This window comes from Mesoplodon bidens (assembly GCF_964165515.1).
Source record: "Mesoplodon bidens genome assembly, chromosome: 10".
NCBI lineage: Eukaryota > Metazoa > Chordata > Mammalia > Artiodactyla > Ziphiidae > Mesoplodon > Mesoplodon bidens.
This window is the reverse complement of record NC_138172.1, coordinates 100,335,879-100,480,057: the sequence shown is the minus strand read 5'-3', so window position 1 is coordinate 100,480,057 and position 144,179 is coordinate 100,335,879. Positions and strand designations below refer to the sequence as shown.

The window sequence follows — 144,179 nt, the reverse complement described above, 5'->3', positions numbered from 1 at the left end:
AACACAGGGAAGAGCTGGAGAATGATGGCTCTCAGAGCCGGTACAGATGCTGCCGGCATATCTATCCCTCCCTTGCACTCTGGAGGGAGAGGGAGAGACCTTTGCTCTCTAACCTAAACCACTCCACTCTGGGGAGAGGAGAGGAAGTTCTCTGGGTTTTTACAACCATTTGGAATGTAAACAAATGGCTCTGGGTTTATCACCTTTAGAAAATGAAGAGAACAATGGGTTTGGGGAGAAAGGAGACCATTTGTACATTTATAGCATGTCGATATTTGCTACTCCAAAAGGTCTGGACAGTGCAGGGAACACTGAGAAATCCAGGGAGCATTGCCTTCCCACAAAATCTGCAACATACTGAACCGATAAAGGACGCCTGTACAGAATATGTAACCAAGTCCTACAAATAAACAAGGAGAAGGCAAGAAATCCTATTTAAAAATGGATAAAAGAATGTAAATTGTCATTTTCAAGAAGAATCCCAAATGGCCAATAAGCATATGAAGACATTGTCTGAATTACTAGTAATTAGGGAAATACAAATTAAAATGGGCACCAACCACATATTGAATCTTTCCCCGAATTACAGAAAAACTCTAAGCAAAATGTTATGTGGTCAAGTTGTAGGAATTTGTGAAAAGAAAGAAAGTATGGTTCCTTCTTATATGAACTTATATGAAAGGTCCAGAACAGGCAAATCTATAGGGACAGTGGTTGCGTAGGCCTGGAGAGATGGGGAGGGGGGTATGGGGGTGACAACGAAGAGGAACTGGATTTCTTTCTGGGGCGATGAAAATATTTTACAATTGATTGTGGTGATGGATGCCCACCTCTGTAAATAAACTCAGAGCCATCAGATTGTACACATTAAATGGATGAATTGTATGGTCTATGAATTATATCTCAAGAGGCTGTTTTTAAAGAGGGAGGAATATACCATTTTATTCCTGCTAGATGAGCAGAAACTAAAAAGTCTGATTATTCTATGTGTTGGTGAAGATGTGGAAAGATAGGAACTCTCCCCACTGCTGGTGGAATTGTAAGCTGGTACACTTTGAAAAGCAAATTGGAAGCATCTAGCAAAAGGAAAGCTGTGCTATTCTGTGTCCCAGCAACCCTACTTCTAGGTAATGGATCTAGGACACGCACACAAGGGGACTTTACAAGTATGTTCATGGCAACTTTATCTGTAAGAGAAAATTTCAAGCAACTTCAGTACCCATGAACAGGAGAGTAGATAAATAATTGTTTTTATTCATGCAGTGGAATACTATACAGCAAATTAAAATGGATGAACTAGAGTTACATGTGTCAACATGGATACATCTCATGAACATAATTTGCAGTGAAAAAAAATTTTTTTAAGCTGCATATAGTGGGATGCCATTTGTATAAAGCCATGCAAAACATAACATATTTGTATTATCACTAACATATGAAGTCTTGATGTAAAATGTGCATGGGAATGACAAATAGCAAAGCTCTGGAAGGACGGAGAGAAAAGATTGGGTAAAAGTACTCAGGGAATATCAACTCTACCTGGACACTTGTTTCTGTCGAAATTTTTTTTTTTTTTTTTTTTTTTTTTTTGTGGTACGTGGGCCTTGCACTGTTGTGGCCTCTCCCGTTGCGGAGCACAGGCTCTGGACGCGCAGGCTCAGCGGCCACGGCTCACGGGCCCAGCTGCTCCGCGGCATGTGGGAATCTTCCCGGACCGGGGCTCGAACCCGTGTCCCCTGCATCGGCAGGCGGACTCTCAACCACTGCGCCACCAGGGAAGCCCTGTCGAAAATATTTAATGTCGATAATTGATAAAGCTAGTATATACATATTTGCAAAATCATCTGTACTTTTCAGTACATTTGAAATATCTCCCAACATTAAAGAAAAAGGTGAGTGAAGTGTTATGTTGTCGGGCTGTAGGAATTTGGGGACAGAGTGAAAGTCTGCTGTCTAGGGGGAGCTGGAGCTGGGGGAGGGGGGTACTCGGGGAGTGGAGCATGCTGGGCACGCCGCTGTCAACCATCTCCGCCCTCCTCCCCTCACCGAGGCGCAGGCCGAGGTGCTGGTGGGCAGTAGATGTTAGCAGACGCACGTTTGTCTCTGTCCTTGCTGTCAGGGCCAGAAGAGCACAGGCAAGGTTCCTCCCTCGGTGACTGTCTCCTGATCCTGGAGGCTGTGGGTGGAAGTTTTAGGTCTGGGAAGGTCCTCGACTCTGCAGTACACCTAATTACATAGAAATTGTGCCCTAGGGCCTCAACCGTCTCTTAGTTTATAGGGTGACAGGTTGGAAGACTAGAAAATGAGACTGCTCGGGTGACTCCGGCATTCCATAGGTGTTGAGAAGCCACTGCTGGTTATCAACGTTGCCATGACAACCACTGGGCACATGAATAACTTGACAGAGGTGAAAGGTCACTTCAGACCCTGTTAAATGTATGTAGTAAAACCTCTTATGTGCCTGGACTATGTTCTTGAGATGCACTGGATGGCTGGTTTGAAAGGTAGTTTTTCTCTTCACTCTCAAGTGACCTCCTATTAATTTAATCTCTTTTTCAGTCAATTGCATTGGAATGTTGCTTAGCAAACAATTTTACCTGGTGGTACTCTTCGAAGGAGCATGTCTATTAACTATGTTAAGTACGATCAGAGATAAAACCATCTCCCTAGTTTGTACAGGCTTTAAACAACCATGACTTCCTTACCTCCATCCAGTGCTGTGATGAGCTAACATGAGCATGGTTTGCAAATCATACTCTTAACAGTCAAGATAATTAAACTCAGAATAATTAAAGACTCAGACAATTAAGCTCCCAGAAAGTTGGTGTTGAGGGAAGCCATGGATGTGCTCTAAGTCTTATTTTCCAAGAGGGCAGTGTCCACAGGTGGCTTTCTCTGGCTGGCCCCCTGCTACTCAAAGTGTAACCACTGGACCACCAGCAGCAGCTGAGAGTTTATTAGAAATCCAGAGGCTCAGGCCCCACCCAGGTCTATCGGATCAGATTCTGCATTTTTTTCTTTTTTAAGTTTATTTTATTTATTTATTTTTGGCCGCATTGGGTCTTTGTTGCTGTGCGCATGGGCTTTCTCTAGTTGTGGTGAGCGGGGGCTACTCTGCGTTGCGCTGCATGGGCTTCTCATTGTCGTGGCTTCTCTTGTTGCGGAGCACGGGCTCTAGGCGCGTCCGTTTCAGTAGTTGTGGCGCGTGGGCTCAGTAGTTGTGGCGTGCAGGCTCAGTAGTTGTGGCGCAAGGGCTTAGTTGCTCCACGGCATGTGGGATCTTCCCAGACCAGGGATTGAACCCATGTCCCCTGCGTTGGCAGGTGGATTCTTAACCACTGCGTCACTAGGGAAGCCCCAGATTCTGCATTTTAATACAGTCTCCAGGTGATTTTCCTGCTCATCAAAATCTGAGAAACCATCTTAAAACCTGAGGTCACTGCCTTCTAAAGACACTGGCATGGTAAGAAATAAAGCTTTCAAAAAGGGGAGACGCTCCCGGGAGAGTTCAGGAAGCAAAGCTATTCTAAAAGCCACACAAACAGAGATTCTCTGGGCTGTCCTAAAACACTGGATTGCTATTTGTAGATTATGTTTTGTACAAAGTTGTTATTCCCTTTCCCCATCCATTGAAAATATAGGTTCGATTCCAGAAAATATCAGGAAAAAGGGTGTGGGAGGAAGGGTTAAGAATAACATGGAAGTCCCAAGTTCTGGCTGAATCATCTTCTGTGTGATGTCCATCATGACCGTGACCCCACTGTGCCTTAGCTTCCCAGACTTTGAAAATAGCCCAGTCATTTCCCAGGGCCTGCATGGGACTCATAAGCCAGTGCTTTAAGGGCTTTGCGGTCCCCAATGAAAGGCGTGGCCCAGGCATGAGGCATTTATGGGAGCCGTTGCTGCAAGGCTGGCGGGCTTCTGATTTAGCAGCCTCCTAGCTCTCTGGGCCCAGGGTGCCCACTTTCATTTCCACCCCTGGCTTGGCTGGGGCGGGCACAAGGGTGAGAGGAGGGAGACAAAGCAGTTTGTGCACGGATGAGTCAGAAGAAGCCTCGTTTGTTGTAGGCAGGTCCACATCATTCACCGACCCAAGGTTGAGAGGAGCAGGTGTTTCTCCCTGCACTTCCGTGGTGGGAGGGGGACCACTGCCCGTGAGCCCCAGCTCCCTGGGGCGGGGCGGTTACAGAATGACATTGTCAGGCAGCAGGTTTGCCATCACACACCTGACAACACACAGCGATGGAGGTGAGTAAATGGCCATGACTCACAAAGTGGTTTTTAGACATAAGCAGGAAATAAAATGTCTGTAAATGAGTGACTCTCACAGAATCTCCTGGAGGAAGTGATTGCAAACGGGCAGGTCCCTGAACAAAACATATCTCAGGTGTGCCTGGCTTTAGAAAAGTCGGTATACATAATCTAAGCTTCTCAGAGTAGTTAGGGGGAGCAGGTGTGATTCCTGACGTTATTCAAAATGAGCTTTGCTTTACAGTGGGACTCATCTATGGCTCTCTTCATATTTTAGAATTTTGTAATGAACAGTACTAATTTTATAATCTGATAAAAGATGCTGTTTTAAAAACATAAAAGGAAATATCAAAAAGAGGCAGGATGATGAGAACATTATTTCATTGAAAAAAAATAACGTAAAATAGAGTACTAACAGGAGAAACACTCAGAAATGACAGTGGAGAGATAGGATCACGTGCCGTGCTTAACTTTGTCACACACTAAGGATGGTCCTAAGCATTTTCTGTAATCTATCATAAAATCGAGGAAGAGTAGACCTGAAAGAGACACTGTGATTGCACTCTAACCCCTGCACACACTTTCTCAAGAAGAGGACGATGACTTGCTCAGACTCACACTGTATCTATTTTTTTTTCCTTCTGTGTGAGCTGTCATTTTATCTTGCAAGTTATGAAATTCTCAGGAAGGAAGTGGCATATGAGGGCTGATAAATGTTGAGTTGCAATTCTTAATTGTGACATTTTAATTCATGAGAAGAGAAAGCTTTAATGTCTCTGACGGGAGCATGACACATTCTAAAACAAAGGAAGGTCACTACTACCTGAAATAGACGTTTTAGTTTTGGCTGGTTTGGTTGGAGGGAAGCTAATCTTCTAAAAGACATGCATGGCTAGTCTGAAATTCAACTTCCATGAGTATCTGTGAGTAGGTAGGGAGAGAGATGGAAATTGTGTTTTGGGTATATATCCTTGTTTTTAATACAGTTGCTTTATATTGGCCTCATGGGAAGGGGACCTGATTTTGCCAACAAACACATGAAAGAATGCTCAACATCATTAATCATTAGAGAAATGCAAATCAAAACTACAATGAGATATCATCTTACACCAGTCAGAATGGCCATCATCAAAAAATCTAGGAACAATAAATGCTGGAGAGGGTGTGGAGAAAAGGGAACACTCTTGCACTGCTGGTGGGAATGTGAATTGGTACAGCCACTATGGAGAACAGTATGGCGGTTCCTTAAAAAACTAAAAATAGAACTACCATATGACCCAGCAATCCCACTACTGGGCCTATACCCTGAGAAAACCATAATTCAAAAAGAGTCATGGGGCTTCCCTGGTGGCGCAGTGGTTAAGAGTCCGCCTGCCGATGCAGGGGACACGGGTTCGTGCCCCGATCCCGGAAGATCCCACATGCCGCGGAGCGGCTGGGCCCGCGAGCCATGGCCGCGGAGCCTGTGTGTCCGGAGCCTGTGCTCCGCAACGGGAGAGGCCACAGCAGTGAGAGGCCCGCGTACAGCAAAAAAAAAAAAAAAAAAAAAAGAGTCATGTACCAAAATGTTCATTGCAGCTCTATTTACAATAGCCCGGAGATGGAAACAACCTAAGTGTCCATCATCGGATGAATGGATAAAGATGATGTGGCACATATATACAATGGAATATTACTCAGCCTTAAAAAGAAACGAAATTGAGCTATTTGTAATGAGGTGGATGGACCTAGAGTCTGTCATACAGAGTGAAGTAAGTCAGAAAGAGAAAGACAAATACCGTATGCTAACACATATATATGGAATTTAAGAAAAAAAATGTCATGAAGAACCTAGGGGTAAGACAGGAATAAAGACACAGACCTACTTGAGAATGGACTTGAGGATATGGGGAGGGGGAAGGGTAAGCTGTGACGAAGTGAGAGAGAGGCATGGACATATATACACTACCAAATGTAAAATAGATAGCTAGTGGGAAGCAGCCGCACAGCACAGGGAGGTCAGCTCAGTGCTTTGTGACCACCTAGAGGGGTGGGATAGGGAGGGTGGGAGGGAGGGAGACGCAAGAGGGAAGAGATATGGGAACATATGTATATGTATAGCTGATTCACTTTGTTATGAAGCAGAAACTAACACACCATTGTAAAGCAATTACACTCCAATAAAGCTGTAAAAAAACAAAAAACAAAAAACACACATCTCTAGACAAAAGAAGTGAAGTGTTGCTCCCGCAGGTTGCCGCTTGTGTTGGCAGGTGAATGAGTATGCTTTCCCTGGTGGAGAGCTGAAGCTTGCTGCTTCCCACACCCACTCCTGAACTGCAAGAAAGAAACCTACCCAGAAGCTGGAAGGAATCCAGAAGAAGCAAACCTACAGCTGCTCCCTAGAGAGAGCTGCTCATTATTTCTCAGGTCTACTGAGTCTTAAGATTAATGAGGGATTGCTTGCCTCGGAGGCATTTCGCAGAAGCAGGCTTGGTCCTGGCCAGCAGCATCCTAGGCTGTCGGGATAGACACAAACTGGGGCTCCTCCGTCTGTGAAACCCCCCAAATCACAGCTGCTGACCTAGAATTTTGTAGACCCTCTCAGCCTTTTAAGGCCGAAGGAACTCAGTGGCGAACACCCCTGGGGAGGTCTTCCTTTCCTTGTTACATCTTCAAATTAACTTAAGGTGAATGATCACAGCTAAATTTGAGAAATTATTAGCGCAACTGTCAATCAAATTCTCTAGATGGAAAATATTATTCTTTAGAACAGAATCTGAGTTCCGAACCCATCTAGGATTTTTCTGTACCCTTGGGATCAACTTAAAAATTCCATTACCTTTCTTTCCAGTGCAGACGTCCATCAGGGTAATGTGATGGGGTTTTCTTCCAAGGCACTCAACCTGACAAATCTGGTCACAGAGAGGAAAATATTGGTAAAGGTGTCAAAAATAACAGACAATGGCATTCAAAATATTTGGGCCGTCTCTAACCTTAGTCATTTGCCCTAGTGAAGTAAAGCAAAGAGCTAGTTAGTTGGGGGTTTTTTTGGGGGTAGATTTTTGGAATTAGTGTAGATAATAATTATCTAGCTCCTACATTTAGATCTAAGAATGAATTTTTGTGTATAGTGGGAGGAAAGGTATACTTTTTTTTTTTTTTTTTGCCTTGGCATCTTTGTTGGAAAGCAATTGATTGTGACCATAAGGGCTTATTTCTGGACATGCCATTCTGTTTTATTGACCCATATGTCTACGTTTATGCCAATACAAGGTTGTCCCAGGGAATTCCCTGACAGTGCAGTGGTTAGGACTCCGTGCTTTCATTGCCAAGGGTGCAAGTTCGATCCCTGATTGGAGAACTAAGATCCCACAAGCTGTGCTTTGTGGCCAAAAAAGAAAAAAGAAAAAAAAAAAAAAGACTGTCCTGATTACTCTAGCTTTATAGAAAGCTTTGAAACCAGGTAGTGTAAGTGTCCCAACTTAGTTCTTTTTCAAAACTGTTTGGCTCTTCTAGGTTCTTTGCATTTCCATGTAACTTTTAGGGTCAGGTTGTCAAATTCTATTATACCAAAAAAGCCCTCCTGAGATTTTCTTGGGGATTATGTGGAATCTCTAGATCAATTTAGGGAGGACTGCCTCTTTAACAATAATTGAGCCTTCTAATTGATGTGCATGGTACGCCTCTCCATTTGATCAGACATTCAGGTAAATATCTCAGCAATGTTTTAAGGGTTTTGGTGCATAGTTCTTGCACTTTTTTGTTAAATTGATTCCCAAGTATTTTGTTCTTTTTGATGCTATTGTGAATGAAATTGCTTTTTAATTTCATTTCTGAATTGTTCATTGTTAGCATATTAAAATATAATCAACTTCGTATTGGTTTTGTGTCCTGTGGACTTGCTGATCTGGTTTATTCATTCTAGTACATTTTTGGAGACTCCTTAGAATTTTCTACGTACAGGATCATGTTGTCTGTGAAGAGACATTTCTACTTCTTCCTTTCTAGTTTATATACCTTTTATTTGTTCTTCTTGCATTATTTCACTGGCTGGAGATTCCAGGACAATGCTGAGTAAAAGTGATGAGAGCAGATATCCCTGCCTTATTCTAGGTCTTAGGAAAGCATTCATTCTTTCACTATTGTATTTACTTATTTTTATTTTAAAAATTGTGGTGAGGGACTTCCCTGGTGCTGCAGTGGTTAAGAATCTGCTTGCCAATGCAGAGGACACGGGTTCGAACCCTGGTCCAGGAAGATCCCACATGCCGTGGAGCAACTAGGCCCGTGCACCACAACTACTGAGCCTGCACTCTAGAGCCCACGAGCCACAACTGCTGAGTCCATGTGCCACAACTGCTGAAGCCTGTGAGCCTAGAGACCATGCTCCACAACAAGAGAAGCCACGACAATGAGAAGCCCGCGCACTGCAATCAAGAGTAGCCCCTGCTCGCTGCAGCTAGAGAGAGCCCGCACGCAGCAACAAAGACCCAACGCAGCCCCCCCCCAAAAAAAAATTGTGGTGAAATATAAAATTACATAACATAAAATTTACCATTTTTACCATTTTTAAGGGTACAGTTCATTGTCATTTAGTACATTCGCACTGTTGTGCAACCATCACCACCATCATCTGTGGAACTCTTTTCATTGTCCCAAACTGAAACTCTGTACCTTTAAACAATAACTGCCTCTTCCCCTGTCTTCTCAGCCTCTGGCACCAACCATTCTACTTTCTGTCCCTATGAATTAGACTATTCTAGGTACTTTATATAAGTGGAATCATACAGTATTTATCTTTTTTGTGACTGGCTTATTTCACTTAGCATAATGACTTCTAGGTTCATGCATGGTGTAGCCTGTGTCAGAATTTCCTTCCTTTTTAAGGCTGAATCATATTCCTTCACACATTCAGTCTTTTACTGTTAAGTATAATGTTAAATTGTGGAAGCTTCCTTTTATCCTTAGCTTATTGAGCAATTGTATCATGAACGTAAATTGGATTTTGAGAAATGATTTTTCTGAAGCTATTGAGATGACTATGTGGTGTTTGTCCTTTTTTTCTATTACTATAGTGAATTACATTAATTGAATTTTGGGTTTTAAAACAACCTTACATTCCTAGGATAAATCCCACTTGGTCATGGTGTATAATCCTATCCTTTTTTTTTTTTTTTTAAGAGTTACATAGTTCTAGCTCTTACATTTAGGTCTATGACCTGTTTTGAGTAACTTCTTTTAGATGATAGAAAAAGGGGGTACAAAATCGTTCCTTTGCATATTGTTGAAAAGACACTTCTTTCCCCATTGAATGATCTTGGCACCCTTGTTGAAAATCAGCTGATTATAGATGTGAGGGTTTATTCCTGGACTCTCTATTCTGATCCCTTGATATATACATCTTCTTTATGCCATGCCACACTCTCTTGATAACTGTAACTTTATAGTAAATTTTGAAATCAGCAAGTACGAGTTCTCCAACTTTGTTCTTTTTCAGTATTGTTTGGGCTAATCTAGGTCTCAGACTTCTCAAAGTCCTTTTTGACTTTACCTCACCTGGGAAGAGCAGCCTTCACTCAGTTGTGATTTAGTGTTGTGCACGAGGCTGGTGACTCTGAAGCTTGGCAATATATAAGAATCACCTGAGGAGCTTTTTAATCTGATGCTGATAAATGGGCCTCATCCTATTATCAGAACCTCTGCAGTGTGAGGCCTGAGTATTGGTAGAAGTGCCCAGCTGAGCTCAGCCCAATTTGCTGACCCTCAGGATCATGAGCAAATAATATGGTGGCTGTTTTAAGCTTTGGGAAGATTTGTTACACAACAACAGATAACTGATACAAACTCTATATCCCAGCTTGAGAACCTCTTTATTAACCTTTACTACAGAGTTTTACTTTGCTGCTTTTGCTCTAAGAATGTATGTTATAGTTTCTACTCTGTCATGAGTGGGGCAGGTGGAAGCTAATATGAAATTGTGTATGAGGTATATAATTTAGAACCAAATTTTTTGAAGAGCTAAGCTTCCCTTGAGGAAGTTTCTTTTCCTAAGAATAAAGACTGTGTAACTGACCATATTTTCCTTTTCAGTTTGGCTGGTAGTAAACAAAAAGTAAAAATTGAGGCTTAATTATGGCAACTATATAATTCCTTATAGCCTACATATTTATGATTTTACTTTGCCTCTTCTGTTATTAGCTTTTATTTTATTTTAACTAGTCATGTTTAAGTTACCCATGATCCTATTATTTTATTCTTATTTGTATTTAGTCATGTTATTGTAGGTATCTTTGTGGTAAATCACGTTATTTTATTTTTATTTTTTTGGCTGCATTGGGTCTTCATTGCTGCCCACGGGCTTTCTCTAGTTGCGGCGTTTCTCTACTCTTTGTTGTGGTCCGCAGGCTTCTCATTGCAGTGGCTTCTCTTTGTTGCAGAGCACAGGTTCTAGTAACACAGGCTTCAGTAGTTGTGGCTCGCAGGCTCTAGAGAGCAGGCTCAGTAGTTGTGGCACACAGGCTTAGTTGCTCCGCAGCATGGGGGATCTTCCCTGATCAGGGCTCGAACCCATGTCCCCTGCTTTGGCAGGTGCATTCTTAACCATGGTGCTACCAGGGAAGTCCCAGTAAATCACTTTTTCCTGGAAGGAAAAAGTAGGGTATAAATAAATGCATATAAGACTTTGACTTTTCCTTTAGAAAGCCCAGAACTTCTGGTTCTCCACCAATATATGTTTGGAGTGCTGAAATAAGGCAGAAGGGCAGGAAAAACTAGGTAAAACTTTATCAACTTGCTCAGGGACAAGGATCCAGCCAAGTCCATCTGTCATATATCAGTCATCTGCTGTGCTAGATACTTGCCTAGACCATTGTGCTCAGAAGTGTGCTGGGTAACAGTGGCAGCTAAGTTCCCAATAACATGGACTTTGTGATTCTATTCACATCTGCAAAATAGGTGAGCAATGCCTACCTCACAGGAATGTTGAAGGATTAAATGAGATAATATATTTAGAGCACCCACCACAGAGTCGAGCACATGCTGGGTTTGTAAATACAGTCAGCCCTCAATCTGGGTATTGCACATCCACAGAATGAACCAACCATGGATTTCCAGCTACAGTTTGTTGACTCTGCGGATGCAGAGCAGCGGACACGGAGGGCCGACTGTACAGGGCATTTTCTTTCTTTCTTTTTTTTTTTTTTAACATCTTTATTGGAGTATAATGGCTTTACAATGGTGTGTTAGTTTCTGCTTTATAACAAAGTGAATAAAAAAATATGGAACGCTTCACGAATTTGCATGTCATCCTTGCGCAGGGTCCATGCTAATCTTCTCTGTATCACTCCTATTTTAGTATACGTGCTGCCGAAGTGAGCACGTACAGGGCATTTTCTTTTTTTCTTTTTTTTTTTTATTTGCGGTACGCGGGCCTCTCACTGTTGTGGCCTCTCCCGTTGCGGAGCACAGGCTCCGGACGCTCAGGCTCAGCAGCCATGGCTCACGGGCCCAGCTGCTCCGCGGCATGTGGGATCCTCCCAGACCGGGGCACGAACCCGCGTCCCCTGCATCGGCAGGCGGACTCTCAACCACTGCGCCACCAGGGAAGCCCCACAGGGCATTTTCTATGAGGGACTTGAGTACCTGTGGATCTTGGTGTCCGTGGGAGTCCTGAAAGCCATCCCCCACAGATGCCGAGGGACGATTGTATTCTCTTCCTTCTTTACCCTCTTCCTCAATTAGATGCTAAGATAACTTAATAAAATTATGCTTGCTTTATGAAAAGAATACAATGTGTTGAATGTGCAAATGAGCTTTGCCATGTCTTGATCAGAGGGAAACGGAGTGAGAGGCAGAGCTCCCTTGTTGTCCGTGATCAACGCCAGACAGCTCTGTCTGGTCTCACCACTGCGAGAGCTCGAGCAGCAGAGACACTGTGATGCTGGACGGCATCAGAAGAGGAAATATCAGTAGATTCAAGGGAGGGGAGGTGGTCCGGTGTGGAATGAGAATTCCCAGCAGCAGCCATCCTTAAGGACACGGAACCCTCCCCTCTGCAGAGCCTGGACTCTGTTGCCTAAAAGGTATCAGTTCCCCACACTGCTTTTCCAAGATCACATCCTACCTGTGCACCCCTTCCTCAGCCTGCACATCTTCTCAGCCCAGACCCAGGACCCAAGCAGCCAACAGCAGGGCCCGGGGTCACTCAGCCTGTTGGGAATTGCCCCAGTGGCATCCTCTTCTGACTGTCCCTGTTCTGCTTGACTTATTTGTAATAAACTGGCAGTTTTAAAGTTGGGGATGGGGGCATGGAAAGAGAGACTCTTCTTTTGTTGCTACTGGTTCTCTGAAGAGTATGGTTGAGCTTTAAGAGTCTTGGTTCAGTTGCTCTTAGGACCACTCATTCTAACTCAATCATATTTTACAATCCAATGACCCAATTTATGTTGTGTATGTTAAGATGAAGATGAATTACCTGTTATTACGTATTGAGGATGGTAAAACATAGAGCCCCCTGGCCTTACTCTGTATTTTCAGTCTCACTTCTTATCAGCTTACCCCCATATTTATAGCAATATAGACCTACACAGAGGTGTCCCAAACCCATCACTCTTTTTTGTGTTTTGTGTTTCTTTGCACGTGCTGTTCCCTCTTCCTGGAGTGTTCTGTTGACTTTCGTAAGCATGAAAATGCCTATTCATTCTTCAGTATTCACTTTTTTCTTTCTAACATCTTTATTGGAGTATAATTGCTTTACAATGGTGTGTTAGTTTCTGCTTCATAACAAAGTGAATCAGCTATACATATACATATGTCCCCATATCTCTTCCCTCTTGCGTCTCCCTCCCACCTTCCCTATCCCACCCCTCTAGGTGGTCACAAAGCACCGAGCTGATCTCCCCAGTATTCACTTTTGACTTTTACTTACTGCCATGAAGACCATCACCACCCTTCATCCCCTACTCACTTCTTGTTGTGCCTTTATCAGACTTTATTTTAATGATTTATTTATATGCCAGTTTCCCGTGCTATACTGTGAATTCCTTGAATACAAAATCTCTATATTATTTATATTTGTATTTCCAACACAAATATAAATAATGTATTCATGTGGGTGTGATAAACACTTCTGCAATTTTACATTAAAGACAAAATATTCGTGAGGGGAATTCCTGTACTTATTTTACACCAGCAGGTTAACGATCTACTTCTGGCGTTATTCCCATCTTAGTTATCGGTTAGAATGAAAATTACACCCTTTTAGGGACACTCCCATAAAAGCTAGTAAATGTTCTCAGTCTTTGTTTATCTACAGGATGGCATGATGCCATAAAATAAATAATTATACATGTGAAGTATATAATATACTGTGTAATTAAAGATTTGATGATAATTGAATCTACTTCCTTGAAAGAGCTGTCTCTTAGCAATTAGTCTTTAGGGCAGCTGTGTGGTGTATCTGCATAGTACAATTTGAGCAGAACAGAGAAACCAAAATAAAAGAAAATCGAGCAAACTAGCCATCATATCAAATCTAACCAAATGTCACTTATACAGAAGTTTGTATCTATTTTAAAGGCTCACTTTTCATTTTTAAGCAGAAATGTTGTTACAGTCACACTTTTTTACCTGTGCTTTTCAGGAGGACCTTTTCATTTAGGAGGTTTAAATATTTGAGGACATGTCTGATTTGCAGGCAGCTCACTCTTAAATTCAAAAGTGGAGATCCCAGAAAATCAGTTTCCTGATCCAACTGAAGGTTTAGAATCATCCAAATGAAGTTGCAGAGATATTCAAAGAGGCTTCAAGTCATAAGGACCCTATGTGCTCTCTTTTAAACATGTCCCTCTTTAAAAGCTGAACTTAAACTTCTTTAGTATCCCAGGGATATCCTTTTCTTTTCTCCTAACAATCACCTCTTTGTACTTCTTTCTCCATCTCACAGGGAGCTGGGATTCTCTATATATCACAAACGTATTTTGAGTATCTTCCGTGTGCCAAGCACTGCCACGCACATTATCTCAATGCTCATGCTTTTCTAGAGATGGATCAGAACACTGCAGTGCCCCAGAACCAGTGTCCTGCGGGGCAGGGGAGGAGGGAACGTGACTCTAAGTAGCTTTCTCTTAAGGTAACAGAATTCAACATTCTGCTGAATAGGAAACTGACATATCTTATCCTAAAAAGTAAATTAAAAGGCTATGGAAGCCATAGTGCCTTTTTTTTTTTTTTTGACATAAGAGATGCTGGAAGATTAAACATTTTCTAGCTAAGCAAGCTTTCGGGCATCTGTCATCTGAGTTTTTTTTGTTTTAATTTAACATGGCAAAGGAAGTAAGTGCCACCAGAATAATAAAGCTTGGGCATAGAAAGTGAACTTAAGAGATCATTTTCTCAGCATCTTGGGGTGGCCCCAAAAGCCTGTGGATCAGTCTGCTGACTCCAAGGGTGAATCTTGCTTCTCCCAATTTGTTGGAACAAATCTTCTCTGCCTATGATTTTTGTGTATTTAGGCATATTTTGGCATCTAACACAAAATGTCTTTGAAATAAAAGCCTGGCCATTTCCACATACTCTCCCAATATCTACCCATTCCAGAGAGTGCCAGGTACACATTGCACCTTGCTTCTGCTCCTCACATCTGCCAGCTCTCCTTTTATTTTATAAAAAAAAATGTATTGGGGTAAAATATGTTTAACAGAAAATTTGCCATTTTAAATGTACAGGTCAGTGACATTAAGTACATTCACAATGTTGTACAAGGATCACTATCTATTTTCAGAACTTTTTCACCACCCCAAACAGAAACTGTAAGCATTAAGAAATAACTCTCTTGGGCTTCCCTGGTGGCGCAGTAGTTGAGAGTCCGCCTGCCGATGCAGGGGACACAGGTTCGTGCCCAGGTCCGGGAAGATCCCACATGCCGCGGAGCGGCTTGGCCTGTGAGCCATGGCCGCTGAGCCTGCGCGTCCGGAGCCTGTGCTCTGCAATGGGAGAGGCCACAACAGTGAGAGGCCTGCGTACCGCAAAAAAAAAAGAAAGAAAGAAAAAGAAAAAGAAAAAAGAAATAACTCTCCATTTGCCCCTCCTCCAGCTTCTAGTAACCTCTATTACACTTTCTGTGTCTATGGATTTGCCTATTTTAGATGTTTCATAAAAGTGGAATCATACAATATTCGGCTCTTTGTGTCTGGCTTATTTCATTTAGCATAATGTTTTCAAGGTTCACCCATGTTGTATCAGAACTTCATTCCTTTTTTATGGGTGAATAATATTTCATAGTATGTATATAACACATTTTGTTTATCCATTCATCTGCTGATGTACACGGGTTGTTTCTACCTTTTGGCTATTGCAAATAATGCTGCAATAAACGTTGGTGGACAAGTATCTGTTTGAACACCTGTTTTTAATTCTTTTGGGGTATACCTAGGAGTGGAATTGCTGAATGATATGGTTATTCTATGTTTAGCTTTTTGAGGAAATAGCAAACTGTTTTCCAAAGTGGCTGCACCATTTTACATTTTCACCAGCAGTGTATTAGCGTTCCAGTTTCTCCACATCTTTGTCAACACATTATTTTCTGGGTTTTGTTTGTTTGTTTTTGATAATGGCCCACCTAATCAGTGTGAAATGGTATCTCAATGTGCTTTTGACTTGCATTTCCTTAATTACTAATGATATTATACATTTTTAAATATGCCTTGATGGCTATTTGCATATTTTCTTTGGAGAAATGTCTATTTAAATCCTTTGCCCATTTCTTAAGTTTTGTCATTTGTCTTCTTGCTGTTGGGCATTAGAAGTTCTTTATATATTTTGGATATTAAACCTTTATCAGGTATTTGATCTGCAAATATTTTCTTCCATTCTACAGGTTATCTTTTCACTTTCTTGATAACGTCTTTTGGTGCATGAAAGTTTTTAATTTTGAAGTCTGATTTATCTATTTTTTTTTCTTTTGTTGCTTGTGCTTTTGGTGTCATATCTAAGAATTCATTGCCAAATCCAAGGTCATGAAGACTTACCCCTGTGTTTTCTTCTAAGGGTTTTATTTATGGTTTTAGATTTTATATTTAGGACATTGATCCATTTGACTTGATTTTTCTATATGGTGTAAGATAGGGGACTGACTTCACTCTCTTGCATGTGGATATCCAGTTTTCCCAGCATCATTTGTTAAAAAGACTTCACCCATTGAATGGACTTGGCACCCTTGTTGAAAATTATTTGACCACAGACACATGAATTTATCTCAAGACTCTTATCCTATCCCATTGGGCTATATGTCTATTTTTATGCTAGTACCACACTGTTTTGGTTACTGTAGCTTTGTGGTAAGTTTTGAAATTGGGAACTATGAGTCCTCCAACTTTGTTCTTCTTTCTCAAGATTATTTTGGGTATTTGGGGCCCCTTGCAATTCCATATGCATTTGAGGATCGGCTTTTACCTTTCTGCAAAAATACCTGCCAACTCCCCTTTGTCCTCTTCTCATAAGTAGTATTCAAACAGCAGTCTTCCACCCCAAAGTTTGCCCTGGCACCAGCTCCTCTCAGGCCCTCTGTATGATCTTTATCACAGGTGTTGGTCCTACCTGCCTCCAAGGACAGGTTAATCATCTCCTTGGATGCAGACCGCCAAGAGTCAGTCACTCAACCCTTTTATCAACATTATGCACGTGAGCATAAGTCAGCTTTGTGTTTCGACCCACGAAGCTCCTTTTGGAGGTATAAGGACCCCTCTACCTTGGGGCTGATGCTTTTTTGAGCTGTATTAAGGAAGTAAGGGGAGAGCTGGTGCAGTTGTGACTTAAAGGCTATTTCTATGGATTGAAATAATATGCTTAAATTTTATCTCTACTACCTTTGCTACTAACCCCATTTCCTGGGCCAAGGGAAAAACCTCCATGGACTTCTGGGGTGTTGGCTACTGTCTCAGCATTAGTTTCTCGAGCACTTAGTAGGTACTGGATCTGGCAGGTGGTAAATACATAAGAGGTCCCAAATTTATAACCTCAAGGAGTTTAGAATCTCCTGGGGGAGTTTGCATGCATGTTCCAAACATCTTGAGCATTGGCGTAATACATTATTTAATATCTTGGTGGATTTTGTGGTATGTGTGATGAGGATTCATCCAAGGGAGAGCGCCACCTGAACAGTAGTAATCACGAAGGGCTGTGTGGACAAGGCTGTGTATAAACTGGGACTTCAAAGATGGAGAGGATTTTCAGACATAGGGAAGAGGAGAGAGGACAGCCTGGTAGGTGTAAGTGACGTGAGGCAGGGAGATGACAACAAAATCCAAGACACAGTGGAAGTGAGTTTAATGCCTCTGTGAATCACGAAGGATCTGTTCTAGTGTAAGCCACCCATCCTGGAGAGGAGAGAGCACCCAGCTGCAGAGCCAGGGCGGGGCTAAACAGACTGAGAGGGCCTTGAATCAAAAGAAATTGTCTGGAATCATTGGTGTCTCCGGACTTATGAGCTCACCTTACATGGCTTTGGTAACCGCTGCCTTTCCAGTTTCTAGAGGACTCATTGTTCTCAAGGTGAAGGTGGAATGTGGTCCTCACAGTTGCGTCAGCTGGTGCAGTGCCTGGAACAACCACCAGGCACACCCATCCGTCTCCAGCTTTTATTTTGTGGTCACCACCCTGGTCAAGGCCCTTGTGACCCCACACCTGGAATGACTGAATTAGCCTCTCATCTGACCTCCCTGCCTCCAGCCTCACCTCTGCTCCAACCCACAAGGCAGACCAGCGCCTTCTAATGTGCTTGCAACAGTATCAACCACCAGGCATTCCTTTGCTCCAGTGTCTTAGAGCTTGAGCTGGACTTCTCTCTCCAGTGCTCAAGGCCCTCCATGATCTTTCCTACTGTAAGTGTCCCACTAACTTCCCACCGTTTCCGCAAACAAAGCAAACACAATTTGCTTCACTCATTCAGTTTTTCAACCATTTTCTCACCATTTATTACACTTCAGGTGTAGGCAGTGTGGTGGGCTGAACTGTATCCCTTCAAAATTCATATAGTAAAGTCTTAACCCCCAGGACCTCAGAATGTGACTGTATTTGGAATTAGGGTCTTTAGAGAGGTAAGTAAGTTGAAACGAGGTCAGTAGGAGAGACTCTAATCCAATAAGACTGGTGTCTGTAGAAGAAGAGGAAGTGAGGTTAGGACACAGACACACACAGAGGGAAGAGGCCTCAGGGGAAACCAACCCTGCCCACACCTTGATCTTGGACTTCCAGCCCCCAGAACTGTGAGAAAATACTTTCCTGTTGTTAAAGCCACCAAGTCTGAGGTACTTTATTATGGCAGCCCCCATAGACTAACACGGGCACCTTTGCCAGGCCTTGGTCAATGGCAGCCACCTCCCCTCACACGCTCACTCCCCCCGATTCCCTCATGCATCTGCTCCTCCAGCCTGACCCACTCAGCCTTTTGTGCCTCTTCTCTGACCATCCAGCCGTCAGGATTCTCTCTCTTCCAATTATGACGTCTAGGCCAATTATTCACTAATCTGCTTTTGTGCATTGTCATGTTTCCCCAGATCATAAGCCTTTTTAAAAATAAATTTATTTATTTTATTTATGTATTTTTGGCTGCTTTGGGTCTTCCTTGCTGCACACGGGCTTTCTCTAGTTGTGGTGAGTGGGGGCTACTCTTCATTGCAGTGTGAGGACTTCGCATTGCAGTGGCTTCTCTTGTTGCAGAGCACGGGCTCTAGGCACATGGGCTTCAGTAGTTGTGTCTCACGGGCCCAGTAGTTGTGGCTCGCGGGCTCTAGAGCGCAGGCTCAGTAGTTGTGGCACACGGGATTAGTTGCTCCACGGCATGTGGGATCCTCCCCGACCAGGGCTTGAACCCGCATCCCCTGCATTGGCAGGTGGATTCTTAACCACTGCGCCACCAGGGAAGCCCCATAAGACTTCTCAAGAGCGATATCCATGTGGCTTCTCCCCTGTGTCCTGTGAATAGAGGGAGGTAAGGTGTGAAGGAAAAGAAGGAACCAGGATGACTGATCCTTGTGTTTTTTGCCTTGAGCAGCTGAGTGGATTGTGGTGCATAGTGAGATGGGAAAGACTGAGAGAGAAGATCTGGGTATGTATAGGCATGTGCACACATTGTTTTCTTGTAAAAAATGATATTGTACTATACAAATGGTTTTGAAACTCAGTTTATTTAACTTAGCAATACTCGTGGGACATCTTCCACATCAGTATTTATAAATCTACTGCATTCTTTTTAACACATACATAGTATTATTATTCCATGTACTTCCCTCAGTCTTTTTAACAGAAAAACATTAATGACATTAATTTTATTAAAACTCCTAGAAGCTATAACGTGAGTGAATATAGGTTGCCTTCAGAAAGTGAAGATGGGTTGGAACTCACACTTTCTATGGGAAGGACCACAGAAGGCTCCTCCTGGAACTCCCAGATTTTAGAGACGCAAAAACAAAGGCCTGGGGACTTCCCTAGTGGCGCAGCGGATAAGACTCCACGCTCCCAATGCAGGGGGCCTGGGTTTGATCCCTGGTCAGGGAACTAGGTCCCACATGCATGCTGCAACTAAGAGATCGCATGCCACAACTAAGTTGTTGGTGAGCTGCAACTAAGGAGTCCACCTGCCGCAACTAAGGAGCCCATGTGCTGCAACTAAGGAGCTGGTAAGGCTCAACTAAAAGAGCCCGTGAGCTGCAACTAAGGAGCTGACCTATTGCAACTAAGAAGACCTGGTGCAACCAAATAAATAAGTAAATAAATAAATAAATAAACAAAGGCCTGGAGGATTTAATGACCCCTAAGATCATTCCCAAGGTAAATGCTCAAACCAGCAGAAGAATCCAAACCTCCAGGGTCATCCCCACTCTATCTCAGTGCTGCTGAAATGGAGGGACCAGCACACCCTCCCCGGGGATTGCTATATGGGTTCTCTTCCATCAGCCTATCTAACAGTCATTTTTATAAATAAGGAATCAAAAAACAGAACTAAATATGACTTTAGAGGTCAGTTGATCTAACCTTATCTTACAGATGAGAAAACCGAGGACCTGCATTGACTAGGTAGAGTTCTGATTGTAATCAATATTTCATGTAAATGGAATCCCACTACATGTGGCCTTTTGTGTCTGGCTTTTTATAAAACATCAGTCCAATCATGTTCATCTCCTTCAGCCCGTATCACACTTGCAGTGATGACCACACTCCTTCCCACGGCTGAAAGCCCCTTCCCAGCTGCCCCTGCAGCTCATCTTATTCTCCCCCTGCTCACTGTGCTTCTGCCACCCTGTCCTCTGTGCTGTTCCTTAAACAGCCAGATTTTTTTGTTTTAAATTTATTTTTATCATATAATGCATACAAATTATTTCAGTTTAGTTTATTGAGGTATATAGTTGATTTACAATGATTCTGCTGTACAGCAAAGTGATTCAGCTGTACATACAAATATGTATCTATTTTTTTCAGATTCTTTTCCATTATAGGTTATTACAAGATATTGAACATAGTTCCCTGTGCTATACAGTAGGTCCTTGTTGTTTATTTTACATACAGTACTGTGTATCTGTTAATCCCAAATTCTCAGTTCATCCCTCTCCACCTTTCCCCTTTAGTAACCATAAGTTTCTTTTCTATGTCAGACAGCCAGATATTGATTGAAAATCTATTCCACGTAAAACCAACTGGCAGATGTTAGAAGAAATTTAACCTTGGTCTTTGATGTGCTTATAATATATCGCGGGGGGCGGTGAGTAGGATTCATTCTTTCAGTCAATCATTCAATACAATATTCTTATCCATGTATACATTTTCGGTCCCAAGCTGGGCACTGGGGACACCAAGTCCAGCAAGACCATGACCTTGGGTCCAGCAGGGAGGGCAGCCACGTAAGGCAGTAGTAAAAGAGCAATCACTCTGTGCTGGGGCGACTGGACATCTGAGGAGAGGTCCTTAACGCTCCAGGGAGGCTTCTCAGAGGAGGTGACAGCTGAGCCGTGTTTTGAAGAACTATTGGGAGTTAGTAGGTCGACGTAGGAGGCAGTGGGGTTTGGGGGGGGGCGGGTGGACCGGAAGGATTAGAGGCCAGCACGTGCAAGGCTGGGGCGAGTGCGCATGCGCCGGCGAGTGCGCATGCGCAGGTGTCTGCATTTGGCGGGCTGCTCGCTGTTCTATCCTGGAGGTATATCTTAGCGGTAGGAGGTGCAGCTGGGCCTCGGCCTGCATGGCCTTACAAGCTTAAAAAAAAAATTATTCTGAGAGTTATTGGCTTTAAACGAAAAGTTCTATGTGGGAACATGTGTGTCTTTTATAAGCCCATTGGTGGCATAGTGAGCACTGGATTTTCTTCTTTTCTTTCTTTCTTTTTTTTTTTTTTTTTTTTTTTTGCGGTACGCGGGCCTCTCGCTGTTGTGGCCTCTCCCGTTGCGGAGCACAGGCTCCGGACGCACAGGCTCAGCGGCCATGGCTCACGGGCCCAGCCGCTCCGTGGCATGTGGGATCCTCCCAGACAGGGGCACAAACCCGTGTCCCCTGCATCGGCAGGCGGACTCCCAACCACTGCACCACCAGGGAAGCCCCAATGTTTATTTTATATAGTGGTGTGTATCTGTTAATCCCAAACTCCTAATTTATCCCCCCCTCCGCCTTTCCCCTTCGGTAACCACAAATCTGTTTTCTATGTCTGTACACCTGTTTCTGTTTTGTAAGTAAGTTCATTTGTATCGTTTTTTTAGATTTGACATATAAGTGATATATGATATTTGTCTTTGTCTGACTTACTTCACTTAGTATGTTTATCTCTAGGTCCATCCATGTTGCTTCAAATGGCATTATTCCATCCTTTTATGGCTGAGTAGTATTCCATTGTATATATGTGCCACATCTTCTTTATCCATTCATCTGTCGATGGACTTTTAGGTTGCTTCCATGTCTTGGCTACTGTAAATAGTGCTTCTGTGAACATAGGGGTGCATGTATCTTTTCAAATTTGAATTTTGTCCAGATATATGCCCGGGGTAGGATCGCTGGAACATATGGTAACTCTATTTTTAGTTTTTTAAGGACGCTGCATGCTGTTCTCTACAGTGGCTGCACCAATTTCTTTCCCAACAACCAACTGTGGGTGATTTTTCACTTGTCATCATACACCCAAGCCTAATTGACTGCACTTGCTGAGTATATTAAGCCCATCGGCATCCTGATTACAGCTGGCTTTGGTCCAGGTTGGGAGTGGACCTCCGTCTTGAGCGAGCAGCTCTGGTCAGGAGAGCTTTGAACAATAATTTGCTCTGAAACTGTCGCGGCTTCTGAGCTGGGAGCTTGGGTCCTGATTCTCCACGAGTCATTCTGGAGCTGCTGCTGCCTTCCCTGGAGTGGTCAGAGGGGCTGTGATTCATCACCATGTTTTTCCAGCCCCAGCTTCCCAGGAAGCCTGGAAGCAAGGAAGGCCTGGGAGGCTGAAGATGAGGGAGGGAAGACGGGGAGGAGGACAGCACGGCACGCCCAGGGTGGAGGCCCCGCCACTGAGAGGTGAGCCGGTGTGAGTCACACTCCTGTCGCCTGGGAGCCACACCCTCTGCCCAGGTTCTGAAGAGCGGGCGGAGAATTTGCCTACACCAAGCTCCCGTGATCAAGTCCGAGCAGGTTTCCTGAATTAGCATTCCCATTCAAATGAATGGAATTAAAATAGGCTGATCTCTCCTGAAACATGATTTATTTTCTTTTCTAAATGTTTCCGGAGTGTTTACAGAGAATCCTGAGAGTGCAGAAAAGAGAAAAGAGGAGGAAGCATACTTTGACATCAAGGAGGCCGGGGGCTAGAGCAAGGGGGAGGCTTTATATGATTCCATGCTGCCAACCTAAAGAGACCAAGCTGAGGGCAGAGAGGGATGGAATGGGCGTGGATCCTCACGCATTCCTGCATCGTGATCAAGATCTTTCCGTTGTATGTGTGCTACTGCTACTGAATTAAGAAGAAAAGTTCTAGAAGGGAAAGACTTGGTATAGGTTTCAGGGACACACCTCACATCCATCAGGAGGGCTGCTATCAAAAAAATCCCAAACCCCAAAACAAGTATTGGCAGGAATGTGGATAATTGGAACCGCGGCGCACTGTTAGTGGGAGTGTAAAATGGTTCAGCCCCTGCGGAAAACAGTATGGCGGTTCCTCAAAAACTTAAACATGGGGGGCTTCCCTGGTGGCGCAGTGGTTGAGAGTCCGCCTGCCGATGCAGGGGACACGGGTTCGTGCCCCGGTCTGGGAGGATCCCACATGCTGTGGAGCGGCTGGGCCTGTGAGCCACGGCCGCTGAGCCTGCGCGTCCGGAGCCTGTGCTCCGCAACGGGAAAGGCCACAGCAGTGAGAGGCCCGCGTACAGCAAAAAAAAAGAAAAACAAACAAACAAACAAAAAAAATTAAACATGGAATTACCGTATGACCCAACAATTCCATTGCTGGATATATACCCCAAAGAAAGCAGGATCTCAAAGAGATATTTGTACTCCCACGCTCACAGCAGCATTATTCACAATAGCCAAAAGGTGGACGTATCCCAAGAGGCCATCACTAGGTGAATGGATAAACAAAATATGGTCTATACGTACTATGGAATATTATTTGGCCTTAAAAAGGAAGGAAATTCTGACACAGACCACAACATAGATGGGCCTTGACAACATTCCTCTAAGTGAAGTAAGCCAGTCTCAAAAAGATAAATACTGCATAATTCCATTTATATGAAGTGCCCAGAGTAGTCAAATTCACAGAGACAGAAAGAAGAAGGGCTGGGGGAGGGAGAGGGGGAGTTAGTGTTTAAAGGGGACAGAGGTTCAGTTTGGGAAGATGAAGAAGTTCTGGAGAGGATGGTGGTGATGGCTGCACAACAACGTGAATGTACTTAATGCCACAGAACTGGACACTTAGGAACGGTTAAAGTGGACAATTTTATGATATCTGTGTTTTACCATAATTAATCTATTCGCACACACACTCACACACACACAAACCTTGGGGACAGACCTATGGGTCTGAATCCCTGTTTCATGGTTTGCCAGAAATATGAGCATGGTCAAATTACTTGACCAGCGTGAGGTTTTGTCATCTGTAAAATGGAGTTGATAATGACGCACTTCTAGGGCTTTTGGAAGGTTGAATGAGACAACTCAGGTAGGGCACTTGGCACAGAATTTGGCGGATACTAAGTGCTCAATAGTGGTAGCTATTGTATTGTTGAAGCTTCGGGCATCATGGTGGAAGGTCAACTAGAAGCTGGCCATGGGCAGTCTTGTTTAACGTGTCCTTTTTAACTTGATCTCAAAAATAAAACAATAATTGCCCACCACACGTATTTACATCCGTAAATACACGCACCCTTAAGACCCACGTGGAGTACAGACAAGCTAACATCTCTAGTCTGCATATTTATTTCATGTATTCTAAATTTGTCTTTTCTGTTAATATATCGGAGTCTTGCTTTACCCTTAGGCAGACTGCATTTAGGGCAGAGATGTTTTGCGTTCACTGACACCGTCAGACATTTGTTTTCTATGAGGAACTGCTGGAATCGCGTCGGAGGTGTTACAGTGGTGTCCACGTGAGCCTCAGAGCAAGGCCTGCAGGAGTGAGTCAGGTCTGTAGTTAGGGCAGCAGCAACGGCAGAGCCCCTCCAGCCCCACACCCCACGAATCACAGGAGCCCTCTAAGTCCGTCCTGTGCTCCCTGCTGCAGCCGCCCACATGCTGCCCCCTGTGGAGTGCCTGGGAAGTGATCTCACGAAGGCCCAAGAAGGCAAGGGCAAGGAGAAAAGCAGGTGAAAATGCTGGGAAGAGCTACCATGGAGGCTTGAGGTCTTTGAGACGGTATTTAGGGATGAAGTATGGCAAAATATGCGTGTGTGGTATTGCAGTTCCAGCGAATAGTTCCAGAATAGTTGTTCTTAATGGGGGGGGGCGGTGAGGTGGGGATTTAACCCTTCTGCTCTGCACCCCCAGCGGACGTGCAACCACATCTGAAAACATTTCTGTTTGTCACAGTTGGTGCCAGGGTGTTGGGGGTGTACAGGAGGGTGGAGGTGCTACCGGCATCTGGTGGGTAGACCAGGGATGCTGCTAAACATCCTACAATGTTCAGGACAGCCTCACCACAAAGGGTTCTCCAGGCTAAAATGTCAACAGGGCCAAGGCTGGGAAATCCTGCTCCAGAATAGCCAGAAGGGGTTAAAAGAAATCATTTCCTAGCTGAGAGGAGGAGGAAAGAAAAGAGCCATTAAGATTGGATGGTCATAGGGACTTCCCTGGTGGTCCAGTGGTTAGGACTCCGTGCTTTCACTGCCGAGGGCCGGGGTTCAATCCCTGGTCAGGGAACTAAGATCCTACAAGCCGCGTGGTGCAGCCAAAAAAAAAAAAAGGATGGTTATAGAGGAAGCCCAGAGAAGAAGGATGCCTTTTGTATACAATTTGGAATTTTTAAACATTCTTACCTTTAACTTTACACACACACACTGCTGACTAGAAGCTACATCTATTACATTTATCTTCTTTTTTGCAATAGAGATATTAACATGTAAAATTGTATTTCGTTAGGAGGGGAAAGTTTCTTTATAAACCATTCAAGGCTTCTTTATTTACACCTTCACCATATTAGTCAGAACTTGTTTCTTATCTTGTTCAACCTTCAAAAGAAATTTGCCCAAACATGAAATCCTTTTAAACTTCACAACGAGTTATACCTGGGAAACAGCTTTATAAGCCACAGATTGAAGTGTGAAAAAGGTTCAGAAAAAGATGCACTCAATTATCGGTGGAAAATTCTGACAGAATGAGAGGCTCCCCCATGTGCTGGGATCCTAAGCCATGTCATCACATGGCTTAGAACAAGAACAAACACCGCCCTCCACAGAACAAACAGCAGACCAGTTACTAGCAGGTTCTGAGTCTGACTGCCTGGGTTTCCATCCTGTGGTCAGGAGACAAGCTGGGTGACCCTGGGTAAGTTACTGAACTTCTTTGTGCTGCTAGTTTCTCATCAAAAAGTAGGGATAACAATAGAATGTACCTCGAGACTTCCCTGGTGGTCCAGTGTTTAGGACTACGCGCTTCCACTGCAGGGGGCACAGGTTCCACCCCTGGTCCGGGAACTAAGATCCCGCATGCCTGTGGTGAGGCCAAAAATTAGCAGAAACAAAGACAAAAAACAAAACACAGTAGAACGTGCCTCATAGTGCTGTTGGGTAGATTAACTGAGATGATTAACACAGTTAATACACGGAGCACAGTGCCAGGGACATTGCAAGCCCTCTGTTAGCTGTTACAGTTAGGATGAGAAAACAGGACACTGATACATTTATAAAGGCTAAAGGACAGAATAGAGTTCCTTTTAAATACAATCAGCTTTTGATGTCTCTCTGGCTCAAAATAATCCTTAAGTTGTTTTTTTCTAACTGTTCATTTTATTTTATTTTATTGAAGTACGGTTGATTTACAATGTTGTGTTAATTTCAGGTGTACAGCCCAGTGATTCAGTTTTATATATATATGTGTATGTATATATATATATATATATATATATATATATATATATATATATATATATATACATACACATATATATAGAGAGATTCTTTTCCCTTATAGGCTATTACAAAATACTGAGTATAGCTCCCTGTGCTATACAGTAGGTCCTTGTTGGTTATCTATTTTATATATAGTAGTGTGTATATATGCTTAAGTTGTTTTAAAACTGGACAAAACATAATTAATTTTCTTTTCCTGTTTCAGGAAATAATAACCCATAGTTATAGTGGCACCAATGAATGCTTACAAAATTAGAAAAGAGGATTCAGGGACTTCCCTGGTGGTGCAGTGGTTAAGAATCCGCTTGCCAAAGCAGGCGACACAGGTTCGAGCCCTGGTCTGGGAAGATCCCACATGCCGTGGAGCAACTAAGCCCGTGTGCCACAACTACTGAGCCTGCACTCTAGAGCCCACGAGCCACAACTATTGAGCCCACGTGCCTAGAGCTTGTGCTCCATAACAAGGAGAAGCCCCCGCAGTGAGAAGCCCGCACACAGCAACAAAGAGTAGCCCCCGCTCGCTGCAACTAGAGAAAGCCCCTGCACAGCAGTGAAGATCCAATGCAGCCAATAAACAAATACATAAATTTATTTTTTTAAAAAAAAGAGGATTCATGAAGAACGAGCCCAAGAAAGAACATTTAGATAATTTACTACAGAAGGAAGTTTAAGAACAGGTTTTGTGTTTATGCAAATTCTAGATGCTCAATAAACATGTATTGACAAAGGAAACTAGGAGGTATTTTTTGGAAGAGGAAAAGTAATACGATAAGGGAAGGTTGAGTAGTAAAGAGGAGAGAAATCACTGTGTAGGTGAGACACTGGCTTACAAAATACTGCAGGAGTTTTGAAGCTCTCAAGCAAGGATGCTGAGCAAATGTTTCTTATCCCTGGCTGCACACTGGGGGCATTTTTAAGAATCCTGGTTCTCAGACTGATTAAATTAGACTCTTGGGGGCTGGAACCCAGGCATCTGTATTTTGGAGTCCCCATTGATTCCTGAAGTGCAGCCAAGGTTGAGGGACGATGCTCTAGACCAATTCTTCTCAAAATTGAACGGCATGAGAGTTGCCTGGGGATTTTATTAAAACTGATTCAGTGGGGTGTGTGTAGCGGGAGGGAACAGAGGGAGGAAGCAGGAGGCTAAGATACTGAATTTCTAAGAAATTCCCAGGAGATGTCAGTTCTGCCGTTCTGGGGATCCCATTTGGAGCTGCAAGTTTCACATGCTTTGAAAATGGCTCCATGTAAATAAACATATGTTATCGTTATAAAGTGCTACCGTTCTTCTTTGAGAGGAAATTCACTTGTTCATCAAATGTATAAAAACCTACTTACTATAGGGGACTTCCCTGGTGGTGCAGTGGTTGAGAATCTGCCTTCCAATGCAGGGGACGTGGGTTCAATCCCTGGTCAGGCAACTAAGATCCCACATGCCATGGGGCAACTAAGCCCATGTGCCACAACTAGAGAGGCACCATGCCACAACTAGAGAGAAGCCCGCGCACCACAACAAAAGATCCCTCGTGCTGCAGCGAAGATCGCACATGCTGCAACTAAGAACTGATGCAGCCAAAAATAAATAAGTAAATTTTTTTTTAAAAGAGTAATACTTGTACTTGATAAAACATTTAGGAAAGATGGAAAAATATAAAGGAGACAATAAAAATCACCATAGTCCCTCCATGCCAAGATAGGCCCTGTTAATATAGGCTGATAAATGTCTTCCCCACCATGTTTATTCCAGATGTGGCTTGTGCAGCCTGGACAGCTCTGCTAGCCTACTTGCTCACTTATCGTTCTTGCTAAATAACGTTTAATGGAGAAATCAGTTTTCTTAGTCATTCAGGAAAATAGCTCTTCTATGGTATGAATTCCTATTGGTGGGTCATATCCTTCATTATAACATCCTTTGTTGCTCACCTACGGGGCACAGCATCTGGTAAATGAATTATCCTGTTCTCCAGAGCCTTGTGGCAGGATTGCCATTAGACTCGGTCGAGAGTGATTCTGTCTGTGATAGGAGTTAGTTAAGGTAGGTAGAATTTGCTCATTTCCACTCTCGAAATATCCTCGGAAATAAGGAGATGCCAGGCTTTGGAGAGTAGACTTTACCGCCCCCCAAAGTGCCACCTGTGCGTTTGTAAGATAACGTCTTAATATTTGCTTGACTGACTGCATCATCTACCCTCGGGACCTTTTCATACTAAATGCTCGTTATTTCTTAAGCTTGCCCTTTCCTTCTCACCTGTCCATTAACATCGAGCCTCCTTAGACAAGTCTATCAGAAAGCCTTTATTGCGCTTTGACAGCTCTGGAATTTTAGGAATGGCAATGATCAGGTCCCTAAAGCTTCCTTGGGAGATAACTTAGACTAGAGCTTCATGGTTCAAGGAGCCCATGAGCACTGGTTCTCGTCCCTGGCTACATGATGGAGTCATCTGCTTTTGTGCAGAGGCTGAGCCTCAGACTAGGTGAATCAGCCTCTCTGAAGATGGGACTCAGGCATGTAGCTTTTAAAGCTCCCCCGAGTGACTCCAGTGGGTGCCCAGGGTGGAGAACCAGAGCCATGGAGCACTGATTTTCATCTAATCAGCTGCACCTGAGGAAGTTTCTTTAAAAATTAAAATGCCTGGACCCCACCCGAGAACGAATGAGTCAGATTCTCTGGAAAAGGAGTCCGAGAAACTGTATTTTTTTCAGAGCTCCTTCAGATGACCTGATACACAGTTTGGGTTGGGAATCATTGTCATCGGCAATCTAGCGAATGAGAAAATCTAGATTTGAACCCATTTTTGGCTCTTTGGCTTTGCAAGCCATACATGACTGTACGATGATGAGTTGCCCCAAGGAGACCATGTGGGGTAGTGGACACAACCCTGGGCTGGGCGGGAAGGACCCTGAAAGCATGACTCATGTCTTGCTCTGTGATGTCAGACAAGTTACAGAACCTCTCTGGGTCAGGAGCCCCTATCTCTCTACCTATGATTTCTACCAGGCCTTGTGTTTTCAGACTTTCTTTCCTCTTTAATTGATGTTTTACTGGTTTTCATTTGGTGATCAGTATATACGCATGATGATCAATTTTTATACAGTTCTTAATGCAAGCACTGAAAAATTTAAAAGCTATATAATTTTTTTCCAAACAGTTATTCTATTGACTTTCCAGCTTAAAATTTGGAGACAAATTGTTCTTAAAAAGAGGTTCTGCAAAGACTTTGAGGGCATTCTGCTAAGTGCAATAAGTCAGACAGACAAATATTGTATCATCTCACTTATCTGTGGAATCTTAAAAAAACAGACTTATAGAAACAGAGCAGAGAGGTGATTACCAGGGGCTAAGGAGTGGGGGTAATGGGGAGATGTTAGTCAAAGAGTACAAACTCCAGTTATAAGATGAATACGTTCTGTGGATGTAATGTACACATAGTGACTATAGTTAACAATACTGTATTGTATACTTGAAAGTTAAGAGACTAGATCTTCAGTGTTCTTACCACACACACACACACAATTATACAAAGTGATAGAGGTGTTAACTAACCCTACTGTGATAATCATTTTGATACATATGCATGTATCAAATCACCACATTGTACACCTTAAACTCCCACAGTGTTATCCCTCAGTTACATCTCAATACAGCTGGAAAAATATAGACCATGATTTTAAAACATTGATAACTTGTTAACTAAAATTCTACTAGGTCATCATTTAATATCATATACACTACATGCTCAAAATTTTCCAATTTTTCACAGCACTTTAACAGCATTATTAGGAAAAGCTGGGCTACTGAGAACAAAGTTGTCACAGAGAGTGCCCAATTCTATTAGGAAGAGCAAGGATCAGGGAACAGTTTTATAAATAATTCTACCAAAAGACAACAGGGAGATAAAGTAAGTCATAGAAAATGTTTACAACAAGTTAAATGCATGATTTTGACTTCAAATTGCCATTTGGCTGTGCTTCTTGTTACATTAAAAACTGCCAACACACTCTCCCCCCAGCCCCAGCCTATGATCAAAGCCTCCTTTAAATTGATATTTCATTAATTTTTGGTGGTACTGAAAACAACCAACCAGCCGATGAACTCACTTCTTAAAAAATGTACTTATACTTATAAAAAAAATTTTAAGGCATAGAGTGGGTATCCTCCTTCATAAAAGTGTATTTCTAGAACAATTAAAATCTTGCATTTACAAAATAGTTGATAGAACAATTCCTCTGGACTGTACAAGAAGGGGGGCACCAGGACAGCTGGTGAGACTCCCTTTATGTTGATCAGATTTGGCTTCTTTCTCCCCTGCTCCACAGAGGCTGGCCTTTCCTTAGCAGCTGTATTTCTGCAGGTGCGTCTTCTTTCATTTCTTGGTTGGTCACTTTGGCTCGTTTTCCTTTTGCATCCCCTTTTCCTTTTGTCTGCATGATTTTTTTTTTTTTTCACATCACCGTTTGCAGGATCAGATTTGGATGACATTTGGTGGGTCTCTCCTTGGGCTCGGTATCAGGGAGATTCATTCCAGGACCCCTGGAGATGCCAAAACCCACAGATGCTCAAGTCCCTTATGTAAAGTGGTATAGTATTTGCATATAACCTACGCATATCCCCCCGTATACTTTAAATCATTTCTAGATGACTTTTTTTTTTTTTTTTTTTTTTTTTTTGCGGTACGCAGACCTCTCACTGTTGTGGCCTCTCCCATTGCGGAGCACAGGCTCCGGACGCGCAGGCTCAGCGGCCGTGGCTCACGGGCCCAGCCGCTCCGTGGCATGTGGGATCTTCCCGGACCGGGGCACGAACCCGTGTCCCCTGCATCGGCAGGCGGACTCTCAACCACTGCGCCACCAGGGAAGCCCGATTTGCATATATTGAAGCATCCTTGCATTCCTGGGTTAAACCCCAGTTGGTCATGGTGTATTATCCTTTTAATGTGCTGCTGGATTCTGTTTGCTAGTATTTTGTTGAGGATTTTTGCATCTATGTTTATCAGTGATATTGGCCTGTAGTTTTCTTTCTTTGTGACATCCTTGTCTGGTTTTGGTATCATGGTGATGGTGGCCTCGTAGAATGTGTTTGGGAGTGTTCCTCCCTCTGCTATATTTTGGAAGAGTTTGAGAAGGATAGGTGTTAGCTCTTCTCTAAATATTTGATAGAATTCACCTGTGAAGCCATCTGGTCCTGGGCTTTTGTTTGTTGGAAGATTTTAAATCAGTTTTAATTTCAGTGCTTGTGATTGGTCTGTTTATATTTTCTATTTCTTCCTGGTTCAGTCTTGAAAGGTTGTGCTTTTCTAAGAATTTGTCAGTTTCTTCCAGGTTGTCCATTTTATTGGCATATAGTTGCTTATAGTAATCTCTCATGATCCTTTGTATTTCTGTAGTGTCAGTTGTTACTTCTCCTTTTTCATTTCTAATTCTATTGATTTTAGTCTTCTCCCTTTTTTTCTTGATGAGTCTGGCTAACGGTTTATCAATTTTGTTTATCTTCTCAAAGAACCAGCTTTTAGTTTTATTGATCTTTGCTATTATTTCCTTCATTTCTTTTTCATTTATTTCTGATCTGATCTTTATGATTTCTTTCCTTCTACTAACTTTGGGGTTTTTTTGTTCTTCTTTCTCTAATTGCTTTAGGTGTAAGGTTAGGTTGTTTATTTGAGATGTTTCTTGTTTCTTGAGGTAGGATTGTATTCCTATAAACTTCCTTCTTAGAATTGCTTTTGCTGCATCCCATAGGTTTTGGGTCGTCGTGTTTTCATTGTCATTTGTTTCTAGGTATTTTCTGATTTCCTCTTTGATTTCTTCAGTGATCTCTTGGTTATTTAGTAGTATATTGTTTAGCCTCCATCCTTTGTATTTTTTACAGTTTTTTTCCTGTAATTGATATCTAGTCTCATAGCATTGTGGTTGGAAAATTTACTCAATACAATTTCAATTTTCTTAAGTTTACCAAGGCTTGATTTGTGACCCAAGGTATGATCTATCCTGGAGAATGTTCCATGAGCACTTGAGAAGAAAGTGTATTCTGTTGTTTTTGGATGGAATGTCCTATAAATATCAATTAAGTCCATCTTGTTTAATGTGTCATTTAAAGCTTGTGTTTCCTTATTTATTTTCATTTTGGCTGATCTGTCCCCTGGTGAAAGTGGGGTGTTAAAGTCCCCTACTGTTATTGTGTTACTGTCGATTTCCCCTTTTATGGTAAGATGTATTTAATATTAAGTCCCTCTTATAAGCCAAGTCCCTCTGTAGTTAAAAAGAGGTTTAAAAACCCTCCTTTTGTGTATTACATTTTTCTCAGAGGTACATGAAATAGGAATACTGATTTTTGTTTTAAGAACACAGTAATTCCAGTTTTAACTCGTTAAATTTTTTTTTCCTTATTCAGTAAAGAAAAATAAAAGCTTGTTTAGAGATGATAGCTGACATCTCTTCTGAGTGCCTGGGTGGGAAAAGACTCCAGAGGCTTTCCTAGATTCTACCTGGAGCCAAACTGCTAAGCAGTTACAACTCCCAGGGGCCGTCAGGCAGGTTTAACGAGAATAGAGAATAACGTGTAGCTCTCCACACCCACCTCCGCAAGACAGAACAGCTTCAGCGTTTGCTGAAACTGCTTCGGAACTGTGCTATAACTTTTTCCTGAATGTGAAACGTTTCTGGCTGATGTCAGCAAGGTTTAAATGTTTCAGTTTAAATTCTGCAAATCATTAAAAAAACACACGCACAAATCAAATCAAGTTAGATTTGTTGTCAAAGGCATTGATTTACGGCAGAAGAAACAATCCTCTATACTCTCCTCTTGGTTTTGCATGACTTTTTCTTGAACCCAGCTCTTGCTAAAGGGAAGCTAAGGCTAAGGAAGGATCGCTGGGAAGACCCTACAAGGACTTGCCTGCACCCTTTGAGGCAGGACTGTTTCTGTAAACACCGTTTGGTGATGGTTGTAGCTGCCTCCCGTGAAGGATTGCTCCCCACCTCCAGCCCTGCCTCGCCCTCGCCCACTTGTTTCCCATCCACAGGGGCTGCTGTTTGCCATTAATAAGAAAATTCTAGAAGAGGGGTGGATTGCTTGTATGGAAACCTCCAGCATCTGCCCCTTGCCACTTTCACAAAGCCTTTTTAAAAAAACAAACAGGGCTACCCTGGTGGCGCAGTGGCTGGGAGTCCGCCTGCTGATGCAGGGGACGCGGGTTCGTGCCCCGGTCCGGGAGGATCCCATGTGCTGCCGCGGAGCGGCTGGGCCCGTGAGCGGAGCTTGCGCGTCCGGAGGCTGTGCTCCGAAACGGGAGAGGCCACAGCAGTGAGAGGCCCGCATACCGCAAAAAAAAAAACAAAAAAACCCTAAAAAACAAACAAAACAACAAAAAAGTATGCTTTTTTTTGGGGGGGTGGGTACGCAGGCCTCTCACTGTTGTGGTCTCTCCCGTTGCGGAGCACAGGCTCCGGACGCGCAGGCTCAGCGACCATGGCTCACGGGCCCAGCCCCTCCACGGCATGTGGGATCTTCCCGGACTGGGGCACGAACCCGTGTCCCCTGTATCGGCAGGCGGACTCTCAACCACTGTGCCACCAGGGTGCAGTATGCATTTTTTAAAGCAAAGCTAACAAGACATTTTAAACGGGGTTGGAAAATACTCATGATATAATGCTAAATTAAGACGCTGGATACAGATCTGTATAGAGAGTCTGACATCAGTTAGGTGAAAAATTCATTGGAAAAAAAAAACTGGAAGGAAATCTACAAAAAATGCTTAGTGTTAGTACTCTTGTTTGGATGGTATATTGTAGATAAAATTTTCTTACCTGTTTCTTACATTCCCTTCTACCTTTTCTGAGTATCCTACAGCAAACATACATACTTTTATAATCGGTTGGGGGGCAGACCCCAACTTTAGACTCATCCTTCTAAGCAAGTCTCCTACTTGGTTTGCTAGCAAACTTTCAGCTCTAATTTAGGTTTGCCTCACAGGCTGAGACCTGGACAAGAAATGCAAATTCTCATGGCCTGTTTTCTCTGTGTACGGTGAGGAGTTTGAATAGTTTCTTCCTGTTGATCTGTAATCTTACCAAGTCTCTGACAAAATTAAACTATTGCAACCTTAGGTTAGGAGAGTCAGTTGAAGCTGAGGATGGTTTTGTCATTTTTTCTCTCCTAGCTCCTGCTCTATTTAGATGCTCACTTTTTGTGTTTTTGTAACACTGCAAGTTGATTTATGTTTCATATTTTGTCTCCTGCTTTAGATGTCAACATAACTGAAGACAGGAGCTTATTCTTTAAACTCCCTTATGTGGACACTTCTCTCTGCATCAGGGAAACAATGTATGTGCAATAAATCTAATACATCTTTCATGATGATAAAATGGCAATCTTATTTCTACCTTACTCTTCTTCCATTTGTATAGAAGAGTATTTGTATGGAACTTGTTATTGCCTGTGAATGTCTACAATTTTGAAGGATGGTCACTTCAGACACTAGGTGACATTTGGTTTGCACTATACTCTACCCAAAGTTACATGTCAGATCATTTATGGCTTAATTTCCATTCTGATTTTATGTTGTTTGCATATGAATCTCTAGTTTCACTTTTTCTAAATGATGGAGGCTATATTAAAAACAAAATAAAACAAACAACCAAACCAAAACAAAAACATGCCCTGTGATTTGAGAATGCCAAGAAAGACAATCACCTCACCTATAGAAATATGGTTAAAAATAATAAGAGTAGTTTTGTTTGATGTACCTTCTGCAAAGCATGCTGATTACTTTATACTCACTGTGTTTCCAGACATCCTATGTGTCTAGTGTAGATAAATAACAATTGATCAGATAGTTTCTTGGTTTCAAGTTAATACCAATCATTAACTCAGGGAAGTTTATTAACCTTTCTGGGACTCACTATTTTCTTTTATTAAAATGTGGCTTTTGGTTTATACGGCTCTTCTGTCAGGGAAATGCTCCAGAGCCTAGGTGCAGAGGGTGGGGACTGGGCTCCCAGCAGGGTACAACCAGTCTGCCCCCCGCCCCCCCATGATCTGTTTTAGCTACTGGGTTTCATTGGTAGGAGGAGTTCCAAGACTCTCAATGTTTTGAAAACAATTCGTATAAAAGTTCTTGAAGGCAGCTTTTGTTTCTGAAATTCTTTAAGGAATATAAATTTTTAATTCTTTTGGTAAAGGATCAATAGCACTTCATAATTTTCTTCATGGAGCTCTTAGCACAATATACGTCCACGTGGTATTGGCTGGTAACAGGGTTTACCAGCAGTGAAGTGTATCTGACTTCGTAGAAATTTGCGTACATGTTCCAATCCCAACACGGTAGAAGGACAATCTACTCACAATGACAGTCCCTCACAAACATAAGCTTAAAAGATTCCTTTGAGAGTATATTTTAAAGGCTAGCTTATTTGGCTCCTGTATTCTATCCAGTGACTGTGTGCTTGCCCAACAAAATTAAGGTGAGTTATTGTTTAGCTTGGTGGGTTAGAAGTCACTTGGCTAAGGGTGTAGGTGTCTTCTGTGTAGCCCATACCTATGCATGCCATGATCCACTCCCTTAACTTCCAGCCTCCCTCTCTTGCAAACTTGGGCTCTTAATGAAAAAGAAGATCTGGCAGGAAAGTATAGATGAATCTCCAATATCTATGCTATCCAATTAAATGTAGTCAAAAAACATACTCAAAACACAAAGGATGGGGCCTCCCTGGTGGCGCAGTGGTTGAGAATCTGCCTGCTAATGCAGGGGACACGGGTTCGAGCCCTGGTCTGGGAGGATCCCACATGCCGTGGGGCAACTAGGCCCGTGAGCCACAACTACTGAGCCTGCACGTCTGGAGCCTGTGCTCCGCAACAAGAGAGGCCGCGATAGTGAGAGGCCCGTGCACCGCGATGAAGAGTGGCCCCCGCTTGCCACAACTAGAGAAAGCCCTTGCACAGAAACGAAGACCCAACACAGAAAAATTAATAAATAAATTAATAAACTACCCCCAACATCTTCTTAAAAAAAAACACACACACACAAAGGATGGACTTCCCTGGTGGTGCAGTGGTTATGAATCTGCCTGCCAATGCACATGTTGGAGCCCTGGTCCAGGAAGATCCCACATGCCGTGGAGCAACTAAGCCCGTGTGCCACAACTACTGAGCCTGTGCTCTAGAGCCCACGAGCCACAACTACTGAGCCCACGTGCCGCAACTGCTGAAGCCCGCGCACCTAGAGCCCGTTCGTGCTCCACAATGAGAAGCCACCACAATGAGAAGACCGCACACTGCAACGAAGAGTAGCCCCCACTCGCCGCAACTAGAGAAAGCCCGTGCTCAGCAGCAAAGACCCAACACAGCCAAAAATAAATAAATAAAATAAACAAATTTATTAAAAAAGAGAAAGAAAAAACCCCAAACAACTAACCACCCCATAGTTAAAAAAAACAAAAACAAAACAAAACCCACAAAGGATAGCATGATTTATTGGATATTATCTGTGCCGAAACAATGGGGCAACTCATCAGTACAGAAACAGAAAATGTATTTGAGATGTTTCTCTCAGCTATTCAATTTCTGAAAAGTTAATCACCCTTCTCTGGCAAAAATGGAAAACTACTACAAACAGAAATTCTTCTGTTTCTGAAGGACACTTGAACCAAGGAAAATAAAGAGAGTTCTGGGCTAATGTATATATTTCACAAACACTTTCCCATTTCTGAAATGGAATTTCTGTGGTTTATGAAACTGCTTTCTTCATTCAAAGCTTTGAATAGTTTCAACAACTTTAGGAGAGATCAATCTTATTTTTATAATGTTGAGAACACAGATTTTATGATTTCTGGAAGATTCTAATTTATTCATACAAATGGAAAAATAAGGAAGTAAAAAATATATATATTTATTTATTTTTACAATTCCAATCCTAGTGTCTGTAGTTCTGATTTGTTAAAATACTACTTCCCTGGGAATTCCCTGGCAGTCCAGCGGTTAGAATTCGGCGCTTTCACTGCTGGGGCCTGTGTTCGATCCCTTAGTCGGGGAACTAAGATCCCACAAGCTGCACGGTGAGGCCAAAAAAAAAAAAGGTAAAAGAAAAAAAAAATACTGCTTCCCTGGCAGGCAGAACAGATATTTTAGCTCATGGGCTGTAAATCTTTTCTATGGTAAAGCATTATCATTTACCAACAAAGCGATAGGAGAGAGTTCCCATAGGATTTTGAGCAAGTAAATGGTTCTTAATCTCACTGAAATCAAGGTGCTGTTTCATTTTAAAAATATGTTCAGGATACAACTGATGCCTCTTTCCTCACTGCAAGGTCATTTTTAAGTTCAGCCAGAGAGAAAGTGACTTGTCAGTGATGTGTCTCTAAAAGTACAAGGGCAGGTATCTACAAGTGGTAGGGAAAAAATAGCTGACCTTAGGTCAGCTAGCGAGGACTTTGCCAGACCTTGCACTCTAAACTGTAGAAACCTAGTTGTAAGAAAAAAGCTACTTTTCAGCCCCTCTGCTGTGCCCCACAACTCTGAAGACCTACCTTTATAACAGCAGACCTAACATTATATTGCAATTATTTGTTTTCCTACAGATATCCTACAGTGACCAGCAGTGAGCCTGCTGTGTGACACAGTAGATGCTTAATAACTGCTTGAATGAATGTTAAATGTCTCCAAGGGGGAATTATACTGAGTCACATGTGGGGTAAAGACAGAAGCACTAGAGCTAAAAATTTCACACCCAGCAAAGAGCTTTTGGTTTAATGAGTGGTGCCATTGCTTTATATGTTTCCAAGAATGTTCACATACTTTATCTCACTTGATCCTCACTGTAGGTCTGGAAAGTTGGCAGGACAAGTATTTCCATCTAGCACCTGAGGAGATGGAGCGCTTCCCAAGTAAATTGCAGCACTCATATCAGAGGATGGTCTTCTGATCCCCAGCCTTCACTGGGGGGCCTCCTGTGAGACAGTCAATTTAGACGACGAATGCATGTATGTCTGGATTCCATCTGTCATGTCGACCTTTTATTTCATCCTCCTATCTTCCCTAGAGAAAGGCAAATGAAAGTCATTGTCTTCCCAGACCCAGCATGTTTGGCTAGCTGGAAGTCGGTTGCCTTCTTGGGAACATCTTAAGGAGAACAGGAAGCAGTAAGGTAGGCCGGGAAGCAACAGGCAGCCAGAAATGTGTAATCGGTGGGCTGTGTTCTTCACCTCTACCCCCGTTTTGTAAACAGCTCTGCGAGTCTGGGTGAGTAGCTGGGCTCCTGACTACCCAGTGGGAGCTCTCAGAGGGACCCCTTGGCTGAGCACAGCTTTTGCCACCACTGGGAGGTGGCTCATAGATGTGTGCTGTGTTTAAGGAGAATTCTACTGTGCAATTGTATGACCTTCTATTTACACATTAGTGGACTGAAGGAATCCCTGAATTTTTAAAATTGAAGTTTTACTATATAATGTTTTCAAGGACATTCTGTGTATATTCCAAAGTCTAGCATTGGTCCTTTTGTATAGGAGGTTATAACTACTTGCTGAACAAATGAGTTGCATAGAAGTATTTTGCATATTATGGACTGACACCCCAAAAGACTTCCCCTCTGCCGACCCATGAACATCTGGGCCACTTGTGCTGATGCTGACTTCCAGCCATTGATTCAATTTCAGAAGAAACACCATTCTTGTGTATACATCAGTGTTTGTGAAATCATTTGAACACTTTATCACATTTGCCTTTACTAGAAGAGGAAACTGAGAAAATGATGGGAATTATTGAGTGCTAACAGTGGTAAACTTTCATCTCATGCTATCTTTGACTCCTTGGATTTAGGCTGGTCAACTCTGTGGACCATTGTAGAGAAAAAGGACATTTTGTCAAAGATTTCTGCCTAAAATTTGAGGTGTAACTTGGGGTGCTATAATCTGGGACCTTTTAGAGAACTCCCTCCACTCCCTTTACAACATGCAAATATAGTTTGATTTTTGTTCTTTTCAGTTTATAAACATTTCAGAAATATACTGTATAAGAAAGTGAGTTAACTGTCATTGTTTAGGGAGATGACAAATGTTTATTATAAAGATCTTTAAATGGTGTTTATTAAAGAGTAATTGAACAGTTTTTCCAAATTATCAAAACAGCTTTTTATGGATGTTGTGACTGGGTCTGGATCTAAACCCGAGTCACAGAGACTGTGATGTTGTTTGCAGGCAGCCACTAATTGGGAGGGGCCCTAGATCAGGTGGCTGGAATGTTCTGGCTCTGAGTGACTCAACTGTACCCAGTGGACGATCTCTGTTCAGGGTTCTCTGCTGCTCTCAGGTAGACTGAAGTCCCAGGAAGGCCACCACCACTGACTTTTGGGAAAAGCCGTTTCAAAAGGGATGGGGCCGGGGAGAAGGTGCTCAGTCAGGGGCACGCAGAGAGGAGTGGTCCTAAGGTTTTTAAATAAAATTTGGAAGCGGTCTGGGGTGGAAGTCTTTGCCATTTCTCGTTTAAAATGACTGACCATCACCAGGCAAAATAAAAGACACTGCAATTTATAGTTTCATGGTACCCTATGGAAACTGACTGTAGTGGATTCCTCTTTATCTTCATGCTAAAGAAATTAGTTATTTACGGTGAAGACTTCTCCAGAAAGCGGTGGTTCTGGGTAAAAATCGTTTTACACGTCGGAAAACATACTTCTGAGGCAATTTTCTGAATTACCGGAATAAAAATTCAGAAAGAGTCTCCGAAAACCTCATCATCTAAGCATTCTCTCCTCAACTGTTTCTAGCCAAAGCTTGGCTGGCACCGTTTTCAGGGATAAGCAGAAGTAAAAGTTTAATAAGTAACTGTCCAATGGAATGACTTATTTTTTGGCCTATTTCCACCCGGGGGCCGTAGAAATCCTCAAAAGCGGGGGCCCTGCTTTCCCGGCTACTGCGGCGACGCGCGGAGCGCACATCCACCCCTCGGCCGGCCGCGCGCGCTGGGGGCGCGCGGGTCCCGGGCCTCCGCCCCTTGCGCGTTACTCAGGCCCCGGCGCGGAGGGCGGAGCCGCCGCGGGCCGGTGGCGCAGGTGGGGAGGGGCGGCCGGTGCGCGTCGGTGACACCCGATGGGGCGGGGAGGCGCGGCGGCCGCACCCCGCCCTGGGAAGAAACCGACCAGGTGTGGCCTCGGCAGCGTCGGGTGCCAGCGGGGAGGAGACTCGAGCCCTCGCCGACCAACACCACCACCCCGCCACGGCCCTGCTCCTCTGCGCCCTCGCCGCCCTGAGAGCCGCAGCCCTCGCTCCCGCTTCCACTCCCGGCCCGTCGCTGTCCCCGGCGCCCGACGCCCGCCCGCCGTGCCGCGCTCGCAGTGTCCAGAACGGCCTCGGTGGAGAGGAGCGTCCTCGCGATCCTTCTGCGCCCCCAGCCCAGTACCCGTTTTGGGCCTTTCCTGGGAGCCCCTCGCCCTCTCCGAGCCGGCCCGCCCTCGCGTCCGCCTCGGCGCTGAGCGGCGCTCCGAGTGCCAACCAACATGAGCTGCAACGGAGGCTCCAACCCGCGGATCAACACGCTGGGCCGCATGACCCGCGCCGAGTCCGGCCCCGACCTGCGCTGCGAGATGACCGGCGGCGGGGGCACCGGCAGGATGTACTACCGGCGCTGCACGGCCACCGACCAGAACTCGGACGGCTACTGGTGGGTACCGGGCCGACCCGGAGCGCGCGGTGTGCGTGGGCCGGTGGGCCGGGGCGGCGGGGTCTCTACACTCCCCTAGTACCCTGGGACCGGGAGGGACCGTCGACCTCTGACCGAGAGGAAGCTCAGGTCCAGAAAGGGGACAGTCTCTTTGTCCGAGGTCATGCACGCATTTCCTGTTCGCGCTGGGGCAAGACCGAGTGTCCCGGCGCACCGCGCAGACCGGGTGGGCACGTGCGCCAACCCGCAGAGGAGCGTCTCCTTCGCTGCCGGCGGGGACTCGGGCCCCCCTTCTCGCTTCCCGCGTGCCGGGGCCCGAGGCCAGCCAGCGAGGGTGCAGGCAGGGCGTGCTGGACGGCGGGGGTCCCGGCTGTACCCGGGACTGTCCCCAGCGAGGCATCGCCTTTGTCCCGGGCCGCAGGTGGGAGGTCAGGCGGGCGTGGCTGCGACCACTAAACCCAACCTCTCGAACTGTAACCAAAAGTAAAACAGCGAGGGGAGCGGGGGGGCTCCGGCCTGTCGGGTGGCCAGGGTGAACTCGGCTCTCGGCTGTGGCTAGTGGCTCATCGCAAGCTCGTGGTCACCCCGAGACCACGTCCGCAGCGGCGCCTGGGCTGCTCGGCCATCCGGGGGCTTTTGTGCGGAGGCTGCGCGTCCCGGCAGCTCGGGGTCGCGGGTCGAGAAGGCCGCGCCTCGGCCTCGCCTGCTACCCAAACCAGGTTTCCCGGCGGGGTCGGCCGCCTGTCCCCCAAGCCCGGATCAGCCGCGCGGCAGCCCCCGCCAGCGAGCACACCTGTGGCCCTGCGCCTGCGCCCTTTGTTTCCCGGTTTTTAAAAAGCATCCGAGGAACGGCCTCAGTGTCTCGGTGGCGGAGCGCGTCTTGCGCTCTGAGCGGGATAGCGCGGGCAGGGGCCCGTAGAGGGGAGGCTCCGCGTACCATCCCGGCCGGCCCGCGATGCTGGGGGCGCCCTGGGAGGAGGGCGGGGTCTGCCTCTCCGAATCATCCGGGAAACCCAGCTTGGGGAGGGGGAGGTCAATCGGGTCCGGGTGGAGAAAGATAATCAACGTACATTTACCCGGTCGCCGGAGCCGGACTCTCCCACGTGAGCCGTGAGAATTCTGCGGCTCTCACCCCCCTTTCCCGCCCCCTGCAAGTCCTTCCCTTGCAGGGCTTCGGGGGAAGAGGCCTGAGTTCCAGAACTTTGTCGATCTAGCCTTGTGGCCTTAGGCTGGGGAGGAACAAACTGAATACACTCCAGGGGGTTTTTGTTTTGCCAGCAGTTTTGGAGGCCGGGACGGACTACTCGAGTTGCAACCTGCTTTCTGCTTCGATTTATTCATTTCTTTATCTTCCCGCAGCACCTTGAAAATTTATTTTCTCTTTTTGAGCTAGCAAAGAATTTGTCTCAATCTTGGAGCTCTTTCTTTAATGAACAAAATGCACCTGGGGGTTTCCAGGAAAAAATATGCCAAACCATTAGGGAGACTGGGGAGAAATGTTTGCTCATTTACACTTTGGTTTTTAAGTTTGTTTGAAAAGTTGGCCAACCATTTAAATCCGAAACTTTACTTTTCCCTCCCAGTCTTGCAGTATTTGGAAAGCACATGCTTTTGAATCCACACATTTAAATCCAAGTCAGAATTTGCAAGGTTGCTTCTTTCCTGCATTTATGAACCAAGCGGTTTTTTGGGTTTTTTGTTCCTTTTTTATTGAATATGCTTCGGTTATCTTAGCGTCCCTATGTTTTAAGTTGACAGTAAACATGGCTGTTAATGGAATATTTCACTCCCTTGGCTTCTTGTAGAAGTAAATTTGTAATTAATATCTGGGTTAATGAACTGCATAAAGATACCCGGTTTATAAGGATTCTTCACCGAACGTTAAATTTGGGCGAGGCTCGATGTTTTCTCCTGGTATAGCATCATTTCTTGTGTTCGGTTTTTCCAGCCTAAAGGCTGTTGATAAACCTGTCAAGTTTTAACATCTCCCCGGGAAGGGGAAAGAGACTCAAGTGAAAAGTGACCTAACTTGGAGGGAGGTTGTTTTTCTGCGCGTTGTTATCGCGCTGCCAGGGCCGCGGGGCGGCGGGCGGGGGGCTTGAGTCAGCGTGTGGCTGGCGTTCCTTCCGGATCCAGGTACTGGAGCTTCCTCAGGCCTGTCCCGGCTTGCGCTGGTGCTACTTGCCCTTAGACGCGAAGCGTTAGCACAATACACAGTAGCCCGCAAACGCTGAGGTCTGCATTTTAAAATAAAGGCGACTGACTGGAGACAGTCGGGGCCCGCACCGCACCTATTTTCCTGGAGTTTTTAGCGTCTCGTGCTGAAGGATTTGTTTGGCCCTGGCACGCACTTTGCAGAAGCAGGATGGCAGCTCTGACTCGACTGCCCTCTGCTAAGTGAATGATGATGAAGGATTTTAAAAGCATTTTTCTGACCGAAAGTTTTTCTAAATAGAGGTGTTTTGTTTTTAAAGCGACAAAACAAAACAACCCCCCCCCCTAAAAAAACAGTATGAGAGCGACTGGTTGCATCTAAACTCCTTTATTTCTAAAACTCCCACTTTATTGGCTGAATCAGATTGGTGATTTTTTTAATGATCAATGTGTGTATTTAGCCCTTCCCTAAATAAGCTAATTTGAGCGTGTACAGAGCCCAAATCTTATTTTTCCTTTGAAAGTGACTTTACAGCCTCTTGCCTTTGTCTGTCCCTTATTTAGTAACACTTGTCACTGTTTAGGACCTGATATTTCTCACTCTGATTATCCCTCCTTCCCCCACCTGTCTTTTGTGTCTTTGTTTTACCCTGCATGGAATCTGCAACTACTTTATTTACCTTCTTCCGCTGCTTTTCTTAATATTTTAAAGTTTGGTACATGTTACCTGCTTGATCATTTAAGATGTCTATTTTTGAAAATTTAAACTTTGGCTTTTTCTTGTATAAGATGCTATATTCTTTTCAGTGATGGCAGAATTACACTAGTCTTATTCCTGTAGTTAAAAGAAATGACAAATCTGTAGTGAAATTTGGTGGCCAAGTTACAAAGTCCCCCAGTTGGATCTTCCGCTGATCAAAGTGTGGAATTTGTAGGAGGATTACACGCCAAATACAGTCACTAAGCCTCAGAAATATGTGCATAAAATGGTAATGCTTACATTTCTCCAGAACTCATGATTTCCAAAGCGAAATATAGTGGTCACTATTTGATACCTATTTTAAAGTTTGCTTTAAACTACCTTTTAAAGAAGCCTGTTTCTCAGCATGAAGTTAAACAGGCGCATTTACATTTAATTTTAGAGTGGAAGGGGGTCCTGAGGGGGACAGAAACCTCACTTTTCCACTTTAGAGACAAATTAAGACTTGCCCCAAATCCCGGAGTCCACCATGGCTGAGCTGGCATGAGAATCAGGGGCTCCTCCCCCTGCCCTCTGGCATCCTGTGCGTTTACACCATGTACTTGTGTATGAGACTGGACAGCCCTGTACTTACAGGATGAAAGTACCTCAAGTCCATGTATTCATTCATTCATTCAGCCAGTATATCCTGAGCACCTGCTGTGTGTTAGATGTCGGGAAGATTCAAAGGTGAAAATACAAAGACTTCTGGAAGGGGGCAGATGCTCTTTAGAGGAAGATAAGTACATGAGTACTATAATACAAACAGGATAATGCACAGGAGCAGTGCCCATGACTCAGAGGCTTTGTAAGGGGACAAGATAACATCTGTAGTGGCGGCACTAGTAAGACTTTATTATAAAGGAAGTGGTGTTGACTTGGACTTGGGAGAATTTCAGTTGGTAAAGAGAGTGGGCAGAGAGCGCACCTGGAGGAGAGAAGAGCATGAGAAAAGTGTGAGAAGTGAAAAAACAGGTGCAGCTTCAAGGCCTAGAGAGTGGTCTCCTTTTGGAGCATTCGCTTAAGTGGGGAAACAGTAAGATAGAAGGAGGAAGGACGGGCTGGGGCCAGAACCTGGGAGACCTCGAATCCACGGTGGTGGGTTAGGGTTAGGCACGGGGAACCCTTGCAGGTCTCATCCGAGCCAGTGAAGTTCTCCTTTGAAGGAGCAGAGAGATAAGACCGTCGCAGGGAGCCATAGGATTATTGCTGTGGCCAGCAGTGTGTGGGAGGGGTTGCCTTAAGGAAGCGGTTGTACCAGTGAAGGAGGGAGGTGATGAAAGTCTGGTGGAGGTTGGTGGCAGTGGGACAGGAGGTAGATGTGATGGAGTGACAGCTTCAGCCCAGAACTGGATCAGAGAAACAAGGGAGAGTGAGAAAACAGGCTTAGAGTTGGCTGACTCAGAATGGTTATTCTAAATATTTTTCTGGGAAAGGATGGCAAAGTAAGATTCAGTGTAGCTTAATATATGGCAGATAGTAACACCTGCATAGTGATTAAGTTTGAGTAGGTTACATATTTTATACAAACATCAGATCAGTGGTTAATAATAGTTACCATTGCCTGGCAGACACCCACCATGTGCCAGGTATATTGTTATCTCAAGCCTCACGACAAACTTCCCATTTCACAGGTGGGAAACTGAGGTTAAAGGAGTTTCATGACTTGGCTTAGGTCAAGCCGCTAAGTTAGTAATTGAGCTGCATTTGAAACCAGTATACCACGATGGTGCAAGAAAAGATCTAACTTTAGTTATTAGAATTCACGTCTTCTTGTAAACTCTTCTATCCAATAGGAGTTTTTACTTCTTTTTAAATTGTTGCATTCCTGGGAAATATTTATTTCATAACCATTGTGTTCTTGCATTCACACCTCCTGTAGAGTTTCCATCTGCTGAGGAATGCAGCACAGTGTGATGCTGCGTTAAGCCCACTAAATGTCAGGCACATCTACAGAGCAGCTTTCAACAAGTAGTTAATCTTTTCTGTAAACATGGGCGTAATTTCATTGTTGTCCAGGTGCCTGAAAAGTCCTGGGAAAGACAAAAAAGTGCTGATGCCTCCACGCTGACTTCTTCGGGTGGAGCTGAGGAGGGCTTGGGTGTGTCTTGGGGAGTCTTAACTCAGCCCTCGGCCAGCCAGTCTTTCCAGACTTTTCAAAGGTTCTGGAAGAAGTGCCTCAGTCCCGAGGCCTTGGTGCCTGGGGCCCTGCCGCCCCGCCCTTTGCTTTTCTCCGTCTCCCTCTGGCCCTCCTGGGAAAATGGGCAGGGGTGGTTCTGATGTTGAAGCCACTGCCCCATGGACCCCAAGCCTCAGCCTGCCTTAAAATGCCAGGGCAGCCCCATCATGTGCACCTTACCACCAGCACCTTGTGCTGGGAGGGTCCAGGACCTTCAGAGACCTCAGGAATGTGCAATCTACATTTCATGAAAATGAGGACACCAGAGTGAGAGGCTGTAGGCCATAGGTCTGAGTTTTTGCCTGGAATTCAAATGTGTGACATGCAAACGTAATATCCCTTGCTTCATAAGTTACCTGAAAAAAATTAAAAAGGAGTTGGCCTCTTGGTGAATAACCAGGTAACTTGTAAACGATTTTTTTTAGGCATCAGAATGAATGTAAGATTTCACATAGGGAAGGAATTCAAAACAGAAATCCCTATTTTGGCCTTGAATTTGTAAGGGTCAAATATTCATCCCCATTTAATAAAGGAAAGGAAAGCATCTTTTTCTGAATTTTCTTATCCCTTCAAAAGATGTCTTTCGTGCAGTTAAAATGTCTCTCTGTCTTTGAATTGTCTCAAACCTTATTTTAGGTCTCGTAGATAATTTTAGGAATTAAAAATTACCTGAGAAAGTCTCAAATGCCTCACACCTAATACCCAGTCATCATTTCTTCTTCTTTCCTTTTTTTTCGCTTCTCACTCCACCTCCAATGTGCTGCAGGATATCCTTAAAATTATGAACTGGGTGAACTGCAAAATCATGAACTGGGGCAAAAAACACAAAATGAAAAATAAAAGCAAAATCTAAGAATCATGTCACAACAGCAGCTTCCCCTGTACGAACGATCTCGCAGCGAGGATTTAGTTTCTGCCGGGCTTTACGGACCTCACTGGCTTCTCCTCTGAACATCAGGCCAGCCCCGGAGGTGACTGTGTTCCTGCAGAAATCCTAGCTAGGCCCCGCGAGTCTACTAACTTGCTCCAAGTCACAGGCTGTCCAGCCGGAAGTGGCTGAGAACGAGGTGGACCCCAAACTCTTTATGAAGTTAATGACCTGTGATCAGGTTGCCCTTCCCGGCCCCCCACCCACAGCCACCAAAAACTGTGAAAATAGCAAACATGGAAAGGCAGTGGAACTTTATTAGAGTACCGCTTCCAAAGCTCCTGGGTGAGGACAAGATGAAGGCCCAGAGGAGGCCTTCTTCCTAAAATTGATAGAAAAAACCTTTTTTTTTTTTTTTTTTTTGCCCACTGTTGGTGGGGAATTGGGGTGCAGTAGATGCACTACCTGACTGAGCTTTGGAAATCAGGGTAATGAGTAGTAATATCTTCATATCAGTCTTTGATTTGCCTTTGTTTTTCTTCTACTTTCCTAAACCAAACAAACATACGTTAAGGACCTTCTGGGTGAGGAACTCTGTGTTGTTAGGTGCATGTAGGAGTCGAAAGTGACTAAGATGTGGGACTTTGCTCTCCAGGTGTGGGCAGACAGGTGTGTACATAATTCGTGCAGAAGGAGGGCAGAGATGTGCCAGGAAAACTCTGTGGAGGCGAAAGCACTTGGTGTGTAACTTCTGATACGTGACATTTCCACTGATGTGTTTAGTGAGTCTTGGAGGTAGGGTATTGTCCTTAAATGAAGAAGTAAATTTTTTTTTTTTTTTTTTTTTACAAACTCCATGGATGTTTTTCTTTTTACTTAAGATCTTTTAAAGAAACTCAAAATAACGTATGGAACATGTTTTAAACATCGTAAGGAGCTCAGCAGATAGGTTTTAGATCAATATGAATGCAAATAAGTTTTAAGATCAATATTAATGCATTACATAATTATCATCATTTCCATCAAATCTTCATTGAGTTTTTCCAAGGTCATTATTCCATGAATCCGAATACACGTGAGACATAATTTCCGGCACACATCCAGGACCTTATGTTGATGGAATGAACAAAAAGAAGAGAAAGAGAGTGGGGGAGAGAGAGAGAGAGAGAAGGGACAAAGGAAAGAGGAAGGAAGGAAAGAAGGAACCCAATGGGAGAGAAAGTATTGGATTGGCCAAAAAGTTCGTTTGGGGTTTTCCGTAGGCTCTTACGAACTTTTTGGCCAACCCAGTGTATATACAAAAGGAAATCCAGAGTTACGTGGCACCAGCCAAGTGTCTAATAAACAGAATAGATGATTGTAAAATGACTTTTATAAAACAAGGAGAGTAACTATTTAAAAATATCTTGTAATGCTTCAAGACTCTCTTCAAAGTATTTGTCTTGTATTTTTGTCTATAATATTCTTGGGAAAAGTGTGAAACTAGTGGCTTCACAGTTAATTTTGAGGTCTTATTTTTTTAAGAAAAGGCTGTTATTTGGAGGTAGTAAAATAAAACATTGAAAGTTCTTTAATACTGTTCACACGTTCATGTGGCCCAGACCATGTTTTCCTTTTAGCCTCTGATAAAGGGATCTTTATGTAAACTATTGGAACCCTTACTTGTTTAAACAAGTTTTAGAATGAATTTTCAAAAAAAGTGTAGGCAGGTTCTTTGTTGTACGAATAATTTGTCTTTGTAAGTTTGAAAATAAAAGAGGATTTCAGAAAAGTTAAAGACTTTTAAGGACAAATGTTATTTTTTTCAAGGCCAGCTATTAATTTTAGTTTAGAAGCCAATATTTTTTGATTGATTTGACCCAAATGAGCTTTCTTTTCTTTCTTTCTTTCTTCTTCTTCTTCTTTTTTTTTTTTTTGCATGACTTCTTTCATCTTCCGTGACACGGAAATGGGACTTAAAAATTGAACTCTGACCTCATTAGTTCAATTCCTAACATGGTTTAAAATCTCTGCACCCCTAATACCAATACGTACCAGTGTTGAAAATGTCTTTGAGGCTAGGGATTTTTAAAGTCCTTATATGCTTGTTAAATAAGTATTTATTTTAAAATGATTTCTTCCTATATGATGGAATTTTGCATTTTCCCAAAATGCACTGTCTGAAGAGGAAACTTCATTACCTTTACACAGAACATAGACTTTTGGATTATTTTCAATAGGAGGAATGAGTTTGGTGGTCTCATAAAATAAAGTTACAGAACAAAGGAGCTAAGGAAACCTTAAATAGCACCTAGCCCAAAAGATGAGAAAACTGAGATCTAGAATATTTCTGAGGTAAAAGACAAAAGACCTAAAATTATGTGGAAAAATATGATTTTTGACTTAAAAAGTTCTGAATGGCACACAAAATGCCTGTGTTCCCTGAAGCAAGCTCTCCTGGCTCTCCTGCTGAAGGGTCCAGCACAGCATCTGAGTGAGTGTCTAGTGAGTCGAAATCCTCTCCACGGACACTTCCTCCATGACTTAAGTACAGTCAGTTCTGTGTGGATCCCTCACTGGGCGGGGACAAGCAAGCTAAAATGTGAAGGTGGATTCTCTTTTCTTGTCAATAAACCTCAGGAGCCTGAGTTGTCCTTCCACCTGCTCGATTTGATGGTCTGTTTCCCAAGGATGTTCAGACTCAAGTGAGATTCTTACAGATGACAAACGGGATCTGTAGATCTTGCTTTAAGGACCAGACACAGTCTTGAAAAGTTGTGCCTAAGGAAGTTTGGTTAATTAGGTCATACTTTCTCTACAGACAAATCACAATACCAAAGATTCTTCATTACGTTGTTCTAACACTTTAGCGTTTCTTTCTTTTTACTTTCTTTTGACTTTTAAAAAGATTAGATTTTTGTGCAGACAGTTGTTAATCTATTCCTAAAATGCCAAGGCAAACACATAGGATTTTAGTGGCTATCAAGGGCGTGAACATATGGTGAACATAGGCAGGCCTTTTGGTGAAGCATGAATAATTCTTTTCAGTATCATTAACAGCATATGAAGTTACCATTTTGGTGTTTTTTTTTTTTTTACCTTTCTGTTTTTTAAGTGCAAGTCCACCAATATTTTAAGCCAGCGTTTAATTGCCTCACCTCTTTTTCCTTAGTTCATTTCTAAGTGTCATGTAACTGACTACTCCAGTAGCTGGGTAAAAAGAGCTGAAGAGTTTCATATTTTGTTGGCAAATGAATTTAGTGTCATAAATTCATTTTTAAAAGACTTGTATATACACTTTGGAACTTTCATTCACAAGTGAGTTTGGCCTCTCTGCTTCTTTTTTATTTTTTGTACATTTTTATCCTGGAATAATTTTAGGATTATAGAAAAGCTGCAGAGATAGAGGGAGTTCTCATACACCCTCACCCAGTTTCCCCATCTCCCTCTGTCTTAGCACTCACTGTGTTAGTTTTTACAGTAGCACACGTTATTAAATCATTTCAGAAACTCTTGACTTTCCACTGTGCTAAGAGAGAACCCTTTCCTTTGTATGCAAGGGACTGGCATTATCTGTGGGAATCACCCTCTGAACCCAACTGCTGACCAGAATTACTAAATGTTTCAGAAGAAAGGGCCTCTCATGCCCCTTCCTTAAAGAAAACAAATCTAATTCCACAGGACCTCCCTAATTACTTACCCATGCTAGACTTCTCAGTGATGTTTCTGTATTTCTTCATTTCTCCCTTTGTCTCTCTTTTTTCTTTTTTTCCCTTTGTCTCTTGAATTTCTTTCCTCCCTGTTATAATGGGTGCATTTTGGAAAGTGTTCTAAGTCAAGTGGAATTTTGCACAAGTTTTGACAACGGATGGAGTCCTGTTAACATTTCAGCAATCCGAGAAGTGTGCCAGGTTTCCTGTCTGATTCTGAGTGGCAGGCAGAGAAGGGTAGCATTCATGCGGGGTGAGGGTGCAGTGCCCTGGTGTCGATGGGTGGGCAGTGCCAGGGCCTGCCTGGAGGAGCTGCGGCCTCCTCTGGCACTGGTTCCCAGGAGAGCTGGTTTCTCACCCACATACTTTCAGCCAGGGCTGGCTTGTAGGGAAGCCTGGCCAGCAGAGAGAGAAAGCGCCTCTCCGATGTGAAATGAGGCAGACTCAAGGGGCGGTGGGAGAGTTTCCCACATTCTTGTGATTTTACCCTATCTCTGCCTAGTACAGCCTGTGCTTTTCAAACGCTTTTTTTAAACAGTGAAATTCTTTCTTCATTATTTATTTATTTAAAAATTTTATTTATTAATTTATTTATTTTTGGCTGCTTTGGGTCTTCGTTGCTGCGCGCAGGCTTTCTCTAGCTGTGGAGCACGGGCTCGGTAGTTGTGGCTCGCGGGCTCTAGAGCACAGGCTCAGTAGTTGTGGTGCACGGGTTTAGTTGCTCCGCCGCATGTGGGATCTTTCTGGACCAGGGCTCGAAGACCCCCAGGACCCATGTCTCCTGCATTGGCAGGCAGATTCTTAACCACTGCGCCACCAGGGAAGTCCGGAAATTCTTTCTTTAAAACGCACACAAGACACCCTTCCCAACACAGACACACATAAAAGAAAGTTCAGTACGTTGAACAGGCGTCTGTTTTATCTGAAAGCTCAAGCCGGCCTGGCTGGTAGCTCAGAAGCCCTGGAGGAACTCAGGTTTCTTGTAGGACATTCATAAGGCCTTTCCTGAACGTTAATAATTTAATGTACTTTAAATCTCTCTTAAACTAAGCCGTAGCGGGCTGTGCTGTAGCATAATGTATCCTGGCAAATTAAAAAGTAAGACTTGTTTTATGATAGATTACTCTTTTTACTTGTATCTGGAGCAAACTGAATTTCTATAATCTCTTTCTTTAAAATGCAGAATATCTACAACATTCTTCTTAAATACCACCGTCGTTTTAAGGTTTCTGCTACCTGTCTTCCAGAACAGTGCTGCATTTGAAATACACATGTGGATGAGCATCATTGTACAGGATAATATTCTGGGGTCATCCTGAAAGGAAAAGTGGCTTCTTTTTGCATTAAAGATATTTAAATTTCCCATCACTTTCTTTACCCCCTTCTTCCTTTACTATTATCAGCTTTTTCTGGTTGCAGAAAATATTTTTGCAGAATAAGCTTTTCTTTTGTCTCCTACAATTGTCCACAACCAGACTGGTCAATGAAACCCTGCAGCTCTGGGTCTGATGCCACCTTTCCCAGAAGGACTGGTGATGGCATTGATGTGGGATGAAGGGAGAGGGGTGACAGAGAAGATGCTGGAAATGTGTTTTCACAACTCAAAAGAATATTTCTGGATTAGATTTTACACCAGAAAAAAAAAACAAAACAAAACAAAAACAACCTTGGTGTGAAGGTTAGTACAATTTGAAAAAGTTCTGTAGATTAGAAAATAGTATTCCATCATTTTTAAATGTCTTGATTTTGGTAATTGTACTGTGGTTATATAATGGAATGTTTTTGTTCTTAGGAAATACATGCTGGAATATTTTGGGATAAAGAAGGATAATTGCTCTCAAATGGCTCAGAAAAATGTATATATACTATAAATAGATATACACACATACAGGGGGGAGGGGAACAAAGAGACATGACCAATGTGAACAATTGGGCAGTCTGGGTGAAGGGCCTACAGAAGTGTTTTTGTCTCATTTTTGCAGCTTTTTTGAAAGTTTAAAATTAGTTCAAAATTGAAAAATTTTTTTCATGTTCTCTTTCTTTGTGTTTGCTCATCAGTCCAACCGGAACGATGTCGAGGCAGAACCAGAACACCATCCAGGAGCTTCTGCAGAACTGCTCGGATTTTTTGATGCGGGCCGAGCTGATCGTGCAGCCGGTAAGCTTTCTTTTTCTCCTGAAGAACTGTCCACACCTGGTTTTGTACCTGGTTTTGCTCCTGGTTAACTTAGACTCATAGCCCTGACCTGTGCATTCTCATCCCCTGCCCTCCTAGTGTTTAGAGATGCTTTTTCTCAAAACAGACAAGAGCGGGATGTCTATCTTCCTAACCTACTTGCAATGTTGGCTTAACAATGGGAACCAGTTTTCACATAGTTTTTTTCCCAACAAATATTTACACTACGGATTGCCACCCTTTTGCAGTTGCAACAACCTGATTTTGTAATGCTTTCTTTTCCTAGAGATGCAACCTGACATGTTTATGTCACTGGATTGTCATGGGTTGTGATGTACACCATCAATTTAATGTCTTTCTTCAGGAAAATTTACCATCTTGTGAGAACAATTCTACATGAGAAACATTACAAAATATGGATAAATAAGCAATTGAAAATTGAGGGAAAATGGTAACATTCGTGAAAGCCTCACAGTATTTCTTGATGTTACAGAGATAACTTAGGATCTTATTGAAACCGGCTTAGAAGGCACGAGATCCATGATATTTCCCGAGTACCCATCACCCAGCTCCCCCCAAAGGTGGCCGTCTCACTAAGTGTCACCCATCATCAAAACCAGGAAATTGATTGGCCCAATACAATTAACTAGACAGCTTTCTTTTTAAGAACCGAAAAGTTATCTCCCACAATTGCAGGAAGAGCTCAGTTTATGTGTAAAAAAGACCTCAGCTGGTACAGCGTTCTTATCACCGTGAAATTACAGTTAGATGAGTGTCCTGTGAAAATAAGAAAGATAGGTATTTAACACTGAAGCAAGAGAAAGGTCAGCACTCTGTGAATATGCTTTTAAAGGCGTCTGAAAATTTAAAATATAGTCTACAAATTTTGCTTCATGAATCTCCCTAATTTACCTCCCTATTTCAAATTAATAAGACAATTTTCAGTTAAAGATTTTTTGCACTTACGTGGAACGGGGTAGGGGACTTATAATATTTAAGTTTATAGCAGAAGCTTTTGCTTCTAGTAATATGCATGAAGCTTTTCTTTCCAGTATTATGTGTTTCCTTCATGTGATTTCTTTCTTGTAGGAACTGAAGTATGGAGATGGGATACAGCTGGCTCAGAGCAGAGAACTGGATGAGTGTTTTGCCCAGGCCAATGATCAGATGGAAATTATTGATAGCTTGATTAGAGAGATGCGGCAGATGGGCCAGCCCTGTGATATTTATCAGAAAAGGTATTGCCCGCAGAGCGAGCCTGGTGCCCGCAGGCCTCGTGGAGTTGCACTCAATCCCCTGACCCAGGTCTTCCCTGAAGAAAGCACAGATATTCCCCAGAAAGGGCTCCCTTGCTTGGTATTTTGCAGCTTTATGTGTCTCTAATACGAATTGACTAAACCCACTACCTTCATCTTTTGTGGAATCACAAAGCTGCCATGCGATGAACTAAACAGACCTGCCCGAGAGGGCGTGCTTCTTTTGAAGAGTTGAGTTTGCTGTGAGATGTTCAGTGCGCTTCCACTTAGGGGGCAGCAAAGACCTTTGGCACAGCAATTGACTTTGAAGAGTCTAAAATTAAGTCCAGCTCAGTTTAAAGCATACAGAAATGAGACTCATAGAGTTGAAAATGCCATTTAAAGCAGAGGTGTGTAGTCTGATTTTGAGATCACACTCTCCAGGGCGCATGGTCCTAGGAAATTCCCAGGGTGGAGCTTGTGAGAAAGTACAGGATGCTGCCAGGTTGGGCAGAGGCATTTACACTTGCTGTGATGCTTCAGGCTTGGAGCGTCAGAATATTTAAGGCTTTGCATGTGATCAAGAATAAAAAATCTATGAGTGAAACATTGGTGATCTCTGTACTGACACAGAGGGGGCCGTTTGCCCAGGACATGTTTCATAGGCTGTTTTCCTGCAGTGGTGTGATTGTTTTCCTTTCCTTTCAGACTGCTGCAGCTCCAGGAGCAAATGCGAGCCCTTTACAAAGCCATCAGTATCCCTCGAGTCCGAAGGGCCAGCTCCAAGGGAGGTGGAGGGTACTCCTGCCAGAGTGGCTCCGGGTGGGATGAATTCACCAAGCACCTCACCAGCGAATGTCTGGGGTGGATGCGGCAGCAGAGGGTAAGCAGCTTCTGGCGGGAGGAGGTTGGTTCTCAGAGCTCCTGGCCAGGTGTGCAGACCTGGCAGGATGGGGGTCGGGGCGTCAGCTGGCAGCAACCACTTGCTGTTTTCGGCATTTCCTCATATTCTTTTACTTTGAAATAAGTGAAAAGTCAGGGATTTTTTTCTTCCCCGTGTGGCTGAGGGAACCAGCCTCATTGCTTTGTAGTCGTACTTTATCACACAGGTAATATTTAACACGTATCACTGAATTGGTAGACTGTGAAAATCTAGTTCTTACCGTTCACAGCTGGAAGATCTGTTATGGGAGTTTATGCGCTAAAAAACTTCATCACTGGGGCTTCCCTGGTGGCGCAGTGGTTGAGAGTCCGCCTGCCGATGCAGGGGACGCGGGTTCGTGCCCCGGTCCGGGAAGATCCCACATGCCGCGGAGCGGCTGGGCCCGTGAGCCACGGCCGCTGAGCCTGCGCATCCGGAGCCTGTGCTCCGCAACAGGAGAGGCCACAGCAGTGAGAGGCCCGTGTAAAAAAAAAAAAAAAAAAAAATTCATCGCTGAGCTCCTCAGGTGTTACTGAGAGGTACTTAAGAGAAAAAAGGGAACATTGTGGGGGTTCATTTAAAATTTTAACAAATTGGAGGAGCTGGACATGCAGTAAAACCGGATCTTCTGGTTTGGGCTCGTTGGTTGCCTAACCTTCTATTTTTGAAGTGTCAGTTGTCTTGTGCAATCATGACATCACTGATGTGGGAGTGAAGTGAAATACTGGCACCAGAGGTGCTGAGCCTTTCCCTAGAACTGGAGTTTCTACAAAGGATGTTTCAGTGCTAATTATTGTTTTGTTGTTTTATGTAGTAATTATGTGCTGTAATGAATGTAGAGGGGAATTTTGTAATGAAAACTCGATCCTGATGAGCTGTCCTTCTCGTGAGGAGGTGGGCGTGGTAGAATGATCAGTTGTGCAGAGATACAGTTGTCTTTGTTGGAGATAGTGGTTTTATTACTTGTTCTTGGACCAATTTAGCAGCAGTTCTGAAGTTTCTCAGCCACTTACAGATTTTTGTAGGTGTTCTTTGGCAAGTGTGAGGGCGTATGCAACTGAACATACAGGTGTGCATTCATTCATTCAGTTAACCTTTTCTCCCACGTATTATAAAGACTTTATAACACTTACAAGAAGGTGGGGCTTATAGAGGAGGAGAGTCCGTTGTAATCCCAGAAACCTAAATACAAACCGATTTGCATGTTTCCCAAGTCCCTTCTAATCTTTGAACACACATTTCTGGAGCATTTACTATGTTTTGGCACCATGCCAGAAAATGAGGTTCAAAGCTTATGTCCCATAGCCCTGAAAAGGAATATTATTGAAGAAAATAAGATACATACAGCCAGATGCCAAATTTTTCTGCATGAACTGTACTAAAACCCTGCTCAGATGGGAGTGGGGGAGGGCTGGCACTCCCTTCCCTGTGGAATGGAGCCAGCAGAGAAGGCTGGGCCAGGCTCATGAGGCTTGAACTGCGTGGGGAGGGTCAGTGACCAAAGACAGACGTTAGGTGAAACAGCCTTTGAACCAGATTACTTACGAAATGGCAAATTCCCTCATTTCTTCTTAGTCACTCTGACAGTTCTATAACGTGACAGCTCGTAATTTGTCATTTTCTGTATTCATGTTGGGTGTAGCTTTGTAAGAATCTTTTGTAGCTCAGCATTTTAAAATTTTGGAAAACGGCATTATCACGTGGACTCAGTTTTCTGTCATGGCAGGTGGTCGGGGAGAGGGGGTGGGGTGCACCCCTCTTATAGATGCAACTGATGAGCGTTGCTTTTCAGATCAGGCAGCCCCCAGGGTTTCAAAGGGATTAAAAGCAGTTTTATCACTTGCTGCTGGTTTGCTCTGGGGTTCTCTTATCCTTTCCTCTTATCCCTTCTTCCCCTAAGCATAGCCTGCATTCTTCCTCACACTCCCAGGGGACTGAGCTGTAGGGCCAGCTGATAAGGGAGAAGTGTCCCCAGAGGCACAATCCGTACGCAGTCACACAGCTCCTGGGCCAGGGTTGTGTTTCCCTGATTTGTGTTTCTGCTGATGGATGGGGCAGATACTGTACACCTGGCTGGTAATGAGGGGTGGGATCGGGAGCCTGGTCGTCTCATTAATTTCCCAGCGCACTCGCTTGTCTCTGCTTTAAAGTTGAAATGAGCCACAGGAGAGAAAGGTCAGAGTCCTGGGTAACTTACAGTTGTCTGATGGCTGCCCTTTCTGAAGGCTCGCCAAGTACATGAGAACATGGATGTGGCTGGGAACAATGTGTGTTATGTTCTTGCTGCAATACCAGTCTGGAATGTTTGCCCTCAGCATGTCCGAGAGATGACACAGGTGATTTGGAAATTTACATGAGCTCATGCAAAAGAAAGACAATAGACTCGCCGCAGTATGAATCTTGTGAAATAATATGTTTGATTCTTACTATGTGGCATTCTTAAATTGAAGTAGTGGAGACTCAAATTAGAAAGTTAGATTTAATTTTTAAAAAGCTAACATAAATCCACAATCTTCATATTGCCATATTGATACTTTCAAACTTCATTGAAATGAAGGCATTGGGTATATATTGTAACTTCTCTTTGAAATGGGTCATAGGGAGTTTTGCATCCCGAAAGGCAATGCTAAATTCTGGATTTAAAGAGTCAAAAATTACATTGCTCAAAACAATGTAAAGAAATAAACAATGAAAAATTTTCTTGGGTCAACTGTTTAGCTTGGGAAGTAGTACCTGACTGAGCTTAATGAACTATTATTAATGCACATTTAAAAATAACTGAATATTGAAACTTCTATCCGTATCTTATAACATTGTATCATACGTAGGTGTGCACCCACAGCTGTATATACACACAGGCCATGTGCACAGGTAGGTTTTTTTTCTTTAGAGGACATGATCTAGGTTTTAAGGATCTCATTTTGGAATCATCTCTCCTCGGCCCATCTTGAGCTAGGGACAAATAAGTTGAGGGGACTCCCAACTTACTGTATCGGGCAGCCCTCACTAGCTTTTTGGGAATTCCAAGCCTTTACAAGTTTTTTTTTCATTTCAAAAATATTGACTGTTTACAGCTTCAGTTGTATTTGAGTGGAAGCTGTGTATGTCCCTGTGTACGTACCTGACCCCTGATGATGCTGTAGGTGAGGGGGCGTCAGAAATGAAGGGCCCACTCTCTCTCCCTTGGCAGGCGGAGATGGACATGATAACCTGGGGCGTGGACCTGGCCTCGGTGGAGCAGCACATCAGCAGTCACAGGAGCATCCACAATGCCATCGGGGACTACCGCTGGCAGCTGGACAAGATTAAAGCCGACCTGGTATTTTGGACCATTTCATTGTAGAGTCTTCCAAGAGTGTACTGAAGGATGCTGTAGTTAGTTGATCCCAGGCAGTGTGGGCTGAAACATGAGTCTGTGATTTCTTCCCCAAAAGACTGGAAACATTTTTTTTAATCTTGGCATTTTTTTTTAATTGAAGTGTAGTTGATTTACAGTGTTGTCTTAGTTTCAGGTGTACAGCAAAATGATTCAGTTATACATACATATATATCTGTTCTTTTTCAGATTCTTTTCCCTTATAGGTTACAAAATATTCAGCATAGTTCCCTGTGCTATACAGTAGGTCCTTGTTGGTTATCTCTTTTATATCTAGTAGTGTGTATCTGTTAATCCCAAACTGCTAATTTATCCTTCCCTGGAAATTTTTTAAAACCCCATTTCATAAATGGGGATGTGGAATCAGAAAGACCTACTAGGGATCGTGCTAACCCTCCAGGACTAAGGGCACACACACACACACACTCGTTTATGCCACTGGTAAATGCATGTTTTGAGGGGTGGTAGTTCTTTTCTGCAGGAAGCAGACCATCTCTTCAAACAGAGGAAATGTGACAATCCTATAGTTTTATTTTGGTGAATCCTTGGTGAAGTCCTTGGTGAAGCCTTTCCTATGTGGTAATTAAACTGTATTTCTAATAAGGAAATCATGTCTCATCCTGACATTTTTCCTTTGCTGAAAGGACAGACTTGAAGCTGTGTCCAAGATTACAGCCTAAAATATTCATCTGATTTTAAGTACCTGGTTTCCACCCGATCTCTACAGTTTAAATCACTGACTTTTAAAAAATTGCAGTATAGTTGATTTACAATGTTGGGTTAATTTCTGCTGTACAGCAAAGTGACTCAGTTACACATATATATACATTCTTTTCCATATTCTTTTCCATTACGGTTTATCACAAGATGTTGAATATAGTTCCCTGTGCTCTATAGTAGGACCTTGTTTATCCATGCTGTATATACTAGTTTGCATCTGCTAATCCCAACTCCCCCTCCAGCCCTCCTCCACCCCTCTCCCTCTTGGCAACCACAAATCTGTTCTCTATGTCTGAGTCTGTTTCAGTTTCGTTGATAAGTTAATTTGTGCCATTTAAATCACTGACTTTTGTACATAGCCCGGAGATGCTCATCCTCACTTTTTCCACCTTTTTTTTTTTTGCCTACTTTTGTATACCTGAGTATCTGATCAGATCTCTCCCTCTTTTCTCTAAGATCTGAGGAGTCCTAAATGATATTTTCAAACTTTTAAAAGTTTGTTTAACAGTGATTCTTTAAGTGACAGTGATGAGCCCTTTCCTTTTAGAGATGCCACCACCAGGCCAGTGAGGTTTGCCTCCAAATCAACTGAGAAAGGTCCCTGTGGGTGAAAGATTTCATAGAGCAAATTCTTCTTTCCACCAGGGAATCTGAAGTTAGTATGTATTTGACAGAAGGAGATTTAGAAGGGCTGTTCTTTCTATATAAACCCTCAAGGGGAATTAAATAATTACTCACTGTTGGTCTTCTTCTAGCGTGAGAAATCTGCAATCTACCAGTTGGAGGAGGAGTATGAAAACCTGCTGGTAAGACGACTTATTTCTGAAGGCTCCGTGCTCAGTGCAATTTGGTTGTATAAATGTGGACCTGGGGACAAAGCACCTGCTTGGCCTTATCCCTAAGGACCCAGGAAGTGCCTGGAAGTATACCAAGGGGCTTATAGATGCTAATTTTATTTCTACTGCTGTGTTCCCTTTAGAAGGAAATTTGAAAAGAATTTTTTCTGAAGACAGTGCTTAGTTTTTGCAAGTTTAAGTGTCACATAATTAGCACTTGTTAAATACTTGCAGTTAAAGCCATAAAGCTTTTCCACTTGTGAACTGTAGCCTTTTTAGGAAGTATAAGCAAAAATAAGACTTGTTTTCCTTAGAGAGAGGTTTATCAGACCATCATCACCATTTTATGACAAACTGAATCAATTACTTGACTCATAAGAAGAGATATTTCCATTCTTCTGACTATTTGTGTCACCCTGTCTTCACTTTCTCAGTATTTCCTTGTTGGCAGTGATACTATTTAAATAACATGGCCAGTGGTGACACAACTATTTTCCAAGGTGATGGCACCTTGAATTTTGGGGATGTGGGAGAGGGCAGAAAAAGCTTGATTTATCTTTTTTAATAATCTATTTTCTCTCTATAGTCTAAAACTAATTATTGAAGCCAAACACCAGTGTCTGAATCAAGACCCTTCTGGATTAGGCTATTTCTTTGAATCTAAAGTTGACCCCTTATTCATCCTAAGTTTGGGTGGGTCCTTTTCACCTACCAGCTGATCAGTGAATGCAAAAGATTAACATTTGACTGGTTCTTGGGATTTTTGTTGGTAAAAGGGATCACCGAGGGTTTATCTGTGAAATCTGCTGGGAGCACCCTTCATTTGCATATTGTTGTCCTAACGCTGCTTTGACCTTCCTGTGCAGAAAACATCCTTTGAGAGGATGGACCACCTGCGACAGCTGCAGAACATCATTCAGGCCACATCCCAAGAGATCATGTGGATCAATGATTGTGAAGAGGAGGAGCTGCTGTACGATTGGAGCGACAGGAACACCAACATCGCTCAGAAGCAGGAGACCTTCTCTGTAAGCCCCCGGGAGTCGTGCGGTGCTGATGAAAGCATTTGTGCTCATTGAATTGGCCATCTGTGATGCAGCCGCAGTGGGGTGGTCATGAAAAACCATTCCTTTCTGAAGGCTCTTCCGTGACTTAAGAGAGGCAGTGCAGGGCTTAGCATCTCAGAAGACAGCAGACAGGGTGCGATGAGTTCGGTCAGACATCCTCGAGTGTGTGTACCGCAGAGTGTGGTGGCTTAGAACCGAGAATTCGAAAATCTCACTATGTGTTGTAGCTCGTCCCTCCACCTGGGTGAATTCAGACAAGCCGTGTCACCAGTCCGGCCTCAGCTGCTTACTGGATGATCTCAGACGTCCTTTCTGGTCTTAAAAATGCTAAGATTCTTGAGGAACACATAATGCAATTCTTTGACATTGTTCATTTCCAAAATGCAGTTTTGTGTTTGACTTCCTTTAACAATGGTGGGAGGGATGGAAGGCTGCCGGTGACTTGTTTTACGGGACTTGTTTTTCTTTTATTTGCAGATACGCATGAGTCAGCTGGAAGTTAAGGAAAAAGAGCTTAATAAGCTGAAACAAGAAAGTGACCAACTTGTCCTCAGTCAGCATCCAGCTTCAGACAAAATTGAGGTGGGCTTCATGAGATTTATATTCTTATCAGGGGGAAAAAGGGGACACTTTTCAAAAAATAAGACTATACAGATGAGTGGTTCTTATCCACCATAAAGCCATGACAAGTTTATTTTATCAATACCCTAGACCAGGGGTTGGCAAGCTTTTTCTGGAAAGGACCAAATAATAAATATTTTAGACTGGCAGGCCATTTGGTCTCTGTTGAAATTAACTCTGCCATTGTAGTGTGAAAGCAACCATAGCAACATGTAGATGAACAGTTGTGGCCATGCACCAGTGAAACTTTATAAATGGAGGTGGTGGCCCAGATGTGGCCCTTGGGCTGTAGTTTGCTGACCTCTGCCCTAGACTGCCATCTGTGGACTGTGCTCAAGTCTGACATTAGCTGGTAGCACTGATATGACCATTTTGATTGTTGAAAAAAATCCAGCTTTTTCCGTATCAGTTGGTAAGCATCACTGCCTTCGTCCCCCACAGGCCCTCTTCATGGCAGGTAACTTTGTAACTGAAAGTAGGGGTGGTCCAGCTGTTTGCTGCTCAAAAGCTAACAAAGGGGCTTCCCTGGTGGCGCAGTGGTTGAGAGTCCGCCTGCCGATGCAGGGGACAGGGGTTCGTGCCCCGGTCCGGGAAGATCCCACATGCCGCGGAGCGGCTGGGCCCGTGAGCCATGGCCGCTGAGCCTGTGCGTCCGGAGCTTGTGCTCCGCAACGGGAGAGGCCACAACGGGGAGAGGCCCGCGTACCCTAAAAAAAAAAAAAAGCTAACAAAGAGGCAAGGTCGGTGGAAAGGAAAGTGTCCTTTATTTTGGATGCCGGCAACCTGTCCAAAGGCCACCTCCCAAGAGCTTTTATCGATGGGGGTAGGGGGCTACCTATAGAAACAGCACAGTCAGCTCTGACAGTCATCTTGAAATTAGTCATGCCGTGGTCTGATCAGCGTCATCTTGATTGTTTTAAGTGCAGTTAGTCTTTAGTTCCAGGGTCGGTTTGTCCCCATTTCTTTGAGGCCAGTTCTTAGAACTGTGGCAGCTTATGTCATGGCTACAGTCTGGTCATCATGTAGTTCACTTCTTCCACCTGGTGTGGGTTTCAGTATCTATTAATAGACAGCTCACAGGATATTGTTCAGAATATTATCTATAGCCCTTGAGGAGGAACTAAAGGTCCTTGACTTTGCTTAATGAATAAACTATTGTTATTTAGTCTTGTTGGAGTGTTCCTTTGTGTCTGCATTTTCTCACTTCTCTGATTAAACTTATGCTTTGGCTAAAGTTTTTCCACAGACAAAAGGCAGGTTGAGGACATGGGGGGCAAGGACCATTGCGTCCTGCTCTGTTTCACCTTGGACCTCCGCATGGTCTAGCAGTGGTACAGGGACAGGGCTTGATGCCCCAGGGCTGTCCCTGTTCTGATTGGTCTGTTTTGATTGGTCAGTAGCCATGCCATTTGGAAGAATATTTTGACTAATACTCCTAATTATATCCATTTGTTAAAGTTGTTTTTGGGGTTTTTTTCTGTTTTTTTGGCCACCCAGCTTGCAGGATCTTAGTTCCCCGACCAGGGATTGAACCCGGGGCCACGGCAGTGAAAGCGCTGAGTCCTAACCACTGGACCACCAGGGAATTCCCAAAATTAGTTTTAAAATTTAACTTCTACCATACCAAGAGTTCCCTGTGGGGAAATTCTGGTTTCAATTTTTAGAAAAAAGTTTGCTTGATTTGGAATTAGATAAAAAATGCTTTATGGTTTTCATTCAGGCTCACCTATCTATGAAATAATGGATGCCTCTCTATGGCTGAATGGTAGAGAGACAGCTGCTGTTTTCTTGTTTCAGGCATATATGGATACTCTCCAGACACAGTGGAGCTGGATTCTTCAGATCACCAAATGCATTGATGTTCATCTCAAAGAAAATGCTGCCTACTTTCAGGTTTTTATACCTAGTAATCATTTAATTGTCTTTTGGGTCTTCACAGCTTCTCTTCCGAATGTGTTTGAAAAAGCACTGAAAACAACCTTCACGCTATGGCGTGAATACTATTTATTGGTTTTTAGTTTAGAGGAGCACAGATTGGTCACCGATCATTCACGTAGCCTCTTGCTCTCACATAAGTTAATATACTTTCTGCTCAAATTCTTTCCTTTAACCACCTATCAGATAGACTCGTAGGGAAGATAATCCTTGAAGTTGAAATACTAGGTGATGCTGCGTATTGAGTTGCTTTTAATTGACACGGGGTTACCCGCATCCTTAACAGTTTTTTGAAGAGGCCCAGTCGACGGAAGCCTACCTGAAGGGCCTCCAAGACAGCGTCAGGAAGAAGTACCTGTGTGACAAGACCATGCCCCTGCAGGGTCTGCTGGAGCAGATCAAGGTGTTGGAGGTACTGTCTCAGACCCAGGCCCTTACCCGGGAATAAAACAAATGCACCCACCGACTCAATTCAGATTATCTGCATTTGCATTGCTCTATAGAGCAACGAGTGCCCAAAGCTCAAGCAAGCATTGTCTTCATTTTCAGTGGCTTTTCTCAAAATACATTTCTTTGCACGATCAGCTGCTGTGGCACATTACTTCTGCTTCAGTAGTTATGGGTGCTCAGAACAAAACCAGAGAGAACACTGATGACTTAACGTGAAAATCCCTTCAGAAAAGCGTACTTCACATGTTGTCAGCATAGCCTTTTTGCAAAGTGATATTCTTTCCCGCCCACCTAATTCATGGCTGTGTTGCCTCTGTAGTGGCTTCTTATGAAAGGTACCTGTGGTCCCTGCAGACAGATGAATTGGTGGCTTTTTACAGCTAATGCAGCTACAGCAGTATCTAATTTATAATGTCATGATAGCTATAGTAATGCCATCTGAAGGTCTTATCTCACTTTCAGAGAGTATCTGTGTTCGAGTATGATTTTATTTGCAATTGCAGAAAGATTGGGAGAAAATCCTTGAAAACAAGCGCCAGGTGCAGAACTTGGTAAACAAGTCCAAGAGGATTGTGCAGCTGAAACCTCGGAACCCGGACTACAGAAGCAATAAACCCATTATCGTCAGGGCCCTCTGTGACTACAAACAGGACCAGGTGTGTACTCAGCTCATCAGAATGCTGCCAAAGTTTTCCCTTTCTTTACCGATGGATTTTTGTCCAGGGCAGAATTTCATTTAGGTTTCAGTGAGCACCCTAGTAAATGTCTTTCTTTTGTATACAGAGTGGCAAGCTGTTGAAAAAATGCAGTGATTTTTGTTCTGAGTTGTTTGTCATAGTTGCAAATAAGTAGGACAATAGTTATTTTTAAACTATTCTAATTCTATTTTAAGACTTAAGCCTTCTTTTCTTCCAATATGCAATTAGCATCTGTGATCCCTCTTTAAATTTCTGAAACTAAAAAAAAAAAGAGAAACGTGGCCATTATGTAAAGGGAATGTCATTGCGGATTTTATGCATTAAATGAGCCACATCAGATCTGTAGGTTCAGTGGTAAATACAAACATTTATGTAGAAAGATGACTTGTTTTTAGTCATTATTCATGTAATTCCCACAGCTGTATTTTCTTATAAAAATTATGGAGGACTTAAGAAATAAAAAATGTGATGAGTTGGTAAGATGGACGTTATAAAACAATGGAGTTTATTCTACCATGCAGAAATGGTTTTAGAACTTGGGTGGAGAGAAGTAAGAAATCTAAAGGGAGATTGAAATACCTCCATGTCGAACTTGTTACATTTTAGTAGTTAAGATAGTTGGCATATTTTAAATACCCTTTTTTTTTGTGTGTGTGATATGTGGGCCTCTCACTGTTGTGGCCTTTCCCGTTGCGGAGCACAGGCTCCGGACGCGCAGGCTCAGCGGCCGTGGCTCACGGGCCCAGCCGCTCCGCGGCATGTGGGATCTTCCCAGACCGGGACACGAACCCGTGTCCCTTGCATCAGCAGGCAGACTCTCAACCACTGCGCCACCAAGGAAGCCCTAAATACCCATTTTAAGAAGCTATATAGAGTTAATTTAGAAAAGAAGCTATTTAGATGCTGGAGTTAATTTAGGAAGTTATTTTTCTGGGGGCCTGATACCAAAATTTTTTTGTTTTTATTTAACAATTTTAAGAGCAAATGAATGAGACAAGTGACTCCCATGCACTGAAATCTACGATATAAAACACAAATTCACAAAAATAGAAAAGCCAGGGGGTGAGTTTTTGCTTTACTGAAGGATTGCTCACTTCACCGGGGGACTCCCCTGGCTGTCCCCTGGAAAGTCACTCTACCTAATTTCCTTCAGACACACCTTGTAGGCTCACCTGTCTTATTTAAAGCATCAGTCATGTTGGGTTGTGTCAAGGTCAGCTTCAACTGAGGCAGAAAATACTAAGAGCAAAGCTGAAACAGCACATCATCACTGCTGCTGCTTCTGTTCTTGAGCAAAAAAGATAAAAATGTGGGCTCGTGGATAAAGCCAAAACACGGTGCTGCTTGCCTTGCAGAAAATCCTCCACAAAGGGGACGAGTGTATCCTGAAGGACAATAACGAACGGAGCAAGTGGCACGTGACTGGCCCGGGGGGCGTGGACATGGTCGTGCCCTCCGTGGGCCTCATCATTCCTCCGCCCAACCCTCTGGCCGTGGACCTCTCAAGCAAGTACGTCTTGAACTTCCTTCTGGCCATGACATGAACGCGGGTGGGGAGAAAATAGGGCAGACGCTGATACAAGACACTTAGACACACCGCTGCCTACTGCTCTCACCGCCCCCCACAGGGGGACCCGGTGAAGGTCCCTTTGCATTGTCTTGAGGTTTTCTGTTGCAGATACTGTGGTTATCATGGGAAGATGAAAAAGAGTGTCTGACAGTAGAGGAGCTCCTTCTGGCCATGCACTTTAAAGACGTTGTTTTGAAATTCTTCTGCCTTTTAGACCATCAGTAGTTTGGCCTGTAGCCACAAATAGAAAATGCACTTAGCATCAGCATTTGACCATCAGTAGGTGGCGCGTTCATTTGACAGATTGTCCAGGGCACATTCTTCCAAACCTTTTATGATGGAAGTCTTCAGCCCGCTCGGGGTGGGGGTGAGAGTAGCCCAATGAGCCCGTGTCCAAGCTCCAGCAGGCGTTCTGTGACCCGAGACCCATTTCTCACTGTTGCCTGCACGGCGCCAGACCTCTGTCAATTAAAACGTTGTTGACAAACAACCCAACAACCACAAATTGTACTGCCTGTTTTGACCAAAATGATTCCAGTGTATCGAAACCCATGTCGGTCGTTGAGGGTGTACTTTTGGGTATTAGTCTAAATCCACTGAAACGTTGAATGTTTTGCAAATGCTCCATTCACCCATTGCTCTGTTAGTTCTCCTTTGAGTTTTCTGTGCCACTGGGGGAGCGTGGCCAGCTTTCCCGTTTGCGATGAACTTGCAGAGCCGGGCTAGCATGCTTTCCCTCTGTGCCTCCTAGGATCGAGCAGTACTATGAAGCCATCCTGGCCCTGTGGAACCAGCTCTACATCAACATGAAGAGCCTGGTGTCCTGGCACTACTGCATGATCGACATCGAGAAGATCAAGACCATGACCGTCGCCAAGGTACGTCCTCAGGAACCCCCGCTGCCTGGAGGGGCCCCCCGGCTGCCCCCTGAAGTGTAGTTTCTACCAGGCAAGCCTAGCTGTGCAGCTGATGCTTTTGTGTGTCAACAAGAGAGTCGGCTGAGCCTTCCCTAGAGGTTCTAGTCCGTCCAACACAGGATGGGAGAGATTCGCACCCGGCCGGTTAAGAGACAAACAGAAGTACTAATTAAAGTTACCGGACAAGCCAGAAGTCCCTGTGGAAAAGGCATGAGGTCCTGTGATGCTCAGGGTCCCACTCTCCTTAGATGTAATGGAAAGTGAGGGCATAGTTATTGAGTGCATAGCACAGAAGTAAAAGGTGGGGTTGAATTCTTGGAAGCATTAGTTACCCTAGATCAGTGGTTTTCAGGTAGTGGCCCAAGAATCCAGGTGAGGGAGTCCTTTGGGATGACAGGGACAGCAGGGAGGAGAGAGGCAGGGAATGGGTACGTTTGGGGCTTCCCTTTACCCCTTTAACTCTTTTCAGTCAGAGCAGCTTTGCTGTGATCTGCTTGCCATTTGGGGCTTCTGAGTCCTATTTCCTTTGAGGAAGAAAATTCCATAGGAAGAAGAAAATTGACAACCCACTGCTATGGTTCTTAGGCGCAAGCTCTAAATCATCAAAGACCTTTTCTGTCTTAATGGGTCTCTGAGGGGCGTTGCCTCAAGCGCCACCAGAGTAGTGCATTTCCTGGGAAGCTTTCTTGGCCACGCTCTGGGGCCAAGAAAACACTCCCCGCCTGGTTTATTTCCAGCTGAAGACCATGCGGCAGGAAGATTACATGAAGACAATCTCTGACCTTGAGTTACGTTACCAAGACTTCATCAGAGACAGCCAAGGCTCGGAGATGTTTGGAGATGAAGACAAGAGGACAATACAGACCCAGTTCACGGACGCCCAGAAACACTACCAGACGCTGGTCATACAGCTCCCCGGCTGCTCCCAGCACCAGACAGGTAGGTTTAGAGCCACCTGTAGGTTTGCAGCCACCATACATGCCGTTTTCAAAAGAAAGTATGTCGTTTGCCAAAAACTAGTTGCAGAATCACTTCTTTGAAAGATCGTACATCAAAAGTCATGGAGATGCTAGGTTTCAGAACCAAATTCAAAGGAAGTAGCGACACTTCCATGCAGCATGGATGTGTTTTTGAGGGCTTGCGCCCTTGTAGCCAAGAAGTCTCTGATTTTTGTGGTCCTAACATTTTTGCAGTAACCACAACTGAAATCACGCATCTTGGTCCCTGCCAAGCTGCCAACCATAATAAAGTAATTGAAACCAACAGAGAAAATGACAAACAGGAAACGTTGTTGCTGATGGAGCTCCAGAAGATTCGCAGGCAGATGGAGCTCTGTGAGAGCAAAATGACCCTTAAAAACGTCCTTCTGGCAGATCAAGGGTCTGCGCACCACATCACAGTGAAAATAAACGAGCTAAAGGTAGGTATCTGTTAATGTTTTGCTTGATTCTAGGTATATTTATATTGAACTGTGCAGTAGTAAAAAAGACCTCCTGGTTTAAATATTTATAGGCAAGAAACCTTCATTTTCAAGAGAAGAGGCTTCTGGCACAATTACCTTTTTTCTTTCCCACGCTGCCGAATCTGTGGAAAGATACCAGGCTGGGGATTAAACCACCTTTGCTGTTAGTTTGTGGGCCACTCAGTCTGGCTGTAGTGTTTTTCCTTTTCTGCAATGTAGTGCTTTGTAGATTTCAAAAGTTTTCACAAACATTAATTTGGCTTCTGCCTGAAACAACCTATGATGTGGGCTAGACAGGTAGAATGATCTTACTTGTAGACAGTAAGGGGTGGGCTAAGAGCTGCAAGCCATCTGCCAAGCTGGGACTGCAGCCCAGGTGTTTCAGTGTCAAGCTCAGTGATCTCTTCCGCTCAGCCAGGCCTGGGCACTGCACTGGAATCTCCGAGATATATATTCTAAGGAAGAGGGTCACAGTTATCCAGTGCTAGTAAGGCCTTCCTGATGAAGGACATGAAAGGTCAACTCTCACTGGAGTCGTTCACATTTTGTGGGCCTTTTGAGGACATGAATGACGGTGAGGAGCATACAGCTAAATCAAAAGCGTTTCCCTTCTTTTTGGACAGGGCTTAGAGAATGATTCTCAAGCAATCGCTCAAGTTCTCAACCAGCTGAAGGACATGCTAGCTAACTTCAGAGGTTCGGAAAAATATTGCTATTTGCAGAATGAGGTATTTGGATTGTTTCAGAAACTGGAAAATATCAATGGCGTTACAGACGGCTACTTAAATAGGTAAATGCGACTGACACTGACCTCAGATATTTGGCTTTTCTCAAGCTTCGTTTAGTGAGACTTCATTTGCTTTACGTGCTGGTTGCTGGAGCTCTTGCCTTATGGTTTCTCTTTTCATTGGAGCCTCACTCACGTTCTTCTGTGCTTTTGAGAGAGGGTCCTCCAGCCTAGGGCGCCTATCCCATTGTTCTGAACTCCACTGTCTCTTCCAGCCAAGGAAGCCCCTAAAGGCCAGAACTTAGAATTCTTCCATTGATGCAAGATGGAGTTCTGAGTCATGAAAGAGGGAAAAAATGTATTGCTCCGTAACTTATAAAATAAGCAGAGTAAATTTTTTTCTGCTTTCATATCGTTCCCTTTTATGAAGAGAGGCAAGAGCCCGAGAGAGTTTCCAAGTCTAATTATGTCGCTGACAATTTTATTTGCCTCTTTGGCCCCTGACAGCTTGTGCGTGTTGAGAGCACTCCTGCAGGCCATTCTCCAGGCAGAAGACATGCTGAAGGTTTACGAAGCCAAGCTTACTGAAGAGGAGACTGTTTGCCTGGATCTGGATAAAGTGGAAGCTTACCGCTGTGGACTGAAGGTAAGGAGAAGGGTTGAACAGCGAGCTGCCCGGTTGATGGGAAAGAATACAGGACTACCCAGTCCCCGGTGGTAGAGCTTCACTAAGTCTTCATGAGTTTGGAGGATTACTGGATTTCGTTGGCCACACGTGGTTGACATCAGCCGTTATCTCTAGAGCACTGTTGTCCAGGGCGTGTTGGCAGGACCTACGTGAGAAAGTCGTCTGTGGTGAGATTAGTCTGGGGAACGCGAGTTAAACACAGTTAAGCTGGTACTGTAGTACTTCTCAGAACCTTTAATATGTTAACAGATTTTATAATTTTTCAGGAACGGAATGGAGCGTGATATGTAGCATTTCTCAAACTAATGTACACATCGAATCCTTTTTTTTTTAAATTTTTTTTAACCGAGTTGACGCAAGGAACTAGGTCACTGGCACAGACACAGGGAGATGCAGTCAGTAGATACATTTTCCTTGCAGTGTAGCATCAAGTGGGAATGAGGTTAATTTGTACTTTTTCTTTTTTTTTTTTCCTACTGTGACAGAAAATTAAAAACGACTTGAACTTGAAGAAGTCCTTGTTGGCCACCATGAAGACAGAACTGCAGAAAGCCCAGCACATCTACTCCCAGACCTCACAGCAGTATCCACTGTACGACCTGGACCTGGGCAAGTTCAGTGAAAAAGTCACACAGCTGACAGATCGCTGGCAAAGAATCGATAAACAGATAGACTACAGGTGTGCCAAGCTCCTTCCACACTTTCTTCCCATTTGGTTGTTCCCAAGATAATGTCACTTGAAGTCTATCACTGTAAAAAACAGTGGTTTTGTTTTGTGTGTAAGTTCAGCATCCTGGGAACTCTCTTCACGCACTGGCAGCTTTGTTGACAACAGGAAGAGAGTACATCCAGTAGCCGAGCTTGAATCAACCTGTGTCAGAGGCACTTCAGGTTCTTAGGGAAATAATGGAAGCCATTGATCAAGTTCTTTCGTGCCCTGTAAACTCCTATTATGACTGTTGGAAGGAGTAGCTCCTTTGAGGGAGCATTTTCCAAAAGTTTGTGAAAATTAAATCTTACACCGAAGAAATGCCTTCCTGCAAATGAGGGTTTAAAAACATCTCCTGAATCTTGCTTATAGTTTATTTTACTAGCAGTGCTTCTTAAAAACATCTCTATTGATATATAATTCACATGCTCTGTAACTCACCCGCCAAAAGTGTCCAAGTCACTGGTTTTTAGTATACTCAGAATGTGTAACCATCACCACAATCTAAGTTTAGAACACTTTCATCACCCTAAAAAAAGAAACCCCATATCCACTGGCAGGCCCTCCCCATTTCCTCCCAACCCTCCAACCCCAAACAGCCACCATTCTACTTGCTGTCTCTATAGATTTGCCAATTATTCTGGACATTTCCTATAAATAGAAAGATACAATATGTGGTCCTTTGTGAATGTTTTTTTTCACTTAACATAATGTTTTCCAGGTTTATCCATGGTGTAGCATGTGTCAGTACTTCATTTCTTTTTATGACTGTATAATATTCCATTGTATGGCTATACCACCTTTTGTTTATTCTTTCATTAACTGATGGATATTTGGGTTGTTCCCAGTTTTTGGCTATCGTGAAAAATGTTGCTACCAACATTCATGTATAATTTTTTGTGTGGATATATGTTTTCAGTTCTCTTGAGTACGTGCCAGGTGGAATTGCCGGGTCATTGGGTAACTCTGTGTTAAATACTTTTGCAGAGCAATAGTAATATTTAATAATTTTATTATCTCTGTTTGCCCCAGATTATGGGACCTGGAGAAACAAATCAAGCAACTGAGGAATTACCGTGATAACTATCAGACTTTCTGCAAATGGCTCTGTGATGCCAAACGCTGCCAGGATAACTTAGAATCCATGAAGTTTGGAGATTCCACCGTGGTCATGCGGTTTTTGAATGAGCAGAAGGTATAAGGCAATTTGTCATTGCATAGATGTCACTGGGTGTAAGCTGTGTCTTCCTCTGGTTTTTGTAGCAGTACTTAGGTTTAAAATGATAAATTTTTAAAAAACTTTATTGAAGTATAGTTGATTTACAGTGTTGTGTTAGTTTCAGTTGTACAACAAAGTGATTCAGTTATACATATATATACATTCTTTCTCATATTCTTTTCCATTATGGTTTATCACAGGATATTGAATATAGTTCCCTGTGCTACACACTAGGACCTTGTTGTTTGTCCATTCTGTGTATAATAGTTTACGTCTGCTAACCCCAAACCCCCAGTCCATCCTTTCCCCCTGCCACCCTTGGCAACCACAAGTCTGTTCTTGCTGTCTGTGAGTCTGTTTCTGCTTCATAGGTAAGTTCACTTGTGTCATATTTTAGATTCCCCAGATAAGTGATATTATATGGTATTTGTCTTTGTCTTTCTGACTTACTGCCCTTAGTATGGTATTCTCTAGGTCCATCTATGTTGCTGCGAATGGCATTATTTCATTCTTTTTTATGGCTGAGTAGTATTCCAGCTGTGTCTATATACCACATCTTCTTTATCCGTTCATCTGTCAATGGACATTTAGGTTGTTTCCATTTCTTGGCTATTGTAAATACTGCCACTGTGAACATGGGGATGCATGTATCTTTTCATGAAATGATAAATAATTACGATTACTAGTCCATTTTGTGAATGCTTAAATAGTGTCCAAAGGAAAAGCAATTGAGATATTTACAAAGAAATGCAGTTGTGAACATGGAAATAATGTAACGACCATCATAGTAAAGTATCTTTATAAATTGAGGTGATAGGACCAGAAAAGAGTGCCGGCCAGATAGTAACCTCTTAGATCATAAGAAGTTGAAGATGTTTCTTCTATTTTCTGAATAGAAAACATGCTCATCTCCTAAGGTTTAACTGTGAGACTATGGGGTCTGAACATGTAGTCATAAACTGAGGGAAAAAAAAACAAGTAACAGTGGTTAAAGAGTGAAAAAAACATTTATTTTAAATATGTATACATTTTAACGTTTGTAAATATTTCCTTTTCTGTATAGAACTTGCACAGTGATATAAGTGGCAAACGAGACAAATCAGAAGAAGTACAAAAAATTGCCCAACTTTGTGCAAATTCAATTAAGGTATGTTCGTTTCACAGAGAATGTTGGTGTTTCATCAAGAATATTATTAGCCGTGTTTGCTTCGGCAGCACGTATATTAAAATGAATGATACAGAGATTATCAGGCTGCCCTTGTGCAAGGATGACGCGCAAATTCATGAAGTGTTCCATACTTTTTTTATAAAAGAATATTATTAACTACATTATTTTCTGATTCACTTTAAAGATTACAAACTTCTTGAGGACAACGATTATGGTTTTTATATAATCTCTCGTGAACAAACTGTAAATGCTGTTATCCATTAGCTTGAATTGATTATACATTGGCAATATCTACGGGGATGGGCCGGTCTTCATCCTTTAGACTGGTGGTGTGTGCAGAGATCTCCATTTTGCATATAAAGTGGTGCTGCTTGGTTGAATAATGTCATATGATGCTTGGACACTAGCAGCACATGATGGCCTTTGGGGTTGGACATTAGAAGTACCGCTTGGTGATTTAAAGCTTGGGAACTGTAGCCATCAGTGACTCCTTTTAAGTCAATTAAGTATGTTTTTCTGAAACGTCATTATTCTGCAGGATTATGAACTGCAGCTGGCGTCCTACACCTCAGGACTGGAAACTCTACTGAACATACCTATCAAGAGAACCATCGTTCAGTCTCCTTCTGGGATGATTCTGCAAGAGGTAATATGTCATGACCCACCTCTTAGAGCTCGCCCCTTCCTCTGCATCCTCTCTTTTCCCTGTCCCCTTCCAGTCCTCCCTACCCTCCCTGAATTCATCTCTTGCTATAGGGTATCCATTCAAAAACGTTTAATAGGTTATCCTCTCTCTAGTGTAAGTCATCGGCATAATGCCTTTTAGGAAATGATCAGTGAGAAGTCTGGGTCTGTTGCTCATATATTAGAATCTTTGCAGAAACTGGGCTTAAATTCTGGGTTTCGTGAGGGGGACATTTAAAGAGTGGAGAATATCCCGTCGATTTCTAAAAGACAACTTCTTTCAAAGGTGTCAGAGAACATCACCCATCAGATGGTTTAGGGGGAGCACCCTGGAGTGATGAGGATGCAGTGTAAGGTTTTTGGCCCTTTGTTTTCTTGTACTTTATTCTTTTATTGGGTTCTGGAATTAGCACAGGTGAAAGAAGGGAATTCACTCTTTAAGCTATAATTGCACTATTGGATTGTTTTAGAAAACAGAATTGGTCAGCTTGCATAGGACTTCTTTTGAATGCAGTACCTTTGATGTTTCCTTGCACTTCTTTTCTCCAAGGCTGCAGATATGCATGCTCGGTACATAGAACTTCTTACAAGGTCTGGAGACTATTACAGATTCTTAAGTGAGATGCTGAAGAGTTTGGAAGATCTGAAGGTAATTTACTTTATTTCCTTGGAGGATCAAAAAAGAAAATAGAATGGAACGTAATTATTACTGCCTCGTTATAACATGAATTTGGACATACTCATTGGTAAAACTGTCTTTCCTCTAAACAGTTAGTATAATATAGTTTATTCATAAATCAGGTGTCAGTCCTTTTCTCCAGTACACTGCTCGGAATGCACTCAGGTAATATTTTCAAAATGATAGCTATTTTACCTTGCCATAACCCCCAGTAATTTCATTTCATGTTTGGTCAAGGAATTTGCTTTCTTTCTTTCTTTGTGTTAAATTAAGAAGAACACCCAGGACTAGCTGGAATTGAATTTTCCATGTCGAGTGATTGTTTAATTTACTCCTCATTTCTAATATTCGAATTGAGTTTATATGGAAACTTACTTGATACCTGGAAATAAAGGAAACATAATTTAGGAAATCATAAGCTTTTGGTCTTGGAAGAAGTTCCCTCATTCACAGATGAGGAAGCTGAAACTCAGAGAGGGTAGACCCCTTACTAAGATCACGCAAGCAGTTGACGGAAGAATTATGACAAGAATACAGATGTCTTGAATTTTTTGTCTAGTAGTTTTTGCCTTGTATCAGGGTCTACGTGTGTGCTCGTGTGTGCCTGCTTGTCTGTGTGTGTGCAGGTGTGTAACAGGAAGTGAGAAAGCACGCTGGTCTGGGGGGGGAGGAAGTACCACTTCTTTCTTATGATGTGAAGCGTCTTTCTTTCAACACGCTTTCTGATTTCCCTTCCACAGCTGAAAAATACCAAGATCGAAGTTTTGGAAGAGGAGCTCAGGCTGGCCCGAGACGCCAACTCTGAAAACTGCAATAAGAACAAATTCCTGGATCAGAACCTGCAGAAATACCAGGCGGAGTGTTCCCAGTTCAAAGCAAAGCTCGTGAGCCTGGAGGAGCTGAAGAGACAGGCTGAGCTGGATGGCAAGTCAGCCAAGCAAAATCTAGACAAGTGCTACAGCCAAATCAAAGAGCTCAATGAGAAGATCACCCGGCTGACTTACGAGATTGAGCATGAAAAGCGAAGCAGAAAAACCGTGGAAGACAGGTTTGATCAACAGAAGAACGACTATGACCAGCTGCAGAAAGCGAGGCAGAGTGAGAAGGAGAGCCTTGGCTGGCAGAAGATAGAGTCTGAGAAAGCCATCAAGGAGAAGGAGTTCGAGATAGAGAGGTTGAAGGCTCTTCTGCAGGAGGAGGGTACCCGGAAGAGAGAATATGAAAATGAGCTGGCAAAGGTAAGAAACCACTATAATGAGGAAATGAGTAATTTAAGGAACAAGTACGAAACAGAGATTAACATCACAAAGACTACCATCAAGGAGATATCCACGCAAAAAGAGGATGATTCCAAAAACTTCCAAAACAAGCTCGACAGGTTCTCGAAGGAGAATCGAGATCTGAAGGATGAGATTGTCCGGCTCACCAAAAGCATCCTGCAGACCACAGAGCAGCGGAGGCGGGCAGAAGAGGATGCCCTGCAGCAGAAGGCCTGTGGCTCCGAGATGCTGCAGAAGAAGCAGCATCTGGAAATGGAGCTGAAGCAGGTCATCCAGCAGCGCTCCGAGGACAGCGCCAGGCACAAGCAGTCCCTGGAGGAGGCTGCCAAGACCATCCAGGACAAAAACAAGGAGATCGAAAGACTCAAAGCTGAGTTTCAGGGGGAGGCCAAGCGCCGCCGGGAATATGAGAATGAACTGGCTAAGGTAAGGAACAATTACGATGAGGAAATCATTAGCTTAAAGAACCAGTTCGAGACGGAGATCAACATCACCAAGACGACCGTCCACCAGCTCACCCTGCAGAAGGAGGAGGACACCAGTGGCTACCGAGCCCAGATAGACACCCTCACCAGGGAAAACCAGAGCCTCTTGGAAGAAGTAACAAAGCTGAAGAACACTCTAGCCCAGACCACGGAGAAACTCAGAAGGGTCGAAGAGAACGTCCAGCAGCAAAAGGCTGCGGGCTTGGAGATGTCGCAGCGGAAACAGCAGCTGGAGGTGGAGCTGAAGCAGGTCACACAGGTGCGGGTGGAAGAGAGCACACGGTACAGGCAGTCTTTGGATGATGCCGCCAAGACGATCCAGGATAAAAACAAGGAGATAGAGAGGCTAAAGCAGCTGACAGAGACGGAAGCAAAGCAACGCAAGTGTCTGGAGGACGAGAATGCCAAGTGGCAGAGGGCGCAGTGCGAGCTGCAGAAGGCCTACAGCAGCGCCACGGAGACGATCAGCAAACTGAAGGTGCAGGAACAGGAGCTGATGTGCCTGAGGACGGACTACGAGCGGGTGTCCCAGGAGAGGACCGTCAGGGACCAGGACATCGCCCGCTTCCAGAGCTCCCTGAAGGAGCTGCAGCTGCAGAAGCAGAAGGCAGAGGAGGAGCTAGTGTGGCTGAAGCAGGCGGCCTCCGAGGACTCCTGCAGGAGGAAGAAGCTAGAGGACGAGCTGGAGGCCCTGCGGGGGTCCCTGAAGGAGCAGGCAATCCAGGTCACCAGCCTGACCCAGCAGCTGGAGCAGGCGTCCGTCGTCAAACAGAGGAGCGAGGACGAGCTGCGGCAGCAGCGGGACGCGCTGGACGGCCACCTGCGGGAGAAGCAGAGGACCCAGGACGAGCTGAGCAGGCTGGCCTCCCAGGTCGAGGCCCTGCAGCGGCAGCTGCCGCAGGAGCGGGAGAACGCCAGGCAGGCGCAGCTGCGGAGCGAGCACTTCCAGAAGGCCATTGAGGACAAGAGCAGGAGCCTGAACGAGAGCAGGCTCGAAATCGAGAGGCTGCAGTCGCTGACCGAGAACCTCACCAAGGAGCACCTGCTGCTTGAGGGGGAACTGCGGAACCTCCGGCTGGAGTATGATGACCTCCGGCAGAGGCGCAGCGAGGCTGAGCACGACAAAGACGCCACCATCTCGGAGCTCCAGAGCCAGCTGCAGATCAGCAACACCCGGACCCTGGAGCTGCAGGGCCTGATTAATGATTTACAGAGAGAGAGGGAAAATTTGAGACAGGAAATTGAGAAATTCCAAAAGCAGGCGTTAGAGGTATTCACAAATATTTGATCGCTGCTTCACTTCCTCTCAACTAATTCCCTCCACGGTCCTCCCAGCTGAGCTGTGCTCTTGCTGCTGGGCTGGATGCTTGCACACGTCTCGCTTTTCTTTTTGATGCTGTGCTGCTGTCTGTCCTAATCCACACGCGGCTTCAGGGTAATTTCAGTGCCGCTTGCCCTTCTCTTCTACCCCCACGTCAAGTGCCCATCCCTGTCCCTGTGTAACCCGCACTTGGCTCTGCTTTTCCAGCTTTGGCTGGGGTGTAACATCTGAGGTCACTTCCTCTCAGTGTTCCACTCTCTTTTCTAGAAGGTGGCTCTTTGTGAGCTGTGACATAACATTTGTAATTAAAGTTTTCCTAAATAAAAGCCACATTAAATGGGTTTTCTGTGCAGTTTTAAAATCACTTTCTTGCTTGCTTATGTGACTTTTCTGCATGCATTATTCTCTGCTCTTTTCATCGTGGCCCTAATATGCTTCTTTTTGTTTGACTTTTCTTCTTTAAACCCCTAATTAAAACACTTAACCTCTTTGACTTCTAATACGTTTGACTTCTGTAGACAATATTTGTGTGGGGCTGGGTGAGGGGTGTGTGTATGTCCGTAGATTTGTATTGCTTTATTAAACATGTGAGTATAGCTGTAACAGGTGAAATGTAGGTACAGCAGGTGGGATAACCTGGAATAAAACTCCCCATATCTGTTCAAACCATAATTACTATTAAGAGTAAGCCAGGTGTACAACTGCTCCTATTTCCTTCTGTGGAAAAATATAGAAAGTACAGAAGCCATTTATCAAAGTGGCAACATGTATCTACAGAATTTTTTTCAGGAACTTGTAAGGTAACAAAGTTAACAGTATACTCAAGGGAAAGAAAAGGGCGGATAAGTAAATATACTTTTTAAAAAAATATAGGAAAAGAAGTTAAATGATAATGGTCCTGTGATATGATCACATCATTATTTTTTCCCATTTCGTTCTTTTTTTGCATTCTAGGCATCTAATAGGATTCAGGAATCCAAGAATCAGTGCTCGCAGGTGGTGCAGGAGAGAGAGAGCCTCCTGGTGAAAATCAAAGTTCTGGAGCAAGACAAGGTCAGGCTGCAGAGGCTGGAGGATGAGCTGAATCACGCCAAAGTGACCCTCGAGGCAGAAAGCAGGGTGAAACAGCGCCTGGAGTGTGAAAAACAGCAGATCCAGAATGACCTGAACCAGTGGAAAACGCAGTGTTCCCGCAAAGAGGAGACTGTTAGGAAGGTAGAGTCCGAAAGAGAAAAGAGCGAGAGAGAGAAGAACAGCCTTAGGAGTGAGATTGAAAGACTCCAGGCGGAGATCAAGAGGATCGAGGAGAGGTGCCAGCGGAAGCTGGAGGATTCCAGCAGGGAGACCCAGTCCCAGCTGGAGACAGAGCGCTCCCGGCTTCAGAGGGAAATCGACAAACTCAAGCAGCGCCCGTATGGGTCCCACCGCGAGACCCAGACTGAGTGCGAGTGGTCCGTTGACTCCTCGAAGCTGGTGTTTGACGGACTGAGGAAGAAGGTGACGGCGTTGCAGCTGTACGAGTGCCAGCTGATCGACAAAACAACCCTGGACAAACTGCTGCAGGGGAAAAAGTCAGTGGAAGAAGTTTCTTCTGAGATCCAGCCTTTCCTTCGGGCAGCAGGAGCTATCGCTGGAGCTTCCATTTCCCCTAAGGAGAAATACTCTTTGGTAGAGGCCAAGAGAAAGAAATTGATCACCCCAGAATCCACAGTCATGCTTCTGGAGGCCCAGGCAGCCACTGGTGGTATAATTGATCCCCACAGGAACGAGAAGCTGACTGTGGACAGCGCCATAGCTCGGGACCTCATCGACTTCGATGACCGCCAGCAGATATACACAGCAGAGAAAGCTGTCACTGGGTTTGATGACCCATTTTCCGGCAAGACGGTATCTGTGTACGAAGCCATCAAGAAAAATTTGATTGATCGGGAAATGGGAATGCGTCTGCTGGAAGCCCAGATTGCTTCAGGGGGTGTGGTGGACCCTGTGAACAGCGTCTTTTTGCCGAAAGATGTAGCCTTGGCTCGTGGGCTGATTGACAGAGATCTGTATCGGGCCCTGAACGATCCCCGAGACAGTCAGAAGAACTTCGTGGATCCAGTCACGAAAAAGAAGGTCGGTTACATGCAGCTGAAGGAAAGGTGCAGAATCGAACCGCACACCGGTCTGCTGCTGCTGTCAGTACAGAAGAGAAGTATGTCCTTCCAGGGAATCAGACAACCCGTGCCCATCTCCGAGCTGGTTGATTCCGGTATATTGAGACCATCCACTGTCAATGAACTGGAATCAGGTCAGATTTCTTATGATGAGGTTGGTGAGAGAATTAAGGAATTCCTTCAGGGTTCAAGCTGCATCGCAGGCATCTACAGTGAGACCACAAAACAGAAGCTTGGCATTTATGAGGCCATGAAAATTGGCTTGGTCCGACCCGGTACTGCTCTGGAGCTCCTGGAAGCGCAAGCAGCTACTGGCTTCATGGTGGATCCTGTTAAAAACTTGAGGTTACCGGTGGAGGAAGCCTACAAAAGAGGTCTGGTGGGCATCGAGTTCAAGGAGAAGCTCCTGTCTGCAGAACGAGCTGTCACCGGCTACAACGACCCTGAAACAGGAAACACCATCTCCTTGTTCCAAGCCATGAACAAGGAACTCATCGAAAAGGGCCACGGCATTCGCTTGTTGGAAGCACAGATTGCGACCGGTGGGATCATCGACCCGAAGGAAAGCCACCGCCTGCCCGTGGACATCGCGTACAAGAGGGGCTACTTCAATCAGGAGCTCAATGAGATTCTCTCGGATCCAAGCGATGATACGAAAGGATTCTTTGACCCAAACACCGAAGAAAACCTTACGTATCTGCAACTGAAAGAAAGGTGCATTAAGGATGAGGAAACGGGGCTGTGTCTTCTGCCCCTGAAAGACAAGAAGAAACAAGTGCAGACGTCACAAAAGAATACCCTCAGGAAGCGCAGAGTGGTCATAGTTGACCCGGAAACCAACAAGGAGATGTCTGTCCAGGAGGCCTACAAGAAGGGCCTCATAGATTATGAAACCTTCAAAGAACTGTGTGAGCAGGAGTGCGAGTGGGAAGAAATAACCATCACTGGATCGGACGGCTCCACCCGGGTGGTCCTGGTAGACAGGAAGACGGGCAGTCAGTATGATGTTCAAGATGCAATTGACAGGGGCCTCATTGACAGGAAGTTCTTTGACCAGTACCAGTCCGGCAGCCTCAGCCTCACTCAGTTTGCTGATATGATCTCCTTGAAGAATGGTGTCGGCAACAGCAGTGGCACCGGGTGTGGTGTCAGCGATGATGTCTTCAGCAGCTCGCGACATGAGTCCTTAAGCAAGATTTCCAGCGTCAGGAATTTAACCATAAAGAGCAGGTCTCTGTCCGAACCCCTGGAAGAATCAAGCCCCATCGCGGCCATCTTCGACACGGAAAACCTGGAGAAGATCTCCATTACAGAAGGGATAGAGCGGGGTATTGTTGATAGCATCACTGGGCAGAGGCTTCTGGAGGCCCAGGCCTGCACGGGCGGCATCATCCACCCAACCACTGGGCAGAAGCTGCCCCTCCAGGATGCCGTCTCCCAGGGCGTGATCGACCAGGATATGGCCACCAGGCTGAAACCTGCTCAGAAAGCCTTCCTCGGCTTTGAAGGAGTGAAGGGAAAGAAGAAGATGTCGGCAGCAGAGGCAGTGAAAGAAAAGTGGCTCCCCTATGAGGCTGGCCAGCGCTTCCTGGAGTTCCAGTACCTCACGGGGGGCCTGATAGACCCCGAGGTGCAAGGGAGGATAAGCATGGAAGAAGCCATCAGAAAGGGGTACATCGACGGCCGGGCAGCACAGAGGCTGCAAGACCCCAGCAGCTTCGGCAAGATCCTGACCTGCCCCAAAACCAAGTTGAAAATATCCTATAAGGATGCCATGAATCGCTCCATGGTGGAAGACATCACCGGCCTGCACCTTCTGGAGGCCGCCTCGGTCTCCTCCAAGGGCCTGCCCAGCCCTTATAACATGTCTTCTGCCCCAGGCTCCCGCTCCGGCTCCCGCTCCGGCTCCCGATCCGGTTCCTGCAGTGGGTCCCGGAGAGGAAGCTTCGATGCAACGGGGAATACTTCCTACACCTACACCTGCTCCTTTAGCAACAGCTCTATTGGGCACTAGTAGTCGGTTGGAAATGGTTGCTAGACCTTGGCTTTCATTTATATGAATTTTCACTTTACTAAATAATAGAAAAAGAAAACCTTGTGCTTGTAGGATAGTGATAGAACTTTCTAGGCTTAAGAAAACGTAGCCATGGGGGGAATCAAATGGTAAAGGCTGTTCTGGCTTTTTATCTTCTTAGCTTACCTGAACTAATGTCATACACTAGATGTAGTGTATAGGAAGTAGTAATCAGCTGTAAGGAAAACACAAATTGAATCTAGAGTTTGTTTCTTCTCTTCTGTCTTTAGAGTTTTGGGTGATGCTTCTTGAACTTCTTATGGCCTATAATCCAGATTTCTGTTCTTGGAGATAAAAATTAAATTGACCTTGTAGTCATCAGTCTGTGTCTCATCTAAATATTTCCATTTTCTGTTTGAGGAGAAAATTACCCTACCCCCCCCGCTCCCCCCCACAAAAAGAATCCCCCTCAAAGCCAAGCATTTTGGAATGAGTCTCCTTGGATTGCATGACCCATATACTCTTAAGTGTACCTGTTTGGTTTGGTATTAATTTGACTGTATGTGCATGATAGTAGCAATCTTTGCTGTTCTTTGGTCAAAGTTTTCTGTTTATTTTGCTTGTTCTTTTCTATGTACTTTCAAAGGTGTCTTTATGAAGTTTGCTATTCTGGCAATAAAGTTTTAGACATTTGAAGTTTTTGCGTTTTGATTTAATAATATGTTCATACACACAAGGGCATTTAGCAGAAGCTTTTTGTTTATTGTAAAATGTGTCTGAAACTGTTTACTAAATATCTATTAAGAAAGACCATTTAAAAACTGTTCTAGTTCTGAATTCTTGTTAGAAGTTGGTCTTCTGAAGGTAGTTTTTGCAACATTTATGTACCAGGTAGAGTCCTTGAAAGAAGCCTGTGTAAGGAGGCCAGGCAAGAGGTCAATACCCACTTCTGGCGTATTCTGGACAGTGAATAGCATGGGGAGAAGTCACTGTCATACCCTTTAAAAAACATGAAGTGGCTAAGATCCCATTTCGGGTAGCCTTAAACTACATGGTTGCATTTTTGTCCCCAAAGAGGAGGGAATTGACCTTGAATCTATGAAACCGATTCCTGAAGAGTTCTTGGTTCTCTGCTGAAGGACAACGAAATATAAGCCTATTCGTTGGATCAAAGAAAACTTTTGAATTTCAGCCATTTGTTATTAAATTAATAATACTTTACTGAATGCCTGGTATGTCTAGTAGTGGGCTGGGTACAATGAGGATTCAGTAGAGTTTATAAGACCCTGACTTCAAGGCACGTACAGTCTGGACGGGTACAGAAGACACATGTAAAACAATGAGTGGGACAACTTTCATATATCAGAAGCATATATTAATACAATCAGACACATTTGATGGTACAATAGAAACTAGGAAGACAAATGAAATGCTAATTGTGTAGAACAAAAACGATCATGCTCTAGATAATCCTTAACTTATTGGGGGGGCTTTTGGTACTTAGGGTGAAAACAGCACTCGTTTCTTCCTTACCTCGTCTCTCTTTTTCTTCCTCTTGGCCCCCTCCCAATTTGGAGGATTTGTTATTAATTTCATTCACTGAATATTGAGTTCTGTGTGCCACACATGGTCCAGAAGCTGTGGATCTAATGGGAGAAGTACCTGGTACAAAAATAGCCCTTGTAGTTTAAAAGGAAGGAAAGTGCATGGGAAATGCTATGTTGAAGGAAATGAAGGAGGATCCTTACGCCAGAGCTGGGGGGCTGCATTAGCTCGGGCTGCTGTGATGAGATACCACAGAGCCGGTGGCTTAAACAAACATTGATTTTCTTATAGTTTCTGGAGGTCAGAAGCCCAAGGTCAAGGTAGATGCCACCAGGGTTGGTTTCTGGTGAGAGCTCTCTTCCGGGCTAACAGGCAGTGAAGGAGCTCTGGCATCTCTTCCTCAACTTAGAAGTACACTAGTTCTGTCACATGAGGGCCCCACCCATATGACCTCATTTAACCTTAATTACCTCTCCAAATACAGTCACATTGGGGGTTTGGACTTTGAATTTTGGAGGGGACAGAATTCAGCCCAGAATAGAGGTCTAACCTAGAACGGGGGTCAGGAGACCTCTTTAGGAAAATGGTGATTGGACAGATTAACATGAATCGATGGAAAGGAGTTCTTCAGGTTGATCTGGTACACCCCCTCCAAGCTGCTGCCAGAGTGGTCATTAAGCTGTGAAATGAGAGGGCTGGATCCTGGAGAGAGGGCATACTTGACCTGGGCTGAGTTTTGATCTGGTTCACGTATACTGTACATCCACAGAAAAGGGAACTGTATATGGAAATTTTCAGAAACAGTCATCACTTCACGCCCAAAAATAGACTCACGTTTTCCAGGAGGCTTAACAAACTATGTAATTGCAAACAAAAAGTAAGGATGCTGTGGGCAGAGTATGAATAGACTGCTTCTCGCCACACATTCACTTGTAGCTACTGGTCTGTTTCCATATTATCACCTTTATTTGTGTGTGTGTGTGAGAACTGCTATTTGCCTTTGAGAATAGTTGTTCACAAAAGTATACTCCACTGTATACTGCCTGATGGAAGCAAGTGCAAAGGAAAGCAAAGATTTGGCATCAGGCTTGAAAAAAAAATAAGAGGGATTAGATTCTGGTAGTTAAAACCATTTGGGGAACCAAAAGGGCTAGTTCCGGGTCTTGGGTAGGAAATGTACAGAGTAAACTTGGGTTAATCAAAGCAGGGAAGTACTTGAGGACTAACAGGAATGTGTCAAAGAGACACAGGTGGTTATAGTGGTTTCCAGTGGTCAAACTTGGGACCATTTGAGCATCAACAAGAATTACGATGGTTAAAAAAAAAAATTAAGTCCAGGATACAGGATGGAAATGGACATTGATTATTAATGGGCTGAATCCATATAACAAATACTCATAGTCTTTAGTAAATGCCTCTTGCATTGTTCACTTTGTGTTGACAGCGTCATTATGGCTATGTCAAATACCAATGATCTTACTATTCAGAAGAAGTCCATGGAACCATGGAAAAATTTTTATTATTGATTTGATCCAATTCAATTTTCTCAAAAATATCAGTATTTTGTATTCACTTTATAATTTCTGCAAACACATTTTCTGCTTATAAAAAAAGCAAGAATTATGATGGTAATGGAGTATGTAATAACGAATTAAAAAAATCTTTAATAATGATTTTTAAAAAACCAAACTGTGATTCCATAGTGAAACAAACAATAGAAAAAATGAAGGCATGGTAAGAATGGCAGCTAATAAACGTGGGAGCATGACAGAGTTACAGAATCATCGGGTACATAATCAGTAATGTAATCACAGATTCAGTGAAGGATTGTGTGAGTTTGCTGGGAGCAGGATGTTCACATGGCCTCAAAGTAGCATCCCTCAGATTACTTACCAAATACCAAGAGGAAAATGTACAGTTACAATGGAGCCATGCAGTCACCGTCTTTACCGAGTGATCAAATTTAGCATTACTGACAGCAGGATAATCTAAGATATGTGTCCTCTATGAGGTGTGATAAAGAGGTACACACGTCTTGCAAAAAATGCTTACACTGAATCTACTCGTAAGGGGAAGATCTAACAAGTCCAGAAGGAGGAACATTCTACCAGACAACGGGCGGGGAGTCGGGACAAAATTCAATGACAAGTTACAGAGGAGAGTGGAGGAGACTGTTCTGCATTGAAAGAGCCGATTATAGCTCATGGGTTGAAAAAAATAATAAAACGGCTATCAAAGGAATTTCGGGGGCAGCTCGGGAAATTTGAATACGAATTATGTTAGATGATACTATGAAATCATTAATTTTCTAGGTTTGATCATATATTGTGCTTATGTCGGGCTATGTCCTTAGGAGATGCATACAGACGTCTGTGGGGGTGAAGTATCCGCAACTTTCAAATAATTCGTCAAAAATCAGTGTGCGGGGCTGTGTGTATGGAGACGGTGGGAGAGAGGCCAAATGTTAAGCAGTTAATGAACTGGAGGACGGCTATGCGAATGCTCATTGTACTACTCTTTAAACTTTTCTATAGATATAAGCCTTTTTTTTTTTTTTTAATTGGGGCGGAGCGGGGAACGCCGTTCAGGGAAGGCCAAGTGCAAAGGCGTCGACGAGCCTTAGAAAGGCAGCGACGTCGGGAAGGGACGGAAGAGGCTTCTCAACGGAACAGCTTCCGCCCTTCCCGGGGCCCTTCCCTGTTGGCGGATCCAGTCACGTGGCGGTGTGGCCCCGCCCACCGCTCCCAGAGGCCCGCGCGCGCCGCCGGCAGTTGGGCCGTTCCTTCCGGGCCGGCAGGCGGGTTAGCGGCTGTGTGGCGGCCATGGAGGGCGATCCTCCGCCGGTGGAGGAGCGGCGGCGGCTGCGGCAGGAGCTGAGCGAGTTCGTGGAGAGCTGCTGCCGGACGCTGGAGGAGGTGACGGCGTCGCTGGGCTGGAGCCTGGACCGGCTGGAGCCCGGGGAGGAGGAGGCGGCCGAGGTGAGGGGCGCGGGGTGCTCCCGGGGGCCGTCAGCCTGCGGAGCCCCGGGCGGCGGGCGCGGCCCCGCGTCTGCAGGGCTGTGGGAGGCGCGGGATCCGGCCTGCAGCGCCTGACGCCCCCGGGATGCTCTCACCCACCCCCGGGCTGCGCACCCCTGCGGAACCTCGCCCTAAGGAGCCGAGGGATCGCGGCGGGTGCAGAGCGGAGCGGATAGCCGGGCTGGGGTGTGACTGGGAGATAAGCGGGCGCGTCTCGGGGTGCTGCTCGCGGAGGCGGCGGCGGTTTGCCCTGTCATCTGTCGCGTGGATTCCGCAGTTGCACCAGACTCGGTGTCGGGAGGGCTTGGGAGTGCAGGTCACCTTTCTCTGCCTCCAGACTGTGCACCGATTCCAGGATTCTTAAAGGATGTCAACCTAGAGTCGGTACTAACAGCTCTCCTGGACGTTAGGGAGAGAGGCAGGCAAGAGTATTGGGGTGAACAATCCTGATTTTTTTTTTAATGGGATGGGAGGAAGGGAAGTGCTCCAGTGTGGCGTCATTATTCATGCGGTCGACTATTCTTTCTGGGTTTACCATTTAAAAAAAAACACTTTTGGGAATTCCCTGGCGGTCCAGGGGTTAGGATTCCGCGCTTCCGCTGCAGGGTGCCCGGGTTCAATTCAATCCCAGGCCTGGGAACTAAGATCCCGCGTGCTGCCCGGCCAGAGGAGAAAACAGCAGCAACACTTTCATTATTTGTTTAGAAGTATATTTGAAGCTGCGAATTCCATTGAGTGGGGCCTGCCAAGCCTTTCCACACCACTGTTTACCCAGCGATTTAGTAAATTTAGATTTCTTTTATTTACAGTTAAATAGAGCTTTGTATATGCCACTTACTATAATTAGCTCCTTTAATATTTATAGTTACCCTATGAGGTAGGTACCGTTAGCCATTTTTTACAGATGGGGAAACAAACCAGAAGAGGTGATACTTTGTTCCAGGACACATCGCTGAGAGGTGGTGGTTAGGATTTGAACCCCCAGGCATTCTGCTCTGAGAGTCCCTGGGCCTAATTGGTATGCAGCCGCTCTAAAACTCCTCTCTGAAATTCCAAAATTCGGGCGATCGGCTGTGGGTGTGTATCTGACCTTTTCAAGACCAGTGTCTGATATTCAGGAGAGGGACTGGCTTTAACATCCTGGTAAGTGACATTCATACTTCCTAGACCAGGTGCAGTCCAGATAGGCAGTGAATCTTCACTTTTTTGCTGGAGTGTTTTCATACTGAAGTTGAGTGAACAGCGTCGCAGTTCCCATCCTCACAGAGCTCAACGGCTGGCGGTGGTGATGAGGGGGAATACAGAGAGATCAGCCCCTACATTGGAATGTGATAAAGTCCATGAAGGCTGGGTTGGAAGTGCTGTAGTGCCAGTTATTGTAGGCCGTGAGGGGATGGCCAGGACTTCCTGGGTAAAGTGAATTCTAAGCTGATAAATGAAAGTGAGCTGAATTAGCTAGTGAAGCACAGAGAAAGCATCAACAGCATGTGTAGAAATCCAGAGACAAGGGTGTGAGCAGATCAGGAAACCTCCGGTAGTTAAGGGTAGCTAAGAGCATAGGCTATGGGGAAGGAGGGGAATGATGGTCAGTAGGGGCCAGAGCTTAAAGGTCCTTGTGTCAGCCGTGTTAAAGAATCTGGATTTATTTATTTTTTTTCTTAATGAGAACAGTGGGGGAGGCATGGAAGTTTTGTTTTTTTCTTTAATTTATTTATTTTTGGCTGCGTCGGGTCTCTGTTGCTCCACATGGATTTTCTCTAGTTGCGGCGAGCAGGGGCTACTCTTCGTTGCTGTGCGCGGGCTTCTCATTGCGGTGGCTTCTCTTGTTGTGGAGCACGGGCTCTAGGCACATGGGCTTCAGTAGTTGTGGCTCGCGGGCTCAGTAGTTGCTGCATGTGGGCTCTAGAGCACAGGCTCAGTAGTTGTGGCGCACGGGCTTAGTTGCTCCGCGGCATGTGGGATCTTCCCAGACCAGGGCTCGAACCCGCATCCCCTGCATTGGCAGGAGGATGCTTAACCACTGCGCCACCAGGGAAGCCCCGCATGGAAGTATTTTAAGCCAAGACATATCATGATTATACTTGCCTTTTAATAAAATAATAATTGCTTATATTTATTGAATGCTTACTATTTACCAGGCCCTGTCCAAATTGCTTTATGTGTATAAACTCATAGCTTTGTGAGAGAGGTCCTGCTGTTACACCCCTTTTATAGATGAGGAAACTGAGGCAAAGTAAGGTTCAGTACCTTGACTAAGTTCATACAGTCAGTAAGTGGCAGGCCTGGGATTCAAGCTAGCTGCAGTGTGGAGAATGGAGAACAGCCAGACCGGAAGTAGAGAGAGCAGTTAGGCAGTGGTCCTTGTAACCTAGGAGGGAGGTGATGATCTCCTGCATGGGGACATGGCAGTGGGCATGGATTATGTGGAAGGATTTCAGAGTTCGTTAGGAGGAGAAAAGACTAGCTGATTGGTAGGTGAGGTTGTCCAGGCAGCGAGTGTAAACACATCTTTCAAGAGTTGGGCTTTGATGGGTTGAAGGGGGGGCAGAGGCTGTAAGGGGGAGAGAGAATGAGGGAGGTTTTTTTTTTTTTTTTTTTTTCCCTGTGTATATACACTCACACAGGGGCGTTGGGAGAGGCCTACAGAAGAGGATATAAAAACATTTAATGGTATAAATATTTCCTTAAAAATTATGTACCGTTTTTCTTTGCTTCTGTTTGATCTTTATAGGATGAAGTTGCCATATGCCCTTATGATTCCAATCATCACATGCCTAAGTCGTCTTTAGCAAAGCACATGGTATCTTGTAGATTGAGGAAACTGGGCTATACCAAAGAAGAAGAGGTACCATATATCTATTATGTGTATGTTGTGTAATTCATGCCTTAGTAAGTTCACAGTATTTGGAAGGTACAGTGTGATGTTTTCTGACAAAATAATAGTCATTTGAGGGGTACAATGGTACTTGCCTCATTTTGCAAATTATTGCAAGAAATGTTTAAATGATATTAATCTATTGTTGGTTTATCTCAAATCTTAAAATAGTCATATGATACTGAAAAACACTAAGATTTTGTTTTTTTTATTGTTTAGGGTAAAATGTATAATTCTGACTTTTTCTATGAGAATGCGAAGATACCTTCAGTTACCTTGAGTAAGTATTAATATAATTTTAAAATATTTTAGTGTAGCTGTACCTGTATAGGTATTGGTATTTTTATTTATTTTTGGCTGCGTTGGGTCTTCGTTGCTGCACGCGGGCTTTCTCTAGTTGTGGCAAGCGGGGACTACTCTTCATTGCGGTGCATGGGTTTCTCGTCACAGTGGCTTACCTAGTTGTGGAGTACGGGCTCTAGGCGCGTGGGCTTCAGTAGTTGTAGCTCGTGGGCTCTAGAGTGCTCCGTAGTTGTGGTGCACGGGCTTAGTTGCTCCTTGTCATGTGGGATCTTCCCAGTCTAGGGACTGAACCCGTGTGCCCTGCATTGGTAGGCGGATTCTTAACACTGCGCCACCAAGGAAGTCCTGATGTTTCATTTTTGAATTATCAAAAGAATGGACTTTATAAGTATGCTTATGGTTGATTAAGAAGGATATTTCTTTTTTTTTTTAAAGAATGTTTTTTTTGATGTGGAACGTTTTTTAAAGTCTTTATTGAATTTGTTAAAATATTGCTTCGGTTTTATGTTTTTTTGGTTTTTTGGCTGGGAGGCATGTGGGATCTTAGCTCCCCAACCAGGAATCAAACCCGCACCCCCTGTATTGGAAGGTGAAGTCTTAACCACTGGACTGCCAGGGAAGTCCCAAGAAGGATATTTCCTATAGTGACACTAGTTTGCTCAATCTGAAATGTAGAGACCAGGCTTATAATAGGCAATGAAAATCCTCCAAAGCTTTGTACAATAGGACAGATGCCTTCCTTCTTGATTATAACAAAAATCTGGCCACACACATAATTTGATGATAGAACTGAGGATGGAAATGTGTTCCAAGTGTTCACAGCATACATAGAGGTTAAAGTCTTGGACTTTGGAATCAGAATGCCCTGAGACAACTAATTTTGTCACTAATAGTTGTGTGACTTTCAGTAAGGTAATTAACCTGTTTGTTGCCTAAATTTCTTTATAAAATGTGGATGATGATAATAGCACCCTTGTGAGGATTAAATGATGTAATGATATATGTAATATGGTTAGAATACTGCCTGACACTTAGCTGGGGTTCAAGAAATGTTAGATATTATATTAGTTGATAAAATTTGTAGCAGCTACTGCTGCATGCTTGATTATAGTGTTTTCTGAATTGCTTGAAGTCTGGTTACTTACTGGATTCTAGGTAGATCTGAAAGAATTCTGCATTCATAGTACCTCGGCAACACTGTGGGTGTTAAGATTCTGGAAGGTTTCTCAATGTGCCCAAGGAGCTTGGATTGGATCCCAGTTAATTTCATTGTGGACACTGATGATTCATATTGTATTTATGGATTTTTTTGACAGATAAGGACTCACAATTCCACATAATTAAACAAGCTAGAGATGCAGTTGGAAACGATGGTGATTATTATAATCAAAGTAAGTGGCATCAAAGTTTGAACTAATTAGTAAAACTGTTTTTCTTCTATAGCACATGTTACTAATTTTCAAGAGAAATCTTACGAGAACAGTTACGAGAAAGGCTAAGTTTTACATTTGACATTAGACTCAGTGCTTGGTGTCAGCTTCATTTGTTAGATATATTCCACTGAGATACACCAGTCTCACCAGGACACTGTTTTAGCTAGGGATTCATGCTTTGGAATTACCTAATAGGTGAGATTGCCTCGTAGATAATTTTTTTTTAATTATGATTATTTAGTAAATAAATCCCATTGAGTAGACTGTCTCACCCTGACATTTCCCCTCTCTCTTGAGAATTAGCCCAGTGTTAAATGTAGGAATGTCGAAATGCAATGTAAGAGGAAAGGCTCGGGCTAATCTGTCTCCACAGCTACTCCTCAGTGAAGCACAAACAACAGTTTTATATACAATTTCAGAGGGTTTGTGGATCCCTGCATGCCCGGCTTTGGAAGGCTGGCTTAAGAGTTTCTGCCTGGGACTTAACTTCAGCAGAGACTAGGTTAGAATTTTTAAGTTTGAGCTTCTAGGAAATTGAAAGAAACCTTAATCCTTCAAAATGATAGAAGAAAACAAGTAAATGGAGTTAACAGATTTCTGGCTCTAGGTAGACCATCCAGCCAAAGCTTACTGGCTCTGATAAGAATTCTCAGTTGACTTCTTTAAGCCTCCTGAAGGTAGCTTTTTCTGGACATCTTACCTTTTTCTCCCTCACTCTTCTTTTTAGCTGAATGATACTCACCAGCCCATAGTTACGATTTCTTTTCTCCTGTGTTGATGTTCAGGGTCTTAATCCCATTGTTCTAAGCCAGTATCTGGGCTTCATTTCTCCCTCAGTTGCCCTATGGCTGCAGAAGGAAGAAGTCTTCTTAGTCTGCATTACATTGGTTCCTTGTAACAGCCAGAAGCATATTTCTTGTATTTCCTGTTTTGAAGATCCCATTTAGTACTTTTTGTGCTAAATTGCAGGTTTTATTCTTTGAGGGAGACATTTGACTCTCATCTTATTTGAAGAGATTACTGAGCTATAGTCAGTCAAGCCTTTTTTGACCCCTGTTCAGTTACTGAACCAATTAAAAAAGTAAAGGATTTTGGTTTTGTTTTTTGGAGGAGTTACTAGTTAAAGGAATTTTTTTGACCTTAGCTAGTTAGATAGATTTACTGAATTTATTTTAGAGTTGAAAGAGAACTTGGAGATCATCTAATCCAGCTTCTGCTTTTTACAGATCAGGAAACAAATCCTGTCTGATAGAGATAAAGTTCTGGGGTGCTTGTTCTAAAGGTCCTCAGTGCTTTTATATTTTAGAAGAGATTTTTATTTTTTTTCAAAGCTCTCTTATGCATTTCATTTCCCTTTGACAACAAACTTGTGATAGGTTGAACAAGTATTTGCCCTTTCATTTTAGATGAAGAAAAAGAGGCACACAGAAGTGAATTAGCACCCCTTTGCTATAATATAGGAAAGCTGGATTGAGAGCCAAGGTCTGAATTTTGCAGATTTGCACATTGAGTTTAATTCTTTACAAAAGCAAATAATTACTTTGAATGAATAGTTCTTTCAATAGATAGTTAAGAGGAACTTCTATTTGATTTTGAATTTTTGTATTGTCTTAAATTAAGACTTATTTGTTAAGAATAACATGTTATATGATCTGTAACCCTCTTTTTAAAACTTTTTTTCACCTGTGTAGAGTTCTGCAATTTCTCAATAGAGATTAATTTTTGTGGCGCACTTACGTCTTACACATCTAAAATTTTTTACCCCAGGACAAAAATCTCTTTAATACTTTCTTATTGATGTTTACTTTGAAGGAAGAGTGACTAACATGAATAGTTTTACATTTTCCATTTCATTAATATTTTGTTATGTACTAAATTGTAAGTTTTTTATGTTTTCATTTCATCAGTCACATCAGGTCTAAACTCAAGGTATAGGGTTCTCAATTCGTTAATCTTTATCAAAGCTTAAACAGCCATTAGATCTACTTATTTATTTTCAGATATAGTTACTTTGGTTAATTTTATAACCAAGATACTAATTTCAGTCATAAACAATCATTTATAATTCGTGGTTTATCTTTTTCCTTCAATATTAAAAATTCAAATTGCTGTACTTCAGTTTCATGGCATCTGTTTGGGTGGTGGCCATGATTTGAACATCAGTGTACCACGCTACAGAACCCCAAAGAGACAGGAGATCATGGTTCTAGACCTGATCTGTTCCTACCACTTGTGAGATGTTGGCGAATCGTTTTACTTCCCAGGGCCTCACTTCTTCATCTCCAGTGTTAGGAAATTGACTCTGTATGAATTCTTCGCAAAATTCTGAATTTGTACCTTTAACACGAGTTAATGTTTAATATTGTTAAATATATTATTATTTAATATTAATATTATTAATATTTAATATTGTATCTCACACGTTTGAGATGCCCTGTGTTGGCAGAAAGGACTAACACAGAAGAATGAGAGTTCAAGTTATTGAAAAAGTAGATCAGAGTTTCAGTTTGGGGTGATGAAAAAGTTCTGGAGATGGATAGAAGTGATGGTCGTACAACAGTATGAAGGTACTAAGTGCCCCTGAACTGCACACCTGAAAATGGTTAAAATGGTAAATTTCACGTGTATATTTTACCACAGTTTTTAAAAACTACTATAAAAAAAAGTAGATAGAGGGTCACAGAATTAGTATGATTACAGCTCATTCAGATATACCTCTAAATTGTATAGAAACTTGCGTTTGAACTTTTACATTTTGTGGAAATGTAAGCTTATTTAAGTGTGTTTATTATTATTTTTTTGTCAGAAATATCTATGTTCTGAATGATTTGAATGCAGTTTGTTGTTTAACTTTTCCTGTACTTTTTCTTTTTCAGTAATTGGGGTGAGTATAAAGAGGAATTAGGAACCTGAATGTACTCCTTATTTAAAGATATGCAGTATCCTTTTGGCAAATGATATCCTTTTAAAAGTATCACTCAAATTTCTAAACTTTATCTTAATCATTGTCACAACATTATAGTCTTGATTTGGAATTTTAGTTGAATTTCAAAGAATTTAACTATCAGTCTTGACCATACAGAAATTTAAGGTGAATAAAGAAAACTCCAAAATATTTTAAGGAGGAAATTATACTTCTTTGTTTAAAAAGAGCAGAGAGAGGTTTACATGGAGCTTGTTTATAATACATCAGTGTTTTCTAATCTTTTGTATTTTTCTCCCAGAATATATAACCTATATTCAGATAAATTAGGTTTATCAAAGCCATCTCATTTTTATATTATAAAATTAAATGTTTTAACATCTGGCTTTCCCTAGCTTCTACCAGAATTAGAGTAAGATTGAAAAGGAGGGAACCCTCCTTCCGCACTAATTCAGAAGCCTTCTGCTAGTACAGATGGTTATCTATAGCTGTTACACCACGGACTCAGATTCAGTGTAGCTCTCCTCTTAATTTGTAGACAAATGTAAAGTCATCTCTTTTCTTGTGTTGTAATGCTTAGTTCATAGGGTGCTCTCATTTGAATTTTTGTTTTGCCTCTTTACCTAGGAAGTCAGTGAGATTAAACTTTATCAAATATAAGTATTTGAGAAGAGCTACTGATTTTACATTGTTCTGTGAACCTAAGTTATTACTTTAGGGTAACTAGCAAACATTAAAAGGATTCCTTTAGAAGCTCATGTTCTTTGTTTGCATTCGTGAATAATGAAGTCTAGAAAGAATCGTTTTAAATTGCTTTATTTACAGTTACAGTAATTTTTTTGTTTCTTTGAGAAAATTTGAATCTCAAAACAAATTTTCTTCAATGTTTAATACATCATATCCAGGTATTGTATTTACTTTTTTTCATTAATGAGCAGATTTTAGAAAGTTCCGTGACTTTGGGGGTGGTGGTATTGTTAACGTTTTTCAGTTAATTTGGTGAAGTCAATATGCTGCTGCTTCCGAAAATTAAATCAGGGTTAGTCTCAGTCTGTCTTTCTCTGGTCTTTCTTGGGATTTCTGCTAGTTAACTGTTTCTTGGTCCCTAGCTCTAAGTCATTGCACAAATGGGTTGTATTTTGACTATGGAACATTTAGCTTGAATCATGTCTCTCATAAAAAATTATATTTTTTACACATTTTTCATATTTCTATAATTTATCTTCAAAGGGACTGTAATGTGTATAACCTATTAAAAACATTTTTTCCCCAGCTTTTATGGGGAAAAGCACATAGACAGAAAGAAAGTTAATATCTACTTTTACAGTATGGGTAGCCTTTTAAAAGATTTTTTTCTTAGCAAATTGTCTCATGGTTATTATTGCCTGCCTTCATGGGATCTGTCTTAACATTGTTGGAAAGAATAGCAAACGTCCACAACAGCAAACGTTCTGTGGATGTAGCATTCAGGGTAGAGTCAGTGTTGACCGTTATCACACAGATTGATGTTTTGTATGTTTAGGGATTACTATGAAAACAGATTGCTTGTGTTAATTTAATGTTGCATTATTACAGCGCATGTTTAAAGATAAGTATAGTAGATCATAAATCCACAAAGCTTCATGTATTGTTTATTCTTGTGATTTTATTTTTACTCTAGGGATGTATTCTTCATTGCCTGTTGAAGTTCCTCTGAATCACAAACGGTTTGTTTGTGATCTAACCCAAGCCGATCGTCTTGCCCTCTATGATTTTGTAATCGAGGAGACAAAGAAAAAGCGCTCAGATTCTCAAATTATTGAAAATGACAGCGATCTCTTTGTAGACTTGGCTGCCAAAGTCAATCAAGGTTTGAGACGAATGTCATAGTTTTCTATTTCTTAATTGTCATTCCATCCTTTGAGTGTTACTAAGATGACTTGTCAGGCCGCTTGGAGTTGGATGGTTTTGTATCATCTGTTATTTACATATATATTAAGATGTTTACTTAGTACTTGAAATTTTGCTCTCTGATTGTTACATTAAGCATACCTTACTTCTGTAAGAATGTTCCTTGAGCTGGGATGTTACTTTAATCTCTGTACCTAAGCACTCTTATGTTCAATTAATGGTTAGAGAAAAGGAGTGATATAAAACTTAGTCCATTTATATAACAGAATTTTTAGAGTATTTTTGAGTGCTATATTATTACAATACATTAAAGCATGTTGAAATATCGGATGATTATGGTGTTCCTTCCCACTAATTCATAAGAATTTATAGCTTCTGAGGATGTAATAATTTTATTTTGTTCTTTTATTAGATAATAGTCGAAAAAGTCCAAAATCTTACCTTGAAATCCTGGCAGAAGTGAGAGATTATAAAAGAAGACGCCAGTCCTATAGAGCTAAGAATGTTCACATAACCAAGAAATCATATACTGAGGTATGTTTTACATAATTGTATAGAGCTTTGGTGAACACAGAGATTTCCCTTAGATAGTTGTCCTCTGTCCCGTGGATTTCCACAGTTCCTTAGACGTTTTGTGAGAGGAAGTGGCTCCACGGTGGCCACACCTGCTTTGTATTTGCTCCATCACTCTCAGACCCACCCTTTACCAGACAAAGGCTTTTCAGGGTACAAAGCCCTTCTATAAAGAGGTTGTGCAGGGCTTCCCTGGTGGCGCAGTGGTTGAGAGTCCACCTGCCGATGCAGGGGACGCGGGTTCGTGTCCCAGTCTGGGAGGATCCCACATGCCGCCGAGCGGCTGGGCCCGTGAGCCATGGCCACTGAGCCTGCGCGTCCGGAGCCTGTGCTCCGCAACGGGAGAGGCCACAACAGTGAGAGGCCCGCATACCGCAAAAAAAAAAAAAAAAAAAAAAAAAGGTTGTGCAGTCTTACAAAAAACACTGCTTTTGAGAAAGTGGTATTACATCATGATGAGAACATAGATTTTGGCTTTAGACAGACCTGGGCTTGAGTTTTGATTCTGCAATTTATCATTGGCTGTTTGACTTGGGCAAATTATTTGGGCTTTTTAAGATTCAGATTTTTTTCATTTTATAGTAATACAGACTGCAGGGTTATTGTGAGAAGTAATTGAAATAATGCTTATGGACAAAGAAATTGTTCAGTAAATAGTTATCTTTCTTGGCAGAACTTTTAGTGCGCGTTTATGTACTTTACTAAACATTTGGGCTTAAGAAATGTCTTGGTATAAATTATTTATAATTTATATTATAAAATAATTTTATGTATATTATAAAATTTAAGTACATTAACCTCTTGATGTATATCTAGACTTATTTTCAGATGTCATTTAGTGGGTAGAGTTGATGAATTTTTGGTACACGAATCACCTTGCCTAAATGCTGTAAATAATTTCCTCATTGAATCTCTAATTGTTCCCATGTTATTTCTTCTTTCCTTTTATGATTTCAGAGACCTTCCATAATCTGGCCTCATTTTACCAAGCGTTTTCTTTTGCTTTAGTCAAGCATGTCTGTTAAACTGTATCTGATCACACGTATTTATTCTTACCTTGGTATCCTAATACATGTCTCATCTGCGGTGCCTTTTGTTTTGCTGTTTAGAAACTTGATGCCCACTCACTGTTTCCATGAGGTGTTGATGGCCCTGAGCCATCTGCCGGCTTACTGCACTCATGCTCTGTACCGATGGCTTAGCACTTAGTTTTATGCTGTGCTTTTTACAATTAAAGTACATGTTTTAGACTTACCTTACTCGGGCATCGCCCTAGTGAGTCTTACAGTCCCTCAAATCCTTGGTGGTTCAACACTTGTTTCTTCTCTGGTCTCATAACCTTGAACTCAAGTGTAAGTGTCGTTGCTAAGTGTTCTTTACAATTTTATGGTTAACCTTTTTTTTAAAAAAATAAATTTATTTATTTAATTTTTGGCTGCGTTGGGTCTTCGTAGCTGCGCACGGGCTTTCTCTAGTTGCGGCGAGCAGGGGCTACTCTTCATTGCGGTGCATGGGCTCCTCATTGCGGTGGCTTCTCTTGTTGAAGAGCACGGACTCTAGGTGCACGGGCTTCAGTAATTGTGGCACGTGGGCTCAGTAGTTGTGGCACACGGGCTTAGTTGCTCCTCTGCATGTGGGATCTTCCCGGACCAGGGCTCGAACCCGTGTCCCCTGCATTGGCAGGCGGATTCTTAACCACCGCGCCACCAGGGAAGTCCCTGAGCAGCTCTCTTATCTGAAATTCGGTACTTAATTCTCCGTAGGTGATTCGGGATGTGATCAACGTGCACATGGAGGAACTCAGCAGCCAGTGGCAGGAGGAGCAGGAGAAAGCAGAGGACGATGCGGAGAAGTATGTCAGTGCGTCAGTTGGTGAAAAGAGTTCTCTTTTTATTCCGTCACCTGTAATTGTTCAACTGAATTTTAGCACCTCCAAGACCATTAGTAGCACGCTGTAATTCATCAGAACGCTTACTGTTCTTTATTTTACCATAGTTGTGAAACATACCATTAAGAGCTAAGTTTCTTTGCCTGCCCTCTTATCTGGAGTGCAAGGTTATACGTGTTTAGTCTCTATCTGTCACTGGTCTGATACAGAATATTGAGCTTTAGGCTGGTCTGTACTGGAGACCATAGTTAAAACTAACTGTTTAATGTTCTTTCTGTTTCAGGAATGAAGAAAGGCGGTCGGCTTCAGTAGACTCACGGCAGTCTGGGGGAAGCCATCTGGATGCGGAGTGTTCACGACATAGAAGGGACCGGAGTAGGAGCCCCCATAAACACAAAAGGAGCAAAGATAAGGACAAACACTGGGACTCAAGAAGAAGGAAAGAGAGGTAAGCCCAACACTGCGTCATTCGCTGTCGAATTGTTGATGTTTGAGAAGCAAAAGGTCCTTCTGTCATAGGCCATGCTGAGAAAATGGCTTGTAAGTAAATTAAGGTGAGGAGAGAAACAATTGATGAAGATTCTTAACATTCATCCTGTTTCAGTTCAAATATCCACAGCTCTATCTGCCTGCTTGGTGCGGTTTCCCTTTTTTATTACTTGTTTCCTCACCAGGAGATGGGAAAATAATGTCTAGGTAGAAAGTTAACCAGGTTAAAAAGGTGTTTGCCTAGATCTTTCTTCAGTCCTTTCTGTGTCCCTCCCTCCCTTTCTTGTTTCTCTTTCTCATCCTTTCTTTCTCTTGCTAATTCATCAGATAAAGGATGTTATAAAGTCAGAGAGAAGGTCTAAGCTTTAATGGCAGGCAGTTTTGCCCTTGTTGGTATTCCTGATACAATTGTGAAAGCTGGGGAGATATAAAGTAATACTGAAATAATGAATTCAGATGGACCGCGGTCTGTTCCTGTATCCAGCTGCTTACTGGGCATCTACGTGGATCTCAAATTTGTCAGGTCTACGCCTGAACTTGACTTTTTCTTGGTCTGCTCCTCTTCCGCCAGTACTGCTGTCCTGGTTAATGGACGGCCATCATGTGTTCACCTAAGCCAGGAGTCGAGGACTCACGTTAGAAGCTCCCTTTTACTCCTTACCATCTGGTCCTAATCGTCAGTTGTGTGTGAAGATACCTCACACGCTCCTCCTCCTCTCTGTCCTTAAGGCTGTCATCTGGAAAACGATGGCTGTTCTCCTCATTGTTCCCTCTGTAGGCTTGTCCCATATGGATCCATCCCTGCCCTGCTGCCAGAGTGAACTTCCACCTCTTACAACTCCTCGGTGGTAGAGTTCACATTCTTCAGAACAGCTCTCAAGACCTCCAGGAGCAGGGCACCTGCCTACCTACTTTGTATTTTGCCCCTCCCCCGTGAAATACATAACTTCTGCTCTAGCCAGCCCGGGTTACTCACAGTTCCTCATCCGCACTGTGCCTCATCCACGCCTTTCCACCTCATGTTCTGCTGCCTGGTTTTTTGGGGTTTTTTAAAAAATATTTATTTATTTATTTATTTGTTTGGTAGCGCTGAGTCTTAGTTTCGGCACGTGGGCTCCTTAGTTGCAGCTCACTGCCATTTGGACTCTTAGTGGCAGCATGCATGTGGGATCTAGTTCCCTGACCAGGGACTGAACCTGGGCCCCCTGCATTGGGAGCACGGAGTCTTAACCACTGCGCCACTGGGGAGTCCTTTAAGCCTTCCGTAAACTCCTCCTCATCCTTCAGGACCCAGCTTAGTCATTTCCATGAAGCCTTTTTCACTCATTCAGACAGAGCTGATCTTTCCCATTTTGTTACCACTCTACCCGCCACCTACTTTTTACTGAACGTAAGTTATTTCTTTCTCAACTAGACTGAGCTCGTTGAAAGCGGGTCCATGTCTTATTTAGTATTATTTGCACAGTGCTTGTCTAGCAATAGGCTTTTTTTTTTTTTTTTTTTTTTTTGTGGTACGTGGGCCTCTCACTGTTGTGGCCTCTCCCGTTGCGGAGCACAGGCTCTGGACGCGCAGGCTCAGCGGCCATGGCTCACGGGCCCAGCCGCTCCGCGGCATGTGGGATCTTCCCGGACCGGGGCACAAACCCACGTCCCCTGCATCGGCAGGCGGACTCTCAACCACTGCGCCACCAGGGAAGCCCTAGCATAGGCTTTTAAATGATACCTCTCCAGGGCTGGTGGCGATCAGGAATTAGTAAGACTTACTGGTTTAATAATTTTGCTCATCTTATCATTCAGTTCATAGAGTTAAAGCTAGCTGTGATTTAGTCCTTCTCTTATAACAGTGAAATATTTGCTTAGTAAACCCTTTTGATTCATTTAATGCATGATAATGTGTGATAATTAGGCACACATTAACTTTTTTTTAATAAATTTATTATATTTATTTATTTTTGGCTGCATTGGGTCCTCGTTGCTGCGAGCGGGGGCTACTCTTCATTGCGGTGCTCAGGCTTCTCACTGTGGTGGCTTCTCTTGTTGCAGAGCACGGGCTCCAGGCGCACGGGCTTCAGTAGTTGTGCGGGCTCAGTAGTTGTGGCTCGCGGGCTCTAGAGCACAGGCTCAGTAGTTGCAGCACACAGGTGTAGCTGCTCCGCGGCATGTGGGATCTTCCCAGACCAGGGCTCGAACCCGTGTGCCCTGCATCGGCAGGCGGATTCTTGACCACTGTGCCGCCAGGGAAGCCCCTGCACACGTTAACTCTTGATTAGCTGTCAGAAATTGTGCTGTCTCACTTCTTCTGGTTGTCAGTGCTTCTTCCACTTAAGTAATGTTTGCCATGTCCAGTCAGTCCCTGTTGACTTACATATGTTAGATAACCTCACAATCTAAACATGAGTAATCTTCCTTTAGAGAGGATAAACTGAGTATTAGCAGGAAGCACTTCTCAGTAGGATAGTCTTTGAGGGCCACCCCTGAGAGGGAATGAATTGTGGGAGCTGAGATGGGGGCCAGGGTGAAGAGATCAGACATCTGAACTCCTCCCATGACTCCAGCATCCTGTTTGCAATGAACTCTCAGGTCATCAACCGGGTACATATAGTCAGGGTTCATTTTAAAGTGTAACTCCAAAGCGCAGGTAAAAAATCCGTTTTCCCTATCCCCATCTCAATTTTGTCCTGTAGTTTTAATGATGGATTATTTATATCTACTCCTAAAAAATGTCACTGTTCAGTTTTAAGGGCATGTTTTAACTTGTTCTGGTTTGTATCTGATGTCAGTATATTACTGCGAATTATTATTTTAAAGCTTTGATATTAAAGTGCCTGTCATTTATAATTGTTTTTTCACCCCTTTCATTTCAGGGATGGGGAAAGACATCATAGTCATAAAAGAAGAAAGCAAAAAACATAAACGAAGTATTTGTGCATGTATTAATCATGCTTATACCATGGTAACCAGTATGCTGATATTTTTATCATAATTGCTTTGAGTAGGAGAATGTGCTTATATGGACTGTTTAGTGCTCAGATCATTATTTTTCAACCAATACTTACATGTCAAACCATGAGTACATTGATTATGCCCTAGAACTTTGTTTTCCTTATATTTTAATGGATGATTGCCTCCTATTACTGATTTTGTTTCATTCTTTTTTTGATAATTTATGTATCAGAAAATTCTTTAATTAAAGTGAATATTTAAACTTTATAACTAATACATAAATGCATTCTTACTGTAAAAAATTAAACCTTGGGCTTCCCTGGTGGCGCAGTGGTTGAGAGTCCGCCTGCTGATGCAGGGGACACGGGTTCGTGCCCCAGTCCGGGAAGATCCCACGTGCTGCAGAGTGGCTGGGCCCGTGAGCCATGGCCGCTGAGCCTACGTGTCTGGAGCCTGTGCTCCGCGACGGGAGAGGCCACAACAGTGAGAGGCCCACATACCGCAGAAAAAAAAAAAATTAAACCTTACAGATAAGGCTAAAGGACGCTTGGAGCACCATCTGTGATCCCTGTGGCCACCTCAGGGGGTAACCACGGGTGAACTGTAAAAGGGAAAAACAACCCAAGTATTTATCAGAAGGGGAAAGGCCTGGCTAAATAAAATGTGGTATAGTCACATGATAGATTACTATATTGGATTTAAAGAAATAAACTGTATTATCATGAATAGATCTCAGAGACATGCTAAATGAAAATAAACAAGTTTCAGAAATGTGTACAAGTTATATCTATGTACAAAACAATACTGTACATCTTCTTGGGCTGTATATGTATGTAAATATACTTTTAAAGGTTCAGAAGAACTCATCCCAAACTCCCAGCAGTGATTATTTGAGGGAGGAGGTATAAATGGGAGAGAGAAAGGATGGAAACCAGGATTGGGAGGGTGGTCAAAGGGAACTTAAGCTTTATCCATTATGCATTAATTTTTAAAAAATAAGGTAGTGTTTGTGTTTCAGGGCTTCCCTGGTGGCGCAGTGGTTGAGAGTCCGCCTGCCGATGCAGGGGAAACGGGTTCGTGCCCCGGTCTGGGAAGATCCCACATGCCGCGGAGCGGCTGGGCCCGTGAGCCATGGCCGCTGGGCCTGTGCGTCCGCAGCCTGTGCTCCGCAACGGGAGAGGCCACAACAGTGAGAGGCCCACATACCGCAAAAAATAAAAATAAAAAAAAAATAAGGTAGTGTTTGTGTTTCACTTGTTAGTTAAAAATATACTGTTTTGTTTTTTGTAAATTTGATTGAGGTACTGTTTACATACAGTAAAATACATTCATTTTAAGTGTACATTTCATTGAGTTTTGACAAACTTACACCCCCCTACCATGTATCCTTCATCTCAGTCAAGATAGAGAGCATTTCCGTCTCCCTCAGAAGTTCCCTTATACCTCTTTTCCCAATCAGTTTCTCTACCACCAGCCCTAAACAAGCACAGATCTTCTTTTTGTTACTGTTGATTAGATACATCTTGTCTGGAATTCATGTAAGTGGAGTGCTACAACACAGTACTTGCCTCTTCACAGACTGATCCATTGGTTTTCCTTCTCGCTGCTGGTAGTATAGTCTATTCTGTTGTATGCCAGATTGTTCCGTTGAAGCTTTGGCATTAAATGTTACACATCTCATGTCTGAAGAGCAGTGTCTGCGAAACCCAGGTCAAGGATTCCAAGGTGGGTTCCAAATAGAAAGGAAACCTTGATTATGTGAGTAAGGAACGGACAGTGCCAGACCGGTTGACAGGTTTTAGATCAGATTGGCTGCTAGGTTCAGGTGTGGAAGGAGCTCTCCAGTTTATAAGGTGAGAATCAACAGGTCACTTGCCAGTGTAAAGCCCTATTAGTGCCGTGGTACTGAATTTCTAAGTATATAAAATTCATATTGAGAAGTCTTAAAAACAAGGACTTTGGCGTTACCATAATGTTGAGCCATATGAAACTGCTGCTTTTGTAGGTCAAACCCATTTGAATGATCAGCAGTTTCATATAGTATAACTTAATTTATAATATTGTTTTTCATTATGATTTCAGTGACTTTACCAACTAGAAAATGTACTTGGGCTTGTAGTAGGAGAGAGAGAAGGGGAGAGGAATAGGATGGTGGGATTGGGGAAAAATAGGATAGTGTTTCTTTCATGTCTTGCTAGATTCACTTGTTTGCAAAAATTTGCCAAATTTTTGTTAAGGTGTCTCCATTCATGAGGTATATCGGTCTGTAGTTTACTTGTCTGTCTGGTTTTTGGTATCAAGATAATGATGGCGGGGAAAGTTTCCTTCCTCTTTTATTATCTGGAATTGTGAATAATTGATACTATTCCTTTTTAGGTTTTTGGTAGAACTTACCAGTGAAGCCATCTGGGACTGGAGTGTTCTCTGTGGGAAGGTTTTTATCTATGAATTTAATACAGTGAATCTATTTCAAGGTGTCTGTTTCTTCTTGAGTAAACTTAGATAGAAGAAGATTGAATTAAGCCCACATTAAGCAGAAGGAAGAAAACAATAAAGAACATAAATCAGTGAAATAGAAAACTGGAAAGCAATAGAGTAAAAGAAAGCAAAAACTAGTTTTGCAGAAAGGTGAATAAATTTGATAAGCCTCTAGGCAGATGACTCTAGCCAGGAGGAAAAAAAGAAAGTAATTAGTATCAAGAATGAATGTGGAGGTGTTGCTAAAGATTCTACAGACTTTAAAATGACAGAAAGGGAATATTATGCCAGTACATTCAACAATTTAGATGAAATGGGTAAATTCCTTGAAATACACAAATTACCTAAGTTTACTCAAGAAGAAACATACCTCAGTCAATGTAATTTACCATATTGATGTGCTAAAGAGAAACCATATGATCCTCCATAGATGCAGAGAAAGCATGATAAAGTTCAATACCTATTTAGGGCTTAAAAAAGACAAAACACTCTCGGCAGACTAGAAATGGAAGGGAACCGCCTCACCTTGCAAAGCGACATCTACAAAACATTGTGGATGTTTTACAGTGAAGGATTGAATAATTTTTCCTATGACTGGGAGCAAAAGGCAAAGATGTCTGCCCTTGCCACTTGTGTTCAACATTGTACTGAGGTCCTAACTGGTATAATAATGCAATAGAAAGAAAGAAAATGTATATAGGTTGGAAAGGATGAAGTAATAATTGTCTTAATTCACAGATGACATAATCACCTATGTAGAGATTTACCCCAAAAAACCCTACTAGAACTCATAAATTTAGCAAGGTCAATTCATAAAAATCTATTATAACTTTTAGATGCTAGTAATGAAAATTGGAAATAGCATCAATAAGCATAAAATACATAGGAAGAAATTTAATAAAGTATGTGTGAGACCTGCATGCTGAAAACCACAAATCTTCCTGAAAGACATAAATGAAGAGGTGCTGAAACTGAGGGTAGTCATCAGTTAGACCCATTAAACTGTAGCTTGCTTAATAAATAATGAACTGTAACTGCCTTCACTGATCAAGCTGGCTTTAACTTCTTAAGAAAAACTCCCTGCCTTCCAAGCATCAAGTAGCCTGAACAGTAAGATGTTTGCCCGAGTTGGTTTTCAGGAACTTGGTGTCAGCTGCATCCAGTTCAAGTTCGAGCTGGTTAAGATGGGTTGGGACCCTTGAGACCCTCCAGCTGGACTTGGGTGAATGTCCAATCGGGGACCTTTTGACGTCAGAGAGCTGAAAACTCCATCCTCAGAGCGTGTAGATGCCACAGTTTTCTGAGTGTGAGTCCCATGGAGAAGCCTGTAGCTTCGTGGCACCTGCGCAGAGCCATGATGACCTCACCTTTTTCTTCTTGCCAGTCACCTTTGCCACGCTCCGCATGCCTCAGCTTTATCCCGTGAGTATCCCAAGCCCTGGCCTTCGGGGAGGTGGATTTGAATTGTTCTCCCGGCCCCTCGTGAATAAACCCCTTCTCCACTGCAGACCTCAGCATCTCAGCGTTTGGCTGGCTGCGAGTCGGGCAAACAAACCTGGTTTGGTAACAGCACCATGCTCACAGGTGAGAAGATAACATGTTTAAGGTACCCGTTCTCTCTAGATTGAACAAGTTTCAATGCAATTGCGGTACACTCCCAACAGGCTTTTTTTTTTTCTTTAAAGCATAATGCATTTTTTAAATATACATAACATAAAATATATCATTTTAAACAGTGTTGAGTGCACAGTTCAGTGACAGTAAGTACATTCACATTGTTGTGCACCCGTCACCTCCATCCATCGCTAGAACTTTTCCAGCTTCCCAAACTGAGACTCTGTCTCCATTAAACACTCCCTCCCCATCCCTCCCCTCCCCAGCCCCTGGCAACTGTCATTCTCCTTTCCCTCGCTATGAATCTGACTATTCCAGGGACCTCACATAAGTGGAATCATACAATGTGTGTCCTTTTGTGTTTGGCTTATTTCACTTGTCAACAAAAAAATCTCGTGAGAGTTGTGCGTTGTTTCATTTGGGGCAAAATGAAGACATAGCCTGAGAGCATCTCAGAGAGCTCTGAGAAACTGCTCCAAAGAGGCAGGGGGAGAGGTCAGCGTTATCTGTGATTTCAGTGAAGGGGACGCTGTGCAGTCACACGTGTTGGCAGATGCTGGCTGCTGGCCACAAGGAGCAGATGTCACCATGAATGACTTCAGTGCTTTTCCAAATATGAGGACATGCAAGAATTGGGCTCGTATAATCTCCTGAAAATATCTAACTATCTGAAGGCCTGTTCTGCCAGTTTCCCCAGAGCACAGAGGGCTTCATTCCTGATCTCCACCCTGAACTCCTTTCGGGGTGTGTTGAAGGTCAGTGGCTGCAGTTGCTTGTGACCTAATCCTTGTAGAGGCAGACGGCAAGTGCCAATTTTTAGCTGGCATGCTTCACCTCAAAGTTCACCCAATGTTGTAGTATGCCAGCAGGATTTTTTTTTAATAGAAATTGACTTAAAAATTTATATGGACATGCAGTGGATCTGAAAGAGAACAGTTTAGGGAGGAAAAAGAACAAAGCTGGAACACTTATACTACTTGATTTCAAGATTTATTACAAAGTTACAGTAACTAAGACCGAGTGGTACGGGCACCAGGGTAGCCATGTCGATGAATAGAACAGAAAAAAAAAAAAATCTAGAAATAGATACACAGATACGTGATCAGTTGGTTTTCGACAAGCCACTGAGGTAATTGAACGAGGAAAGGGTAGTTCTACCAGCAAACGATGCTGGGACAACAGGACATCCACGTGGAGCACAGTGAGCCTTGGATTCCTCCTACAGCGATATACAAACAGCCTGAAGTGAACGCTAAACTTACATGTAAGAGCTAAAGTATAACATTTCTAAGAGAGAACATAGCAGAAATTCTCTGTGACCTTGGCTTAGGCAAAGATTTCTTAAATAGGACACAGAAAGCGTAAACCATAAAAGAGAAAATCCCTCGGTTGGATTTTATCAAATTAAACTTTTGCTCCTCAAAAGACACTTAAGAAAATGAACAGCAATTCCAGTTTCCTTTAGGGAAGGAACTTAACACTGAGGCTTTCCTGTTAACAAGTCATGGCAGGCTTTCCTGTCTCACTTTTTTCCATCTGGAAGGACTCTGGGTTCTTCTTTGACTCTGTAAGGCAGTTTAAAGCACCTGTGTGGGTTTTTTGGTTTGTTTGTTTTTAAATTTATTTTTATTTTTATTTTTGGCTGTGTTGGGTCTTGGTTGCTGCACGTGGGCTTTCTCTCTAGTTGCGGCGAGCGGGGGCTACTCTTCGTTGTGGTGCGTGGGCTTCTCGTTGCGGTGGCTTCTCATTGCAGAGCACGGGCTCTAGGCACGTGGGCTTCAGTAGTTGTGGCACGCGGGCTCAGTAGCTGTGGCTCATGGGCTCTAGAGCGCAGGTTCAGTAGTTGTGGCGCACGGGCTTAGTTGCTCCGCGGCATGTGGGTTCTTCCGAGACCAGGGATCGAACCCGTGTCCCCTGCATTGGCAGGCGGATTCCTAACCACTGCGCCATGGGGGAAGCCCGGGAAGCCCCTAAAGCACCTGTGTTTTAACTGGAATACACAGTGTGCCCAGCCTGGTTTTGGGGATTGAAAAGAAACACAGTTTAGAGCAATCACTGAGGGAATAAAAACCTACACTTGAGAAACACTGTAAAGTTGATAGTAATTGGGGATAAATAGACTAAATATGGAAAATTTGGTTATTGCATGTGAAGAGTTGTTTGTGGGCATATTCCTGCAGATCCTGGGTTTTGAGTCTGCTGGAGGTGAAGTACCAAACCTAGTAGTTCTGGTAATAATCCCAAAGAAGCAGAAAGAGAAGAACTCTGAGGGCAACAGGAACGGGGTAGCACTGGAGATGGAGGTTGAGTCGTGGGGACTCAAATTGTACAGGGACGTCCAATTTGAAAAACAACCACAACGCCAACCCCCCTCCCATAAAACATTGCTGTGGGTATAGAGTTTATTTGATTTCTTTGGAGAAAAGGTACAATTTGGAGGCAAGGAGGCAAAATGATAGCTTTGTTGAATTATGATTTTTATCAAGAATAGATACATTTCCCATAACTTTTTTGCCAGGTTCGAATGTGACTATTTAGCCAAGGCAGTTATTCCATGGGGTTTATGAAAAAAGGTTCCGCCTCTTCATTTTATTAGAGGTGATCATTAAAAAGGACGAGGCAGGCTGTAGACTGGCGTGTGGAGGGGCTGTCTGGGAACTCTCTGTACCTTCCTCTCGATTTTGCTGTGAACCTAAAACTGTTCCCCCCCAAATAAAGTCTATTTTTAAAATATTAACAAAAGTGGCTTTGTTTGACAGGAGAAGAATTAAGGTTTGGAATTTTCAAAAAATTCTAGAAGGTCAGAGGTTTCAGGATAATATGTAAACACAAATGAAACAATTTGTCATGTTTTTCTGGCTTCTTTGGATGAAATCACATTAAAAGTCAAAATGGAGAAACAAGTCTAAATCTCAGAGCCTTAGGCCTTCAGAATTGGGAAAAGTTGGTGAGTTGGATTCTCTGCTAAAGGAAGTCATTGCTCCCCAGGGGCACTCACCTTGCCCTTCTCAGCCTGGCATCCCTGTCACCCCTGGAAAGGGGTGACTGAAGGACCAGGGCACAGACCTGATGTCACCCCATGCTCCTGACACGCTTCCCATAGGACACGTACCAGAAGGACAGGCCGCCGTCCCCCTTTAACTTGGAGATGTTGGTTACACGAGTCCCTTGAGTTCTCGCTCTTCTGAAGAAACAAATTTCATGAGTTTTAGGATTTTTCATGGGAAGCAAGAAGTAAAACATTTCAGAACATTTCTGAAACGTCTAGGGCTTTACTAGCTTAATCATTAAGAAGGAACTTGCAGGGAAAAAGTTTTGCAATGAATATGCTATGGGGGCAAGAGAGGCAGCTGTCTTAGGTGAAGAGAGCATTCTTTTACTGCTTTATTGAGGAATTTCACTTTCTCAACTACTTTGCAAATGGCTACTTCAAAAAAAACATCTGTGTTATTGCTGAGTAGATAACCGTGGGAGACATTTCTGCTTGGGGACAAAAGTCACTCAGGAGAAAAGAAACAGGCTAGCTTTTCCCTTTTGTGTTTTTCTTAAGCTGAGCAGGAGAAGGTGAAACATTTTTCATGTTGTTTGCTTTAGCTGGAAATGCACCAGGCATGTCACAGGGGACAGGCATGGTGCTGGTTTTTTACATAATTGCCCAGGGTGGTTGTGGTGGATTGGCACTCATTCTATGCTCCATGGCACGCAGCATCCTCCTGGACCACGACTCAAACCGTCATCCCCTGCACCGGCAGGCAGACTCCCAACCACTGCACCACCAGGGAAGCCTTGGGAGTTATTTCTGAAAGCCCAGCTTAGCGCCTGCTCAGTCCTGCAGCCCTTTTGGTGATTTTGTAGGCGCCCGACCCCTCAGTTAATAACATGTGTCGGGGCTTCTCTGGTGGCGTAGTGGTTAAGAACCCACCTGCCAGTGCAGGGGACATGAGTTCGAGCCCTGGTCAGGGAACTAGATCCCACATGCTGCGGAGCAGCCAAGCCCGTGCGCGACAACTGCTGAGCCTGTGCACCACAACTACTGAGCCTACGCTCTAGAGCTCACGAGCCACAACTACTGAGCCCGCGCACCACAACTACTGAAGCCCACACGCCTAGAGCCTGCACTCCACAAGAAGAGAAGCCACTGCAATGAGAAGCCCAGCACCGCAACGAGGAGTAGCCCCCACTCGCTGCAACTAGAGAAGGCCCGCGCACAGCAACGAAGACCCAACGCAGCCAAAAATAAATAAAATAAATAAATTTGTTAAAAAAACCCCAAAACATGCTTTGTCTTAGCCCATTCAGGCTGCTAGAACAGAATATCATAGAGTGGGGGGCTTAAAAAACAAGCATTTATCTCTCACAGTTCTGGAGGCTGGCAAGTCCCAAGATCAAGGCACAGGCAGATTCAGTGTCTGGTGAGGGGTCATAGACAGATGGCTATCTTCTCACTGTGCCCTCACATGGTGGAAGGGGTGCAGGAGCTCTCTCAGATCTTTCTCTGTAATCCCATTCATGGGGCCTCCACCCTTATGACCTCCCAAAGGCCCCACCTCCAAATACCATCACCCTGGGGATTGGGTCTCAACGTACGAGTTCTGGGGGGTCACAAACATTCAGTCTATAGCATGCATCATATGATTGATACCTCTTAGACTCGAAAGATGAGAGCTTCTCTTTATTGAGTACTTTGCATGGATGTCTTAGATTAAGTTTCCTGGGAAATAGACTACTGAAAAGAGCGAAAGTGGTTTCCTCTGTCAGCACCTGCACAGTAGTTGATGCCCTGGTACATTTGATCATCTCGCCACCCTAAGATGCAGGCATCGCTGGTCCCAGTTCACAGCTGATGAAATGGGACTTGGGGGACTCAAGTGACTTGCCCAAGGTCACCAGCTTCTCAGTGAGGATGCAGGTTGCAAACCCAGGTACATTCCCTCCCCACTCTGTCTCCTGATCTGGAAACCTGGCATAGGTTACATGGTCACCTGGATTTTTGCTCATCCTGTGTGTTTCTGGTACAACATACTTGTGAGGAGAAAACAACATAGTAAATCCATCTTCCAAATTTATTTTATGCTTTCATTTGAAAAGTATCTTTTAAATGTCATTTCTTCTTATAGTTTTCTGCTATAAGCAGTCTGGCCTCTTGACTTTTTCACCAATACATTCGATTCATTTCCTCCTGACTTAAATTTCTTCTTTCCTTTAAAGGAAATCATGTCCATCCTTTCCGTCCCATCTGGAAATCTTCCTGGTTACTCCACCTCTCACTTTTTGTGGTAACCTTAAAACACCACCTCTATGTATGCCTCTTCTTATAAGGACACTAATCCTATCAGATCAGAGCCCCACCCTTATGACCTCATTTATCCTTAATTACCTCCTTATAGGCCTTATCTCCAAATACAGTCACACTGGGGGCTAGGGTTTCAACATACGCATTTTGGAGAGGACACAATTCAATCCATAGCACTAGCTGGTGCATAGCAGAACCTGGTCTAGAATCCAAGCTTCCTAACTCTTATTCCCAATCCCTTTTCTGAATACTCATAAATATTGCTCCTCTTGACCCTGCTATTGAAATGACACACTTACAGATTTGAGGGAGTATCAGAGGCTTCTTTAGTTTTCCATACTGAATCTACTATACTCTAAAGCAGGGGTTGGCAAGCTACAGTCCACAGGTCAAGTCCAGCTGGCCACCTGTTTTTGCTCAGCTGCTGAGTTAATCGTTTTTACATTTTTTAATGGGCAAAAAAAAGAAAAAAGAATATTTCATGACACATGAAAATCATATCAAATCCAAATTTCAGCACTTATAAAAAACGTTTCTTAGAGCACAGTCATGCCCCTTTGTTTACATATTGTCTGTGACCAGGTTGGAGCTACAAGGGCAGAGCTGAGTAGTTGTGGCTGAGATGCTATGGTCTCCAAAGCCTCAAATGTGTACTATCTGCCACTTTACGTAAAATAATCTACCCACCCCTGATCAAAAAGCCTCGGTTTTGTTCTCTTTTCTAAAAGAATGATAAGTCGTGTGTGTATTTTAAGAGGAGTGACAGCGTCCTGCAGCTTTTATTTTGACGAAGTTTTGGATGTCCTAGTACCATGCAGCATAGTCCTATCACCTGGGGGCTCTTACGGGGTGCTTCTCATATGTCACACTCAGGTCTGTGCTCAGAAGGGAGCCTGGGCTTGGGATCCAATGCTCTGCTTTTGCCGTCTTGGAATTCTTAATGATTGATCTTTGAATTTGTGTCTTGGGAGTGCAGTCAGGTGAGATAATGGAGCACGTGATGGGGCGAAGCATCTCCTCCTCCCACCTCCCACCTCTCAGGGATGGTCGTTAGTCCCCACTCCTCATCCCTGCTCGGCGGGGGGAGCTTGGGCACATTTACCCCAGGGGAGGGGGTGTCTGGTGGGTGTCCACCATTCCATCTGTGACCATCCTCATGCCTGTCGGAGCGTGACATTAAAAACAAATAAAACCCACCATGACAGGTCAGGAGAGATCATGGAAGAAAGGAAAAGCCTTTTTTGTTTTCCTGCTTTTTGAATAAGGGGCCCTGCCTTTTTATTTTGTTCAGGGCCCTGTGGATTATGTAGCCGCTCTGCTCTTGTGACTCATAGCCTGGTGGTTTTATTGAATAACTATACGGACCTATTTGTCTGCATTAGAGAGTGTTGTTAGCACATAAAAAGGGAGATAGATGGCACTTGTCTTTGCGCTTTTATTTTCACTCCCAGTATTAGCATTTTAAGATAATCACTCTTTTGATGGACGAACATTCTTTAATATCTATTTGACAAGGAAACCAGGCATTCGTTCCGGAATTAAAGGCTAACATGGTCAAAAGTTATGAATTTTCCATTTGGTGCAGAGTTTAGCCATATTACAGATACTTAGTGAATGTTTCTTTTGATGGTCTTTCCATTTAAGGATGGCCAAGTGTTAGAGGAATGTACTATTCTGAGGAAAAAATACATAAAGTTTTAAAAAAGTCAGTTTTGCTGAGACAAACTATGCATCCCTTGACGGGCAATTGTTTTTTTAATAACAATTTTGATATATTACAGATCAAAGGGAGTGCCCCAAACAGGAGCACAGCACATTTATACATGTAGATACTAGGCGCCCCCAGTCTCATTGTCACGGAGCCCCCAGGTGATTCTGATGAAGCCGGCCTGGTCCTAGTTCATAGCCTTGGAGAACTCCCGCCCCATCCATTGGCTTAAAGCAGTCAGGGTTTAATACATTTCACCCTCCTTCAAGGGTCTTAAGAAATTCTGATCTTTGAGGCAATTGTTTGATCAGTGGTTTGGGGAACATGAGGATGGAATTGTCTAGAAGAAATTTTATTTCATTTATTTCTTAGAGGGGAAGGGGTATATAATGAGTAGAAAGGATTTCTTTTGATGAAAGACCTACGTGAATAAAATGGTAGGTTTCTGCTTTTAAAAACATGCTTAGGGCCTCCCTGGTGGCACAGTGGTTGAGAGTCCGCCTGCCGATGTAGGGGATACGGGTTCGTGCCCCGGTCTGGGAGGATCCCATATGCCGCGGAGCGGCTGGGCCCGTGAGCCATGGCCGCTGGGCCTGCGCGTCCGGAGCCTGTGCTCCGCAACGGGAGAGGCCACAACAGTGAGAGGCCCGCATACCGCAAAAAGAAAAAATAAAAAAAATAAAAAAATAAAAACATGCTTAGATGAGTTCATTTCTGAATTATTTTGATATTGAGTTTTACTCTTATGTTAGAAGTTCATATCTTCCTTTATTCATTGGTCTTGCAGGGAAGAAGGCAATGATATGTGAGGATTCTTGGTTATTCTTGATTATTAGGCAGTTGGGCAATCATTCTTGGTTATTAGGCAATTCAAGACCTTATTAGTCAATTTACAGTTGATATACATTTCCTGCCTCTCCCCCCAGAGCCCATTTCACTCTCCTAAACATCTCCTCCATAAGCAGGAGCAAGGGATTAGAAATGAAATACAAGCACATGCAGTGTTGCTGTGATCTGCTCAATGTATAATTTGGGGATGCACTGAATGTACTCAGTGCCCTTGTGGTTGTTAATGCTCTCTGACTTTAAAATGAAATGCAAACAAAACCCAAAATCAGATAGCAGTCAGTCACTCTAATGAGAGTTTGCATAAATATATTCCCTCTGCTGGGTTTTGAAATTGTGAAACATATCTCTCATAGAATGAAAGGATTTGTTTACCTTAAAGGAATTGAAAGTCTCAGAATGCAGATGATGGGGAAGGGATTTTTTTTTTGAGGGGGATTTTCTGATATCCCAGTAATCATACTACCCTTGTTTAGTCTGGCTCTGAGCCTGCTTTGTCATTCTAGGGTTGGAGCAGGGACTGAGGTTTCTTCTCTCAGTCATCTCTCTGCCTCCATGAAAAGACCGGGATGGAAGTTGGGGGCTGGAACATCAGGAAGTAAAGAGGTCTTCTCAGAGCCAGCTGGGACCTGGTACTTGCCCTACCTGAGCACGGAGGTCCCCTCCCTCCCCCATGATTCCGCAGCTTTAGGAAACCACTGTGAATCCAACCTTCTATCCTCCCGGAAGCTGAGCCTGGATCTTTTCCCCACCCTGTGCCTGAGGGTGGGGAGAGTGCCTTACTTGGCTTGCAGGCCAGTTAGGGCTGGAGGATGGAGGGCGGGAACCAAATGTGACCAAGAGAAGCTTAACTTTGGGCTCTGGAGGTAGGTTTCTAGGGAACTCTGGATTGGAGGAGTTGAACCCCTCAAAAAATGTGCTTTCACTACATGGCATTAAGAGATATTATGGTTGGGACTTCCCTGGTGGTCCAGTGGTTAGGACTTGGCGCTTTCACTGCCGTGGGCCCTGAGTTGATCGCAGGTCGGTGAACTAAGGTCCCACAAGCCGCGTGGCTCGGCCAAAAAAAAGAGAGAGATGTTATGGTTGACTGTGAAGTCCACATTTCAAAAAAGAAGACTCAGGATTTAATCGCAACTCTTTCACCAACCAGCTGTGGCTTTAGGCAAGTAATGTGACTTCTGAGTCTTAGTTTCCTTATCTGTTAAAAAAAGGGGACTTTTTAAGGTCCTTCCCAGTAATATGTCTTGGGTCTCTGATCCTATTAGGAAAACAGTCATTGTCACCACTGATTAGAAACACTGTAAAATTAACAGAGCATGAAGAGAAAAATTGAAGATATAGTTTTGTTTGTGTGCTGTAATAACTCATATACCTGGTTTTTGTCCTCAGTTTCTGGCAAAGCCTCAAAAATGCTTGGAATTTCCTGAGAGACAAGAGTTCTTTGTTATGCTAACGAGGTGACTCAAGGTGGGCCCCTAGAAAGCTTCAGGATGGGGACTGGTCACCAGAAAGACCACATGGTTAGAAGGTTGGAACTTTGGGCCACCCTGACCTCCAGGAAGTGGGGATGGGGTAGAGATTGAGTTCAGTCATGTGGCCATTGACTTAATCAATCATGCATAGTAATGAGACTCCAATAAAAGCTCTGGAGACCGGTTTTGGTGGAGCTTCCTTGTTGGTGAACACACTCATGTGGCTGGGAGGGTGGTGTGACCAGATTCCACAAGGAGGCACCATGGAAGCTCTGCTTTCCCCCAGACCCCCCAGACCCTGCCCTGTGCATATCTTCATCTGGTTCTTTCTGAATTTTATCCTTTATATTATAATATACTGTAATCACAAGTAAAGTTTTAAATGATCTCTGTGAGTCATTCTAGCAAATTATTGAAACTGAGGGGGTTGTGGGAACACCCCAAATGCATATAGCTGGTTGATCAGATGTGCAGGTGGCCTGGGGACCCCACTTGTGGCTGGTGTCTGAAGTGAGGGTTGTATTGTGGACTCAGCCCTGACGCCTGTAGAGTATGATGCTCACCCCAGGTGGTCAGCGTCAGAACTGTGCTGCAGGACACCCAGATGGTGTCAGAGACTTGGTTTCAGAACCCTGTTTGCCTAGAATTAATATGAGTTATAATTATATGGACTGCCCACCCTTTATGCCTTATTACTATGGAGCCAAATACTAATTGTATTTGTGATTGAATATGTCAACTTATTTAATATACAATTATTTGACTACAGTCCTAGACTCTGTTCATGGATACCGCAACTTCACAGTTTGCTGCTCATTTCTTTTGGTCATCTACTCACATGGTATGTTCCTGACTTGAAAAAAACAACATGCAAATGAAACTGAAGGAGTTCTTTCATTCATTCATTCATTCTTTCTTGTTTCTTCTCTCTTTTTTTGCTTTAAAAGTTATTAAGTCGGGCTTCCCTGGTGGCACAATGGTTGAGAGTCCGCCTGCCGATGCAGGGGACGCAAGTTCGTGCCTCGGTCCGAGAAGATCCCACATGCCACGGAGCGGCTGGGCCCGTGAGCCATGGCCGCTGAGCCTGCGCATCCGGAGCCTGTACTCCGCAACTGGAGGGGCCACAACAGTGAGGGGCCCGCGTACCGCCAAAAAAAAAAAAATTATTAAGTCATCAGGTATAAATACAAAATCATTGATAATTCAAATGGCAGATCTCAATGTAGACATTTGATCTTAGCTGAAAGGCTGATTGGCAAAAAAAAGCTAAAAGGCAATTCAGTTGTCAGTGTAGAACTAGAACCTAGAAATGCTCAGGTAAAGTGTCCAGATTCTGATGATTAGAGAAGGAAAGTGTATACGATAGAAAGTGTGTATGACGTCTATGCTCATCACACAGGATTTTCCTCTACTTCCTGGGCATGTGGGAAGACTCCCCCGATAGCTCACAGTTTTGCTAGCGCCATATCACCAGTTCTGGCCAATGGGCTGTAAGCAGAAGGAACAAGTGTCACTTCCAATCAGAGGCACTTATGAGCAGGTGTGAATATTCCATGTCCCATTAAACGCTGAAGCTATGTTAATATGGTGGCATCACAAGATGGTACAGTCTCCTTCAGCCTGGGTTCCTGAGTGACTGCAGAGCCTTCTACTGAACCACATTGGATGTGCCCCATGAGGAAGAACTAAGTCTTCATTATGTTAAGCTACTGATAGTTCAGGATTAATTTGTTACCACAGCCCATCCTGGGTTACCCTATTTAGTGACTCTGTGTCCTTTTTTAGTATAGACCTAAGTACCAGTCCTGGGCTGGGCTCCTGAATGAATCTGATGACTTTTTGAAATTCTTGGTGGAAGATCTAAGCCTTGTGTAAAGAGAGAAATCCTCTGACATCTTACATTAGAAATAAGGAACAGTACTTAGCCAGGATTTCATGTTGCTTTTTCACATAGTGACTGGGTGTTGGAGCTGCAAAGACCCTTAGAGATCATTAAGGTCACTTAGCAGACACCATTGGTTGCATATCTAAATCCATCCCTTACCCTTTCTGTCTTGCTTACAGAGCCCATGTGCTCAGGGATAGGGTCTCCCTGAGCTCAGAGGTAAATCCTCATTGGTCTAAGCTAGTCATGTGATCTCATCCCTCTTTCCAGTGATTGGTTTAGGACTGAAAAGGCGACACAGGTTCTGGCCAACGGTACATGAGAGTCAGTCCCCTGGGGGCTTCCTGGGAAAGGCTTTCCTTGCTTCTAAAAAGAGATATCTTGGGGGAAAAAATCCACTTTTTACCTCAACACATGGCTGTGTGAAGTGTGATGCTTGGCTCTGGTAACCATTTCTGATCACGAGTGGAATCAACAGAAGAGGAACCAACAGGCTGAAGACTGCAGGTTGGGGAGAACTTTGGTTCCTGATGACGTTGTTGAGACTGAATAAACTAACCCTGGGAGCGCCCCACACCTGGACTTCTTAATACGTGAGATAAAATGTCCTTATTTCTATAAGATGTTATGGAAAAACCCGAATGAACTTTTTGGTCAACCCGACATTTAAAAATTTTTTAATTTAAAAATTAAAAAAATATTTTACCAGCTCTTTTGAGGTATAATTGACATATAACGTTGTGTAAGTTTAAGGTGTACAGTGTGTTGATTTGATACATTTATGTATTGCAAAAGGGTACCACCATAGCGCTGGCTCATACCTCCATCCCCTCACATAATTACCATTTCGTTTCTGTAGGGAGAGCATTTAAGATTTACTCTTTTAGCGAATTTCAAGTGTATTTCAGTGTTATTAGCTATAATCACAAGGCTGCACATTAGATCCCCAGAACCTGTTAATCTTATAACTGGAAGCTTGTACCCTTTGACCAATATCTCCCCATTTCCCCCACCCCCTCGCCCTTGGTAACCTTCACTCCACTCTCTGTTTTTCTACCTGAAGCTGAACTGTTTTTCTGCTAATTATACGTTCCCTTTTGTTTGAACCTATGTTGTATTATAATCTTTTAAAAATTTCTTACCATCCTGTCTCAGCTATGCTAAGAGTAAGCAAGGATCTGGGTGGTCTAGGAGCAGCAGACACTAGCGGTGGAGGCATTGATACTTGAAGCAGAAGATCTCCAAGGAGCAGCTGAAACTCACAAGAGTTGGAGTTGCTCAGTCACCTGACCCAGGTATTCTTTCAGAAGTTCCTGGGTTATTAGAACAGCGGAATTCCCATATGCACATATAAAGCATTTGTTAAAAACAATGGGTTTTGGACAAATTAATGTACACTCATTTCTTCCAATGCCCAGACATCCTGCCAGGCTGGCTGGAGAGCTGTAGAACACAACAGTCTTTGGGGCAGCTCACGTTGTGCGAACTTCTAGGGTACCCATTGGCTGTGTGGTAACTCGTGGTACTTCAATTCCTCATCCACTGATCCAGCATCAAATGAAACAGGGATCACCTATTTTAAAAACGTATTGTCAGTGAACCATGGCGGGCTGCTCGCCCACTTAGAGTGATGTAGCATATTTGGCTGATGAAATAGTCATTAACCGAGAACGGTAATGGTTGGCTATTTTCAGCAATACTGAGATCGGTTTGTGGGAAGAGTAATCTGTCTCCTAATTATTTAAAAACAGGCCAATCACCAGCAGAGTCTTAGAAGGCTTGGTTCTCCTCTGCCTGCTGCCTTCTTATCTCCCTGATCCCAGCACCTCCAAGATTGCTGCGCCACAAATGGCAAAGGAAAGGCAGGAAGGAAACAAACCTTCCAGCTTTTTTCATTTGATAAGAGATGAATATAGGGCTTCCCTGGTGGCGCAGTGGCTGAGAGTCCGCCTGCCGCTGCAGGGGACACGCGTTCGTGCCCCGGTCCAGGAAGATCCCACATGCCGCGGAGCGGCTGGGCCCGTGAGCCACGGCCGCTGAGCCTGCGTGTCCGGAGCCTGTGCTCCGCAACGGGAAAGGCCACAGCAGTGAGAGGCCCGCGTACCGCAAAAAAAAAAAAAAAAAAAAAAAAAAAAAGTATATATATGTATAACTGAATCACTTTGCTTTATAGTAGAAATTAACACAACACTGTAAATCAACTATACTTCAATAAAATAAAAATTTTTTTAAAAAGCTTTTTCCCATGTAAAAGTGAAACAACATGTAAAACATTGCCCAGCTTAAACTGTTTTTGGCTCCTTAAATAGGTTGATTAATCAAACCTTGAGTTACTTTAGAGATAGCACTGCACATGTGAAGACGGGAACTCAGGAACCAAGAACCTTCAGTCCCTGTAACTCAAAGGAAAGAAGCGTTGCCCCTGGAGCCCGTTACAAAGCAAGAGGTCCTTCAATAAGGAAAACCTGGCTTCCAACAGCATGAGTACCTTATATGGAATGATTGAAAACTAGCCAATCAGCTTCCAAGTTTGAAATTCCCCTATCTCCTTAAATTTCGCCCCAAGCCCTGGGTCACGGAGACAGATTTGAGAGCTTTGTCGGCCGGGCTTACAAGAAGGCTCTTTTCTCAAGAGCCGGCGCCATAGTGTTGGCTTTTATGCAAGTCGGACGGGGAGCCTTTTCTCCGTTAGGAAAAGTGGTAAGTGCTCAGATTTTATCTTAGATGTATTCAAAACAGAGAAAAAAGAGACTTCCAGGGCTTCCCTGGTGGCGCAGTGGTTGAGAGTCCGCCTGCCGATGCAGGGGATACGGGTTCGTGCCCCGGTCTGGGAGGATCCCATATGCCGCGGAGCGGCTGGGCCCGTGGGCCATGGCCGCTGGGCCTGCGCATCCGGAGCCTGTGCTCCGCAACGGGAGAGGCCACAACAGTGAGAGGCCCGCATACCGCAAAAAAAAAAAAAAAGAGACTTCCAGTTCAGTAAAGATGATAACGTTGATTTTATATCTAAAGAAATTGATCAGGTTGTAAATCTGTGGCTGCTTTTGTGCTTCTTAAAAGGACTGAGTGCCTTAGAAGGAAAATTTTATTGTATTTTTGAGGCACTGAACGCTAAAAGGAGCTAAAAGGGAATCCCGTCACTGGAGCGCTATGGAATCAGATGGAACCATCGGCGCTGATGGCTTTCGGCTCCCTCGCTGTGAGAAGCATCCAGAGTGACCGAGCTGTGTTGGTGGTTCACGCCAGTGGGGCAGCCCCTTTATCCAGGGCACTCCGACTCCTGCGGCTGTGGAAACTCAGGACCATCTTGGTGGAACTAACCAAGGCCCATGCTGGGTGGGGGAGAGAGGAGGCCAAACAGAGATGATAGGTAAGAGCGGCGTTCGTCAGGCTCCGCGGAGATGACTCTAAATAACGCTTCCCACCACAGCCTGGCTCTCGTAAAGGGACCCACAAGGCCTCCGTCACTCCCCTTGACGCATCCCTTATTTGGTGTTTCCCATTGGCCTCAGAGCCGCCTACCTACGTACAGGGTCCATGTTTCCATCCTTTTGGAGCAGTTGGGATATTTGATGTCATTGTGTGGTTAAGTGCTGATGGGAATTGGCAGTTATATGAAATTTGCTTTTTAAAAATGGGGGGGGGGCCTCCCTGGTGGCGCAGTGGTTGAGAGTCCGCCTGCCGATGCAGGGGATACGGGTTCGTGCCCCGGTCTGGGAGGATCCCATATGCCGCGGAGCGGCTGGGCCCGTGAGCCATGGCCGCTGGGCCTGAGCATCCGGAGCCTGTGCTCCGCAACGGGAGAGGCCACAAGAGTGAGAGGCCCGCATACCGCAAAAAGAAAAAAAAAAAAAAAAAAAAAAATGGGGGGAAAAAACCACACCCCATGATTTGGAAGCAGCTAATGTAATTGAGCAGCTCTGCTCAGCCTGGTGAATCTCTTGACAAGTGAGGAGTCCTGGGATCCACAGTGAAATGGAGGTGGTGGCCCAGCCACAAGAGCAGATTTGAGATTGCTGTTCAGAAACTGGAAGCCTGCTTGGGGAGAGCTTCCAAACGTCCTTTTACACGAAAAACACTGGAAGACATTTTCCTTCTCTTGTTGTACGCCATCTTTCATGAAGCTCATAAGCCCCCCCTCCCCCATGTGATCTTGGTTAAGGCTCTACTAGGTTTAGCACCTGGCTCAGAACCCTCTTGGGAGGCACGGAAGCCTTTCCTCTGAGCTCCCACAGCATTTGGGCTACGCTTTTAAAAGTTTTTTATTAATTGTGGTAACATATAAAAGTTACTGTTTTAACCAGTTTTAAGTGTACCGTGCAGTGGCATAAGTGTATTCACAATCCTGGGCAACCCTACCGCCATCCATCTTCACTGTTTTCATCTTGCAAGGCTGAAACTCTATACCCATTAAAAATAACTCCCCATGCCCCCCTCCCCTCACCCCCTGACAACCACCATTCTACTTTCTGTCTTTGAATTTGACTACTCTGGGTCCCTAATTTAAGTGGAAACATACAGTGTTTATCCCTTGGGTCTGGCTCGTTTAGCATAATGTCCTCAAGGTTCTTCTATGTTGTGGCATCTGTTGGAATTCCTTTCCTTTATAAGGCCAAATCATACCCCATTATATGTGGGTACTACAATATATTTTGGCCTATTTTTTTTTTTTTTTGCGGTACGCGGGCCTCCCACCGCTGTGGCCTCTCCCGTTGCAGAGCACAGGCTCCGGACGCGCAGGCCCAGCGGCCACGGCTCACGGGCCCAGCCGCTCCGCGGCACATGGGATCCTCCCGGACCGGGGCACGAACCCGCATCCCCTGCATCGGCAGGCGGACTCCCAACCACTGCGCCACCAGGGAGGCCCAGGCCTATATTTTTAATCTGGCACTTATTAGCTGCTGTCGCTTAGTTTATAAGCTGCATGGGGACAAAAAGACATGAAGGATTCATACTTTAAATCCATTCACCTTGGCCTGTGGCAGAGTATCCAGCCTACCATAAATACTTATTATTCAAATAGGCCTGTCAATGCTAACTTCACACACACTCCCCAAAGTCAGAGTAGGGGCCATGATTGGCTGTTACTGTGAGTAAGAAGGGATAGCCTGGCCCGAGTCATAGACTAATTGCTTGACAGATTGGCTGATTAAATAATTCATTCACCCAGCAGATACTTTATGTGCTCCTGTCATATGTCAGGCAGTTTGATAATGACTGAGGCCACAAGGCAGATATAGTACTTGCCTTCACGGAGTTTTTTTTTTTTTAATTGACGTATAGTTGATATACAATGTGTTAATTCCCGGTGTACAGCACAGTGATTCAGTTATATACATATATATTCTTTTTCAGATTCTTTTCCCTTATAGGCTATTACAAAATACTGAGTATAGTTCCCTGTGCTATACAGTAGGTCCTTGATGGAGTTTCTGATGGAGAAATTAAAACATAACTTCCCAAATACATACATATAATAAATATAAGCTGTGATAAGGGCTGGAAAGGAAAATGATAGATAGGCTTGTTGTGATACAACAGAAACATATACTTCTTCTAATGAGATTTTAAAACAAAAGAACGTTCATTGGATTTCTGACCTTTGGACTTCCCTCTGTCGATTTCAATCAATCTTTTTTTTTTTTTTTTTTTTTTTTGCGGTACGCGGGCCTCTCACTCTTGTGGCCTCTCCCGTTGCGGAGCACAGGCTCTGGACGCGCAGGGTCAGCGGCCATGGCTCACGGGCCCAGCCGCTCCGCGGCATGTGGGATTTTCTCGGACCGGGGCACGAACCCGTGTCCCCTGTATCGGCAGGCAGACTATCAACCACTGCGCCACCAGGGAAGCCATCAATCAATCTTAAAACCTTCCTCTAAAACCTAGTAGTGTGAACAACCAAAGGATAATAAGAGTCCGCAAAAATCCCCAGCTGCAATCAACAAAGGAAAGAGCTGATTGTTAATCGAGGTAAGAAATGAGTATCCAAGACCCAGCTGAGCAGCTCTGGCCTATCGCCCAGCCACGCCTAACTCCGTCCTCCCAGAAACAGTATCTGGGAGCGCATGAGACCCGGACAGATCCTACAGGTGATATCCAAACTGTAGAGCGGCGGAAGAGAGGCTGCTCAGGAGGAGACGGTGCCTCCAGCAGGTGACCTACACACGAGACTGTCAGGACAGTGGAGGGGGGGGGCTGAGCTGGACAGATGCCACCACTGAGAGGTCTGGTAGGGGTGGGAGCCAGCAAGGGAGAAGAGTGGCCAGAGACAAGGCAGAAAACCGGCGATATCACGAAGCCCGGAGAAGAGGGTGTACCAGGAGGAAGGACGCATCTGCTGGGATGAGCTGGTGAGCCCCTGGGTGATTCTGGGGGGTGAGCTTAGGGCACTGTCGCTGGATGTGGCAAAATGGAGGTGATGGTTCCCTCACCACGAGCAGTTTGAGTGGAGTCAGATGCTCCAGCGAATGACACCCCAGCACTTTGGCCAGGGGAGGTCCCACTGCCATCCATCCACAACGCTTGGCAGAGATACGTAGTGACTATCCGTTGAGATAGTCTCACCAGCATGAGTCCCAGTCATCACCGTGAGCGTGGAGTTGGATCAGCCTCCTGCACCGCACGACGCAGCCTCACCATCCTGGTGCCTGTAGTCTCCTCATCGTCTCCATCTGAGTCTGGCTTCTACTCTCTGTTGCATGAAAAAGCTGAACATCTGAGATTAAAAGGACGTGTCTATTGAGAGAAGCCCCGTAGCCCCACCCGGTCTGCTGTGGCCGTGGACATGACCCCCACCCCGCTCTGGGGAGGGGCTGCCAGCCTTCACCTCCCACCTCGGCTTCCACCAGGCCTGGTTGAGGAAGCTGGCTGATTCTGGGGGAGCGATCTGAAGGCCACTCGGGGGGGCACGGGGTCTCCTAAAACGTGTCTTCATCTCAAAGGCAGAATGTGAGAAAAACGTTAATACTTTTTCATTTGGTAACAGTACTTCTAGTAGTTTTGTGTGTTCATTTTGTCATCTTTTAAAAGCAGGAAGTACTATGAACCATGTTAACAAACGATACTCTGGCAGGATGTTTTGTAGTATTTGTTTTCCTTCCTTGTGGCTTTCTTTCTCCTCTCCAAGTAGCTAGAGGTTACTTGGGTGGAAAGGAGACCTGATCGCCCAGAATTTTTCTTTCTGCTTTTTATTTACAAACCTCTTTGGGACCTGTGTCCTGCGCTCAGGGGCGGCAACGTCTCAGAGAGGAACAGGGTACAGTATCCCCAGCCTTGTCAAATGTCCCTGTGCCCCAAGAATTTCGTAGGCGTATTAGGGCGCTTGACATTTGGAATCTGCTTAGACCAACAGGGGCTTCCTGTCGTCAGTCCTCTAAGATTGGCAAAAATAGCCTAGTGACTCTCCAGTGCAGTCAAGTGACCTGAGGACTGGTCACTCGCTGTCCCAGAGGTGCTGGTGACCAAGGACTACAGGACCCATCCCTTTGCCTTGGTCCAGCGAAGACCTGCCACCTTTTCACTTCCCTGTAGATGGGAAGAGCGCCCTACTAGGGATAGAGGTCAAGTTCCCCTCCAGCCCAGGGAATGTGGGCACCAAGTCGAAACTAATTTGATCTAAAGAAAGCCTTCAAAATCCATTTTCTCTGGTGTACTTGAATTTGAGGTCTGAGAGTAGTCATACCATCTCGCATTATGTTAATTTGCAGAAATCAAGGTACAATCAGCTCTGGATTTTGTGATCCCTGGAAAGGAATAGCACATAGAAGACCCCACTGTTAATCCCAAACTGCTTTTCCTCCTTTAAAGCCTTTTGGGGGGCTTGATCTTTACTAAACAATAGCAAGATATATCTCTTCTTTTCCCCCTTCCTCTTGTTGTAAGTTAAAAATCATATACAACCACTTTGGAAACACAGTCTGGCGGTTTCTTACAAAGTTAAATATACACTTACCACATGATCCAGCAATCCCACTTCTAGGGTATTTACCCCAAAGACTGAAAACGTATGTCCAGGCAAAGGCCTGTACTTGACTGCTCAGAGTAACTTTACGCAATAGACAAAAATTGGAAACAATCCAAATGTGCCACTCACTGGTAAATGGCGCCCAAATTTAGTATATCTGTACACTGGAACACCACTCAGCAAACTGAATGAAGAATTGATACAAGCAACAATATGGATGAAGCTCAAACATATAATGCTAAGTGAAAGCAGCTTAGGTGGAAAAGAGTACGTACTGTATGATTCCACTGTATGAAATTCTCTACAAAGCAAAACTACAGTAACAGAAAGCAGAGTGCTTGCCAGGAGTGGGGTGGGGATTGACTGCAAAGGGGCACGAGGGAGCTTTTGGGAGAGCTGGAAACGTTCTGTGGCATGAGTGTGGTGATTGGTACTATGGGTGTGTACATTTGTCAAAACTCATCACACTGGATACTTCAAATTGATGAATTTTATTGTATAGAAATTATATCTCAAAGAAGCTGACAAAAATCATGAGGGAGAAAGAAAGAAAGATGAAAGTAGGGACTTGCCCGGTGGCGCAGTGGTTAAGAATCCACCTGCCAATTCAGAGGACACGGGTTCGAGCCCTGGTCCGGGAAGATCCCACATGCTGCAGAGCAACTAAGCCCATGTGCCACAACTACTGAGCCTGTGCTTTAGAGCCCGCGAGCCACAACTACAGAGCCCACGTGCCACAACTACCGAGCCTGCTCTCTAGAGCCCATGTGCTGCAACTACTGAGCCCACGTGCCACAACTACTGAAGCCTGTGCTCCGCAACAAGAGAAGCCATCATTGCAGAAGCTAGGCTGTCTGGGTCTACGTCCAGCATGAGCCGACGGGAGCCGTTTCCCCACAAGTCCTCCCCTGAGGCAGGGGAGCTGCACATGCTGAACTTTCCCTTTCGTGTCTGCCTCTCACTCTCACAGCTTTATTGCTGACCTTGGGCAATATTTATGACCTGTGTGCTGTCAGGGTGCTCAGGCTAGATAACAGAAACAGACCACTAGGAGGGAGGTATAATATGAGAGAGAGAGAGAGATTGATTGACTTTAAGGAATTGGCTTCTACAAGTGTTTGATGCCCAGCAAGTCAGGCCGGCTGGAAATGCACAAGAGTGGATGCAGTCTTGAGTCTGAAGGCTAGAAACTCAGAATTTCTCTGTTGCAGTCTAGAGGCAGCTTCTAGGGAACCTTAGTCTTTGCTCTTAAGGCCTTCAACTGATGAGAAGAGGCCCACCCACGTTATGGAGGGTAATCTGCTTTATCCAAAGTCTACTTATGTAAAATTTTTTTTTTGGCTGTGCCACATGGCTTGCGGGATTTTAGTTCCCTGGCCAGGGATTGAACCCAGGCCACTGCAGTGAAAGTGTGAGTCCTAACCACTGGACCGCCAGGGAATTCCCCAAAGTCTGCTAATTTAAATGTAAGTCACATCTAAAAAAAAAAAAAAAACCCTTTATGGCAACATCTCAACTGGTGTTTGACCAAACAAATGGATACCTTAGCCTAGCCAAGTTGACACGTAAAACTAACCTTCACAAATGGATACACACATATTCATTAGCCTCTTTCCTACCATTTAAAGGCATTAAAAATCTGGGTTTGGACCCTAGCTCTGCCATTTGCTACCTGTGTTACCTTGGGAGAGTTCCTTGTCTCTCTGGGGCCCCATTTCCCCCAATATAAGCCAGGGGCAACAGTAGAATTGTTAATAAGGATGAAATGAGTTAATATAGTGGATTCAAAGAACCTAGAAGAGTACTCAGCACTTATAACCTAATTACTTTATGCCAGGCACTATTCTAAATTTTACAAATATTAACTAATTTTCAAGAAAAATTTCTAACCATCTTAAAATTACATTTATTGGTTAAGAAACTCCCCAATCATGGCCAATGAATGACTTGAATTCAGGAAAGTGGAGGGAAACCATATGTTTGAAGTAAATTGGACAAGATAAAGATAAATTGGGTTTCAAATTCAAATGTTCAGGGCTTCCTTGGTGGCGCAGTGGTTGGGAATCCGCCTGCTGATGCAGGGGACACGGGTTTGGGACCCGGTCCAGGAAGATCCCACATGCCACAGAGCGGCTGGGCCTGTGAGCCATGGCCGCTGAGCCTGCGCGTCTGGAGCCCGTGCTCCGCAACGGGAGAGGCCACAGCAGTGAGAGGCCTGCGCACCACAAAAAAAAAAAAAAAAAAAAAAAAAATTCAAATGTTCAAAACCAAAATGCTCCAGAATCTTCTCCGACTTACTTCCTAATTGACATTTTCAAGTCCTACCATTTAAGATAATTTTTAAAAACTTCTTACTCAGTGATATTCTTGTTTTGCTGTTTCATTTAATCATTAGTATGGCAGAAAGCCTTAGATATTTCTTTTTTTGGTAGTTTATAAAAAGCATCTTTTCATACATTATACTTTAAACATACATTTGTGGGCTGGTGGGAACCCAGTCACTACCAATCACATTTCCATGGGAAAATGTATTCTAAGATCTAAGCAAATGACTTACAAAGTTTTAGTAAATAAACTGTCTCATATTTGCTGTCTATTTTAAATACAGTCAATATAATGAAGTGGGTAAGGACGAGGGTTTTGGAGCTTTCAAACAGGTTTGAGACCCAGCCAGGCCATCTGAAGTGGTGTCTCTGTGGGCAGATTGCTTAAACTCCCAAAGCCTTAGTTCCTTAACTTGTTAATGAAGTTAACAAACACTACCTCATAGATTTGTTGTGAGGATTAAAATGAATTTTTCTAGCACATAAAAAATGCTCAATAAATGAAATTATTCTACTCTAGAGATCATAGTATTCATAATATTTCAATTATTTGGTACCCAATATCCTTATATCAATACCTTGCTTCCCAAATGAAAGAAGTGGGCAGAGATATTAATAGTTCCTCTTCCAAACTCTCTAGGGATATGCCTTTATCCACTTTTCTCTAAAGAGTATTTGTTTCCATTGAAGAACTTCCCATAACCCACTGTCATCTGGTTTTAGCAAGCACCACTGAGGTCAACCATGATTTCTGCATCACCAAACCCAAAGGACACTATGCATCTTTAAATTACCGGGTCTCTGTGCTGTGTTTGACTCTATCATATCCACTGTGATGGTCTGAATTGTGTCCCCCCGAATTCATATATTGAAGTACTAACCCTTAGTGCTTCAGATTGTGACTATTATTTATTTGGACACAAGAACTTTTAAGAGGCATTTAAAAAAGAGTGGATATATGTGTATGTATAACTAATTCACTTTACTGTACACCAGAAAATAACACAACCTTGTAAATCAACTATACTCCAATAGGAATTTAAAAAAAAATTTTAAAAAGGGGGTCATGAAGGTGAGCCTTAACCCAAGATGACTGGTGTCTTTATAAGAAAAGGAAATTAGGATGCAGACACAGAGGGAAGACCATGTAAAGACATAGGGAGAAGGTGACCATCTACAAGCTAAGGAGAGAGGCCTCAGATGAAACCAACTCTGCCACCCACTTGATTTTGGACTTCTAGCTTCCAGAAACATGAGAAAATAAATTGCTATTGTTTTAGCCACCCAGTGTGTGGTACTTTGTTATGGCAGCCCTAGCAGACTAATGCAGCCTCCCTTATTGAAACGCACTACGGCCTGGATTCCCCCTCCACATTCTCCTTCTGGAGAGTTTTTCATCCTCTGCTCATCGTTAAATATTGATGGTTCTCAGTGTTGATGTTCTTTCTCATTACAGAGGCTCTGCCCAACAAATGTCACTTATTCTTAGGTTTTAACGATGTTGACAGTAACCAGTTCTCTTGTATTTTAACTATGTTCACAATAATTACTGAGCTCTGCCTAGCCCTCTCTTCCAGGCACCGTGTTTATGTGTAAAATTGCGCATCTTCCCTGAATACTCTCCACACGTTTCAGACCCCACTGTCCAAAACCATGGCCATCACCTTTCCTCGAAATTGGCTCTGCCTTCCCCGTTCTGGTCATCTGCATTCGGTTCACCCACAATAGAGACCTGAGAGCCAGTCTCCAGGCGTCCCTTTCCTATTACCTCCTAAGTATGTGTTAAGCCCTCCTGTCCTTTCTATATTTACCACCCTGCTCCAGTCCCAGGGGTGGGGTGGAGGGTGGGCAAGCGTCTCTTGGCTGGATTCCTGCCACCATCCTACTCTTTCTGCCCTCAGCCTGGTTCTCAAATCAGTCCCAGTTGTAGTTGCCTGAGTAACCGCCTGGCAGTTACCCTCCCCCATGCTCTTCCCCGGAGAGCACCACACATCCTTTGGGTCTGATTGGGTATCACCTCCTCCAGAAAGCCTTGTGGACCTACTTAGGGCGAGATTGGACAGGGAAGGACTGACCGAGAAGATGCTATTTAAGACGAAGCTGGAAGGCTGGAGGGCAGTGTGGTCCTTCAGAGCGAGTCTTAAATTTTTTTTTTTTTAATTGACTTCAGCTTTTGCCATTTTCCCAGAGGTGTTCTTTAAGGCTCGTTGGGTTTATACGAAGCTGTCTACTGCCACCTGATGGCAAAAAGTTGAAAAGAAACTCCCAGGCATCTCCGCTGTTGCAGGAGAGGAATTATTCTGGGCTCAAAATAAGAACACTACCTCTTGCTGTGCGCTGAAACTCTCCTCTCTCACTCACCCAGAGACAGTGTTGGGAATAGTTCCCTCTGTCTGGCATCTGTCATTTCTTCTCTCTCTATTAAGTCATTTATCATCCATCTTAAAACAAAACAAAACCAAGGAAAAACCAAATACCTTACATTAACACTAGACCTCTCTCTAGTTACCACCCCATTTCTTTGCCCTCCTTGGTGGCGAACCTCTTCAAAAGAGTCTTCTATACTTGCTGTCCTCACTCCTCTTTTCTTGTCCTCTCTTGGGTCTCTTTCCAATCAGGTTTTTGCCTCTAACACTCCATCTAAACTGCTGGGTCGGGGCCACAAGTGACTTTCACTCTCCAAATCCAATGGCCAAGTCTCAGTCTTCATCTTGACCAAGTGTGGTTGACATCGTTGCTGAGTCCCTTCTTGAAACATGTTCCCCATTTCCAAGAACCTGCTCTCCCCTGGTTCTCCCTTCTATGTCACAGGCCACCCCTTGCCAGGGTGCACTGCCTGTTCTTCCCTTTATCTCTGAGCTCTAAGCACTAGGATGCCCATGGCTCACTCTTCCCCGTCGACATCCACTCCCTCGGCCATCTCATCAGTCTCTCCATGTTCAGTACCATTTATATGCTGACCACTCCAAACCACTCCAGCCGGTTCCCCTGAATTCCAGACTTGACGTCACCCCTGCATGTCTAATAGGGATCTCGAATCAAGCACAGTTAAAATCAAACTTTTGGTTTCTTCCCAACTCCCCATCCCAACCAGCCCTTCTCTGGTTTTCCTCATCTCGGTAAATTGCCACATCATCTTTCCAAAGGCTCATCCTTCACTCTCTTTCTCGTACTCACATCCAACCCACTGGCAAATCCTCATGACTTTATCTAGCGTTTTACCAATTCTCACTACCACCACTACCATCAGCCTCGTCCAAGCCAACATCACCCTCAGACTATTGGAAAAAACTTCCCACTAAGGTCTCCATATTTCTAACTTGCCCCCTTAAGGCTTATTTCTCCACGTAGGAGCCAGGGGCCAGCATGGTCCTTTTATTTTTTAATTTTTTTTACACCTTTATTGGAGTATAATTGCTTTACAATGGTGTGTTAGTTTCTGCTTTATAACAAAGTGAATCAGTTATACATATACATATGTTCCCATATCTCTTCCCTCTTGTCTCCCTCCCACCCTCCCTATCCCACCCCTCTAGGTGGTCACAAAGCACCGATCTGATCTCCCTGTGCTATGTGGCTGCTTCCCACTAGCTATCTACCCTACGCAGCATGGTCCTTTTAAAATGGAAACAAGACCATATCATTTCCCTGCTCAAACCATCCAGTGTCTCCCCATACGACACAGAGTAAAATACAAAGTTCTCACATCAAGGCCCTGCATGTTCTGTGCCCACCCCAAACTTCTGATCTCGCCTCCCGTCACTGTGGCCCTCCCTCACCCTGCTCCAGCCTCCTTAAGCTCACTCTGTGGGGTCCTGCCCTCTGCCCTCTCTGCTCCTTCCACCTGAAAAACATTCCTTCCATCCTCCAGGTCTCTACTCAAAAGTCATCTTATGAGAGAGCCCTTCCCAGACCACCCTATGGACCACTGGGCTCTTCGCTCCCTCCCCGACTCTGATATTTTCCTCTGTTGCGCTTCATGACCTCACATAGCTAATGAGAATGTAAGTTTCACAAGCGCAGTGGTCTTGGTTTATTTGCTCGCTTCTGCATCCCCAGTGCTTAGAGCAGTGCCTGCCACATAGTAGTCATGCAATAACTACTTGTGAGTTGAATGAATGAGGACCATTGTCCAAGGTAAATCTAATTTTGAAAGAAGAAATATACTCTCTCTAACCCATCTACTTCTGCTTGAATAAAGCAATGGCAATGGTATCTTTACTAATCAGTCATTTATTTATTTAAAACATTTCAAGATTTTATTTTTTAGAGCAATCTTAGGTTCACAGCAAAATTGAGAAGGTGCAGAGATTTCCCCTAGACCCCCTGCCCCACACACAGGCACAGTCTCCCCCATAGCCCACCAGAGTGGTAAGTCTCCTATAATGAGGAGCCTGTGTTGATACGTCATCATCACCCAAAGGCCACTGCTCACATTAGGGTTCCCTCTTGATGTTGTACATTCTAAGGCCTTGAACAAATGGACAGAAGACGTTCCTTGACTTACAGTGGGGTTATGTCCCAATAAATCCATTTTAAGTTGAAAATATAGTAAAGTTGAAAATGCACTTAATACCCCTAACCTACCGAACACCACAGCTTAGCCTCACCTACCTTAAATTCACTCAGAACACTTACATTAGCCTACAGTTGGGCAAAATAATCTACCACAAAGCCTATACTATAACAAAGCATTGAACTTCTCATGTCATGTGTTGGGTGCTGTACTGAAAGTGAAAAACAGAATGGTTGGGTTCAGAATGGTCTAAATGTACCGATTTGGTCGTTTACCCTCGTGATCGCATGGCCGATGGGGAGCTGCTGCTGCCTGGCAGCATGAAGGAGGATCGCACTGCATATCCCTAGCCCAGACAAAGTCAAAATTCAAAATCTGAAGTATGGTTTCTACTGAATGTGTATTGCTTTTGCGCCATCGTAAAGTTGAAAAACCGTGGCGAACCATCGTAAGTCAGGGAGCGTCTGTATGATGACATGCATCCATCATTATCATATACGGTACTTTGACATCCCTAAAAATCCTCAGTGCTCTACCTAATCATCCCTCTCCTCTAACCTTTAGCAACCACTGATCCTTTTGCTGTCTCCATAGTTTTGCCTTTTCCATGTGTTATATAATTGGAATTATATAATATGTGGCCATTTCAGATTGGCTTCTTTCACTTAGGAATAGGCATTTAAGGTTCTTCCATATCTTTTCACAGCTTGATAGCTCGATTCTTTTTAGTGCTAAATGATATTCCATTATCTGGATGTACCATAGTTTTTTTATCCATTCACCTATGGAAGGACATCTTGGTTGCTTCCAGGTTTTGGCAAATATGAATAAAGCTGCTATAAACATCATGTGCAGGTTTTTCAAGTCCTTTAGGTAACCACCAAGGAGCATGATTGCCGTATTGTATATTAAGACTATGTGAGTTTGTAAGAAATTACCAAACTGACTTCTAAAGCGGCTGTACTCTTTTGCATTCCCACCAGCAATGAATGAGAGTTCCTGTTGCTCCACATCATCACCAGCGTTTGGTGTCGTCAGTGTTCTGGATTGTGGCTGTTCTAAAAGGTATGCAGTGGTATCTCACTGTTGTTTTAATTTGCATTTCCCTGCAAAGTAAACAGTGTAATGTGGAGCATCTTTTCATGTGCTTATTTGCCATCTGTATATCTTCTTTGGTGAGGTGTCTGTTCAGGTCTTTGGCCCATCTTTTAGTTGTGGTGTTTATTATTGTTGAGTTTTAATCAATTTTTAGTTTAGTGGGGTTTTTTTCCCCGTGGAGAGAAGCTGCCATTGCCAGTTATTTTTCTGCCCTGTGGAGGTGGGGCAGACCTTTGTGGTGACTCGGTTGAGGCCACCCATCCCTCTCTTCACCAAACTATAGGAAGATAAACAACTTCCCTTGCGGAAAGCAACGGAAACTCTAGTCTTTTCCCTTTTGAGGTTGAATGTAATTTGGATCTTTACCGATTGAGAAGGTTCCTGAGTCAGGTCAACGGAGAGCTCCCTCCAAGGCCTTCCTCAGCCCCCAGCCACGAGGAGAAGGGGACCTGGACTCAATGGGATGATCTAGGGTGTCCTGGGGAGAAGATGGTCCTGAAGTAGTGTTGGGTGGGGACACCTCACTGCCAGCTACAGAGTGTGTGTTTGCAGTGGGACCTTGGGGGTCTGGGCTGGTTTGGGGTAGATTTATCCTTGGAAAGTGGGATTCCGCTTGAAGAATTGCTCCATCTTGAAACCCACAGTAGCATCAATGATTTCTGTGAATCAGACAAGATGAGTTATTTGCTTGTAGCTCTTGTGATCCCCGCTGCCTGGCCGGGCTGCTAATTCTGGAACAGCCGCGTTCTGGGGGTGACTGTGGTTTCCTTCAGCCCCAAGGGCATTTGTCTGGCTTTTGCTTCATGACTGGCTGGGACTGGCCTTGGAGACACTAATAAGCCCATGCGCTTTTGGACAATGATAGGAGGTTGGTGGGAAACCACAAGCCGGGGATATTTAACTTTCTACTAATCTGGTGTGTTAGAGCCTGAGGCGGGTTCAGTTTGAAAAATACAAGTGATGCTGCCCTCCTTGTGCCCTGAGCCATGGGGAGGCCCCTTCTAGTTATGTAACAGCCTGGTGTCCTCTATGGCATCAGGCCGGGCACCGCACTCCTGTGTCTGCTTCTTCTGTCACATGGCCATGTTATCACCCAGGTCCCTGTATCCTACAACCTTCCATGACACCCAGGTGGAACCCAGCTGGGACTAATCCAGGTCTTCCTTCTGCTCCTACGCTGTGCCCTGGAGAGCATCACAAGACCCCAGCCCAGGGCTGCTAGGGGTGTATGGACCCCAGTCACTACCATCCATCCCGTTCACTTCCCTCTTTCTTCACATCTTCTTTGCTCCCCTCAAAATGACAGCCTGACCATTGCCCCTTTCACTCTGAAAACAGAAACCAGCCGACAGAAACTCCTGCCACCAAAGTTGTTCCCTTATCAGCATCTGAAATGGTAACAGCTGATTGGTACTGAGAGCTTATAGCCCCTCAGGCTGCCTTAACCCCTTCACTTGCTGACCCATTTCATCCAGTGTTTGTCTTGTTTTACGATGAAGTAACTTGGCTGAGGTCACACAGCTAATTAGGGGCAGACCTGGGATGTGAACTCAGGCCAGTTGACTCCAGAGGCCCAGCACCTGTTACAGTGCCTGGACACATGGGTGCTGAGTGAAAATGTGTTGAGTGAATCAGCACATGAATAAATGCATCTGCAAAAACAGGGGCGTTGAACTCCAGCTTGAGTTTACAATGCAGGTCACCTCAATATCAAACACAAGTAGAAAATGACAACGATTTGGGGGACAGGAAGCAGTGAAACCCAGTAAGTTTATATTTATTTATTTGTTTGTTTATTTTTAATAAATTTATTTATTTTATGTATTTATTTTTGGCTGCGTTGGGTCTTCATTGTTACATGTGGGCTTTCTCTAGTTGTGGCGAGCAGGGACTACTCTTCGTTGCGGTGCCTGGGCTTTTCATTGTGGTGGCTTCTCATTGTGGAGCATGGGCTCTAGGTGCGCGGGCTTCAGTAGTTGTGGTGCACGGGCTCAGTAGTTGTGGCTCGCGGGCTCTAGAGTGCTGGCTCAGTATTTGTGGCGCACGGGCTTAGTTGCTCTGTGGCATGTGGGATCTTCCTGGACCAGGGCTCCAACCCATGTCCCCTGCATTGGCAGGCGGATTCTTAACCACCCTGCCTCCAGCAAAGTCCTAAGTTTATATTTAAATTTTATTTTTCCAACACAAAAATGACATCTACTAATTGAAGAATATATGGAAAATTCACAGAAGTATGAGGAAGAAAATAAAACCACTAGGAAAACCAGTAAAAGTTGTTCCTTTGAGAATTCAGATATCTCTGGGAAAAAAAAGATTTTGTTTTTCCAGAAGATAATTTACACCTTTTTTTTTTTTTTTTTGCGGTACGCGGGTCTCTCACTGTTGTGGCCTCTCCCGTTGAGGAGCACAGGCTCCAGACGCGCAGGCTCAGCGGCCATGGCTCACGGGCCCAGCCGCTCTGCAGCATGTGGGATCTTCCCGGACTGGGGCACGAACCCGTGTCCCCTGCATCGGCAGGCGGACTCTCAACCACTGTGCCACCAGGGAAGCCCCATTTATACTTTTGACTGGATGAATTTCAGATCCCTTTTAAACTGACTGTGATAAATGTTGAAGGTTAAGGGTGCCAACTGCTGGTCCCTTTCCCCTCTCTATTTGACAGAGAACAGACTTAAGGGGTCCAAATGGGGTCTAAGCATTGATTTTATTAATGGTAACAAAGCAAGTACCCAGTGACCTCAAAGTGCCTGGCCCTGAAATGCCAGGTCAGATAATGTTCTGGACCTCCCACTTCCTGCCCCGAATTGAACCTGTGTGGATGGACAGGAAGGCCAGGCCTGGTTTACCCATGGGATCAGTCAGGGCTCTCCAGAGGAACGGAGCCAATAGGATGTGTGTAGAGAGATACACATCGAGATATCTATGTAGAGAGGCGTATTGTATTTTAAGGCATTGACTGACACCATGATGGAGGCTGGCAAGTCCAGAATCTGCAGGATGGGCTGGCAGGCAGGACCCCCAGGGAGGAGATGAGGCTGCAGTTCAAGTGCAAGGGCGTCTGCTGGCAGAATTACTTCTTGCTCAGGGGAGGAAGGCATTTGTTCTATGTGGGCCTTTAATGAGATGAGGGCCGTCCACACTAGGAAGGGCAATCTGCTTTCCTGAAACTCTATGAATTTAAATGGTAAACTGACCCACAAAACACCCTCACAGAAACATCCAGAATAATGTCTGACCAAGTGTCTGGGTACCACAGCCCAGCCAAGCTGACACACAAGATGAATCATCACACCCACCTAGCCTCAGTCATCAGTGGGAGAACGACCCCCCTTCCCCAACAAGGGGTCTGGTTGGCAGGGAGGGGCCTGCCCTATGGGGGAGAGGGGGTGGAGAGCTCACTGTCCTTTGAACTCAACAGGTCTAAAGGGGTGAGAGGCACACGCTCTACCGGACAGGGCAGGTACTACCTGGAATGTATTAAAGAGAACTAGCAGCAGATTCCATGTTTCTGGAGCCTTCTTTAAGAAAAAAATGCAAAACCTGGTACCAGGCGTCAGAAGAGGCCCTGAAGCCATGCTTCCTTTCCACACAGTGAATCACCTCGAGGACAGCGCGGGTGGGACAGGAGGGCACAGAGGCCACTTGCCCAGCGTCCCTGGGGAGGGCAGACGGATTTGCACTGCAGTTGGTGGCTGAGGGAATGAGACTTTAATGGTGATGTTGGGTGATCGTGGGAAGGAGGTCTGGCCACTGGGGCTTGTCCCGCCTCTGCCGCATGACTCACTGCCTCCGTGGACGAACAGTTATCTGAGCTGGTCTGGCTCCAGATGTCTTTCCTCTAAATCAGGGATTGGCAACCTTTTTCCGTCAAAGGCCAGAGGGTAAATATTTTTGGCTTTGTGGGCCACACGGTTTCTGTCTCGACTCCCCTCAGCTCTTGGAGCATGAAGCAGTCATGGGAGATGGATGCACGAACACGGCTGGGTTCCGATTTAATTTTATTTATAAAAATAGAGGATGGGCCAGATTGGGTCCCCAGGCTGACCCTTGCTCTAGATCGCAGGTTTTTAATCTTTAAAAGCAATCTTTTCTTTCAATAACATCTTTAATCACACCCCAAATGTAAACCTGATAAAAGCAGCTGCTCCCATCAAAGTCCGGGTAGGTGGGGGGCAGCCCAGAGCCCGCCTCTTCTTGTGGTGGCCTCGTGGAAACCTTCCTGGAGCCTCTGGGACCCCACGGAACCCAGTGTGAATCCACCACCCCAAACTCACACACTCAGGAGCGACCCTCACGGCCTTTGCTGTAATGTTACCTGTTCTCCAACTGTATTGGAATATCATTGAGAGCATGGACCATGCTCTTTTTAAAAAAAAAAAAAAGATTTATTTGTTTGTTTGTTTGTTTGTTTATTTTTGGCTGCGCTGGGTCTTCGTTGCTGCGCGCAGGCTTTCTCTAGTTGCAGTGAGCGGGGGCTGCTCTTCCTTGCGGTGCGCGGGCTTCTCATTGCGGTGGCTTCTCTTGTTGTGGAGCACAGGCTCTAGGCGCGCGGACTTCAATAGTTGTGGTGTGTGGGCTCAGTAGGTGTGGCTCATGGGCTCTAGAGCGCAGGATAAGTAGTTGTGGCACACGGGCTTAGTTGCTCCGCGGCATGTGGGATCTTCCCGGACCAGGGCTCGAACCCGTGTCCCCTGCATTGGCAGGAGGATTCTTAACCACAGCGCCACCAGGGAAGCCCTGGACCATGGTCTTTTCATCTTCCTCCCTCACCATAGTGTCTGGTATTGTCAGAGGCTCTGAAACAGTTGTTTCACGCAATATACTGGGGAGCTTGGGCTAACACAAGTCAGTCCTGGCTCAAGACAGCCCGATGCTGAGTTATGGAGTTCTAGAGCTGGAAGACAGTGGGGTCCGTCTTCTTCCCAGCTTGATGCCATCCACCATTTGTCAGGTGAGAGGATGAGGCCATGTGTTCCTTACATCATTCACTTCTGAACTTTCCTCTTGCCCAGACCAGGGTTTAACTTTCTCACAGGTGTTCATTTTGGTTTATCCCTGATGTTTCTGGAAACAATCTTTGGAGGTTCTCATGGGAACGATTAGGAGGAAGTGGGCCAGGTGGTATTGGTGTATGTGTGTGTGTATGTGAAGGGGATGGAGGGGGGAGGTTAAGGGAGTAGTTGTTCAGTGTGTCCTATTCTTCAGTAGAAAAGGGGATAAATGCTGCAGCTATAGGAAATACAACTGCCAAAGATGTTGCGATGGGTAATTTTCTGTGTCAACCTGACTGGGCCATGGGATGCCCAGATAGCTGGTTAAACATCATGTCTGGGTGTGCCTGTGAGGGTGTTCCCAGGAGAGGTTAGCACTGGAATCAGGGGACTGAGTAAAGCCGGTGGTCCTCCCCATGTGGGGGGCATCACCCAACCTGTGAGGGCCTGAGTAGAACACTTAGGCGGAAGAAGGGAGAATTCACTCTTTCTGCCTGACTGCAGGGCTGGGACATGTGTCTTCTCCTTCCCTCTGACTGGGGCTCGCACCTTTCAGACCCAGACTGGAAATCCACCACTGGCTTTCCTGGGCCTCCAGTTTACATAGAGCAGATCAGGGGACTTCTCAGCTCCCATAATCACATGAACCAACTTCTCATAATAAATATATTTATATTTAATATAAATATTATATGTATCTTATTGGTTCAGTTTCTTTGGACAACCCTAACACAGTACCTTATTCACTGTGTCTAAAATAGTGCTCAGCACACACACTCAATATTGGGTGAATTAAATGGCATGGCTGGCTAAGGAGTCCTCATTGTCCCAGGACTCATGATCTGAGTTCCTGAAGTTACAGAGTTCCCCAGAAAGCAAAACTATACACATGCTGAAAATAGTAAGTAATGAATTGGCCACAGTAAAATCTTCCTCTGCTCAAACATCTGTCCCAGATACCAAAGATCTCTGATTAGAGTCTGGTGTTATAAACAGTCAAAACTTTCATGCCCAAATAAACAGACTGCATAATGACGATGCAAGTCTGGCCAAAGAGGTAGAATTTTTCATGAAGTTGGTGAAAATGTTGGCAGCTCACTGCTCAGATCTCGTGCAAAGCTGTCAGCAAACAAGACTCTGGAAGCATGGAACCAGTTAAGGAAAGAAGACAGGGAAGTTTACAAGAAAATCAGGATAGATTCTTCAAAATGGGATGATTTAGACATGAAAGGATGCAGAGAACCCTTTGGGAGAGTTGATGACACCTGCAAATAGTTTTGTAAAAATGACCGTTCTGTAAAAAATGGAAACTATGTTACGCAATAATAGAATTTTATCTGAAAAATTATTCCCCTCTGTAAAAGCTTGATTTATTTCTAGTTCATTTTGAAAACTAGCTGAAGTTGAAATTGTAATGGAAATGTTGCTAGATATAATATAAAAACAATTATTTAATTTCATTTTTTTTCCAGATAAAATCTCAACCCAAACCTTTTTTCATTATTTCCTTGGTACGAATTATCCTCCAGCAATGAGGACTGTTTTCCATGATGTTAGGGTGGGAAAAACCTTTCTAAGCAAGACACAAAATGCCAAAGGAAAAGATTTTCAGAATTGACCGCCAAAAATTTGATACTTTTGCATGACAAACTAATAATAGGCAGATGACTTACTGGGTGAAAAACCTTTGTAACATATATAATCACAAATGGCTAATAGCCATGATATAGAGAAAGCAACTACAAATCAATAAGAAAAAGAAAAGTAATGCAGTGATGAAACAGGCAAAAACCATGGCTCGTGGATTCACAGAAGAAGAAAAAGGGGACGGGGTGGGACAAATTTGTGAAACAAATCTGTGAAAGGATTCTCACCCTTAATGGTAACCAGCAAAGTGCAACTAAATCATCACAACACCACTTCAACCCATGGGCTGCCAAAGTCTCAGAGATGACACCCAGTACTGGTGCAGGTGCAAATAAATACACACTATCACACATATCTTCTCCGTTTTGGAGATACAGTTTAGTAGGGTTGAGCAAAATTAATATGTGTATGCTTTTTAATATAGCAATTCCACTTCTAGGAAGAGAAATCTATCCCATAGAAATACTCACACGGAACTGTCTACAAGTTGTTTGCTAAAATATTATCATTGCAAAATTGGAAATATAGCTATTACTGTGAATAATGGCTAATACTTATACAAGACCTTCTGTGGGCTGTTACTTTTCTAGGCACTTTACATAAATGAACTCACTTAATGTTCTGTGACACCCCTGTCCGTGCTTTTATTATCCCTATTATACAGATGAAGGGCCTGAGACACACAGGGTGAAGAAGCAGTTTATTTGAGGTCCCACAGCTACCAGAAGGTGGAATTGTGATGTGATCTGACTCCCGGTGGGCTGGCGAGAGTGTGCTCTATACCACTTGCTCTACAACCTGCATTCAGAATAGGACTGATTAAAAATCAGTAAATCACAGGACATCCTTACAAGGAACGCCAAGACATATTGTAAGATGAAATGAATAGGTGGCAGTGTAATCCCACTTATGAAATATACAAACTGTGCGTGTGTTGTTGTGTATGTGTGGGGTGTGTGTGCGTGTGTGTGGGGTGTGTGTTTATGTGCAGTGTGTGTGTGTTTATGTCGTGTGTATGTAAATGCATGGATGAGGACAAACTGGAAGAAATGCACAGACCCTTCTTAGAGGTCGCATCTGCTAAGGGACATGTGACTGGGGTGCAGGTGTAGGGAGACTTTTCATTTCTACTCTATAAACTTTGAATTGTTGATTTTGTAGGAGAATGTATGTGTGACTTGGATAATTTTTAAATGTAGAAACCAGACACTGAGGGGTTGCAGGTACTTCTGACCTGGTGTGTGAGTAGCTGAGTCTGAGACTCAGTGATCGTTGGCCAGTTTTAGCAGGGGGTGAAGGGTGGCCTGCAGGCAGGGAAGCCTCAGGGGTGGGGGGAGAGGCCCGGTGGGTGAGAGCTGTGGTCTGGCAGCTCCCCCTTCACTGGATTCTCCCAGCCCAGGTCATGGGGATGAGAGAGAAAATGGGGTTATTTCTCACCTGTCACATACACATCACCATTTATGCACGGTCTGTTTCTAATTGTAATATTCTGGTCTCTTTCTGTTCGGGTCCCCTTGCTCCTCTAGGGAAGCCCTTTTAGGGCAGGATCTAAGACAGTCCCTCCCCAGCTTGATCTCATGGCCCATCCTTTGCCCATTACACATCCTTTGCGAGGTTGCTAAGACCAAACCCAGCAGCAGCCTGTTCTTGCCTCTGCCCGCAGTTCAGGAACCACCCAGTCCTGTCCTGTTTAGACTTATCAGGCATGAGTCAGACATTGGTCCTCTGGGTACCCCAAGCAGGGGACACACATGATGTTTTCTACGTGGTTCCACTAAAGCCCTTTTCCCTAGGCTTACAGTGAGGGAAATGCAGTGAGTGGAAATGTCCCCGGCCTGAGATCTGCCTGTCTTCTGTCTGCACATCAGCTCCATCTGTGATGGAGCAAAAGAAGATTCAAGTCTATGTGTGTGGACACTCTAGGCCTCATTCCTAAGCTCTTCCTCAGAATCCCCCAAACAGTTGCCCCTGGGCCACCTCCCAGGTCTAGGCTTCATGTCCTGGAGGTTCAGCCTGCCCTTGGGAGAACAGACCCCAGACAAGAGGGTGTGCAGACTCTAGAAGTGATCTTGGGACCATTTGGGCAGGGATTCCAGGATCCTGGGTGCCTGGAGCGTGGAAGACCATGGTCTCCGGGTGAGGATATTCCCTTGGGCCTGGGGACACTTCGCCCTATGAGATGAAGCACACCTAGAAAGCTAAAGCAGAACCCCTAAAACATGGGGCTCAAGGCAGGGGTCTTCTTCCATGAGTCTAATGGCCATTGTTGACTGGGGAGTCCCTAAAGGAAGCCATATTTCTAGGAAGGATATCTTGGCTACTGAGAAAAAAAGATCAACAGTGGTTGAGAAGGAAGGCTGGAAGAGTTGACAGGTTGAGTGGCACAGTTCGACTGACCAAGGTACAGTGGTTCCAGTTATAGGGTGAGGCTGTGCTTGACCAGTTCTCCACCTAGTGGTTCCCCCTCCAGCAGCCCTCACCCCAACTTCTGGTGCCTGTGCATGCCGGGAAGAAAAGGGCTGTAATATAAAGAAAACAACTATATCCAATTTAGGAGCTCAGCAGTTCTGGTGTGGGAAGTCTGTCTGAGGGTGGACTGGTCTTGAGGATCAGGAAGCATTTCCCCAAGATCTGAGAAGGACATCCACAGAGGCTGGAGGTGTGGAAGGCTTTTGCAAAGTAGGAGGTGAGGGCTTCCAAGATCAGTGGCACTCGGGGCTGGGGAGGCAGAGACATCGCAGTGGGGGACGCCCCCGTGGTGGAGCAGAAGGATGGAGAGGGCAGTGGACCCTGGATGGGAGGGTCTGGAGAGCGCGAGCAGCAGCCCTGACTCTAGGTGAGCTCACCTGGACCCCAGAGAGCAAGCCTAGGGAACAATCTGGTTACGTGCATAATTCTCATGAGGACCTTGAGGACTACTGGAGAAGGTGATCCTGGGAAAAGACACACCTTCCTGTGATTCAAGAAATGAGGAAGCAAATCAGAATCAGAGCATCTAGACATGGAGGGAATAGAACATGATTAACTTGAACATGCAAGTCAGGAAGGCCTGTGGTCATCTGGTTCCAGATGCTTTTGGGAAAATTTTTTCCTTTCAAAAGCAACTTAGAGAATTAACTTACGTTTCAAAAATAGGAGCCTGGGCGCATTATGTACTTGTGGTATGTTCTTAGTTATAGTTCATGAAATACTGGGGTGCATGAAAGGAGATGCTTCCTGCACCCAGGAGATGCTCCCACCTTCAGCATGAGGCAATTAAAATGAACTTTGCCATCTCATCCTCAGTTGTAATCTTTTTCCTGTTAGTTCTCAGGAAGACAGATGTTTCCAATTTAGCCTTGAAAAGTACACAGTAATAAAATAATCTTCAAATTAGCATGGCGGTAGGGCCTAGTGTTTACAGTCCATTTTGAAAAAAGGCTCTGTCTTTGCCTGTTTGCGTTTCCGTCAGGAAGATGGGGTTGCCAAGTGAACATTGTCATGTCATCTTTCGAACTTTTATGTTCAGATTCTGACTTAGACATAACATTCTTTCTTTGAAGCTCTCTGCAGAAGCTGACCCAATATTTAAATATTTTTCAAACATGAAGTTCCTTCTTCTCTTTTTTTTTTTTTGTGGTCAGAAAAATCTGCCTTTCTAATGAGACCTCATTAAATCTTTTTTGAATATTTGTGAAGCTTTTTAGAAGACACTAGAGACTTGTTCCACTGGTTAAGCCTCTAAAGGATGAAAGACTCCAGGAGAGAGCCATGATTTAACTCAGAGAAAATCTGAATGAGCAGTGGAAAATGACAGATGCAGCACAAGGATAAGATCTGGCTGATCATTTTTTTTTTATTATTTTTAATTTTTAATTAAAGTATAGTTGATTTACAATGATTCAGGTGTACAGCAAAGTGATTCAGATAGATAGATAGATTCTTTTCCACTATAGGTTATTACAAGATATTGAGTATACTTCCTTATGCTATACAGTAGGCCTTTGTTGTTTATCTATTTTATATATAGTAGTATGTATCTGTTAATTCAAAATTCCTGGACTTCCCTGGTGGCACAGTGGTTGAGAGTCCGCCTGCCGATGCAAGGGACACGGGTTCGTGCCCCAGTCTGGGAAGATCCCACGTGCCACGGAGCGGCTGGGCCCGTGAGCCATGGCCGCTGAGCCTGCGCGTCCGGAGCCTGTGCTCCACAGCGGGAGAGGCCACAGCAGTGAGAGGCCCGCGTACCGCAAAAAAAAAAAAAATTAAAATTCCTAATTTATCCCTC

The 144,179-nt window shown here is 44.0% G+C and overlaps 2 protein-coding genes across 3 annotated transcripts; both read left to right on the top strand.

Annotated features, from left to right (window-relative positions):
* Positions 1-40,838: 40,838 nt before the first annotated feature.
* Positions 40,839-82,894, top strand: DSP (desmoplakin). Of its 2 annotated transcripts, none has more exons than XM_081247338.1 (24): positions 40,839-41,454; positions 53,142-53,241; positions 54,349-54,497; positions 55,203-55,377; positions 58,607-58,735; positions 60,268-60,318; positions 61,215-61,376; positions 61,893-61,997; positions 63,834-63,929; positions 64,258-64,383; positions 64,925-65,077; positions 66,475-66,629; positions 67,441-67,567; positions 68,344-68,545; positions 68,800-69,026; positions 69,692-69,858; positions 70,303-70,441; positions 70,969-71,162; positions 72,225-72,387; positions 73,475-73,558; positions 74,118-74,225; positions 74,814-74,912; positions 75,683-76,180; positions 78,983-82,894. In XM_081247338.1, exons 1-24 carry the CDS (start codon positions 41,291-41,293, stop codon positions 82,196-82,198), a joined length of 6,789 nt encoding a protein of 2,262 aa, XP_081103464.1. In that variant the 5' UTR covers positions 40,839-41,290; the 3' UTR covers positions 82,199-82,894. The 2 variants fall into 2 exon arrangements, with proteins under 2 accessions (XP_081103464.1, XP_081103463.1); XM_081247337.1 differs by having other exon boundaries at positions 75,683-77,977.
* A 3,610-nt stretch (positions 82,895-86,504) lies between these two features.
* SNRNP48 (small nuclear ribonucleoprotein U11/U12 subunit 48) lies at positions 86,505-102,857 on the top strand. Its single transcript, XM_081247336.1, has 9 exons — positions 86,505-86,721; positions 89,492-89,605; positions 89,855-89,915; positions 91,255-91,329; positions 95,955-96,143; positions 96,597-96,718; positions 98,521-98,609; positions 98,929-99,093; positions 101,999-102,857. The coding sequence occupies exons 1-9, from the start codon at positions 86,566-86,568 to the stop codon at positions 102,045-102,047; spliced, it is 1,020 nt and encodes a 339-aa protein (XP_081103462.1). The 5' UTR covers positions 86,505-86,565; the 3' UTR covers positions 102,048-102,857.
* The last annotated feature ends 41,322 nt before the right edge of the window (positions 102,858-144,179 follow it).

Coding starts and splice junctions, on each gene's coding strand:
- DSP (XM_081247337.1), top strand. CDS start 41,291: ATGAGCTGCAACGGAGGCTCCAACCCGCGGATCAACACGCTGGGCCGC. Junction 64,384..64,924: donor AGCAGATCAAGGTGTTGGAG/GTACTGTCTCAG, acceptor TTGCAATTGCAG/AAAGATTGGGAGAAAATCCT. Junction 74,226..74,813: donor CTGGGATGATTCTGCAAGAG/GTAATATGTCAT, acceptor CTTTTCTCCAAG/GCTGCAGATATGCATGCTCG.
- SNRNP48 (XM_081247336.1), top strand. CDS start 86,566: ATGGAGGGCGATCCTCCGCCGGTGGAGGAGCGGCGGCGGCTGCGGCAG. Junction 89,606..89,854: donor GCTATACCAAAGAAGAAGAG/GTACCATATATC, acceptor TTTATTGTTTAG/GGTAAAATGTATAATTCTGA. Junction 89,916..91,254: donor GATACCTTCAGTTACCTTGA/GTAAGTATTAAT, acceptor TTTTTTTGACAG/ATAAGGACTCACAATTCCAC.